The 140167-nt window shown below is 47.0% G+C and overlaps 6 protein-coding genes across 7 annotated transcripts in view; 2 read left to right on the top strand and 4 right to left on the bottom strand.

Annotated features, from left to right (window-relative positions):
- The window catches only part of LOC138815414 (leucine-rich repeat-containing protein 36-like), a 42135-nt gene extending 2406 nt beyond the window's left edge, over positions 1-39729 (top strand). The window contains exons 2-14 of the mRNA XM_070004795.1: positions 5774-5901; positions 8173-8365; positions 9147-9243; positions 13475-13563; positions 18203-18333; positions 20583-20634; positions 23562-24002; positions 27735-28024; positions 31418-31583; positions 32849-32994; positions 34560-34683; positions 37979-38093; positions 39394-39729. Of these exons, the coding sequence (XP_069860896.1) occupies positions 5774-5901; positions 8173-8365; positions 9147-9243; positions 13475-13563; positions 18203-18333; positions 20583-20634; positions 23562-24002; positions 27735-28024; positions 31418-31583; positions 32849-32994; positions 34560-34683; positions 37979-38093; positions 39394-39619 (2198 nt within the window). The 3' untranslated portion in view covers positions 39620-39729. The remainder of the gene's footprint in view (positions 1-5773; positions 5902-8172; positions 8366-9146; positions 9244-13474; positions 13564-18202; positions 18334-20582; positions 20635-23561; positions 24003-27734; positions 28025-31417; positions 31584-32848; positions 32995-34559; positions 34684-37978; positions 38094-39393) is intronic.
- Positions 39730-43655: 3926 nt separating this feature from the next.
- LOC138815322 (tubulin polymerization-promoting protein family member 3) lies at positions 43656-47254 on the bottom strand. Its single transcript, XM_070004663.1, has 4 exons — positions 47124-47254; positions 44589-44782; positions 44323-44476; positions 43656-44200 (listed from the first exon to the last, which is right to left on the bottom strand). The coding sequence occupies exons 2-4, from the start codon at positions 44774-44776 to the stop codon at positions 44012-44014; spliced, it is 531 nt and encodes a 176-aa protein (XP_069860764.1). The 5' UTR covers positions 44777-44782; positions 47124-47254; the 3' UTR covers positions 43656-44011.
- Positions 47255-48149: 895 nt separating this feature from the next.
- LOC138815413 (palmitoyltransferase ZDHHC1) lies at positions 48150-71545 on the bottom strand. Of its 2 annotated transcripts, XM_070004792.1 has the most exons (12): positions 71278-71545; positions 61460-61548; positions 59845-60087; positions 55043-55218; positions 53158-53259; positions 52710-52834; positions 52462-52620; positions 52113-52225; positions 49191-49273; positions 48907-49000; positions 48714-48792; positions 48150-48596 (listed from the first exon to the last, which is right to left on the bottom strand). In XM_070004792.1, exons 2-12 carry the CDS (start codon positions 61469-61471, stop codon positions 48313-48315), a joined length of 1470 nt encoding a protein of 489 aa, XP_069860893.1. In that variant the 5' UTR covers positions 61472-61548; positions 71278-71545; the 3' UTR covers positions 48150-48312. The 2 variants fall into 2 exon arrangements, with proteins under 2 accessions (XP_069860893.1, XP_069860894.1); XM_070004793.1 differs by lacking the exon at positions 52462-52620.
- Positions 71546-86801: 15256 nt separating this feature from the next.
- LOC138815411 (11-beta-hydroxysteroid dehydrogenase type 2) lies at positions 86802-92690 on the top strand. The gene is made up of 5 exons (XM_070004790.1): positions 86802-87198; positions 90823-91035; positions 91161-91346; positions 91455-91592; positions 91763-92690. Exons 1-5 carry the CDS (start codon positions 86934-86936, stop codon positions 92176-92178), a joined length of 1218 nt encoding a protein of 405 aa, XP_069860891.1. The 5' UTR covers positions 86802-86933; the 3' UTR covers positions 92179-92690.
- Positions 92691-93180: 490 nt separating this feature from the next.
- On the bottom strand, positions 93181-136036 carry LOC138815412 (V-type proton ATPase subunit d 1). The gene is made up of 8 exons (XM_070004791.1): positions 135792-136036; positions 108632-108803; positions 99345-99523; positions 97994-98073; positions 94382-94459; positions 94081-94257; positions 93904-93981; positions 93181-93800 (listed from the first exon to the last, which is right to left on the bottom strand). Exons 1-8 carry the CDS (start codon positions 135919-135921, stop codon positions 93639-93641), a joined length of 1056 nt encoding a protein of 351 aa, XP_069860892.1. The 5' UTR covers positions 135922-136036; the 3' UTR covers positions 93181-93638.
- Positions 136037-136803: 767 nt separating this feature from the next.
- LOC138815408 (agouti-related protein) lies at positions 136804-137530 on the bottom strand. Its single transcript, XM_070004789.1, has 3 exons — positions 137401-137530; positions 137175-137260; positions 136804-136986 (listed from the first exon to the last, which is right to left on the bottom strand). The coding sequence occupies exons 1-3, from the start codon at positions 137528-137530 to the stop codon at positions 136804-136806; spliced, it is 399 nt and encodes a 132-aa protein (XP_069860890.1).
- Between the last annotated feature and the right edge of the window lie 2637 nt (positions 137531-140167).

Below are 140167 nucleotides of genomic sequence, written 5' to 3'. Positions count from 1 at the left end.
GTGTTGTCTTCTTAGAATCCTTCTAGGGTAACTAACAAGGGCTGTGCTATGTCCTCAGCATCATTGTAAACTCATTGATTTAAATATGTTTGGTGTGTTCCAGTTCACTCTAGTTATTATTATATTTCATATTCAACTTATCCCAACTTTGACTAATGGGGATCTTTCAAGGTGATTCCTAATGCCCTAAAAAAAAGTTTTATTTCTTTGAGCTGTTTTTATTTTCTGGTGCTGGGGATTGAGTCCAGAATCTCACATATGAGAGTTGAAGCTATGTATTGTTATTATGCACATGCTTTAGTAAAGGCTATTCAGTTTCCAAAACAGAGATGACCAGATTTGTTGTCTTCATGAATAGAACAATTTTTTTTTGCATACACTGTGCAAGTGTTCAATTACAGAGCAATACCTCTAGTCCTATTCTGTTCTTTTGGGGGGCGGGGTGAACACTAGGGCTTGAACTCATAGCACTAGGAAAGCACTCCATAATTGGTCCATGCCCCACATTCCCCTTTCTTTAGTTTATTTTTTGGATAGCATCTCACATTCCCTCCTCACCAGAGCCAGCTTCAGACTGCCATTCTCTTACTTATACTTCTAGTAGCAAGAAATGTTAGTTGATATGGGGTATCACTAACTTTAGCTCAGGCTGGCCTCAAGCCAAAATCCTCCCAATCTCTGGCTTCTAAGTAGCTGGGATTACAGGCTTGAGCCACCACACCAGGTTTTCCAAATGAATAGCTTCTTAAGAGCATACTTCCTGTGACTCATAAAAGAATGTCACTGTAGCAATTATTATTTCAATGGTACTTCTCTGAAGAAATATGTCTGTTCTTCAAAGTAGACTTCAGTGGAAAAACATGAGAAGTGTTATGAGCTGATGATGGAAATCCTCATTATCCTTAGTTTTTTTTTTGTTGTTGTCTGAAACCAGGACTCAAACTTGGTATCTGACTCTTTTGTTCACTGGCCGGCAATCTACCATCTGAGCCATCCCTTCAACTCCATATCCTTAGCTTTTATCCCATAATAACAGACCTTCAGGGTATTAGATCACTGTAAAGCATCAAACCAGCAGTATACTGCCCTCCAAGTCAGAAAAATTGTTGCTGTTGTTTTAATTTTAAAAGCTGTCCTCTTGCATTATAAAACTCACCTTTTTTTTTTTTTTGTCGGTCGTGGGGCTTGAACTCTGGGCCTGGGCGCTGTCCCTCAGCTCTTCAGCTCAAGGCGAGCGCTCTACCACTTGAGCTACAGCGCCACTTCCGGTTTTCTGGTGGTTTATTGGAGATAGGAGTCTCACGGTCTCTCCTGCCCGGGCTGGCTTTGAACCACGATCCTCAGATCTCAGCCTTCTGAGTAGCTAGGATTACAGGCGTGAGCCACCAGCGCCCAGCAAAACTCACCATTTAAAAACAACTCAAGGTCATTTAATACATTCCCAAAGTTGTACCTCTATTCACATTGTCTCTTTTCATCAACCCATTAGGCAGTCATTCCTTTTCTCCTGCTTCCCTCAGCCCCTGGCACCCACTAATCTGCTTTCTGTCTTTATGAATTTGCTTCTTCTGGACATTTCATATGAATGGAATAATAGAATATGTCACATTTTCTGTCTGGCTTCTTAGATTTAGCATGATCATTTGAAAGTTCATATTTTAACGCATATCAATAATTCATTCTTTTTTATTAATAGACTGTCTTTTGAGCCATTTTAGGCTTATAGAAAAATGGTGCATGATATAGATAGACTTCCTGCACCTTCCCTCCACATTTCCCTTATTACTAATAAGCTTGCATTAGTGTGGTAATAAGCTTGCATTAGTGTGGTATAGTTGTTGCAACTTATGAATCAATATTGACAAATTAGCTGGATTCTAATGGTTCATGCCTGCAATTCTAACTACTCAGGAGGCTGAAATCTGAGGATTGCAGTTTGTTGCCAGCCCAGGCAGGAAAGTCCTCCAATTAGCCATCAGAAAAAACAGAAGTGGTACTGCTGCTCAAAGTGGTAGAGCCCTAGACTTGTGCGAAAAAGGTCAGGGACAGCACCTAGGCCCCAAGTTCAAACCCCCTCACACACACACACACACACACACACACACACACACACACACACACACACACACACACACACACACACACCACAGATTATTATTCATTGAGGTCCTTGGTTTACATTAAAATTCATGTGCAGTACAGTTCGGTTTTGACAAATATATAGTGGTGTTTGTCTACCACTGTAGTATCAAATGGTAATTTCATTGTCCTAAAAATTTCCTTGTACTCTACCTACTCATTCCTCCCTCACTCCTGACATCCATTCAGCTGACCACCACCAGCCCCGATGTCGTATATTTGTGTGCAAGGTTTTGTGTGGACATAAAGTTCAGTTAACTTGGGCTGGGAAGGTGGCTCAGTGGTAGAGTGCTTGCCTTGCATGCTCGAGGCCCTGGGTTCGATTCCTCAGCACCACATAAGCAAAAAGAAAACATCCGGAAGTGGCGCTGTGGCTCAAGTGGTAGAGCGCTAGCCTTGAGCTGAAGAGCTGAGGGACAGCACCCAGGCCCAGAGTTCAGAACCCATGACCGGACCCCCAAAAAAAAAAAAAGTTCAGTTAACTTGAATAAATACCAAAGATGTAAATGCAGGCTCATATGGTCAGCTGTGTAAGACAATGCCAGGCTATCTTCTAAAGTAGCTGCATTGTAGTGTAGCTCCACCCCCAATGATGAGATTTCTAGTTGCTCCACAATCTATATCAGTAACATTTGGAACTGTCAGTGTTTTGAATTTCAGTAATTCTACTAAGTATATATTGGTATCACATTTTTGTTTCACTGTTTCGTAATGAGTTATGATCATGAGCATATTTCATATTTTGCCAACTATACATATATAAATTTTGTGGAATTTATTCAAGCCTTTTGCCAATTTTTAAATTGGATTATTTTCCTAATGTTTTTCTGGTCCTGGAGCTTGAACTCAGGGTCTGGGCACTGTCCTTAAGCTTTTGTGTTCCAGGCTAGTGCTCTACCATTTGAGCCACAGCTCCACTTCTTGCTTTTTGTGGTTAATTGGAGATAAAATTCTCTCAGATTTTTTCTGCCCAGGCTGGCTTCAAACCACAATCCTCAGATCTCAGCTTCCTGAGTAGCTATCATTACAGACATGAGCCATCAACAACTGGCCCTTATTGTTGAGTTCTAAAACTCATTTGTATATTAGTCTTTATCAGATAACATTTTGCAAATATTTTTCTTGCTGTTACTTTTCCATTACTATAACAAATAAAGATAAAATAATTTATAAGAATGAAAGTTTTGGGGCTGGGAAGGTGGCTCAGTGGTAGAGCGCTTGCCTTGCATGCTCGAGGCCCTGGGTTCGATTCCTCAGCACCACATAAGCAAAAAGAAAAAAGCTGGAAGCCGGGCGCTGGTGGCTCACGCCTGTAATCCTAGCTACTCAGGAGGCTGAGATCTGAGGATCGCGGTTCAAAGCCAGCCCGGGCAAGAAAGACCATGAGACTCCTATCTCCAATAAACCACCAGAAAACCGGAAGTGGCGCTGTGGCCCAAGTGGTAGAGCGCTCGCCTTGAGCTGAAGAGCTGAGGGACAGCGCCCAGGCCCAGAGTTCAAGCCCCACGACCAACAAAAAAAAAAAAACAAAAAAACAAAAGAAAAAAGCTGGAAGTGGCGCTGTGGCTCAAGTGGTAGAGTGCTAGCCTTGAGCTGAAGAGCTGAGGGACAGCGCCCAGGCCCAGAGTTCAGGCCCCACGACTGGACCCCAAAAAAAAAAAAGAATGAAAGTTTTGCCAGGTGCTAGTGGTTCACACAATAATTCTAGCTACTCAGGAGGCTGAGATTGAGATCCCATTTCTGTTCCACCCCACATCAGGGGAGACACAAATGCAATCCCTGGAGATCCCATTTCAAAGTCAGCCCTATTCTGTTATCTATCTATCTATCTATCTATCTATCTATCTATCTATCTATCTATCTATCTATCTATCTATCTATCTATCTATCTATCTATCTATCTATCTATCTACCTATCTACCTATCTATCTATCTATATATCGAGGGAGGAAGATGTTCATTTGTTTCTAACAGGGTTTGAGAGTTAAGTAGTATTATTGCTGCCATTTTATAGATGAAGAAGCTGATGTACAGGGAGGCTAAATGTCTGGTAGTCACAGATCTAGTGCATCTTTCTTTGCATCAATGCACTGATATATAGCTTGTCTACTCCCCTTCTACTGCAGGATCCATTGATAGTTTTCTCTTGTTTGCTTGCTTGCTTCTGTTTTAAAACCTTTCTGGGCTGGTGAAGAGGCTTAAGTGGTAGAGTGCCTGCCTAGCAAATGCAGGGCCGTGAGTTCTACTCCCTAAGTACTACAAAAACAGATAACGACCACCTTTCTGAAAGCTGGGGATGCCAGGGCCTTATGCTTGTAATCCTAGCTGCTCAGAAGATAGGGATTGTGAAAAATCAGTTCAATGCCAGCTCAGGCATAAATTCATTTCAATCAGTAGTTGGACATAGTGGTAAATGCCTATCATCCTAGCTATGTGGAAAGTATAATTAGGCAGATTGAGATCCAGGTCCATCAGAGCATACATGCAAGACCCTATATTTGGAAGAGAATGAAGCCCGGTGCTGGTGGCTCATGCCTATAATCCCAGCTACTCAGAAGGCTGAGGATCTGTGATCTGAGGATCACAATTCAAAGCCAGCCGCAAGAAAGTCTTGTGAGACTGTTACTTACAATTATCCAACAGAAAACCAGAAGTGACACTGTGGCTCAAAGTGGTAGAGCACTAGCCTTAAGCAAAAGAGCTCAGGGACAGCACCCAGGCCCTGAGTCAAGCTCCATGACTAGTATGTGTGTGTGTGTGTGTGTATACACACACATACACATACATATATATTTAAGTAGTTAAAGGAGTAACTATTCAACAAAGCAGTTTATGAATACAGTGCATCTTGATCAATGTCACCTATTTAATTATTCTCCCCTATTCCTCCCAACCTTACCCCTTCCCTCAATTTTCTTAATTTTGTAGAATATGTGTTAAATTTTATGACTACATTCTCCCCCTTAAGTTATGTTTTGAGTACTTTTTTTTTTTTTTTTTTTGTCAGTCATGAGGCTTGAACTAAGGGCCTGGGTTCTGTCCCTGAGCTCTTCAGCTCAAGGCTTGCACTCTACCACTTGAGCCACAGCGCCACTTCCGGCTTTTTTCTGCTTATGTGGTGCTGAGGAATCAAACCCAGGGCCTCATGCATACAAGGCAAGCATTCTAAAACTGAACCACCTTCCCAGCCCCTGTTTTGAGGTTTTTTTTTTTTTTTTTTTTGGTCGGTTTGGCACTGTCTCTAAGCTCTTCAGCTAAAGGCAAGTGCTCTACTACTTGGGCCACAGCACCACTTCCAGTTTCCTGGTGATTTATTGGAGGTAAGAGTCTCATGGACATTCCTGCCCAAGCTGGCTTTGAACCGTGATCCTCAGATCTCAGCTTCCTGAGTAGCTTGGATTACAGGAGTGACCCAATGGCACCCGGCTTGGGGAAACTTTTACACATCCTTCAAGGCAATTTGAGAACCCCAAGGCCTTTATAAAACAATGATTCAATTGCTGTGATAAACTCTTACAAGCTTTGGAAACAGGCCATTCACAGGTGGGTGATGGGAGGAACACAGGCCTACTCTCACTGACTCTGCTGCTTCCAAGCAGAAATCATAACATATCTACTGGTGATCTCTTTTCAGAACTGGTGGAGTCTCTTTCATTGCAGGGATCTTATGCTGGAAAAATCCATTCTATTGGTGATGCCTTCAGAAACTTTAAAAATCTCCGATCCTTAGATTTATCAAGAAATTTGATCACCAGCCTAAAGGTACATTCTATATTCTATGAGCAGCCCCATTAGTCTAATTTAGGTGTGTGTGTGTGTGTGTGTGTGTGTGTGTGTGTGTGTGTGTGTGTGTGCCCATGTGAATGTGTATGTTGATTCTGGGGCTTGAACTCAGGACCTGAGTACTGTCCTTGAGCTTTTTTGTTCAAGCTAGTAATCTACCACTTAAACCAGAAGCTCTACTTCTGGCTTTTTGGTGATTAATTGGAGCTAATAGTCACATGGACTTTTCCTGACCAGGCTGGCTTCAAACTATAATCCTCAGATCTCATTCTCCTGAATAGATGTGATTGGAGGCATTAGCCACTGGTGCCCACCCTGTAATATGTTTTTATACCTTTTTCCTTCCCACTTCTATAAATTGGATTAAAAAAACTGTGAAGATTAATCAAATTAGCATATGTAATTAAATAAACAGATATAACACTCCTGGTACAGTGTTTGGCTTGTAAGTAGGATTTGGTAAATGTTAGCCTTCTATGTTTTGTTTTATTTTGTTTTGTTTTGTTTTGTTTGTCATTTGTGGGGTTTGAACTCTGGGCCTGGGTGCTGTTTCTCAGCTCTTCAGCTCAAGGCGAGCATTCTACCATTTGAGCCACAGCATCACTTCCAGTTCTCTGGTGGTTGACTGGAGATAAGGGTCTCACGGCTTTTCCTGCCCAGTCTGGCTTTGAATCATGATCCTCAGATCTCAGCCTGCTGAGTAGCTAGGATTACAGGTGTGAGCCACCAACACCCAGTTTTGTTTTGATTTTAATCAGTAACTTATCTGCATTCATCTGAATCAGTTTGCTCAGTTTTCTTAGGGAGAAAATGTTTTGTGATTATTCCTAGCATAATGTTGGAAAACACATGAATTCATGATAGACATTTAACAATTACTTGTTGGTTATAGGCATATAATCCTAGTTTATAATCCTATAATTTTAGCTACTCAGTAGGCTGAGATCTGCGGAGCAAGGTTCAAAGCCAGTCCAAGCAGACAGCTCCCCCCCAGACTATTATCTCCAATTAATGAGTAAAAAGCTAAAACAGGGAAGTGTGGCTCAAATGGCAAAGTACCACCAGCTATGAGTGAAAAATGTCCCAGTACTGGAACACACACACACACACACACACACACACACACACACACACACACACACACACATACACACTTCATCTTTTACTATTTTCTTCTTCAGAAGAAGCTCTTTCTCCTGTAAATTGAGGTTCTTATGAAGTTAGGAGAGTAGGCAGGTGCAAAGATGAAAGTCAAAATGGTTCAGCCTGGCTACTACTGGGAAAGCTGGGGAACCACAGATGGAGAAAATTGATTCCAGGTATTTATTTGTCAGATTATTTATTTATGTATTTATTGTTTTGTCAGTCGTGGAGGCTGAACTCTGGACCTGGGTGCTGTCCCTCAGCTCTTCAGTTCAAGGCTAGCGTCCTACCACTTGAGCCACAGCACCACTTCCTGCTTTTTTATGCTTATGTGGTACTGAGGAATGGAACCCAGGGCTTTATGCAAGCAAGGCAAGCACTCTACCACTGAGTCAACTTCCCAGCCCCTTGTCAGATTTTTCAAAGGAGACATATTTACACCTGTAAATTCAGGTTTTTTTCCTTTTGTTTTGGTTTTGTGCCAGTCCTGGGGCTTGAACTCAGGTTCTAGTGCTGTCCCTGAGCTTTTTTCTTCTTCTTTTTTTGCTCAAGGCTAGCACTCTGCCATTTGAGCCGTAGCTCCACTTGTGGCTTGGTTAATTGGAGATAAGAGTCTCACAGACTTTCCTGCCCTGGCTGGTTTTGTACTGGGATCCTCAAACTTCAGTAGCTAGGATTATAGGTGTGAGCCACCAGTGGCCAGCACCTGTAAATTCTTTAATGTTTAGAAGGCTGAGTACTCATGGGCAGCAACGTTCTTCTCCTTCTCAGGCAACTGAATGGAAGGTGCATGAAGACTTTTTATTTTGGCCGGTCTTGGGGCCTAGGTGCTGTCCCTGAGTTCCTCAGCTCAAGGCTAGTGCTCTACCACTTGAACCACAGTGCCACTTCCAGCTTTTTCTGCTTATGTGGTGCTGAGGAATTGAACCCAGGGCCTCATGCATGCAAGGCAAGCACTCTACCACTGAGCCACCTTCCCAGCCCAGCACCCAGACTTTCTCATAGATAACTGACATGTCTACAGCTGTAAAGTAAAAGATACATTCCCATCTTTATCTTGAGATCCTTAACAGTGTGCAGTTTCCTAATGTGGTCTTTTCCTTGCAGGGCATCCAGTATTTATGTTCACTCCAAGACCTGAATTTATATTATAACAACATCCCTTCATTAGTGGAGGTGTCCCGCCTGCAGCCTTTACCCTTCCTCAAAGAACTAGATCTGAGACTCAATCCTGTTGTCAGGAAAGATACAGATTACAGGCTCTTTGCTGTGTACACACTGCAAACTCTGGAGAAACTGGGTGAGATCCTCTTCCTCCATTCCTTCCCCAGCATCTCACTTCAAATCAGCTGACCCTGAACCTTTTGGATGTGAGCCCAGACTGTGCACTGGCAGGAGACATTTGTTTATCAGTCAATATTTATGTCACTTTGTGCAGGCAGGATGTATGACGGGTACTTTTATTGTTTATTGAATGGCCATCTATGATTTTTATCAGTTATTTCCAGCTTTAGTTTTCTTCAGCTGATGGTTTCACCACCACTTCCTAACACAAAATTTCCAGGCTGAGACTCATTTTTCCAGGTGCCTTGACTTTGCAGCTGTAATTAGCAAGAGAAAACTCATGCAACTGTTCCTTGGGGCTGAGTTGACATGGAACAAGAAATATCCCTTTAAATGAGCTGGCCCTGTACTTCCTTCCAATGTAATTATTGAGTATACATTTCTTATTGATATAAAATTTGATTTCACGTGGCTCAGTGAAAGTCATTGCAGGAAACTAAGTGAATTCCCTTTGGAAAAAAAATCATATAACTTTCAGCATTAACAAGAGCAGGGTCTGCTATCCACGCTCCACCTCTACCTTCCTGAAAGGGTTGTTACCCTGTGTGGAGCTGTTGCTATGGCACCCTGAGTTACTGCTTGCTCCAGTGACAACATAATAGCATTATGTTGTGACCTGTTTCCAACACACAAAGATGAATCTGGTCTTTAGTTTTCCCTCTGTAAATATGGCTCTCTGACCTACTACCGTTTGCTCCCCAAAAGAAACATGCTTAAACCAAGGTTTGTGCCTTCAGATGATCGAACTGTACGTGACAGTGAGAGGAAAGCCGCCAAGCTACATTTTAGTCAATTGGGCAACAGTGAAAATTTTCTTTTAGAGGTGGAAAAAAGGTAAGACAATTATCTACAATTGTTTTTAGTCTGGCTCTAGACATAGGTCATAAGTGAATTCTTGCTTGAAGTCGGTCGATTTCTGACAGAAAGCTCCCAGGAGTTGTATGACTAGTTAGCTCTAGAGTAAAGTATTCAGCAAACTGAGATTTATTAGGACCTCACTGGGTTCTTTCCTATGTTGGGTTTGCATTGGATAAATTATTATAACTCCAAAGGTGGTGTCCACAGCTTATAGATAGGGACAGTATAAATGCCCACCAACTCTCCCTTGGTAGAAATACCAAACAGTGAATGGTCTTTTTCTATTGAATAAGGAGGTTACATTATAATATATAAGACTGTTGGAGATAGAATGAAAGTACTTCTCTACAAACTTCTCAAGACTCTCAAAAATCTGGATTCTCTCCCTCCCCCCCTTTCTCTCTGTCTGTCTGTCTGTCTGTCTGTCTGTCTGTCTGTCTGTCTGTCTCTCTCTCTCTCTCTCTCTCTCTCTCTCTCTGTCTCATTGATCCTGGGGCTTGAACTCAGGGCCTGAGTGCTATCCCTGAGCAATTTTCACTCAAAGCTACCACTCTACTGCTTTGAGCCACGCTCTACTTCTGGTTTTTTAGTAACGAGTGAGTCTCACAGACTTAATTTTCCTGCCTAGTTTGGCTTCAAACCATGATCCACAGATCTTAGTCTCCTGTGTAGCTAGGATTACAGCCATGAGCCACCAGTGCCTGATGATTTTCCATTTCTTTACAAAAATCATATCCAGTAAAAGTGTTTATCTTCTACCCTAAACCTATGCTTTCAAAAGTTAGCATTGGCCATGCGCCAGTGGCTCATGCCTGTAATCCTAGCTACTCAGGAGGCTAAGATCTGAGGATCATGGTTCAAAGCCAGCCTAGGCTGGAAAGTCCATGATGCTCTTTTGGGGGGTGGGGGTGGGGGGTCGGTTGTGGGGCTTGAACTCTGGATCTGGGCACTGTCCCTGTGCTCTTCAGCTCAAGGCAAGTGTTCTACCACTTGAGCCACACATAGCGCCATTTGCAGTTTTCTGGTGGTTAATTGGAGGAGTCTCACAGACAAAGCAGTTCTTGCCCTGGCTGGCTTTGAACCGCCATCCTCAGATTTCAGCCTTCTGCTTAGTATTACAGGTGTGAGCCACTCACGCCCACCCATGAGACTCTTATCTCCAATAAACCACTAGAAAACTAGAAGTGGTTCTGTGGCTCAAGGGGCAGAGCACTAGCCTTGAGCTGAAGAGCTGAGGGTCAGCGTCCAGGCCCAGAGTTCAAGCCCCACAAGTGACAAAAATAAAAAAGAGCTTTGTTATTTTTGAGGATTAGGTACAAATCCATCACAACTTAAATAATGCAGAAAAGAATATGCAAAAGTCAAAATTATTCTACTACTAATGTTTGGTATACATCTTTCCAGACAACTGTGTACTATAAATGTACTTATTAATCTGTCCTATCAGTCTAGTTTGTTAGTGTTTTTCTGATTATTATTATTGAGAATTTGAAAAGTTCAGAGGAAAACAAACTACAAGGCTTTTTCAAATAAGAGCAATCCCACCATCTAGAAATGAACATGAATTAAGGCAAACAATCTTCAGTCTTTTTTTTTTTTGCCAGTCATGGGGGCTGAACTCTAGGCCTGGATGCTGTTCCTCAGCTCTTCAGCTCAAGGCTAGAACTCTACCACTTTAGCCACAGCACCACTTCCAGCTTTTTCTGCTTATGTGGTGCTGAGGAATCAAACCCAGGGCTTCATGCATGGAAGGCAAGCACTCTACCAATGAGCCATCTTCCCAGCCCCAATCTTCAGTCTTAAAAAAGATTATTTACCTTAATTAGTGTTATGTGTGTATATTTATAATATAAATACATATATATGATCTATAGCTCTATCTATAGCTATCTATAGCTATCTATAGAGCTAGAGATACACACATATACACATATACACATATCTATCTATACCACATTATTTTACAGTAATTTCTTTTTACCATCTTTCCTCCACACTAGAACATAAGTTTATAAGAACAAAGACTTTTTTGATCTTATATATTACAGAATCTGTAGTGCTATGTCAGGGACTGGCATGCAGAAGTGCTAAGAAATCATTCGTTGAATGATAAATAATGAAGGTCAGCCATGTCTGTTGGCCTGGCATCTTTTCCAGTGACTTTGCTTAACTCTGCTCTGCTCTGTAAATTAGTAGTGTCAACTTACATAGCATAGGGGCTGGGAAGGTGGCTTGCTCAGTGGTAGAGTGCTTGCTTCGCATGCATGAGGCCCTGGGTTCAATTCCCCAGCACCACATAAGCAGAAAAAGCCGTAAGTGGCACTGTGGCTCAAGTGTAGAGCACTAGACATGAGCTGAAGAGCTGAGGGACAGTGCCCAGGCCCAGAGTTCAAGCCCCATCACCAACAAAAAAACCAAACAAGCAAAATAAAAACTTACATGGCATAAAATTTATCCTGCTATAGACAGAAATGAAATGTTCCTAAAAAGGATTTTTAGTAATACACACACACACACACACACACACACACACACACACACACACACACACACACACACACACACACACACACACACCCCAAATTTCTATTTCAAATACATTGGTGTTTTCTGTGTACCATAACAAAATAGAGAGAATCAGTGTATAACTGAATAAAATGTATAGCAAGGTATATAATTAATTCCATCATTAATCTGTTTAGGCCCAGAAAATCATTTGGTATATGACAGGATAGACTCATATGCTGCTCTTTTTTTTTTTTTTTTTAAATTGTCAGTCATGGGGCTTGAACTCTGAGCCTGGGCACTGTCCCTGAGCTCTTCAGCTGAAGGCTAGCATGCTACCACTTAAGCCACAGCGCCACTTCCTGCTTTTTCTGTTTATGTGGTGCTGAAGAATGGAACCAGGGCCTCATGCATGCAAGTTAGGCACTCTACCACTGAGCCACCTTCCCAGCCCACATATGCTGTTCTTCAGCTTCCCAGGGCCCTCTGCCTGTATTCCTAATTTTGTATGGCCTGCAAATGATATTATACCTATTCAAGTAGCCCTTGATAGAAAAAAATGTTCCCCAGCCCTGAGTGATGGCTAAACCAGAGGTTAAATTCTACTCTATGCCTAGTAATAACATTCATTTTTTTTTACAAGCCCTCCAATCTTGGGGGAAGTTTTTAAAGCCTCACTGGTTCCTATAAAATGGAGTTGATAGGTAGTAGGGAGGCTTTTATGATGAAATGAGAAAGTGAGTATAAAGCATATGGTCTAGCTTTCCTGTACTTCCAAGGTACTTAACTCAATCAAGGACAAACACTTGCCCTTGTTAGCTGTTATTATAGCTAATGGCTATACTTGTCACCACTATAACACTAGAATCTGCCCTATCTGTATCTTAACTATAAATATTTTAAGTAAAAAAAATATTACCACCTCAATCTGTCAGACTTTTCAAATTTGAGTAAGTTCTGAATTTTCTCTTTAAGTTCTGAATATTCTTTCACATTTAAGGTTCAACTATAATATCTTCTCATCATTATTCTTAGTCAAAACTGATTTAAAACATTTTTGGCTTTAACTAAGATACTATAAAAATGTAGTTAACATGTCTTAGAGCATTTGGGAGGAAAAAAAAAAAAAAACGGTCTGACCACCATGAACCAATTTCTAAACATCACGGACTGGTGATCTCAAAAGCTTTCTTTCAAGCTGGGCACCAGTGGCTTATGCTTGTAATCCTAGCTGAGATCTGAGGATCATGGTTCAAAGCCAGCCCAGGCAGGAAAGCCTGTGAGACTTTTATTCAATTACTAAAACCAGACATAGAACTATGGATCAAGTGGTACAGTGCTAGCCTTGAGCACAAAAAGCTGAGTGACAGCACATAGGCCCTGAGTTCAAGACCCAGGACTGGTGCACACGTAAACATATACACACATGGGGCTGGGAAGGTGGCTCAGTGGTAAAGCGCTTGCCTTGCATGCCAGAGGCCCTGGGTTGGATTCTTCAGCACCACATAAGCAAAAAAGAAAAAAGCCGGAAGTGGTGCTGTGGCTCAAGTGGTAGAGCACTAGCCTTGAGCTGAAGAGCTGAGGGACAGTGCCCACGTCCAGAGTTCAGGCCCCACGACCGGACCAAACAAAAATAAAACATATACACACATGAAAATAAAGGCTTTCTTTCAACTTTTAATTAAATCCTTCTGTTTGACAGCTCTAGGGAGAAGACAATGAAAAACTGTGTGACAGATGAGGGCTCTGCTTTAAAAGTCAGTGTGGAGGTTGACACCAGGATTGAAACAGGTCAGCGTTTTCTCTGTGATCACAAAATGATCAAGACATCAGTGGTCTCAGCTGTCATAGCCAATATTGGGTAGAATGACGACAAAGTAGTTGAGAAAGCACAGACTGGAAGCAAGCCCAAGATTGATTGGCTGTGTTTTTCCCCCTTCCTCCTGCTGCCAGAAGGACCCTGGGTTGAGTCTTTCAAAGCACAAGCTGTACTCAGAGAGTTCAATTTCATTTACATAATTTTACGTCATTCATATACCCATCCCTAAAATAAACTTTAATATTACTTTGCTCATCCCTGTCAGCCCCTGGGCACTGATCAGGTGATTGAATTCCTTAGCCAGAATCTTTTGACTCATCTGTGTCCATACAGCTTATACCCTGGGCCTCCTGAGTTCCCCAGCCAAGCACTTTTCCTGCTATAGGATCTCTTGTGCTTGATTGTGCTCTATTTCCATAAGCACTATTGGTTCTTCAAAATGGTTACAGTGATGCCACTTTGATGATCCTGCCATATGCTAAGCAAGCTTTCCACCAGAAAGGTGTGTGTGTGTGTGTGTGTGTGTGTGTGTTGTATGTTGTGTGTGTGTGTGGGGGGGGAAGTGTGCAGGTCCTGGGGCTTGAACTCAGGGTTTGGGTACTGTCCCTGAGCTTTTGTGCTTAAAGCTAGAATTCTATCACTTGAGTCATAGATCCACTTTCATCTTTTTGGTTGTTAATTGTAGGTAAGTCTCACAGACTTTTTTGCCCTACTGGCCTAGAACTACAATCTTCAGATCTCAGCCTCCTGGGTAGAATTACAAACATAAGACACCAGAGCCTGGCCAGATTACCTTTTTCACTGGAGAAAACTTTCTTCTGTCCTAGAGTCTCTGCCCTTCTGCAAGATTTATTCGATTATACACAAACGCTTTTTTAAAAATCCAGTAGCCAGGCACCAGTGGCTCATACCTATAATCCTAACTATTCAGGAGGCTGAGATCTGAGGATCACAGTTTAAAGCCAGCCCAGGCAGAAAGTCTGTGAGACTCTTATCTCCAATTAACCACCAGTAAACTGGAAGTGGTGCTGTGGCTCAAGTGGTAGAGCACTAGCCTTGAGCCGAAGAGCTGAGGGACAACACCCAAGCCCAGAGTTTAAGCCCCACAACTAACAACAACAACAACAAATCCAGTAGATTGAATAGATGAGCTTTGTAGTTTAGATATCAAGGGTTTAGCATATATTTTATTTTCATGATTTCTTATCTGCCCATATGAACATAAATTCTAAGTCATTTCTACATTATATTGTGGCAAAATAAACTTTTGCTTTCTTTGATGTCTCAGTGAACATAAGTGATGAATGGTAATATAGTTTGTTTTATTTCATTTTTAAAGGTATTTCTTACATTTCAAAAATCATGTGACTTCAGATAATAATTTGGAAAATTCAAAATGCATGAAAAACATTTTAACCATCAATAGAGATAATCCAAATTCACATTTTTCTATACAGACTTCTCTGGTATACAATCGTTGTTATTCAGCCTAGCATTTCTTCTAGGTCAAAGCATTTCTATAGCCATTCCTGGACAGAAGAAAATGCTTTGAAGCATAATTTGACAGCCTCTTTTCCTATGAGCTAATTTAGACTTCATTTATGTCATGTCATTAGCACACATATTCCCTCCAAGAGTTAAAAATATGTCTCCAAGTGTACAATCTCTACTGAGCACCAACTGCTTTACTAGACAGATGGCCCATTTCTGAAAGTTCTTGGAAGCCCCAGCTGTTGTCTGGATTTTTATAAATATATATAAAACTAATTTCTTGCCACTTTGAGCCATTAGAGCTGAATTTTCCACTGGAAATTGTGTTTGCATTGAATCCCTGGAGAGGATAGCCAGTAAGCACTGTTGGTAATCCAATATGATTAAAGTGGTTATGTTGTATTAATGGTCATGCCACAGGCTAAGAGAAAACCTTCCTGAAGGACAGAACCCACTACTCCATGGTTCAGACAGGGCTTTCCCACCAATCATTTCAAATGGACACGGAACAGTTACTGTCTTGGATCTTCATCCTGTTCTCTTTTTTTTTTTTGGCCAGTTATGGGGCCTGAACTCTGGGCCTGGCTTTTCCTGCTTATGTGGTGCTGAGGAATTGAACCCAGGGCCTCATGCATGCAAGGCAAGCACTCTACCACTGAGCTACCTTCCCAGCCCTTCATCCTGTTCTCTTAACCACATAGTCTTTGGCTCTCTCTCTTCTTTCTCTCAGCCTCCCCAGCCCCCAAATAAACACACCTAGGCTATATTTTCAGAGTCTCCTGTCCTCTCTTTATTCTTTGTCCTTATTGGTCTAATATATTTCAATAGTTTTCTTTATAAGTAAATAGATTTATTATTTAGATTTTTCTCATATGTAAAGAATTTTTCTCACTGGGCCAGTCTCTGCATCAATGCTGCATCTCTGTTGACCAGCTATTAACATACACTTAGAGTCACCACTTAGAAAACATGCCCACCCCAACCCAAAAAGCCAAACAAAGCCCTAAGCATAATCCTCCATGCTTGCCCCATCTGAAAATAATTGGAGTTTGATGCTGTGTCTTCTCTAAGGTGCATCTGTTTGTGTGTGTGTGTGTGTGTGTGTGTGTGTGTGTGTGTGTGTGTGTGTGTGTGTGTGTGTGTGTGCCAGTACTGGGGCTTGAACTCAAGACCTAGGTACTGTCTATCCCTTTGTTATTTCTGCTCAAAGTGAGCACTCTACCACCTGAGCTGTAACTCTCCTTTTAGCTTTTATGGTGAATAATTGGAGGTAAGAGTCTCATAGACCTTCTCTCTGGGCTGGCTTTGAACCATCATCTCAGATCTCAGCCACCTGAGTAGCAAGGATTACAGGTGTGAATCACTGAGCCTGCTCTGTATTTGCTGAGTGTAAACTCTGGCCCTGGTACTTCCCATGATCTCATTTAATCCTCACAACCTTGAAGTTGTTTGACAGGTGAAGCTGAGACCCAAAGAAGTGAAATAACTTGCCCTACTTACATAGTAAGTGGAGGAGGCAGGGTGCTGACTCTAGTCCATATATTATTAAAGTCTTCCTCCAACTCTCTTCTTCCTTCCATTTATTCTGTACTTCACAGCCAGATTAATTCTCTTAAAACAGCATGATCACTAATTATATTTGCCTGCTCAGAAACTTCCATGGTTCCCATTGAACTACTATATTAATTCTAAGCTTTTTGACCTGGCATGCAAGCCTCCTCTAAGCTCTGGTTGCAACTTTATTTCTTCAGCCTTGCTTGAAACCTATCTCATTTCTCCACTACAATGTACAATGGTCCAATCAAATCAGACCACTCTTTTCTCCCCACAGAGTCCTTCCTTTTGCCCTCCTTTGACTATAAACTAATACACTACTCTGAAATACACTCATAAAAGCCTACTTTTTCTTTATGGCCTGCCTCAAAGTTCTTTCATTTTAATGAAAATTTTTTTTAAATTCCTCAACCAAAAAGATACTTTCTATTTTTGTAAATTCATATAACTTGCCTTCTGGAACATATACTCTGGACATAGAAAAAGCAAACATTCCCTGAAGCACTTTCAGCATCATTCTTATTTTTCTGTCAGTCGTGGAGCTTGAACTCTGAGTCTGGGCATTGTCCCTGAGCTCTTCAGCTACCACTTGAGCCACAGTGTCCACTTCCCACTTTTTCTGTGTATGTGGTCCTGAGGAATCAAACCAAGGACCTCATGCATGCAAGGCAAGCACTCTACCACTGAGCCACCTTCCCAGACCTCAGCATAATTTTTAAACAGTGAGGCCAGGCATTGGTGGCTCATGCCTATAATCCTAGCTACTCAAGAGGTTGGGATCTGAGGACTGAGGTTTGAAGCTAGCTCTAGCAGGAAAGTCTGTGAGACTCTATCTCCAATTAACTAGCAAAAAGCCAGGAAAGGAGAGGTGGCTTAAGTTGTAGATCATTAGCTAGCCTTGAACAAAAAACAAAAACAAAAAATATTAAGAGACAGCAACCGGGCCCTGAGTTCCAGTCGTCTTACCAGCACAAAAAGAAAAAAGAAAAAGATCGCGGTGTGGGTATTGCTGGTTTGTGTTTGCGTGTTTGTTTTGAAATGAAGTCTCATGAACCTTTCTGCCTGTTCTGGCTTTGAACTTTGATCTTCAGAATCTTAGCCTCCTGAACAGCCAGGATTTATAGGCTAGGATTACCAACAGCACCCATCAACTGTTCTCATTTTACAAGTGAGGAAGTCAAAGCAGAAAGAGGCTGGTCTAAATAGTGAATCAGTGCAGACTGCTGAGTAGAGCCTGGAGATATATAATGCTAGGAGTGGTCCCAGCATCTCCTTCTGCAGCAGATTCATTATTCACTGAGGAAGTGTGCAAATATGATTTGCCTTTCTCTTTATTTCTATGGACATGTCATAATTTATGAAGTCATTTCATATCTATTGTTTTTTCACCTCAACCCTAAAAGGTAAGCAGTTTGCATTATCACCGTTTTATAAAACAAAGTGAAAGATTGCAGGAGGTGAAGTTGTTTTCTCTAGCTCACCTGGATTCCATTATCTTTCCCTGGAAAACATGCTGCCTTAGAGGTCTGGTCAGAGCTTCAGTGCATTCCTTTTCTTTTAATGCAGATGCAAACAAAGGACTTTTTATTCCCTTCCCCAACCGAGAAATAATAAAGGATTCCCTAACCAGTACTTCTGCAACCCAGGGCAATGGTACACCTGGCCAGAAATCAGACACTTTCCCACTGGGGACACAGGTAATGTATTCATTCTCTTGCTGATAGGATAACTAGCCAAAGGCTAACACTAATAACTTAATGGACTCTCAGTTCTTTATAAAGGTTTAAAAGTACTTGTTTGATATAGGCATTTTGGACCCTCTAAAATGAAAAGGCAAGATGGGATGCAAAAGAGCCTTCTCTGTTAATATCAGTCTCTCACTAATCTCATATCAAATATCATCTTTTTATACATGTAACTAATATGTTTTTTATGTCATAGTTATTTTAGCGCTCAAAAAGTGATGTGTAACAGTTATAGTTTGGGGCTAGTTATAAACTTCTTTCATTTCTCCATATCCTGTTCCCTATCTTCTTTTTTAAAATTAAATTTAATTAATTAATTGATTGATTGATTGATTTCTTGCCGGTTCTGGGGCTTAAACTCAGGGCTCAGGCCTTGTCCCTGAGCCTCTTTGTGCTCAAGGCTAGCACTCTATCACTTGAACCACAGCACCACTTCCAGCTTTTTCTGAGTAAGTAGTTTGGAGATAAAGAGTCTCATAAACTTTCTTGCCAGACTGGCTTCAAATTGTGATCCTCAGATCTCAGCCTCCTGAATAGCTATGATTACATGTATGAGCCCTGGTGCCTGGCTGCTCATCTTCTTAAATTTTCTGTATTTACCTTTTGTAATATATATATATATATATATATATATATATATATGTATGTATGTATTTAATATATGTATAATATATATATATATTATATAGAAAACCCTACATTAATTATACAGCAGGACAGATGACAATGGGAAAGTAGAGATCCTACAAGTTATGGCAAGAATTAAAAGTAACTAGTTTTCAGTAAAACAAACAAAAAGAAGAACACTTTTCATTGGTTTGTGTTTAAAGCTCTTACTTGGGTGACTTAGAAATGACTTCTACACTCCCCCCGACCTTTTTTTTCTTTTTTGGTGTTAGTCCTGGGGCTTGAACCCAGAGACTGGGTGCTGTTCTTGAGCTAGTGCTAGTGCTTGAGCCACAGCTTGACTTCCAGCTTTTTGGTGGTTAATTGGAGGTAAGAGTCTCACAGACTTTCCTGCCCAGTTTGACTGGGACCCACAATCCTCAGACCTCAGCCTCCTGAGTAGCTCTGTTTACAAGTGTGAGCTACCAGTACCCAGCCTCTATTGCCACTTTTTAAAAATCTTAGACTTAAGGAAAAGGAGATATAGATATAGGCTATTTCAATCTAGAGATTAGGCAATTCTTAGACTTAAAAATTGTGGGTTTTTGTTTGTTTTTGCCAGTCCTGGGGCTTGCACTCAGGCCTTGAGCACTGTCCCTTGAGCCTCTTTGTGCTCAAGGCTAGCGCTCTACCACCTGAACCACAGCCCCACTTCCAGCTTTTTTTCTGTGTATGTGGTACTGAGGAATAGAACCTGGGCCTTCAGGCATGCTAGGCAAGCACTCTATTGCTAAGCCACATTCCCAGCCCCCAAAAATGTTTTAAAAATTAAAAAGAGGAAATAGAAGTGTGGCTCAGGTGGTAGAGGAGCAAGCCTTGCCTGAAAAAGAAAAAAAGCAAAATGAGAGCATGAGGTCCTGAGTTCAAGCCCTACTACTGGCAAATAAACAGACAAAAGAAAGGGAAAAAGAACACTACTAAGAAATTATATTTTGAAGTGAGAGAAAAAGGAAATTGAACAGCTTGCTATAAGTCTTTTAGCTTAACAAATAAGGAAGTAAGACTTCTTATTTGGTGTGACTACTGTGAAGACACCGAATACTTCAAGCTACTAATCAAACCTTAGATTGCTTTCTGTTTTGCTTCAGTTCTTGCCTAGTTATGCCTCTGATTGATTCCTAACATTAAAACTTCTATTAATTCCTGGGGTTGATACTGAGATTTACCAGAACATAAAATAAATATAAAAATCACTTGAACAGAAAAGAGAAAGTTCAAGAAAGTGACCTATCATTTGTATGCTGAGGTATTTGAAGCAGAGAAAATACAGTATTTCAAAGTTCAAAATGTCCTTTACTTTCTAAGGATGTTTGGTATTTTCAAAGAGCCTCCTTACCAGCTCTAAAGCAACTCTAGAACCTTGTATTGTGACAGCTTTAAAACAAGCTCCACCCTGGGCCTTTGCTTGAATATCTATTTCCTTTGCTTGCAAGGATGGCCATCTTTACTAACAGGAAAGGACTCTGAACGTGGTCCAGTGAACTCTTGTCTAAATGTCCACAGATGCCCTTCTAAAATTTTTAAACTTTTTTTAGCTACAGGAAGTGACAAGAAGAGAGATACCAAGTGACAACCACCAGGAAGATGGTAAATATTTTGCTCACTGAATAAATATTTTTCTTCATGCTATCAAAGAAATCTGGATGTGATGAGATTAAAAGATGGTGGTGATATAACTGTGGGACCCTGTTTGGCCCATTTTCTGTTTTCCTGGGAGGGAGAAGAAAGGCGGGAGGGAGAGAAGCAGGAGCGCCTTGGATGCTAGTAGCTGGGCAGCCTTTCTGCTCTAAGGGTTGATGTTCTGTCTCCTTTGTTCTTGTCATATTGGTTATTCTGTTTCTTTTTCTTGCTTCCCTTGCCTTCTGAACTTTTTGTGTTATTTTCAAAATGACAATTAGTGTCTTTAACTTTATTTATTTATGAATCTAGGGCTTTTACTTATTAGCTGGCACTCTACCACCTGAGCCACCACCACTAACATAATTTAAAAATTAATCAACAACATAATTTAAAAATTAATCAACATCTTAAGTCTTCCCTTGGATAATTTTTTTTTTTTTTTTTGGGTCTGGTCGTGGGGCCTGAACTCTGGGCCTGGGCGCTGTCCCTCAGCTCTTCAGCTCAAGGCTAGCGCTCTACCACTTGAGCCACAGCGCCACTTCTGGCTTTTTTTCTTTTTGCTTATGTGGTGCTGAGGAATCGAACCCAGGGCCTCAGGCATGCAAAGCAAGCACTCTACCACTGAGCCACCTTCCCAGCCCTTCCCTTGGATAATTTAACCTTACTGTACTTTTCTCCATTTAATCCCTCCTGATATGTCTTATTCCTATGGATTTTTATTCTTACATGTTTTAAAACCCTACAAGATGTTTTATGCAATGTTTATGCACATTTACCCACTTTGCTTTCTTTTTGCTGATTTTTTTTGGGGGGGTCCGGTCGTGGGCCTGAACTCTGGGCCTGGGCGCTGTCCCTCAGCTCTTCAGCTCAAGGCTAGCACTCTACCACTTGAGCAACAGCACCACTTCCGGCTTTTTTCTTTTTGCTTATGTGGTGCTGAGGAATCGAACCCAGGGCCTCATGCATGCAAGGCAAACGCTCTACCACTGAGCTACCTTCTCAGCCCCTGCTGATTTTTTTTTTTTATCCCAAACTTCCCTCTGAGATGATTTTCCTCTAGTTTATGCTACATGCTTTAGAATTCACTTTAGGCCTTTGGTTATGAAACCTTCATTTCACCATCATTCTTAAATAGCATTCTTGCTGAGTATAGATTTCTAGGTCAACGGTTGTTTCTTTCAGAATATTACAGTTATGGAAGTGGTGCTGTGGCTCAAGCAGTAGAGTGCTCGCCTTGAGCTGAAGAGTGCAGGGACAGCCCAGAGTTCAAGCCCCATGACCCACCAAAACAACCAAAAAAACCCCCCAGAATATTGCAGTTATTCCACTATATTCTATCTTTTGTGCTTGCATTTGAGAAATCAGCTAGCAGTCTATAACTCGTGCAAGGATCATCCATTGCTGCTTTTAAGATTTTCCAGTTTTATTTGGAGTTGAGGTGTGGCTCAACTGGTAGAGCACCTAACAAATGCAAAGTCCTGAGTTCGAACCCCAGTATAAGAAAGAAAGAAAAAGAAGGGCTGGGAAGGTGGCTCAGTGGTAGAGCGCTTGCCTTGCATGCCTGAGGCCCTAGTTTCTATTCCTCAGCACCACATAAGCAAAAAGAAAAAAGCTGGAAGTGGCGCTGTGGCTCAAGTGGTAGAGTGCTAGCCTTGAGCTGGGGAGCTGAGGGACAGCGCCCAGGCCCAGAGTTCAGGCCCACGACCGGACCCAAAAATAAGAAAGAAAGAAAGAAAAGGCCGGGTGCTGGTGGCTCACACCTGTAATCCTAGCTACTCAGGAGGCTGAAATGAGGATCATGGTTCAAAACCAGGAAACTCCATGAGACTCTTATCGCCAATAAACCACTAGAAAACTGCAAGTAGTGCTATGGTTCAAGTGGTAGCGCGCTCACCTTGAGCTGAAGAGCGCAGGGACAGCGCCCAAGCCCAGAGTTCAAGCCCCATGACTGAAAGAAAGAAAGGAAGAAAGAGACAGAGACAGAGACAGAGATAGAGAGAGAGAGAGGAAAGAAAGAAAGAAAGAAAGAAAGGAAAGAAAGAAAGAAAGAAAAAGAAAGAAAGAAGAAAGAAAGAAAGAAAGAAAGAAGGAAGGAAGGAAGGAAGGAAGGAAGGAAGGAAGGAAGGAAGGAAGGAAGAGAAAAAAAGGAAGGAGGAAGGAGGAAGGAAAGAAAAGAGGAGCTAGGAATGTAGCTTAATGGTAGTGTTTGCCTAGCATGCATGAAGCCCTGGGTTTGATTCCTCAGTACCACATAAACAGAAAATGTTGGAGTGGTGCTGTGGCTCAAGTGGTAGAGTGCTAGCTTTGAGCAAAAGCAGCTCAGGCACAGCACTCAGGCCCTGAGTTCAAGCCCTGGGCCTGGCAAAAAGAAAGAAAGAATAGAAAAGAAAATGAAAAGAAAAGGGAAAAAAGAAAAAAGGGGGAGGGAGGGAGGAAGGAAGGAGGAAAGAAGAAAGAAAAGAGAATATCTTCAACAGGAGAACAGTCTAAATTATCTGTTGTTCTTGAAATAGAAATCCCTTGTCATCAAGAGTAAAGCAGACTTAATGTTATTGCAAGTAGTCTAAAAAGAAATCAGAGACCAACTATTCTCTATAGACTCCATGCATAAAATCACAACTACCGTCATATGAAGGTATACTAAATATCTGGAAACTACCATTTGAGGAGGAAATTCCTAGGGAATTTGTCTGATAGGAAATTTATCTTCAGAGTGTTACAGGCTCTTTCTTGTTTACCCAAACATCTCATATGTTTTGGTATCTATGTGAAAGACCCTTCATCATTTTATGATACCATTTGTCAAATTAGAAACTGCCTTTCTCAGAGGTACCCCAGCTGAACCAAGAGGAATCCTCATGATGTTTTGTTTTGTTTTCCTTTGGTGGAGACAGAATTCAAACGCTACTCACCTTGTCAGTGCACAGTCCGATCCCCAGAGAAGATGAGCAGGGATGGGTACCGAGTATCCTTTTTGGACAGCAAGAGTTCAGTTTCTTCTCCAGAAAAGGACTTGTTAGGAACACCTGATACCTACCAACTTCCCCATGATGACTCACTGAGTAAACGTCTAGATGTGGGTGACTCCAGCCAGATCCATCCTTATCAGATACCTTCCAATGTCGGTCTGGAAAATTATGATGGTCATTATTCTCAAACTCTACCCCTGCACGGAAGTCATGGTAAAAGGCCCCAGAGAAGCAAGAACTTCCGAGAGTATAACATAAAGCCTTCAAATGACATAAAAGCTGCCACATCCCATCCCTGTGGAGATTTACTGATGTCTTTGTCAAACCCAGACTCCAGCACCGGAAGGCTTTTGAAGCTTAGTTCAGGTAATAGCTGCTTTTTAGTTCATATGGCTTTGTTATAGGCATGAAGATAGAAGGTATAACTGGAAATTTTGATATTGGCATTTCTTAAATTTTACGAGCAATTGGGATGGGAAGGGGAAACAAAGGAGGAGGCTACAATGCTTGATAAGAAATGTACTCATTATCTTGCCCATGTAATTGTAACAATAAAAAAAAAATTACGAGCATTTAAAAAATTGTATTTCATGGGCTGGGATGTAGCTCAGTGGCAAAGCGCTTGCCTAGCAAGTGCAACGTCCTGGGTTCGATCCCCAGTACCAAAAAAGAAAAGACAAAAAAAAATTGTATTTCAGGGTCACCAGAGGTCCATGGAACTTCTAAACCTCTTCAGGGTATGAGTTTAGCATGACAAATATGTGAGAGAAAATGGGTAAGAAGGTGAGCTTCATCACTCTGTCATTTTAGTTGAGTAGCCTTCCGAAGACCTATTGGTAGCAGTATTTAGTCTTCTCTCTAGCCATAGTCACTGCTATTCTGAGTTACTTTTTTAAAAATGCTAATTTCAGGATAAGGATGAAGATTATTCTTCAACTACTTATTAATTTAGCCAGTAAAATTCACTAAACATCTGTTATGTGCAGAGATTTTTTTTTTAGCTCTAGATAAAGTAGCAAAATAAAAAAGTCCCATGTATATGTTAACATAAATGTTTCAAACGTCTCTACATTCATGGAACTTACATGTTAATAAAGTAAGACAGCTGATAAGCAAGTTAACATATGAACATGTCAGGTGATATTAAGGTCTGGGATGAAAAGTAAGTGTATAGAAAATAATAAGAACAAAGTGGTATTTAAATTAAATGATCCAGGGCATCATAAAAGTAAAGATTTGAGGGACAAGTCTGGTGGGTGGCAAATGTCACCTGGTACTAAAGAAGAATGTAGAGTTGAATGAAGTTGAAAGTATTGTTATGTGGATACCTGGGGTTTGAACTTTCTAAATCGCATACAAGTACAGTTTTTGAGGCTGGAACATGCTTACTATGTTCAGGGGACGTCAAGGAACCCCACTTGAGTACAGTGAATATACTGAAGGGTATAGAGGAAGTTAGAGAAGATGACTAGCCTTTTTTCTGGATTAGGCTATAAGTTGTAGAAGCAGAAGAGTAATCTTCCTTAAGAATCACTGGATTAGCCAGGCACCAGTGGCTCACGCCTATAATTCTAGCTACTCAGTAGGCTGAAATCTGAGGATCATGGTTCAAAGCCCTCTGACAGGAAAGTCTGTGAGACTCTTATCTCCAATTAACCACAAGAAACCGGAAGTGGCACTGCAGCTCAAGTGGTAGAGTGCTAGCTTGAGCTGAGGAGCTTGGGGACAGGGCCCAAGCCCAGAGTTCAAGCTTCACCACCAAAGAAGAAGTTGGCTGTGAGCAAGCACTGGTAATCCTAGCTACACAGGAGACTGAGGATTGGGGTTTGAAGCCAAGGCAGGAAAGTCTCCAATTAACCACAAAAAAAGCCACTAGTGGAGCCAGAGTTGTGGCTCAAGTGGTAGAATACTAGACTTGAACAAAAAATAAACAAACAAAAAGCTCAGGAATAGAGGCCAAGCCCTGAATTCAGCTCTAGGACCAGCACACACAGACCACACACACACACACACACACACACACACACACACACACACACACACACACACACACACACACACACACACACACACACACACAGAGTATAGATTACATTAAAACTGAGACTGGATTAAAATCTCACCTAGAGAGTGAATATAGATAAGAAAGACACCTGAGGACTGGACCTGAGCCATCCAAGAATTTGAAAGATGATACAGCACACAGAGTGCAAAAGTAGCAACCTTAAAAGGGTGCTGCCTCAAAGCCAGGGAGGAGATAGCACTAGTGCTGTGTCAGATCCCTGGGAGGAGTCAGGACTGAGGAGTGGCCATGCTGTTTGGCAATACCAATGATATTAGCAAACAGCCTCAGGAGATATGTGGAAATAAAAGCTTCATTGAGATGAGTTCAAGAAAAACTTGGAAGTATAGCAATAGAGTTACTGAACATACACAAACCCTTCAAGGAGTTTCAGCAGGAGCAGAGAAATGGAGCTGGAGGAGGGCTGAGGGCCTGAGAGGCTGATAGAAATGCTCTATGAGAGAATATTGAAAATGGATGCAGCAGAAAATGCAGACAATTATGAGGAAAAAGAACAATATCCTTGAGTAGAGAAGAAGAGATGGAATGTATCCCATCAATGGAGAATAGCCGTAGATGAAGCACTGGCAGTTCATCTGTTCAATCAAGGAGGAGGCAGAGAAGTTATGGTTATAAATTTACAATTGAGTTGATAGCTTCAGTAGTGGGATCCAGTAAGCTTTGTGTGTGTGTGTGTGTGTGTGTGTGCCAGTGTGTGTGTGTATGTGTGTGTGTGTGTGCGCGCGCGCGCGCGTGCACGCGCCAGTCAGCACTAGGACTTGAATTCAAGGCCTTGAGATCTCACGTGGCTTCATCAGCCATAGCTGGTATTCTACCACTTGAGCCATACCTCCCAATCCAGCTTTTTTTTTGATTAGTTGGAGATGTGTTTCTTGGCTTTATCTGCCTGCGTTGGTTTCATATTTTTTCACTCATCAGATCTCAGCCTGCTGAGTAGCTAGGATTATGGGCAGGAGCCACCAGCACCCAGCTTCCAGTGGATAATTTATTTGTTTATTTTCCTGGTACTGTGGTTTGAACTCAGTACCTCCTGCCAGAGCCAGCTTCAAACCACAATCCTCAGATATCAGCCTCCTGAGTGGGTAGGATTAATTACAGGCACCAGCACTTGGCTATTAGTAGTAGTAGTGGTAGTATTTTGATTGCCTATGTTTTCTCAGTGAAAATAAGGTCAGCATCCGAGAAGGAAGGAAGGAAGATTAGTGCTGGAACTTGAAGAAAAAAAGAGCTGTAAAAGTATCTTCTCAAGATATAGAAGAGTGGGGCTGGGAAGGTGGCTCAGTGGTAGAGCGCTTGCCTTGCATGCCTGAGGCCCTGGGTTCGATTCCTCAGCACCACATAAGCAAAAAGAAAAAAGCTGGAAGTGGTGCTGTGGCTCAAGTGGTAGAGCACCAGCCTTGAGCTGAAGAGCTGAGGGACAGTGCCCAGGCCCAGAGTTCAGGCCCCACAACCGGACCCAAAAAAAAAAAAAGATATAGAAGAGTGACTCATATATTAAAAAAACAAAAAAAGATGTGCAGTACTAAGGGTCCAGACAAGCTAGTGAGGAAGGTCAGGACAGAGGCCTATTGAATCCAGTGTAGTAGTACACGTCTAGAATCCCGGCTTCACAGGATGTGTAGGTAAGAGGATCCCAGTCTGAGATTCATCCTGGTTAAAAAGAGAATAAGATCTTATCGGAAAAACAACCAAGGCAAAACAAAAGAGCTAAGGGTATGACCTCAAGTAGTTGAGTACCTGCCTTAGTAGGCAAGGATCTGAGTTCAAATTCTAACACTGCCAAAAACAAAAACAGTCTCATTCTGCTGCTGTGGGCTAGGCTTAGAGTATGTGGACACCTGGATGTAACTAGAGTTGAGTTTTTTCCAGGTAGAAGGAGAGCAAGTTTCCAAGAGTTGAGATATGCTGGGGAGCAGTTATTATTATTTGGATTCCACATTAAATACTGATGGGTGTGAGACAGGCACTGGGAAGCTGAAAGGCAAGTTCATTTCCTGATTTCTTTTCCTCCCCAGATCTGTATGCCGCCACCCATTTCAACAGTGACCCTGCTCTGCTGGTCAGTGTTGAGCACCAATTATCCAGCAGCCTCAGTGATTTAACACCAGCACGTGGTTCTTTCCCAAACAACCCTGTCCTGGGAAATGCTCCTAGAACACTGCTGTTGCCTCCTGGGACGTCAGAAGACAGAGAAATTCTGGCCAGGAGGTCATTAAGCCCAACAAGGAGAGGATTCAAGCGGAAGGACAATATTTTTGCCAACCTGAATCCGAAGCATGGTTTCCAAGATGCTACAGGCATCGAGGCAAGTGTTGGCTTGTTTGGGAATGTACAAGAAACACTTAGGCTCCACCACCAGCATGGGGTTCTGTTGGGAATCACGGTAATTCTGACCAAGAGGCTGAGAGATTTTTAGAGGCCTATGGCTAAAATCCCAGGCTAAAATCTGTGATTCTTTCTACCCTTGGGAAAGTCACATGCCCACTTCATACCCACTGCCCTGCAAAGGATCTGTCCCGATCTACTTCCAGAGCTAAAGATGATAGGGAAACACTTTGGTATTAAGAGTTTTTCTCTTCTTAGTTTTTAAGTACTTTGGTAATAAGAGTTTTTAGCAAGGGAAAGAAATGAGGAAGTTGCTGGCTAGCTGAAGATCTCTGAAACATGGATGGCTTTAAATAATCTCATTGGATTTATACTTTTTTTTTTTTCAGCCACAAGTGACTAACTTGAACTAGTTCCTATAAAAGCATTTCTTTGTGCTAAGCACTGGTGACTCATTCCTAGCTACTCTGGAGGCTGAGATGTGAGGATCAAAGTTCAAAGCCAGCCTCAGGCAGGAAAGTCTGAGACTCTAATTAACCACAAAAAGCCAGAAAAAGAGCTATAGTTTAAGTGGTACACTACAAGCCTTAACCAGAAAAAAAGCCAAGTGAGAACACAAGGCTCTGAGTTCAAGTCTCACTACTGGCATCAGAAAAGGATAAATTAACTTTCTTTAAAAAAAAAAAAAAAAAAAAAAGGTGGGGGGGGCAGGTACCGGTGGCTCATGCCTGTAATCCTAGCTACTCAGGAGGCTGAGATCTGAGGATCATGGTTCAAAGCCAACCCAGGCAGGAAAGTCCTTGAGAGTCTTATCTCCAATTAACCACCAGAAAACCAGAAATGGTGCTGTGGCTCAAGTGGTAGAGTGCTCCCCTTGAGCTGAAGAGCTCAGGGACAGCACTCAGGCCCAAAGGTCAAGCCCCATGACTGACAAAAAAATAAAAAAGCATTGCTTTACTTTGCTTTCTAGAAATTCAAACAATTCTTCCCCACCCCCCCCCCCAAAGTAAGTAGCAGCAAGGAGATAAATTAGTTAGATTATCCAGGGAACTTTTTAGCTAAAGGTTGGTGCAGAGAATGAATGCAAAATTAAGAGTGATTCCCACATATCTAGTTCATTGTAAATAAAGTCTCTTGGGCTTTTCTGCCAGGCTGACTTTGAACCATGATCCTCAAATGTCAGCTTTCTGAGTAGCTAGGATTACAGGCATATGCCACCAGCACCCAGTTTATGTTGGGTATTTTCACGATAGGGACTTGCTTAATGCCTGATCTGGACTGCACTGTGATCCTCCTATTTGTACTTTCTTTGTTGCTGGTATGATAGGCGTGAACCACTGTTTTCAGCCTTGGTTTGGATGGAGTTTTAGGGACTTTTAGGCCCAGGCTGACCTCAAACCTCAGTTCCCCAATTTCTGTCTCCCAAAAAGGTAGGATTACAGGCTTGAGCCACCACACCAAGCTTTGTGTTTTTGTTTTTGATTCTTAATACTTCATCTTCAGTTTTTATAACTTTGGAGGTGGTTATAATTTCCATGCACCAAAGGGGGCGGTCTTGTAATACTTTCTATAACTTTTGATCTCTCTCTTCTCCCCCTCCCCCCTACCATTTCAGCCTATTTTATCAAACAAAATCACTGTGTGTTAGTGCATTTAGGGTAGAGACAGACCAATCAAGATATTTGGGATGCCATATTACTAGGATTGTCTACAGACATTTTTTCATATTTATTTAATTTTACATTGCTAAAATGTTAATGCATTTTCTGGACTACCTTTAAAACTCTAATTTCTTTATCATCAGATACTGGGTTTCTTTACATGGAAAGCTTTCAAAGACCTATCTGAATATAAATATAAAAAGACAACCTTTTTTGGTTGGGATTAGTTACCTGTAAGTAGAACCCAGGGACTTGCATATGCTAGGCAAGTGATCTACCACTATGCTGAATATATCTGGAGTCTCTGATTATAAATATAAAAGTTGCCAGGCATCAGTGGCTCATGCCAGTAATCCTAGCTACTCAGGAGGCTGAGATCTGAGGATCATGGTTCAAAGCCAGTCCGGGCAAGAAAGTCTGTGAGGCTCTTATCTCCAATAAACCACTCAGAAAACCTGAAGTGGCGCTGTGTCTCAAGTGGTAGAGCGCTAGCCTTGAACTGAATAGCTCAGGGACAGCACCCAGGCCCACAGTTCAAGCCCCATGACCGACAAAAAACAAAAAAAGTAATATGCCTCAAGCCAGAAAGCTTCTGAAAAGAAAATCTGTCATTCTAGCTCTGCATATATAGCACAAATAGGAGGATCAAAGTCCTGGACAAAAACCTTATCCAGAAGGGGGAGAAAAAAACACTTAGTTTTATTTTTAACTCAAGAAAAAAGGAAAGCCAGGCACAGATGGCTCACACCTATAATCCTACCTACTCAGGATGCTGAGATGTGAAGATCATGGTTCAAAGCCAGCTGAAGCAGGAAAGTCCATGAGACTCTTATCCTCCAATAAACCACCAGAAAACCGGAAGTGGTGCTGTGGCTCAAGTGGTAAAACCTTGAGCTAAATTGCTGAGGGACAGTGCTCAGGCCCAAAGTTCAAGGCCCACAATGGACAAAAAAATAAGGGCTAGGGGTATGGTCATACTCCTGCCTGCCTAGAGTGCCTGCCTAGTAAGTGAAAATCCATGAGTTTAAACTCCAGTCCCATGAAAAAAATTACAGGATATTTATGTTTATTATATAACATATTAAAAGATTATTGTGAATTAGAACATCTTATTAAATTACTCTCAATTTTCCTTTTTTTTCTTTTTTTTTGGTGCCAATGTTAGGGCTTGAACTCAGGGCCTGGGTGATATCCCTTAGTTTTTTTGCGAAGGCTTTCACTCTCCATCTTGAGCCATAGTTTCAGGTCGGACTTTTTAGTGGATAATTGGAAATGAGTCTCTGAGATTTGTCTGCTGGGCAGGCTTTGAATCATGATTCTTAGATCTCAGCCTCCTGAGTTGCTAGGATTACAGGCATGAGACCCTGGCACCAGGACTTCAGTTTTACTTTATAATTTTTAAGTGTTCTCTATTTTCATCTTTCTATATTACATAATATATTGAAAAATAATGTTAGTGTTGATACATTCTTATTGTTATTATATTCGGAGAATCCCTATAGAAAATAATAATAGAAGATTTTATTACCTTTGAACTTGTCCTTGAATATCTTAAATGTTTGCCTTGGACATAAATAGTGCATTATTCAAATTAAAACTGAAAGATGAAACCTTTCTTTTAAAAAAATTAATGTTTTAAATGTCTGGAATCTTACTTCCCTTATTGTGTAAGAATGACAAATGGTTGGAGGGTTTTGCTTTTTTTTCTTGAGCCTCTCTCAAGTGACCTGGGCAGTTTGCATGGTTTGCCAGGAAACCACAGTCCCCCAATCTCTGCCAGAACCCCTCATGTGGCCACTGTCCTCAGACAGCTCCTGGAGCTTGTGGATAAGCACTGGAATGGCTCTGGTTCTCTCCTCCTCAACAAGAAATTTCTCGGTGAGTGTATGTCGTCTTGTGTCTGGCGAGGGTGGGACTTTGCTTCTGCTTAGTGCTCTGCTAAAAACCACGGAGCTTCAACTTACAAGGAAAATTGATCTTGTATCTATTATGAAACTTTTTTAAAGACACCATGGTTAAAAAGTCGACATTTTTCTTACATTTATATTTTTAAAATGAGCACTCTTTCTGCTTGTTATTGAGCAATTGTTTTGTTCTTCCTTTAAGAGTGTATGATATGTGTATGTACACATATGCATGTGCGTGGGTATGGGTGTAGTCTTTGGTAACATATAGAATGGCCAGATATGTATAATAGTGATCATACTAATAATTACAAAAAGATTTTATGCCGGGCACCGGTGGCTCATGCCTGTAATCCTAGCTACTCAGGAGGCTAAGCTCTGAGGATCAAGGTTCAAAGCCAGCCCAGGTGGGAAAGCTTGTGAGACTCTTATCTCCAGGAAACCACTGAGAAAACACTGTGGCTCAAGTGGTAGAGTGCTAGCCTTGAGCTGAAGATCTGAGGGACAGCACCCAGGCCCAGAGTTCAAGCCCCATTACCGACCAAAAAAAAAAAAAAAAGATTTAATCTCCTTGAGAGATACATTAGTCAGTAATGAATACAACAGAAATTAGGTCTGATTATCCCAGTTCTGAGATGACTATTATAATGTTATGATCTAAATTACTCAAGTAAATAAATGGCCTGGACTCTTTTGAGGGATTGTTTTTGATACATGGAGAAAAGATAGTTTTGCAAATGTTGGCTCCACGTGTTTATTTGTTGTTTAATGGGAGAAGAATTCAAAGAACTTTCACTTGTTAGCAAAATAAAGTTTAAGTAACAACTAAAAACTTTCAAGTTGTTTGTGCTAGGAATTTTTTTATTATTATTTCTAAGGGCTGAAGGTTTAGTTTAGCATTTGCCTAGCTGATATGAGATTCTGGGTTTGATTTCCCCAACACTGAAAAACTAAAATAGAGAAGTCACAGTGAATGACTTCCGTGTGGACTTACTGCTCCCATTTTATAGGAAAATAGTGCTCTGTGGCCATTGATGAGTGACTCTGGATGGCTTATGCTTTCCTCCTCAGAGCAAGTGGGGTATTGCTTCTTATTCACACTAAGTACCTCTTACCAGTCACTTGCTAAAGTCTTGGGGAAAGGAGATCATTAGATGATAGAGCCTGTAATTGTTGCCTAGGAATCCTGTGCCTTAGTTTTTAAGCTTGGCTGCTGTGCCCAACCTGAATTTTTGGCAGGTCCTGCCCGAGATTTGCTTCTGTCTTTGGTCGTCCCTGGTCCTCCTCAGCAGTGGGGTCGCACCCATCCTGAAGATGCCGGGAAAGCCTTCCGCAGGCGGGACAGTGACTCGAAGGAGGCTGGACAGCTGGTCCCTAGCGATGTGGTATGGCTCACTCACACTTCTCTCTCCACTTTACTAGAAAAGGACAGAGACAGGTAATCATTACCTATAGAGGCAAAATATGGGACAGTCAGGCTGGACAGCTCACGAACACAAAACTTGGCAGGATGGAGACGACTTGGAGGTTTTATAGGGATGACTCCTTTATTCTAATCCAAACCCCCAAAAAATCACAAAGGAAAGGGAGGGGGAAGTAAATGGCTGGGTGCTGGTGGCTCACGCCTGTAATCCTAGCTACTCAGGAGGCTGAGATCTGAGGATCACAGTTCAAAGCCAGCCCGGGCAGGAAAGAGACTCTTATCTCCAATAAACCACTCAGAAAACTGGAAGTGGCTCTGTGGCTCAAGTGGTAGAGAGCTAGCCTTGAGCTGAAGAGCTGAGGGACAGCGCCCAGAGTTCAAGCCCCATGACTGACAAAAAAAAAAAAAAGCCAGTCCAGCAGAAAAGTCTATGAGATTCTTATCTCCAAAAAGCCACAGTGGAGCTATGGCTCAAGTATTAGAGCACTAGCTGTGAGCACAAAAGCTCATGGACAGCACCCAGGCCCAAAGTTCAAGCACCAAGAGTAGTGTGTGCGCGGGCGCACGCATGTGCACACACACACACAGAGCAAGTAAAAAATGCATATGGTAGAGTAGATTCGCACTGGTGGTTCATGCCTATAATCCTAGTTATTCAGGAGGCTGAGATATAAGAATCTCAATTCAAAGCCAGCCCAGGCAAGAAAGTTCATGGGAGTCTTAGCTCCAATTAACTACAAGAAAACCAGAAGTAGACCTGTGGCTCAAGTGGTAGAGCACTCACTTTGAGCAAAAAGAGCTCAGGGACAGCACCCAGGCCCTGAGTTTAAGCCCCCAACCTACCAAAAAAAACATTTTTTTTTTTTTGGGTCTGGTCGTGGAGCCTGAACTCTGGGCCTGGGTGCTGTCCCTCAGCTCTTCAGCTCAAGGCTAGCGCTCTACCACTTGAGCCACAGCACCACTTCTGGTTTTCTAGAGTCTCTTGAACTTTCCTGCCCGGGCTGGCTTTGAACCTCGATCCTCAGATCTCAGCCTCCTGAATAGCTAGGATTACAGGCGTGAGCCTGTAACCGGCGCCCGGTTAATCAAAAACAATTTTTTTTAAGTGCATACTGTCATGCTCTTGAAGGAAGGTTATGGTGTGTCCAGTAAGGGATGGCAGAGGCCTCGGCGATCGTCCTTTCTCCCTTCTAATGGAGCCAGGAAGTGAGATCAGAGGCATTTTACAGGATATTTAAACACCAAGTTTGGTTCTAGAAACTTTGAACATCTCAGAATTCCAGCCACCACCTGTTCAGCAAGAGTCGTGGATAATCCGCAGAAAGACCATGACTCCATATGATAAATTGGTTCACTGCACTTGAGCAGTGTCTACCAATGAACTGAAGTTGTAGTGAGAAAGTCCCACTGATGCTGACTTCAACAAGTTAGCATTAATTAGAGGGAGGGACTCTCAATCTTCCTCTAAACACCTTCCTCAAGGTTTCAGATTCTTAATGTGGTGGTGTTTTGTTTTCTGATCTAAAGGAAAGTTTGAAACAAAAACTGGTCAGAGTGCTGGAGGAAAACCTCATTTTGTCAGAAAAAATTCAGCAGCTGGAGGAAGGTTCTGCCATCTCGATTGTGAGTGGGCACCAGTCCCATACACATGGTAAGTTCAGGAAGGTTCCTTATGGAACTTCCCAAAGTAACCTATTTAAGCAGCTTCAGTAGCTGCAAGAGCTATGTTTGGCTTGCTCTCATTATTTTTCCTTGTGCATTAATGGAAACCATCAGCTTGCCTTAGCTTTTTTATTTGTTTAGGGGAATACTGGGGATTGAACTTAGAGCCTTGTGCTTGCAAGGCAGGCATTCTACCATTTCACCCATGCCTCTAGCCTCTTTTGGCATTTTTTTTTTTTTTTTGTCAGTCATAGGGCTTGAACTCTGGGCCTGGGCACTGTCCCTTAGCTCTTCAGCTCAAGGCGAGTGCTCTACCACTTGAGCCACAGCACCACTTCCAGTTTTCTGAGTGGTTTATTGGAGATAAGAGTCTCATAGACTTTTCTGCCTGGGCTGGCTTTGAACTGTGGTCCTCAGATCTCAACCTTCTGAGTAGCTAGGATTACAAGCATGAGCTACTGGCTCCCGGCTTTTTTGCATTTTTTAATGCTGGCCCTAGGGCTTGAACTCAGGGCCTGGGTCCTGTCCCTGAGCTTTTGTACTCAAGGTTGGTGCTCCACCACTTGAGCCATAGCCCTACTTCCAGCTTTTTGATGGTTAATTGCTACTGCCTTATTTTGGTCTTTTTTTTTTTTTTTTTTTTTGTCGGTCGTGGGGCCTAAACTCTGGGTCTGGACACTATCTCTCAGCTCTTCAGCTCAAGGCTAGTACTCTACCACTTGAGCCACAGCACCACTTCCGGCTTTTTTCTTTTTTGCTTATGTGGTGCCAAGGAATCGAACCTAGGGTCTCATGCATGCAAGGCAAGCACTCTACCACTGAGCCACCTTCCCAGCCCTTTATTTTGGTCTTTTATAGTTTTTTTTCCCCCCAGATCTGAGAACTGAACTCAGGGCCTTACACTTGCCAGGCAAGTGCTCTTCCACTGAGCTAAATCCCCAACCCCTTTGATGGTTAATTGAAGAAATGAGTTTCATGGACTTTCCCACCCAGACTGGGTTCAAACCATGAATCTCAGACCTCAGCCTCCTAAGTAACTAGGATTACAGGCATGAGCCACCAGCACCATGCTTTTGGCATTATTTTTGAGGTCAGATCTTATTTATTCCCAGCCAAATTGAGCTGTGAACATTCTGCGTGTTTCCCCTGTCTTTGGGAATGATAGGTATGTGCCACTGCAGTCAGACACTGTGCTCGGCAGGAGCTGAGGTAACAGGCCCAGGCCACAGTGCCCAGCCATTGGTTGAGATGGAATCTCTAGAATTTTTATGTACTGGCTGGCCTCAAACCCCAATCCTCCATCTCTACCTCCCAAGTAGCTAGGATGACAAGCTTAAGCCACCATGCCTGGCCTATTGCCATTATTTTGGAGAATTATATTTGTTTTTGTAATTACAGCAGTAGAACATGTTCTCTATAGAAAATATAGCCACATGCCTTGGCACTGTTACTGATGTTTTTCTGTATTTTCTTCCAATTTATCCTCATACATATAGGTTTGACTCAAAACTAAAACTTGTGTCCTAATTTTTTTGTTGTTGGATATGAGGCTTGAACTCTGGGCCTAGGCACTATCCCTGAGCTCTTCAGCTCAAGGTGAGTGCTCTACCACTTGAACCACAGCACCACTTCTGGTATTCTGATGGTTTATTGGAGATGAGTCTCACGGACTTTCCTGCCTGGCTGACTTTGAACCGTGATCCTCAGATCTCAGCCTGCTGAGTAGTTAGGATTACAGGCATGAGCCACTGGCACCCAGCTTGTCCTGATTTTTAATAATTTATGTACAACAAAATGCACATCTTAAGTTTGATCCTAGTCAAAATACAGCACATTTCCAGAAAGTTCCCTGGTACCCTCAGCAATCAGTTTCCCTGACTCTCCACACCCAGCAATCAGAGACATTCTAATATTATAAATATAATAGCATAGGCAGGCACTCCCTGAAATTGCACCATGTTTAACTAATTGCTTTTAATTCTTTGTTATTATAAACAAAGCTGCCATTACTTGTATTGATAGTTAGATAAATATAATTATAGAGAGAATCTGAGTAATTCTAAAGAGTTTCCAAAGTAGAAGTCACTCCACAATGAAAATGCTTCTCTCAGATCATGTTTCTTCCCTTCCGATGGAGTTGAAAGTCCAAATGTTTATACTATCATAAATAATACAATAAATATCTATGCACAAACCTTTGTGTACATGTTAGACTATTTTCCTAGGAGATGCTCCTAGAAGTAGAATTAGTGTATCAAAAGCTATGGGCACCTGTGAGACAAATCGCTCTCAAGAAAGGTGATTGTCTTTTACCCTCACAGTAGCAGTGTACCTATATGCCCTATTCATTCCATCATTGAGTAGTTTTTTTTTTAATGTTTTTGTCATGTGACAAGTGAAAGACAGACCCCATTTAAGTCTTGCTTTGCACTACTTTTAGGCCAGTATTTTAGATTATCTTCTATCAACATTAAGCCTCTAGCTTAGCTTCCCTAATCAAATAACAGGCATCAGGATTGCTGTGAAGAACTTGATTTGGAAGCACTGAAGTCCATTGCTAAATCTGATACTCACAAGCTCAGTCTCCACTTGCTTATTCTGAAAAGGAGTAGGTATCTGGACATCCTTTCATCCTTTCAATCAGCCATAGGGCCTGGTATAGCATTTTGACTGCCATAACCCTTCCAGAATCTTGCTACTTAAAAACTGATCCACATTAGCCTCACCTGGGAGCTTGTTAGACAAGTAGAATATTGAGGATCTTCTCATACTTACTGAATTGGCATCTATTTTTAACAAGATCCCTGATGATTGGTAGGCATATTAACTTTTCAGAAGCATTTTTCTAGAAGACTGGCTCTTTTGGGTCAGGTTCTTGTGCTTTTCTTACTTCATTAAAGCAGGCATTGGTAGCATATTTACAGAGGTAGATATGAATGTCTTAACCACAAATTCCTTGTCTGTAAGCTCCTTGTTGAGTTCTTACTTTGTACCTAACAGCATTCTATTTTCACAAACCACTCAGAGAAGGACATACATTCACAAGCCAGAATGGAGAATTCAGAGGGCCTAATGTTTGCTGACTGCCTATGCTCAGCGAGGTCTTGTAGTCTCCCTGAATCCTCATAGTGAAACTCAAAAAGATGAACTTCCATGTATAATACTAAGTGCTTGAATTTTAACTCAACTTTGTTCCTAAACCCCATTATTCTTGCCAATATAAACTCCCACTAAAGGCAATCACCTGTGATCCTACTCACCTCTGGCTACTGTACCTTTTGTAGATGATCTTCTGCGCAAAAACCAACAGCTGACCATGCAGGTGACTTGCCTGAACCAAGAACTTGCCCAGCTGAAAAAGCTAGAGGAGACAGTTGCCCTTCTTCATGAAAGTCAGAGGTAGGAGGAGGTCTGTCTCATTGACTTCTAGAAGTACATGTTTACTTCTCTTTATCTCTTCTGCTTTGCTTGCAGAGTTAATAATTTTCTTCATGTTAACAATAGTCTATGTGTATAAACCTCCTAAATCTGGCCAGGAAACTTCAGGGAGGCAAGGTGCTGCTTTTCAGTACTGCTTTTGCATCTTTACTGGCATTGGTGTGTTATAACACCTTAATTTTACAGGGTCTAACAGGACCTTTGGGTCAGGTAATTTTTTTTGGACACTTGTACCCCTAAACTCAGCCATCTGGCTCCTTTGGAAAATGTCTGCCAGCTAATGGTCATAGACGATGAATCGAGAACACTCAGAAGTGGGGAGTAAGAGGGAAAGAATCCAAACTATGCATCCTCTTCAGAGTCACTCAGTAATACCAGCCTCTTCACAGAAGAGCATGTTAGGATGCAGGCTGGGAGACCTGGGGGAGGCCTCAAGCCCTTAGGAGCATTGGTAAAGTTTAATCAGTGTATCTAATCTAATCATGGGTTTTATGATGATTTTCTTTCTTTTTCTTTTTTTTTTTTTTTTTTTTTTGTCAGTCATGGGGCTTGAACTCTGGGCCTGGGCACTGTCCCTCAGCTCTTCAGCTCAAGGCAAGCACTCTACCACTTGAGCCATAGCGCCACTTCCAGTTCTCTGGTGGTTTATTGGAGATAAGAGCTTCGTGGACTTTGCTGCCTGGGCTGGCTTTGAACCATGATCCTCATATCTCAGCCTCCTAAGTAGCTAGGATTACAGGCATAAGCCAGTGGCCCTGGGCTTATGATGATATTATCCTTGGAATTTTGATTTGGCCCATATACCTCTTCAACTAGAATAGTGCTGTAACACACAGCATTGTGTATGCATCACTTTTACAGCCAATGTGTGGGGTGGCTTTTAGCACTACAAAATAATAGAAAAAGCAGTGACAGCTAGCACTGGTTAGTTGAAGAGGACAGATTAGAAGAGACTCTGATTTAGGAGTAGAAATTAGAGGCCTGATCAGGAGCCAAAATCCTAGTGCTTGCACTTAGCTCATCATGAAAGGGCTTTTGGGAAGAAGAAAGAAATCACTCTCTAACATAGGAAATATCTGGAACCCAGTCAAACAGAATTGTAAAGATGAAACGGGTAAGTCTGCTTTTAAAATAACCCACTCATAACCTGAACACTTGTGTTGAAAGATGTTACATTTGTCTTTAGCCGAAATTTCAGACCTGAATGGCGGCGTCTTCCCTTTCGTGATTTCATGACTGCCTTTTCCCCCCTGGGCTGCAGATCCCTGGTGGTAACTAATGAATATCTACTGCAGCAGCTGAATAAAGAGCAAAAAGGTTATTCCGGGAAAGCGCTCTTGCCTCCTGAGAAGAGTCACCACCTGGGGAGATCATCGCCCTTTGGGAAGAGCACGTTATCTTCCTCCTCACCAATGGCACACGACACGGGTCAGTACCTAATACAGAGTGTCTCAGAAGCTGCGCCAGAGCCTAGTTTGTGGAGCTAGCATGGAACACCTTCACCGCCGCCTCCCTCTGGTCCCCGGAGGACTCAGCCATCACCACAGTGTGGTGGTGTTTACCCCCAAAGATTAAGAAAAAGCTTATTTGGATTACATTGTGTTGTCCCTCTGTGATAATTTTTCTTTTCTTTTCTTTTTCTTTTTTGGTGCAGGTCCTGAGGCTTGAACTCAGGCCCAGGCACTATACCTAAGTTTTTGCTCAAGGCTAGCAGTCTACTGCTTGAGCTACAACTCCACTTCCAGCTTTTTGGTGATTAATCAGAGATATGAGTCTCACAGACTTTCCTGCCCAAGCTGGCTTTGAACAGCAATCATCAGATCAGCCTCCTGAGTTGCTAAAATTATAGGAGGATCATGGTGCCTGACTATAATTTCTCTACTATCTCCATCCATTGGGTCATTTTTTTCTCCTTCTACTCTCAGAAATTGTTAGTCTTAGGCATCATATCACACAGATGCATTTGACTGAAAACATTGAAAAGGAAAAAAAATACTGGGCACTTTGCCACAGCCACTCAAAACTGTGGTAGAAAGATGCAAGATAATGTCTATCAGGTGTCTTCTGTATCAGAAGAAATTTTAGAGATTCTATATTGATTCACTAAATGTGGTATTTCTTCATGCCATAGTAAAAACGTGACATGTCTGGTGTCTATCCTAGAGTGGCCCGCTATTTAGTCAGGGAGAAGGGCTCACTATACCATGTGATGGAGCTTGATGCTTGAGATTGGTTCCAGTCTAAGCAAAAGCTTAGATCTCTCTGAGATCTTGGTGAGTAAATGGAAGCTGGCAGAAGATTCAGATTGTAGCAGGGAGAAAGGATACAGAGACCCCCAGGCCTGGAGTATAGTCTGGAGCCCATTGAAGAAACATGGGAGAGGGTGGACAGGGTACTGTGAGAGTGTATAATAGAACAGCCCAGTCTGAGCGTGGGAAATTCAGTATCAGGAAGAATAAGCTGGAGATTGTTAGGCAAAGTGTGTGGCTCAGGGCAGGGGCAAAGGGAAAGAAAAGCTACGGTTGGAGGCACTTTTGCACACAGGCTCTGAGGAGGGGGTGTGGTCCACTGTGAATTGAAGGGCTGATAATAGGAAAGGAGCCAGACACTCCATTTTGTGGTGTCTTGCAGAGTTTCCTTCAAGGGCAGAAAAGTGAGGGCTATGTTTGAGGCTTCCTCTGTGACAAGGGACTGCTGATATAGGTAAAAGCCATGAGAAGCTGGCAGCAGAGAAGAAGGCAGGGGGAAGGCAGGGGCATGCAGCTTTAGTGCCAGCCTGTCCTCAGTGGCCATTTTATCTTTAGGATTAAGTAGTGGAAAGACAGGCAGTTCTAGACTTTTCTGCTTCTACCCTCTCCCAGGCAGCAAATGTGACAAGAGGGTAAAAGGTGTCACACTTCTTGTCACCTTTAGGGTCACATCAGGGAGAAAGTGTATTGGTAGGGTTAGAGCCTCATCTGTGCCCTGATTCTAATGCTGCACAGGAAAGGAGACCTAGCGCCACTCTGAGCCATCAAGACCCTAGACCTGTAAGTTATACATAACTCCACAGACATCTGGAGTTTGTGTGGCTCCCCACAAGGGAAGCATACAAAGGATCTGTTCTATGGGAACAGCAGTGAGAATGACCTCCTTACCCACAGCTAGTCTGGGCCTACCCTTGTCCCACTGAGAAACCACCTCCACCCTACCAACAGCCTAAATCTTTCCAGGAAGGAAAGCATTGGCCAGTGGTCACATAGTGATAACCTAGCCCATAACATACTACTTTTTTTTTTTTTGGTCAGTTGTGGGGCCTAGGCTCTTTTTGCTCAAGGCTAGAGCTCTACTACTTTGAGCCACAGCACTACTTCCAGTTTTCTGGTGGTTAATTGGAGATAAGAGTCTCACAGCACTTTCCTGCCTGGGCTGGCTTTGAACTGTGGTCCTCAGATCTCAGCCTCCTGAGTAGCTAGGCGTGAGTCACCAGTGCCCAAAAACATGCTTCTTTTTTTTAAATCATTCTCCCCTTCCTGCCTCTAATGTGGGTGTCAGGTAATAACAACCCCAGAAAATCTGTTCAGGGGGCTTCTAAGGATGACCAAAGAACCTAACCCAGACTAAGCTACCTTCCACACCTTTTCTCCTTGTCACTTGCCCTAACGCTCTTCAGCAGTTTTTTGGGCTGCTGGCCACTCCTGGGAAAGTTAGCTCTGGTTCTGATTTTCCCTATGTGGCACTTAGTCCTTAGGGCAAGGGGTAAGGGTTATGATGTCCAGGAAAAGGCCAAAGAATTACAGGGTGACTAGACCCAGAAAGACACAGAAGAGTCCTGAAGTAGAAAACAAGTGGAAGGTTCTTCACCCTAGGCATGACACTGAGAGAGAGAAGAAAACTGGCCTAGGGTGGAGACAATCCTTGGGGAAGTTCTGTGCCCAGAGGAAGGGTGAGGCCCTCAGAGAGGCCAAGGACTCTCCCTCAAGGGATTTAACGTGCTGCGCACTACATTATCTCAACAACTTCTTCCTTGGTAGCCTGGATCTGTTAGGAGGGAATCCAAGGCTTTCTACCGAGAGCAGGAGCAAATGGGAGAAAAACATTGATGATGACACATACCAGATTCCATGAGAACCATTTGGTCTCCTCAGAGTCCTCCTGGCCCTAGGTGGCCCTTTGAGCTTCCTTCAGCTTTTTAGGAAAAAGAGGTTTCACAAATCCTACCAGGTAGTGTTTGATGGTCAGCCAGTTCTCGCTATGGGTCCCTCCAAGCCACACAGAGAGTCACAGGAAAGGGCAGGCTGCTAAAGTGGAGGAGCTGGGCGCAAAGCCCAGTTCAGATATAGGTAAACTCATCACCAAGATCTCCCAGTATGTAAGAGCCAGGCGAGTTTAGGTTTCCCACCAAGCTCAGTGAAGTATGCCTGCCATTTAGACTCCCCTCTTGCCTGCTGGCTGGGGTAGGAGAAGCAGAACTCTATGGAGCTCAGATTCAGATATTGGGGTTCATGGGCAGTCTAGTGACTACAGGAGGCTGAAAGAACAAAGCTCTGCTAAGGCTAGGCACTGACAGTCACTCTGCTTCCCAGCTGACATCCCTGCATCCATGTCCAAGCAACACCATTCCTTTGCACCTCCCATTCCCAAGTGGCTGGCTTAAGGGATTTAGGGTGACCTGGGCAGAATATCCCAGAACAGCCAAAGTGTTGAAGGGATAACACTTGAACTACTTCACCTTGTGTCTGGGACAGAAAAGAGAGCATGTGCCTTTGTGAAGCCTGCTTTAGCCCTTGACTCCTTGTCACAGCGGAAAGAAAGAGTTGGCACCAAAGCCTTATACTTGGGAAGAGCACTGACCCAGCATCCAGGGTCTCTCGCAGCAGCTGATCTAGGACCCCCAGGAGCCCTCAAAAATAGACAGACCTCACCCTCCGCAGTGGACAGTGAACAGATAAGAGGAGTCAGATGAGTGGAGACCCCTTGCAGTGGGATGCCAGGTTGTCAGTGGCTATCCAACCCCACTTTAGAAAATCACAGAGAGCTCAGCCTGGAGGTAAAAGCCTTGGTCATAAACCCTTGCTATTTCTGGGCCTCAGTTTCCTTATTTATACAATTAGAGAGTAAAATGATATACTTGCTAAAGTATCTCCTGGACCTACATTTTCACAAATTCTGGGCTGGAACCCAAATGACTTGCCTTGGTAGCCCCCTGTTGGCAGGCATAGGGCCTCTGCCTGGCACTGGGACCTCTGCCAAGGCTTGGCCCAGGACCTGTCTTCTGTCTCATCCCTACTCCTGCGGGGAAAGTGGAGAGAGCCAAATCTGCAGAGGGGCAGGCTACGTCAGGACTCCAGGTCAGAGCCCAGCTAAAAGCTTTTGATTTCCCTAAGAGGCATCTGAGGCACGCTGGCTATGCATTAATGGAAGGGACTCATATGACTTTCCCAGGGCAGGGCTGCCAGTAGGAGGAATATATAGGATGTGTGTACACAGGAGGATAATATTGAGGGGAGGATACTGAGGTATCATATACCCAAGCAGGCCATATTGGTACAAAAGGTGTCTTTATTGAGGTCTGGGTAAGAATTAGGCACTTGGCCAGAGCAGCAGCTTAAATATGAGGCAAGCAGGCAGGAAACAGCCATGCCCGGGACCAGGCTAGGGTGGTGAGGCTATAGGCAGAGACTGTCCCCCAACAGAGGTCAGGGGAGGCAAGAGTGGAAGAAGGGGACACAGAGTAGTCTGGGTCAGAGGCCTGGTGGACTGGCCCCATGGGGCTGGGCAGGAAGCTCTGGGTGGCAGGTCCAGCAGGGAGGAGACCAGGCTTTCTTGCTCCAAGTGCCCCTTTAAGCCCGGGTCTGAGCCTCTGGCGGGGGCAGAAGCACTGAAGACCTTCCTGGGGCTCACTTCTTCACCTTGGCATCGTAAGTGCCTGCGTTCTTGTAGGCACTCACATAGCCACTGTCGTCCAGGATGTCCTGCCGCCCGGCGATGCCCTTGCCCTTGCCGCTCTCATCAAAGCGCTCTTTGTGGGAGCCAGTGTACTTGCTGGTGTCAGTCAGCCGGTCCACAGCACCTCCTGTTTTTGCTTTCTGAATGGACAGAGTTTCCCCGAGGGCTTTGGGTGAGGGAGCCCAGCCCTTTCCCACCCGCAGCCAAGATTCCCCCGCGTCCCTCTCATTAACCATCAGAGATCCATCCGTGGGACACTTACGGTAACACCCAAGTTGGCTGGTTCCTTGCCTGCCACCAGCTGGCAGATGGCATCAAAGGCCTCCTCCTTGCTCTTCCCCTTGAACCGCTTGGTTGCCAGCTCCTCTAGGGCCTTCTTGAACTCCTCATAGTTGATAACCCGAGCAGACTTCCCCCTGCCAGGCATATGGGCACCATAAGGCCAGTGCCCTTGTTGCTGGCCTCCCTAAATCCCTCCCTCAATTCCCCACCTGCGAACATGAGAAGCAGGGGCTGCCCAGGGCTCACTTGACTTTGGAGAAGACGATGTCAACATCAGTCCCTGTCACAGCTTTTCCATCAGCCACCTTGCAGTCTTTGCACAGCTTGGCCCAATTCTTGCCATTCATCTCTTGCCCACTGGCTTTGGGGTCACCATGGATGGCAAATTTGCGGAAACTCTCCTCCAGCCCAGCTACATCCGTGCTTGCTGCCATGCCAGCCTGTGAGGACCCGCTTCAGTCACCTCCCAAGCAAGCTGCTCCTCCCCTCCCCCAGGCCCAAGCCGCCCCTGCCTCCACCTCAAAGCACTGAGCCGCCAGCACCTCTGCTGCAGACCTTCAAAGGTGAGGTTGGGCTGTCTGAGTAAGGGGTCCATGTTTAGAGTCTGCCTAGTCCCCACAAGAGCCCTGGGTGGAAAAATTCTGTTGCTTAGTGCCAGCCAGCCCTGGCTCTGAGTAGGGCTTAGAACATGAAATCATGATGCCCACACCAGGCTAGGAACAGAACAGAGTGGCACTGTCCAGAAAGACTGTGCAGGCAGCAGCTGAGGGCCATGGCTTTGTCTGGCCCTGGCACAAAGCCTGCTTGGGTGGAAGTAAGGGTGGCAGAGCAGCTCCCCCCCCCACCAGGAAGCTCCATGCCCAATCTGGGTCAGTGCCAGGCCAGGCTGTTGGTTGGGCAGGTGTGGAGTGAGACTGTAAGGGTCATGAAGCCCCAGCAAGCCCCAGCCCAGGCCTGAGAAGGGAGCAGGAGCAAGGGCAGGAAAGGCATGCCCTAGGCAGGGGTGCAGCTGGCCCAGCCTGGGCCTTGTTACTATTTGCTATTAAACAAAAACATGAGGGGAGTGGAGCTTGGGGCTGGCCTGGCCACAGTTTGTGAAGCCTGGAGACAGTTGCTAAGGGAGTGTGGTGCTGCTTGGAGAATGTTGCTAAGGACAGGATGGTGTCAGGGCAGCTCAGGGAGAAGCTCCCAGTGCTGCTGGGCTGGGCTGGGCTGGGCTGGGGAGCAGGGGCCCAGGGGTGGGGCACACCAACACTCCCAGTGCCTAGGGCACAACTGTGGTTTCTTGGCCCTTTGCCACCCATTGGAGATGCAGCTCTGAGTTAATGAAATTTAGGAGGAGCAGGAGATTAGAAGCAACCCCTTGGGTGGGGGTGGTAGTAGTAGTTCCCAAAGTGGGGGCTGCCAAGTGGGACCAGGGCTTTGGTTCTGTGGTACTCCATTGAAGAATACATCCCCCTGTCTACATCTCAGGCTCCATTGATGTTCCCGGCCCACACCCTGACCACCCCTCACCACATCAGTCCACGTTCCCACACACCAGTCACATGCACTCAGCCCTGGCCTCCACACCCTGGGCCTTGAACCCCTGACCACACCTTCAGCTCTGTACTGCAGTCTCCTCCGTCCACACCCATAGCCCTGGGATTGAGGGAGGGCCTGACCCTTTCCTCTGCTTCTACCACTCTACTTCACCCTACCCTCAAGGCCTCCACTGAGACCCCTGGTATACCTCCAGCCCTGCACTAAAAGGATGCCCCCACCATAGCCCTCCACTGCAGGCTTCTAGCCACACCCATAGCTGTCCACTGCAGTCCCCTGACCACACCCGCAGCCCCTGCATTGAAGCTTCATTAAATGCTGCCCTGTACTGAGGCCGCACCTGCAGCCCACACTTGTAGCCTCCCTATCCACACCCTGCAGACCCCCATTACCAGACAGAGACCTAGCTCCTCACCCATAGCCCTTGTCCAAGCCCCCTGCCCACAACTTCAGTGTCCCCTTTGTTCACATACCAGTCCTAACCCTGACCCACACATTGGCATTTCCAGACTCCCAGGCACTATGTTGAGGACCCCCCCCCCCCCCCCGCCCCTGCCAGCCTCCTACTACAGCCTCCCGACCACACCCTCAGTCTCAACCACCATCTTTAACTCTCCTTCCATTGTCCATAGCCTGGGCCTTTGCCTGGCTTCCCTCTCCGGCTACCACTATATTTGACACTGAAAGCCCTTTCCCTGTGATCGTGCACAGTTTCTGTGACTGCGCGCCCAGAACGACTACATCGTGGGGACCGCAGCCCGTGGCACTGCACTCCCTTTCCCTCTCCCTAGGTGCCACCTCCCACAGAAGCCCAAAGCCCTATGCTTTGGTGCACTTAGGGTAATAATGTCCAGGGGAGCTTGGGAGCCACAGGATGCATGCCCCAAAGGATAGGAGGCTCCTACATCCAGTGGGGATCTTGGATCTCCACTCCTTTCTGTGGGAAGATGGACTACTAGGAATCTCGGAGCTGCTCAGGTGGGGAGAACTCCAGGCAACCCTGGGGTCTGCAAGCCAGGGATGGAGTGGCCACACCCCTGAGCCGAGGCCACCCGGGCTGCTCCTGCTAGGACAGCTGCAGTCATCAATCAGCCGAGCACGGAGGTGGGGGCTGGGGGGGGGGGTTGGAACACTCAGCTGGTGTCCTGGACTCTGAACTATCCAGGGCTAGGACCCCTTCCAGGCCACTCCACCCACCCCTTCTAGTGCAGGATACTGGTTAGGGTGGTCGGCTCCTACCGGCTTCTATCTCGTGGCTGCTCCCGCAGCTCGCGTTCAGATGGACAGCACGCAGGAATGGACCGACGGATGCGGGAGACCAAGTGGCTCCGCAGCTCCGCTCCCTGCCGGCTCTGGGGCGGGACTGCAGCCCGGGCGGCTCCTCCGTATTATCCCCTGTTTCTCGGTCTCCATAGAGACAGCGAGTCCCACCCCCAGGCTGTCTCGGCGGGAGAGTGACCAAGGTCACGCTGGCTCCGCCCACCAGACCCCGCCCTCCCCGCTCCAGGCTGGGCGCCCGCCGCGCTCCCAGGACTGCCGGGTCCCGCTCTCCCTCCCCGCCTCCGCCCTCCCCCCACCCCCCGGCTCTGCAGTCCGGTCCGCGCAGACCGGAGCCCCCTGCAATTCTGTACATCCTCCAAGGGCCCCTGACAGGAAAACCCCCCTAACCTCTAGGGGAAAGACAGCTTCCCACACCGCCCACTGGAGGCCTTTTGGGACCAGGAGATGGGAGGCTGGAGACCGGGGAGATCCCTCCCCTGTGGTGGGGGTCTCAGCCACCTGGAGGCCACGCCCACCATCCCCAGGCTCGGGTCCCGACGCCGCCTGCACCGCGGAAAGAGCAAGAGAGCGCCAGTGAGGGGCTCATGCCTGCCCTGAGCTAGAAGCTGGCGCTCAGACGACGTGGTGGTCCTGCCACTCCGAGACAGCTTCGGGGCCTCCGGGGACGGCCTCCCCGCACTCCTACCTACCCGGTTCCTAACCCCCCTTCCCACACACACACTGGTGTCTGCGAAACACAAAGCCTGCTTCCCCTTTCTAACTAAGAAAAAGCGCTGGGTGTGGTGGAGCCCCGGCCCCCGACGCTGGGAGGCAGGCTCTGAGGGTTTGGGACGCAGACCTTCCCGGCGGAGACTTTCCCACTCACAAGCCCTGTACTGAGTCCCGGGGGTCTTGCAGCACCCCCATCTCCATCCAGTCTGGGTGGCGATCCACCCCGCCCTCTTGCCACGGCCCTTGCCTTGAAGTAAAGCACCAAGTCCCCAAAAGCATAAAAAAAAAAGTTTATTGGAGCATCGGGGCCGGTGGGACGGATATTGCTGAGTAGAGGAGGGAGGCCGACCCCGCCGGCCTGGCGCCCCTAAAGTGCACTCGGTGCGGTATAGGTGGGGTGTTGCATAGAGAACCGGGCCGCCGCCGCTCAGCCCAGCTAAGGCAGGCCGCCCTCGCGGCCTCCGCGCGTCCCGGGCTCGCCACTGCTCAGGCTCACGAAAACGGCCGGCGCCCGCGCCTGCAGCGCCAGCCCAGACTCCCGGCCCTTGCTCCCCGGGGCGCCCAGGGCTGCACTGCCCAGGCGCGTCTGTGCCACCGGAATCTCGTCCATTGACTCCGCGGACGCCGAGTGGTAGGCGCCTGCAGGGCCAGCGGAGTGCACCGAGCTGGCGCTGGAGGAATCCGTGGACGAGCTGGCACGACGGCCCGGGGCGTGGGGTCCTGCGCAGTGGGGTGAAACATGAGTCTCGGAGTGGCTGCTTAGGACTCTGCCTTTCCCTCCTCCCTCAGAGCTCCCCAAGCAGGGCCCAGTTAGGGAGGGCCGCTCACCCTGCTCACCTCGTAGCCTGGGAAGCTGGGACTCCCGGTCCAAGATCTCTGACATGGGCATCTTATACGTGTGCCTCTTCCTTTTTTTCTGCAGAGACCAAGTGGGGAGTGTGAAGGCTACTCCTGAGCAGCAGAAGGGTCAGGCAAGAGGCATTTGCCCTCTCCCTTCACTTGGGCCAAGGGCCAAGCCCAGTCTTCTTACCTGGGGTCGGATCTGGGGAGGCAGGGCCAGAATGTCGGGGGAGGAGGGCTGTGGAAGCTCCGCCTGGTCTTGAGTGGCAAGAAACTGTGAGGGGCTGGGGAAAAAAAGCAGGAGGACAAGTTTGGGATGCTGATCCCCAAATCCATCCCCACTGGATATCCCTTCCAAGCAGAAGACAGAGCAATGCTCGGCTGGACCCACACCCATGCCTTGACCTTGGTCTACTTCCTTTTTCCCACCTCCCATGGCCCTGCTATGCTAGAAGATACCCAAGTGGCACTCACTTGGCATTTACTGCAGCTGGCCTAGCCTGTCCTGGAGGCTCTGGACGCACATGGCTGAAAGTCCTCATGTAGAACTCCATCTCCTGGAGAAGGTGGGGGTCATGGAGGCTGGAAGGCCAGGTGTGGATCCAGGGCCTCCTGATGTCTGAGCCCACCCCAACAGAAACGGTACAAGCCCTCCCTGACCTCTGTGGAAGATGGAGGCCTCATCCTAGGGGGTCTAGGAATGTCTTCCTGGTTTCCCACAGTGCTGGGAACCAAACTCCTCTGCAACAAGAGGCTTAAAACACCCACGCCCAGGCTAGCACTGGTGGCTCACACCTGTAATCCTAGCTACTTTGAAGGCTGCAATCTGAGGATCAAGGTTCAAAGCCTGCCAGGGCAGGACAGTCTATGAGATTCTTATCTCCACTGAATCACCAAAAAGCTGGAAGTAGAGCTGTGGCTCAAATAGTAAGAGCACTAGCCTTGAGCACAAAAGCTTGGGGACAATGCCCAGGCCCTGAGTTTAATTCCCAGGTCCAGGATAAAAATTAAATCACACACACACACACACACACACACACACACACACACACACACACACACACACACACACAGAGTCTCATTTCATTTAGTCAAACTCTACTACTTGATAAAGGCAATGGTCCCATAGATCCTGAGCTATGTCTGAGCTACAGCTGCTCAGCTGGGGGCTGGGATGGAAAATGGGCCCCTCTGCTATAAGGCCCTCCCAGGCCTCCGGCCTCTGATTTTTTTTTCCCTGACCTGTTAACCAGGCAGCTGTTCAGAGGCCTGAGTGTGCACAGGAGGTTATGAGCGAGGCTAGCCAGCTCTCATGGAGCAGAGTTGGGTCCAGGGCCCCTAGCCCTCATAGAGTACCACCCATCACTACTACTGCTGGCTGCTGGCAGCCACTGCCCCTCTAGGGAAAGGAAGGCAGTACGTGATGGAACAAACAGTGCTACAGCCCCCTTCTGGCACCAATAGCTGGGCCTCATGATGAAAATGAGAGAGGCTGACGCCAGCCCCCAAAGCAAAAGGCCTTGTGGCTGGGAGGTCACAGGAGCAGGTAGACAAGCACCCTAGCATCTGTGACAAGCCCCCAACTACACCTGGGAGGTCTGCAGGTGAGGAGACAAAAGGAGGAAAAGCAAGCTTGGGAAGGGTGTGGCGACAGGGCAAGGGGCGGAGCCAAGGCTTGGAGCTGAAGGGAGCACGGACAGCTGTCGCCTGCTAGGCAGACGTTTCCATGGAGATTGAGGCGTCCTGACTAATGCAAAGAAGACACTGTAACAGCAAAGCTGTCTCTAAAACAAGCCTATGTTTGGGGGCAACGGCTCCAGAGGGAGCCCCTCCTGCATTCCTGCTGGATGGGGGTGGGGAGGCTGCCTGCTGGAGCCCTGGCATATTGGAGGAATGGGGACAGAGCCAGGCTTGTTGATGAATGGCTGCATGGGTGTAATGTCTGAAGTCCCAGGGAAGCAAATGTCCAACCTCCTGCTGAGCTGACCCTTGGTGCCCATCTAAGCAGGTGAGCCAAGGGTCAAGGGTCAGAGGTCAGTCCCAGAGACTGGATTACTTGAAGATTATCCTCCCCATCTTTCCCCCTCCCAGTGTGGACTTGGCACCCTCCAGGGCCCAGCAGAGGTGAGCAAAACCCTAACCTGGGGTCTCTGGGCTCTAGGATGGGATAGGAACCAGGCCGGAGGCTGCTGGAGAAGTCTGAGAATGTCACAAGGAGGTCCCTGCTCAGACCTTCCATCTCTCATTTCAACTGTGTCTTAAGATGATCTCTCAGAGACCTTCAGATATTTGCATCATCCTGAACGGTACCTTAGCACCTCGACCTCGCCTACCTCTGTAAAAGGAGCCATGCGTGGGCCTCCTGCTGCGTGGGCCTCCTTCAAGGCATTTGTAAATGGACACAACAGAAATTAAAGATCCTTGCTGCTGCCACATGTGGCTTCAAAGCCTAAACAGGGCATAGGCATAAGCCCTGGAGTCTGGATACCCCAGGGCCAGCTTTGCCTCAATAGGCCCAAATGTCTGCTACAATTGTGTCAACACAGGTCAGTGCCCAGCACCAGGACACCAGTCTATGGTGGTGTGGCAGGGGGTCCACACCTTTGTTTCAGGGGCACTGGTCCACCACCACCCCAGCATAGCCCACAGGCAGGGTCCAGCCTTGGTGATGAGGAGAGGTAAGGTCCCAAGTCTACTTCAACCACCCACTAGCCTGTGTTTGTGTCCAGTTGCCATGAGGATTCAAGATTCAGGGCTCAGCCTTCTCGGCAAAGCCTGTCTGGGCCCCTGACCTTCCCAGTCCCTAGGGGCACCAAGGACTGGACCACCTCCATCCCCAGCTGCTGACCTCCGGAAGCCAAGGGGCGTGAGAATGGGGATAGGCTGGTCAGCAGCTGGGCTGGCCAGGCCACAGCCTACACTGGACAGTTCCTGCTTTGCGGTTAACTATTCCTAGACCCAACTTCTGTTTAACCTTTCCAGGCCTCAGTGTGCTCATCTGCAACATGGGTTAGTAACTGTCTCCTGGGCTGTTCTAAAACTAATGTGCACAAGAGGACAAAGTCACAGATGAAGAGAAAAGATGGTTCCAGTTTGAACAACCAGGTTGTTGGTCCATCCCTTCCTCTTCTACAGCCTCCAACCAACTATTTCAGGACCCCATATTTTGCTCCTCCAGTACATGGCTGGAGTAGTAATGGATATGGTATTACTCCTTTAGTACTTGGCCCTGCCACAGCAGCATTTCCTACTCTAGTTGCTGCTCCAGGCTTGCTTCCCTGGCCCGCTCTCCTTATTGGCTCTCAATGCACAGCCCATCCACACACACACACACACCCCAAACACAAAGGCTCACCCCCCTACTCCCCCAACCATCCTTGCAGGCCACTTCTATACCTGAATGGGCCGCATCTTGGGCGGACATGACTTGAGCTCCTTTTGGGCCTCCTTTGCTTCCTGTGGTGGGCGATGCTGCACGATGTACTCATAGGTGGTGAGCTTGTGCCACACTGGTAGGAAACGGAGGAAAGGGCTCAGCGGTGGGAGGGGGACCCTGGAGCTCACAAGGCAACGACAACCAACCTAGTACTAAGCTCAAACATCTGTTCACATAAATAATAAGCTGTGGAGTGAGGCCAGGCCACCACAAAGGGCATTGTTTCAGGGCTGGAAGCCTAATGGGGTACCTTCATGCAGTCTAGGGACTCCTGTCCCCTGCAAGGCAGATGTTGGTGGGAGCACTTACTGAGATAAATGTGGAAGCAGAGCAGGTGACCCAGCAGGGCTGTGGAGAGCAAGCCCAGAAGGATGAGGAGGGCAGCCAGAGCCAAGATGGCAGGAGCCTGCGTCTCCACAGGGGCAGCAGGCAAGAACACAAACCACACATCAGTGTGGTTCTTCAGGACTGCAAGGCACAAGTAGACAGTGCTCAGCCAGGGCGGGGACCGGTGACCAGGTGTCTGGCAGGGGAGAAGGCCTGGAACCCAAACTGACCGTCAAAGTGCTGGTTTGTGCGCAGTCTCATGGGATTGACAAAGAATTCCACGAAGACATAAGTGGCCACCAGCACCAGGAGCAGGACACCCAGTAAAGCAGATGCCACGCTGTGTAGAAAAAGCCTGGCCCGGCCATGGGCAGCTGTCAGCACCAGTGAGCTCCAGTTGTGGAAGGGCCATCAGCTCAGGTCGGGGAGGGCTCCGAGGCCCACGGGCCCTGATCCCACAGCCCCAAGTCCTCAGGAGCCAAAACTGAAGATGGCCGGCCTCTGTCAGGCTCCCCCCATCCTCCTCTGGGCCAGCAGGATGGAAGACCCTAAATCCACCCTCAACGGTCCCGGCCCACATCCCCAGAGCAGCACACATGGTGTGCACCCCAGGAGGCTGGCTCGCACAGCACCCGCACCTCACGCCCCTACAAGCGGGCCTACTAAGGCCGGGCTCACCGGTAGTTCCTTTCACCCACGCAGTTGTTGAGCCATTTGCAGTGGTGATCGAAGCCGCACACGCACTTGTTGCAGGCGCTGCAGTGCTTGGAGCGAGCGCTCCTACGGGCAGAAGGAACCACAAGGTCGGCTGGCCCATCCTGCCCTTCGAGTCTGCCAGGGCAGGCAGGCACCAGCCAGTGTATGAGCCCCATCGCTAGGCTTGGAGTCCATCCACCCAGGCGCCTCCACTCCGCCCCACAGCGGAGCGCTGCGATGGGGAGCGCGCGCCCTCTGGCGAAACCGTGGGGGTATGATCCTGGGGGAGGCAGCGCTCCCGAAGCAGGGCATTGGAAGGCCCTGCTGTTGGACTTTGTACCAAGTGATGGTCGTGAGAAACTGAAAAGGAGCTTCCTTTCCAAGCAAGGACCTCTTTGCCAAGCTAGAAGATGCAGGTGTGGGGCCCCGGGTGGGGGAAAGCAAGGCTGCCAGGACTATGGCCTCATTGCTCTTCCTACAGCTCTGTTTTGAGGTCAGCTTCCATGCCATTCTAGACGAATCTTACTGGCATTCTTTCAGAAAACCTCAGCCTGTGTGGGCTAATCAGACAAAGTGCCAAAAGGAGAGGTGCAAGATGCCATCCAGGTGGGCATTAAGGGAACTCACTGTATGGGGCAGGGGAGGGGAGGCCTCATTAGGATGCAAGTAGGGGTCTGACCTCAGAAGAGTCAGAAGACCTAAGGGTCCCCAGAAGGCCCAAAGGACTGCAGAAGAACAGGTCATGCCCTCCTCCCCAGAACAGGACAAACCCTGCAATAGAAACCAACTGCCAACACAACCATTAGAAATAAGTGCCTAGAAATGACAGGATGGCCCACTGCCAAGTCCTCAATACCTCCGTGCTGTGGCTTTCTTCCGTCTGTGGACAGACCCTTTTAACAGGCTTCCTGAGTCTTCAGATTCCAAGAGTGAAGCTGGCCTTGGGCTACACAAATAGCCCTATGCCTCATCCCTTACCTGAGGCTGGAAACTAGAAAGCTCCAGAAGAGGAGAGAAGAGCCCTAGTAGAGAGGCACCAGAGCTAGCCAGGGGAGGATTGGTGGTACTTCACTTGGCCATTTTGGGGCCTCAGACTTCTCATGAATAACACAGAAAGAAAATCTGCCCCTGCCCCAAGTGAGTTGGGCAGGTAACTGGGGTTGTGATCCTGCTTAGAAGCTGTGTCTCTTCTTCCTCTGTGACAGGAGAAAACTGCTGCCCACCTGGCAGATGTTTGTACACAGTACTTAGCACACGGTACCCAAGTGTTAACTCTCCTGTCCCTACCTGGGTGCTTGAGAGATGGGGGTGTTACTGGCAGACTTAAGTCATTGAGAAATGTTTGTGACAGAATGTGTTTGCCAGTGATCTTAGCTGCTTGAGAGGTAAAACTGAGATCAGCCCCCACAAAAACTAGGGAAACCTCACCTCAACAAATAAATTAGGTGTGTAATCCTACTTAGAAGAAGGGCTAGAGGTAAGGAGGATGGTGGTCTGAGACCAGCAGTCTCAGCTCAACTGTAGCAGCCCCAACAAAAATTAAAGACTTTATGTGAAAAATAACTAACACAAGTTCGCCCAAATGGTAGTGTATCTTCCTAGCAAGCATGAGGCCTTGACTTCAAACCCTAGTGCTACCCTCCGAAAAGTTGTGCAAGTACCAAACAGTACTCATGTTTTCCACCCACCTTCTTATCTTCCTGATACCCAGTTGAAAGACTCTGACCGTGTAAAAAACAGGGTTCTGGGATATCAGGGGTGACTGTGAAGCCCTGGGGTCTCCACCCTAAAGCCAGCTGCCAGGTCCCCAGGGACACTCATGGCTCATGTGTACCATGCACTCACACACAGCCACACATACACTCACACATCCACATCGCACAGGTTGCAGTGCAGGTCTTCAATGACGTGCGCATGTTGGCTGCGGTTGAAGATGGGCAAGGGCCCAGAATAGCTCTTGTCTCGCACGTTGGCATCTGCTGGATCGATGGAGACAGCAGTCAGGTGCACCACAAGGTGGCCTGCAAAGATGGCCCCCATGCACTGGCCCAGTAGGTTAAAGACTCCACACTTTGGCAGCTGGGCGCTGATAAGTCCTCACCTCTATGCCACTCCCATTGTGTAAAAATTCCCCCTGTGCCACCTGCCATCTCCAGCCCCACAAAACACCTCCTAATTAGCCCTCTCCAGCAGACCCCTGATCCCAAGATGGAAGAGAAGAGCATCTGGGAATGGAGCTCATATGGCAGTGCCTGGTGCTACTAACCATAAGGTGTTGGCCTCATCACTCCAGGCCCTGGCTGGTCTGATCTCAAGCCAATTTCTGGTTTCTGATTCCAGAAGATGAAGTGAGACTGAAAGACATCATGGAGGTGTGGGGACCTAAGGTTAAAATTCTGAGCTTGTTTGTCTTGCTTTTGCAGGAAGTCAGCTGCAAGAAAGAGCCATCCTTTTTTTAGCAGCTGGGGCCAGATGGAGAATCACTTACAGATGGGGCTCATCCACTTGCTGCCTCCCCCACCTAGAGTCCAGGCACTTAGGGCCTGGACACTGAAGTGTCTGCAATGATCTGACATGTTCAGAGCCTAGGAGGGGCGCAGGACCAACTCCTATAGCTGAAGGAAGCACTTGCAAAGGCTAGCTGCTGAGTACTGAGACAAATGCCAATGAATATGCTGACAACTTGCTCAAGTTTGACTGTAAAAACCCAGCCTTAGATTCCACTCAAGCTGACATCTATCCTCCCACCCTCTACCCATCCATTCTTTCTTTCCCCCATTCTCTTGCTAGTAAAGCAGACATCAGGCCTCAACTATTGGGGCCCCACCCATCATTCATCTTTCACCTAGCAACTGTTCAACTTTGTTCCTATCTCTGCATGAGCCAGGCCATGCCTTAATGTGCTGTATAATACTTGAAAGAGGAAAAACAGGGCTGGGAATGTGGCTCAGTGGTAGAGTGTTTGCCTAGCATGCATGAAGCCCTAGGTTCAATCCTCAGTACCAATAAACAGAAAAAGCCAGAAGTGGTACTGTGGCTCATGTGGTAGAGTGCTAGCTTGAGCAAAAGAAGCTCAGAAATAGTGCCCAGGCCCTGAGTTCAAGCCCTGGGACCAGCCACCTTTTTTTAAAGCAGTATACACTGAAAACACTAAAGCCTTCCCTTCTTAAAACTCCTACAGTTGCTCTTGATGTTTCTCTTGATGACATTCATGCCTCAGCTCAGGACCAAAGCTCTTTTCTTCCTCTGGCCCCTTCCTGTCTCTTGCTACCATCAGCTGCTGTATCTCACTATTCCAACCTCTCAAAGACACAGTGTGGGCAAACTTTTAGCTTCCTGTCTGCTCCTACCCTTCTCCCACCCACCTACTACGTTCATTCTTTCAAATATTTACTGAGGCCAGGCACTGAGGGAGATGGAAAGACCTGGTCCCCAGTCCTGAGGAGCCTACAGTCTTGTGGAAAATGCATATATTAACCAAATGACAGGTTAATGACAAAGAAGACTGTAGGTATGGATATTTGTAACTGAGTGGCCTCATCTAGTCTTAAGGGCCCCAGAAGGTTTCCTGTGGCAGTATTATCTTGGCTGAGACTTGGAGAGGAATGGAGAGCCAGCCCTGGAGGTAATGTAGATGAGAGGGGACTGGCTGGGTGCTGTGGCTACTGGGAACGTGCAAGGTGCCAATCAGAGTGGTGGAAGATGTGTGGTGTCAGCTCATGACTGCCATACAAGAATAAAGGCCTACTAGGTGCTGATGAGTCACACCTGCAATCCTAGCTACTCAGGAGACTGAGGTCTGAGAGTCAAGATTCAAAGCCACCTGGGCAGGAAATCTGTGAGACTTTCTAATGAGCTACCAAAAAAGCAAGAAGTGGAACTGTGGCTCAAGTAGTAGGGTGCTAGCCTTGCACAGAGATGCTCAGGAAGAGCACAGGCCCTAATTTCAAGTCTCAGGACTAGCATCCCCACACACAACTCCCCAAAAATGAATGAAGGCCCATGTTTCCAAGTTCCAGATTTTCAAATGGAACTAGAAATCAGGTTTTTGTTTTGTTTTGTTTTGTTAGTCATGGTGCCTGAACTCTGGGCCTGGTTACTGTCCCTCAGCTCTTCAGCTCAAGGCTAAGCACTCTACCACTTGAGTCACAGTGCCACTTCTGGCTTTTTCTGCTTATGTGGTGCTGAGGAATGGAACCCAGGGCCTCATGCATACAAGGCAAGCATTCTACTACTAAGCCACCTTCCCAGCCCTAGAAGTCAGGTTTTATGTGTTATCTCTCAATGTTAAAGAAATAAGTACTTTTCAAAAAATACCTATAGGAAGAGATCTATGTGTTTTGTGTGTTAATTATTCCTCCACATCTATAAAATTTGAACACCATAAACTGCAAGTTCTTGACTTCTGACTCAGCTGGGTGTTTGGTCTAGGGAGAGGAACAAGGAGCTTCCAGGCATTGACACACAGTATTGAAACAAAGAACAGGGGAAATCGTGTAAAAGGAAGCTTAGGAGACAGGCAGAGTCCAGATGCAGACAGCCTCATTCCTAAAGGCAGGAAGGAGCCACTACAGGGTTCTGAGCTGGAAATATGATCAGATTTCAGGTTTTTTAAAGGGCCACTCTGGCTTCAGGAATGAAGAAGGCCAAGAGTGTAACTAAATGGCTAGTGATTTCAGAGAGGCAGAGTGCAGTGGGAAGGAAATAGTGCAGATCCTATAGCTACTAAGAAGGTAAAATAAATAGGACTTGATGACTGGATGTCAACAGAGGAGGAAAGGAGTCCTCTTGCCAACAGTACATAAGGAGGGGAGAGCTGTGAGCAGTAGGTATGTGCTGGATAGGTGCAGATGGTCTCCTTCTGCTCCTACAGTCTGCTGTCTGAGTCTCTATCACACACTTAACATTCGGTGTGACTGCCATGTTAAACCTGCCAGCTTTGCCTCTATCTAGCTGGCCACGAGCACACAAAGTTCATCTTGCATCTCTAAAGCATAGGCCAGTTTTAATCCCCTGGAAGAACCTGGTATATACATTACCCTATCTCACTCAGGAACTCTGAGACACTGCACAGAGCCCTACTCAGGGTTCCAGACCTGGTGACTCTGCGAGTGATAATTAATTAGGGGAAAAAAACAAACCCCCAAACCATTCCACTTCCTCAGTCAGGTTCCCTGAGCAGATCTTCTGGCCTCACTGAGTACCAGCTGTGTGACCTTAGGAACTCATTTGCCTTCTCTGAGTTTGTTTTTTCATTAGTAAAGTGGTGAGAATGCCTGCCTTCGCTGACACAGTACCTGGCACATATGAGTACTCCATCATTGCAAGTTAGTTTTGTTTGCTGTTATTTATTCTGACCCTACTTATTTCATTCATCTGACTTCCCAGGCACCCTGATGGCAGAAATCCAGATAATCCTGAGTAAGGGATGGAACTACTCCAGCCATACGATGAATGTCCATGAAAATTCCACTCAATCTCACTAAAGTCGGTTGGTCAACTTGTGAAAGTCCAGCTTTTCATTCATTCAGAGCTGGTAATAAGGCTCTGGGCTCCAGTGAACCAGGAAGCCCCACCATGACACTTTTGACACTTTGTAAGGATGACCGCCTCCTCTCTGTGCCCTCCCTCACCATGGTCGTGCCTTCCAGTGCTCATACCTTCCTAGTATGCTCTTCCTCCCTTTCCCCCAAGAGAAAACAAGCAGAATCCTTACAGGCACACAAGGGAGGCCCAGAGAGTTAGAGAAGCTGCTCAGCCAGGCAGAATCCTGAAGGAGCTGAGCTAGGACCAAGGTGATTGTGCATCCCAGGTTTTCAAACTCACCCTTGTACTCCAGGATACTAAAAGAACACCAAGCCATTGCTCCTAGGAGTTGTAACCATGGCTGGGCAGTCACAGGAGCTTCCATGGCACCTCTATGCTACTTTTTGGTCATATTTCCCCTTACCTTAAAAGAGTTAATGTGTGTGTGTGTGTGTGTGTGTGTGTGTGTGTGTGTGTGTGTGAAAGTCATGAAGTTTGAACTCAGGACCTTGGTGCTGTCACTGAGCTTTTCTGCTCAAGGCAGGAGCTCTATCACTTTAAGTTACAGCTCCACTTCCAGTATTCTAGTGGTAAGAGTCCTGCCCAGGCTGGCTTCAAATCTCCATCCTCAGATCTCAACCTCCTGAGTAGCTAGGATTACAAACATGACTCACCAATGCTTGGCTATGGTTTAATTTAAAAAAATCAGTGAGCTTACTACAAACAGTCTGGGTATAGCATAATAATCTATTTGTAAACAAAACCACATTTTATGTATACCAAGAAAGAAACTATGTGAAAGAATTCTACCCGTGACAAATTATTTTACAAATGAAATAATCAATCCCTAATTTGTCAATTCTTTCAGCCTGGCTGAAAGAGCTTTAAGACCCTTCTCTGTGGGCTTCTGCGGCACCTCTACAATGGAGTTTTAAATGCTCCACAGTACTTCAGAGCTGGCTAGTCCCTCTGTCAGATGAGGGGTCAGGTGGGGGCTGGAGGCCAGACAGAGAAGGATCTGGCTCATACTTTCTGCCCCACCCTGTGCTTCCTGAGGCTCTGAGCCCAGCTTCAGGCCACTGATTTCTGGCTATCCCTTGCCCTATACTTTAGTGCATCAATTCCACTATTTCTCAAGGATACAGCATAGCCAGCAGGAACCCAGTGGTGAGGCAGGAGAGGAACAAGGACCCCGAAGCCAATCACAGCGAAGAAGATATACAGCAGCCAGGCCACAATCTGGAGTGGATGAGGGGGCCAGCTCCACCCATTCCGGCGGGACCGCTGGCCCTGCAGCTCTGGGGAGGGCCCACTGGCCTGTGCAGGTGCTGTCCACACGCTCTTCTCAGGGGCTGTCTTGTTGGAGGGCTTGTTACAGATGTTCATCTCCAGAGAGAGAAAAAGGAGAGAGCATTAGGATGAAGAGGCCCGGCTAGGAGCCCAGGATCCCTTGTCTGCAGCCAGGATTTAGTAGGGGGAAACAGCTGGGACACAAAGCCACCTCCCAAATCTTGGGGGCAATCTAGGGTCCTATCCCAAAAGAGATGGGCAGTAGGGAAGAGTGGGAAATGGGAATGGAGTGCTGTCCGAAAGCCCCAGAGCAAGCTTGCCCCAGCCTAGCCAGAACAAAGGAGAGTCCAGGGTGATTCAGGACACAGTGTGGCTGCCTGTTACTCAAAGTGCTGTCTCCACAGCCATCAAAGTGAAACCCAATAAGACATGTTCTCATCTGGTAACAATATCAGGCTGGGCCGGAGGGATGAGAACACATGCTGATTCTGTTAGGATTAGTCACCTCCGTCCTGAGATCCAAATGCAAGTGTCAGAGAGGGCCCCTTATCCTCTGCTAAGGGAACTGGGGGTGGGGGTGGGGTCAGAAGGGGGATCTGGCCTCAGCCACGCTCAGCAGACACTTAATCCCTTTTAGAGGGGCCAGGAACTTCCACTCCAGGCTTCAGAAGGGCTGCCTGAGGCTTCTTGGCTGGGAACAAGTCAATGCACAAAAGAAGGGAGGAGGAGTCCCCTCTGCTTCCTTCCAGCAGCAGAAACAACCGCGTTTCTCTAAGCAGATCCAGGCCTGGTATACAAATTTACCTAGGAAGGTGGCCTAATGTCCTTTTGAATCCCTTGAGGAAGTTCAGGAAAAGTCTAGGTTTTGGCTAGAGCCAAACCACCAGATGGTAGCAAACACCACCCCCCATCCCCATCCCCATCTCCAACTCTGCCTTCCCCTTAGCCCAACAGCTGGCTTAGTGTCTGAGGATACACTGGGAGCAGGAAGGGATGGGCTCATCCTTAAAAGGAGGAAGAGTCCCACCCACCAGTATCTTCTGAACCCAAGATGGGACTACAATCCAAGCAGAAGCATCACACCTGGGAGGCAGGGCAGCTTTGAACTCTCAATAAGAAGGCCTGGAGCAAGAAACAAAACCTTGGCAGCTGGACATTCTTTCAGGAGCCCTTACCTATAGGCCAGCAATCTAAGCAAAAAAGGCATGGTATGCGCCACCCTGGCACATCTGCTTGGAATACTTTCCTACTTCACTGCCTAGCACAATGAATGTGCCTGGCTCTTCAGAGCCCACTTCAAGCATCCTCTCATCTGACCAGCTTTCTCTGATGTCCTAGAATCAGGAGGTTTTTGCTCTGTCTTTATTGAGACTTTCCCTTTGCTGTTTGTATCATGTCGTCATTCCCATGTATCCCCCTTTTATATCTGTAGCCCTCAAAGGCAGTAAACACTCAGTGAGTCATTCACCTTTGTCCCCATATGTCTTCCCCCAGGCTGCTGGAACTGTATCTTGTATGTAGTAGATGCTCAGTGAATGTTTGCTGACTTGAAAACATCTGAAATAAAAGGAAATGTAGGCAAAGTAAATGGCATGGAAACCTGCCCTCTCTTCTGCCATCTGGCTCCCTCGGCCCCATTTCCATTCCTCCTCTTGCATGCACAGGGCCATCCTGTGCCCATCACCAGTCCCATCACACCATCCACTCTCACTCCCTCTGCCAACCGGCTGTCACACAGGCCATCGGACATTTACTCCCAGATGCTCTGTTCTTCAGCTTCCTGAGGTTCATCTGGTCAAACTTGGCGGTGTTTGAAATCACCTGTGAGTGGTCTCATCTCAAAGCTAAATAGAGTGATCTTAGTTTTCTCCCAGGGATTCATCGAATCTTCTAGTCACCTTCCTCTTCAATAAAAAAGCTACACATGGTGGGGAGGGGAGGAAGAGCTCCAGCCTTAAAGGAAACAGATCTAGGTTTCATTTTTGGCTCTGCACTTCCTAGCTGAGAAGCTGTGTGTGCTCTTTTGAAGGTGGTGCTTTAACCAGTGACACTGTGGGCAAATGTCTACTATGAAAATGTTCACTATTACCATAGCTAAGATATGGAACCAACCCAGATGCCCCTCAGTAGATGAATGGATCAAGAAAATGTGGTATATATACACAATGGAATTCTATGCCTCCATCAGAAAGAATGACATTGCCCCATTTGTTAAGAAATGGAAAAACTTGGAAAAAATTATATTAAGTGAAGTAAGCCAGGCCCAAAGAAACATAGGTCCCATGGTTTCCCTTATTTGAAATATCTAGTATATGTATGAGTCAAGCGGAAAAGGTCAGATAATGTGATGTCAGGAAAATGAACCCTTAGATGTGTATTTTAATGTTTTTTTCTTTCATGCATGTGTTTCTAACGCATTTATGAGATTATCTCTTTGTTGCTTTGTATGTCCCTCCCCCACAGTATAACCCCTGCTTTCACTATATTTGATGTCAGTATAACTAGTGGAGGAGATGGGGAAAAACCAGTTCTATAAGGATACAGGTGGACCTGTTACAATAATGAGAAGCACAAGTTGTTATGTCCAAAACGAGCTTTACAACGTCGGTGCGGGGGGGGGGGGGGGGGGGAGAAGGAATAGGATTGGGATGGGGGGGAGGGGGGAGGCTGGGAAGGGATGTGAAGGGTAAACAAAGGAGGAGGCTGCAATGCTTGGTAAGAAATGTACGCATTATCCTGCCCATGTAATTGTAACTCCTCTGTACAGTATGTTCACAAATAAAATTAAATTAAATTTAAAAAAAAAAAAGAAAATGTTCACTAAGTTGCAGATTTTTTTTGTCCCTTCAACAACTTCCTGGTTTGTCTTCCTAGCTCTAGGTATGGCTATGGTGCATAGTCTACAAGGTTTATATCCCAAGTGAAGTAGCTGGTTGAAGTTGCTTTTGCCCTCTCTCTCTTTTTTAATTAAAAAATGTTTGCTTGGCCCTGGTAGCTCATGTCTGTAATCATAGCTACTCAGGAGGCTAAGATCTGAGGATCATGGTTTGAAGTCAGCTTAGGCAGAAAAGTTTGTGAGACTCCTCTCTTACCAGCAAAAGCCAGAAGTAGAAGCATGATTCAAGTGGTAAAGCACCAACTGAAAAACCAAATGAGAGAATGAGGCACCCAGCCCCACTACACAGACAATAATAATAATTTTATGAACAGCACATCATACAACATTAAAAACACACTAGCAAACTCAGTAGAAAAATATAGCAGGGCTAGGAATGTGGTTTAGTGGTAGAGTGCTTGCCCAGCATGCATGAAGGCCTGGGTTCGATTCCTCAGTACCACATAAACAGAAAAAGCCAGAAGTGGCACTGTGGCTCAAGTGGTAGTGCTAGCCTTGAGCAAAAGAAGCTCAGGGACAGTGCCCAGGTCCTGAGTTCAAGCCCCAGGACTGGGAAATATATATATATATATATATATATATATATATATATATATATATATATATATACTTAAAATGTTACTATTTATTTAGTCAATAAGAAAATTATTTTTAAAAATCCAAATACTGGCACTGTCCAGAAAATTTTAACAGGTGTATCTATAATTGCTATAAGTTGAACTGCTGAAATTTATTCACTAAAACAGTTTATCTTGCTATCATGCTTTATCTTTGTGTTTATACTTTTAAAAACACATAAATGAAAATGGACAAATTATCAATGCCTGATTTTTGTCCCCCTATTTTTCTATTCACAATCATATAGATGCTTTTTGAGGCCATGGGAGAAAAGTATCTACCATTCAGAACTAACGATAGAAGGAAAAAAGAAAAGGAAAATTGAGAATGAATTTTCCCATCATAGTGAATTTGTAAGCATTTTCTGCACTTACACAGCACGCTAGCTAGACACCTTTTGGCAGAATTGTTACACATTAGCATGAAGAGCACATTGTTGACATCTTCAAAAAGGCCAAGTGAATAGCTCTACTTGCCTCCTGCAAGCACCAGCAGCTACACTCAGGAAGCACAGATGTGTTTTGAAGTCCTGAGCCGTTTCTGGCACCAGACATTGGAAGGAGAGTTTGCAAGTCAGAAGTTTGGTAGACTTTGATTAGTGCCACAGTATTAAGCCTGCACGGATGAAATTTATTCACCCTCCAGTAGAGGGTGCACTTTGGTGGCTTTTGTAGCCATTGGTTTCCTGGGTGATTCACCACTGGTGGATTCTGATTGGCAGGCAGTCTGCTTTGTAATAGCCTTGGTATTGAGACCTCAGACCTCCTTACCTACCCCCTTTTCCTCTGCCTGGAGTTCTGTGAGCTGATGGCAGCACTGGTCTTAGAGAGCCAGGGTATCCCAGTGGCCCTACAAAGGCCCTGAAGCCACCACATGGCTATAAAAGCAATTCTGAAGTTATTTTCCTAAGAGAGTACACCCAAAGAATTCATTGTTATAAAAAGTAGGCCACTGAATTGCCATTCTAATCTTGTCACCTCCAATCGGTGACAAAAGGGATTATAAAGCTGGCAAGCCTGTTTTTGCAAGCAAATCTTTGTTCCCAATTTGTGGAAACAGTCATGGGTCATCAGGTGGAGCCCTGTGGATACAGTTGGGCTGGATAGTTTCACTCTGGGACCAAATCTCTGTATTGCACATGAGCTCTCCACAGACACCATCACTGGGCAAATATCTTGACAGAAACCTATGGATTGAGTGTCAGCCTGCCTTCACCTTTGTTATCCCAACACCTAAGAGCCCTATACCCTGAGGGAGAAACAGAGGCACATGGCTGATACCTTCCCTTTGCCTGGTTGTGGCCACAGGTACTCCTTATGCTACTGTACCCTAGACTTCTGGGGCAGGAGTCACCATGCAGGCCAGGGGCTGACTGCAAACAGCCCTGGGGGCAGCTCCCACTCAAATCAGAATACTGTTAGGCTGGAGAGGTCAGCCAGAAGAAGCATGTTGCCTACTCCCAAATCCTGCCACAGCCAACTTTTAACTGACAACATTTTCTCTCATGGAATTGATGGCCACAAATTCCTTTGGCCCAAAAGATTTTGATTAAAAGGACTGGGAGGTCGGAGAGAATCCAAGATGGGCCCAAGGCCCGCACTGGGGCCAAGCATTGTCATCAGACCTGTCTCCCTCCCCTCTCAGCACTTCTCAGACAAACTAGATTGAGAATGTGTGGCTCTGCTCCCCAATAACCTGGTCAGCTAGTACACACAGATCCTGATGAGGCAGTACTTACCAGGGCCCAGCCCTTTGTGTAAATTGAGGACAAACATAGATAAGAACAGGCACTTTACCCTCAGCAACTGCTTTTCTGGGGATCCTGGGAGACTGCCATCAGGACAGTGAGTGCAGGGGCATTTTGACAGTGCTTGCAATAGGCCAGTTATTCAGTGTGAGAGATGGTGCAGAGCCCAGAGATCTAAACCCTGAGAAGCTACAGGGCTGAGTTATAAAAGCCCTAGGAGGCCAAGTCGGGGAGACTTGGGCACTGCTGAAGAAGTTACCAGGAGTCAAAAGAAGTTTAAAGCAGGAGATGATGCATAGTAAGGAATGTTTTCAAAAGCTTTCTAGATGGGGCTGGGAGCACGGCTCTAGTGGTGGAATGCCAGAACAGCAAGCACAAGACCCTGAGTTTAATCCTAGTACCAGCCAAAAACTAAAATTAAAACAAAAAAATGCTAATAAATGCTTTCTAGACATGGGAGAGTGGGGGTTATGAGCAAGAAGGGCATTGGTATGGGGAGAGGTGACACAACAGGAAACTCGCTCAGGAAGACAGCAGCCCAGCAGCCCCGTGCTTGGGGAGAACATGGTCAGAGGGAGAAGGTCAAGCCCTTCAGCTAAGCTCCCTGCTGCACTCGTGGTGCCCCCAGCTGTATCTGGTGGCTGTTATGTGGGCCTTGGTAAAAACATTCTTCACTCTCTTCTGCTTCCAAAGAACAAACCACAGAGTCAGGCTTGGAGAGATAGAGGACAGCCAAGAGCAAGGGAGCCCTGTACAGTTTAAAGCCACAGAAGGCTGCTGCCTTGGAAAGTCAAGGACCTACCTGGCTTCTGAGGAAGGAAGGAAGGCCAGAAAGGCTAAACAGGCTCCTCCCTTGTCCCTCCAAGGTGCAGGCCATTGCCAGGAAGACAAGAATCTATTCAATACTCATTTGGTAAATGCCTTAAACAGCATTTTCAAAATAGGGTGAAGCTACCTGAATTTATATGCGTAAGTTAAATGAGGGAAATCTTAATATTTCAAGCTCTCACTATATACAGATACATGGTAGATCCACTTCCTGCTACCTGTGCTCCAATAAAAATATTTAGTAGCTAAGTACAATATTACACATCAGAAAACTGTGACAAGGGATCACTTGAGCATGAGAGTCAAAGCCAGCCTGGGAAACATAGAAACACACACACAAACACACACACAATTAGGAATGTTGCTTGGAAATTTATACATAGCACTGTCAAAGGAACCCGAGTAAAGTAAAAAGTTCTAGGTCTGGAAGGCTGAAGGGCAGCTCTGGATTCCTGTAAGATGTCTAAGGACTCCAGAATCAACTCAACTACAAAAGAGAGTTGCTGGGGGAAGCAAAGGAACTGGGAGGGTATGGGTCTGGGGTAAGAGGACTGAAGTGGAGGCTTGAAGAGCCCCACTGATGGGGAAAAGAAGGTTGGCACCAGGGAATCTGAGACAGAACCCTTTTCTGTCTCTGAGATCTAGTAGCCTTAGATCTAAGGCTGACACAGAGATTTGCTTTTTCTCTGTACCCTTTGTACTGTTTAAATTTTTAAACTTATAGACATTTGCTGTTGTTTTTAAGTAAGCTTGCAGCGCAGCTCAGAAGCCCTGAGATTAATTCCACACTGCACATACACATACACACAATTAATAAACACAAATTACTCCTTGCCTTCTTGGCCCCACTGGGCTGTCTTGTAAATCAAATGCACTTCCAGGCCAGACAAACCAGGAATTCCTGCCTAACAACCACGTAACAAGAGTGTTTGGTCCTAGTTTAAGTGCTTCATTACTCTTGAAAGCAATTTTGAGCTGCTGAGCTTTTAGGAAGAGCCACAGCACTCTGTTAGGGGGTCTTACCAAAACTAGAACCAGACCCCAGGCAATATAACCGACCCCTGCTCCCATTCTTGGCCAAGGGTCTAGCTCAATACCCTATGATCCCCAGAACCCAGAAGGTGCACTCCACAGACAGTTTTGTTTTGTCCCAAACATCTTTTCTTTCTCCTAGAAAATCTGGACTTTCTGTGAGAGATTGTCTGTGTCAATGGGTGCTTTTCTTTCTGTTTGTTCTCATTTTTTCAGTATTGGATATTGTACTTGAGGTTTCACCTTGAGCCTATTAACCAAACATTCTACCTCTTGAGCTAAGTTCCTAGCCCTCAAGAAAGAAAAAAAAAATTCTGGTACCAGAGTTTGAAATCAAGGCCTCAATGGTTTGAAGTCCTACTTGCTTGCCTGGTTTGATCAGCTGGCACTCTATACCACTTGAGCCATGCTTCCACTTCTGGCTTTGTGTTGGTTAACTGAAGATAAGGGTCTCCTGAATTTGTCTGCCATGAAAATTTCAAACTGAAATTCTCCCATCTCAGCCTCTTAACTAGCTGGGATTGTAGGTATGAGTGAGTCATTGGACCTGGCTTGACATCAAACTCTAGATTCTCCTAACCTACCTCTGCTCCCCAACCCAAGTAGCTAGTATTACAGACATGTTTCAGCATGTCTGCCTCTCTTTCCTTTCTTTTCTTTTCTTTTTTTTTTTTTTTTTTGGTAGGTCAGGGGCCTGAACTCTGGGCCTGGGCGCTGTCTCTGAGCTCTTCAGCTCAAGGCTAGAGCTCTACCACTTGAGCCCTAGTACCACTTCCAGCTTATTCCACTTATATGGTGCTAAGGAATCAAATGCATGTATGCAAGGCAAGCACTCTAACACTAAGCCACCTTTCCAGCCCTCTTTAGGTATTTCTAAGACAAGTTTTGGGGTGTTTTTTTCCCCCAGAATTTTTTTTGAAATAATCCTCATTGAGATTATTTATTTATTTATTTTGGTGCTGGTCCTGGGGCTTGAACTCAGGGACTGGGCACTGTTCCTGAGCTTCTTTTGCTCAAGGCTTGTGAATACTACTTGACCCACAGCTGCACTTCCACCCTGGCTGGCATCAAATCACAATCCTCAGAACTCAGCCTCTTGAGCAGGCATGAATCATTGGTGTCCAGCTTCATGGAGATTTAATATGCTCCCATTTTTGTTGTTGTTTTTTGGGGGTGTGTATATGCCAGTATTGGGGCTTAAACTCAGGAACTGGGCACTGTCCCTGAGCTTCTTTGCTCAAAGCTAGAGCTATACTTCTTCAGACACACCTCCATTTCCAGCTTTTTTCTAGTTAATTGGAGAAACGAGTCTTACACTTTCTTGCCCAGGCTGGCTTTGAACCTCGATCTTCAGATCTCAGCCTCGTACGTAGGATTACAAGCATAAGCCACTGGTGCTCAGTTATATGCCCAATTTTAACCACATAAAGGGAGTTGGAGAGAAATGCTTTATAGTGTATATTATAGTGTAATGCAAAAAAATCATTTGTAAGAGACTTTTAGGGGTAAGTACTTTATTAAAATTCCCTACAGATCCCAGAAGAGTATCTTAAAAATTAAGAGTATCTTAAAAATATGGTTTGACTAAAGAATACACAGCACATAATTCCCAGAAAATAAACTGGAACTTGAAGTTGTTCTCAAAGATCTCTCCAGTCATTGGTCTCAGATGTGGCTGGGCTCTTTACTTTCTCTCTCATAAACAATATGCTGAAGGCAGTTGCTATGGCAAGAAAAAAAACTTGAAACCTCAGTCATTCCCGAGTTGACATGGTGTGCAAACATTTCTGTGCCATTCTCCTGCAGCAACCACTACAAACTGGGTGGAAATACAGATTAATACAAGAGGACAAAGAGGAGGGAGCAACAGGAAGCAGAGGCAAGGCAATGAAGGAGGCAAGGGTTGTGGATTTTAACAAGGAAATCAACTAAAGATTTTAAGAGCCAGCCTTGGGGAACACCCACCCAGAATGTCTTTAAGAACAAAGTTGCAACAGAACAAAATAAGAAAAACAGAAACAAAGGGGGGGGGAACAGGCTAATTAAATACCACTGTTGCTTTTATTGTATCTCTTGGTGATTGCCAGTTTAGAGACCTTTCTAACCACAAGTTCCACAAAAGCAGGGACCACCACTCAGCCATATCTGAATCTACCTCTCCTTCAGTGAAAGGAACTGAAACCATGCTTTAACATCATCTCTACTGCCATTATACCCTAAACCAAACCTCCATCATTGCTCTCCTACAGTGTTTTGATGATAATAATAGCCATCACTGGCATTTGGAGGGTACTTATTCAAGGCCAGGCACTGCTTAAGTGCTTCCAGGGAATTCACTTAATTCAACCCTCAAAACACTCTTATCATTTCAAACTGTTCTCGTAGACCCATCTAATCATTGGTGTCCAATGTGGATGGCCCCTTGCTTTGGCACTCATTTATAAGTAACACCCTCAACATCCTCCTTGCACAAACCAGAGAATCAAGTCTCAGACAAAGTATGTCCTGGGAGGCACAGCTAGACAGGCAGAACCAGGACAGCCAGCAGATGACTTCTTCACAGAAGTCATACTGAGATGAGCTTTTAAAAATGTGAAACCGCCGGGCGCCGGTGGCTCACGCCTGTAATCCTAGCTACTCAGGAGGCTGAGATCTGAGAATCGCGGTTCAAAGCCAGCCCGGGCAGGAAAGACCGTGAGACTCCTATCTCCAATAAACCACTAGAAAACCGGAAGTGGCGCTGTAGCTCAAGTGGTAGAGCGCTCACCTTGAGCTGAAGAGCTGAGGGACAGCGCCCAAGCCCAGAGTTCAAGCCCCATGACCGACAAAAAAAAAAAAAAAAAAAAAAAAATGTGAAACCTAGCTGGGCACTGGTGGCACATGCCTGTAATCCTAGCTACTCAGGAAGATGAGATTTGAGGATGGGTTGGAAGCCAGCAGGGTCAAAAAATCCCTGTGAGACTCGTATCTCCAATTAACCACTCAAAAACTGGAAATAGTGCTGAGGCTCAAGTGGGAGAGTTCTAGCCTTGAGCACACAGAGGCTCAGGGACAGCGCCCAGGCCTTGAGTTCAAGTCCCACAAATGACACAAAAAAGAAAAAAGAAAAGAAGAAAGAAAGGAAGAAAGAAAGAAAGAAAGAAAGAAAGAAAGAAAGAAAGAAAGAAAGAAAGAAAGAAAGAAAGAAAGAAAGAAAAGGAAAGGAAAGGAAAGAAGGAAGGAAGGAAGGAAAGAAGGAAGGAAGGAAGAAAACAAACTCACTAACTTGCCAGGTGGCCTGCAGCTCACAATTGTAATTCTAGCTATTCAGGAGACAGATCTGAGGATAGGGGGTCAAAGTCTATGGGACTCTCATCTCTGATTAACCACCAAAAGGCGGGTGGCTTGAGCTGTGGCTCAAGTGGTGGAGGACTAGCCTTGAGCAACAATGCTTAGGGATGGCACCCAGGCCCTGAGGTTCAGACCCCAGTACCAACACACACACACACACACACACACACACACACACACACACACACACACACACACACACACACACACACACACACACACACACACACACACACACACACACAGAAACCCATCAAAACTTTCAGTGGTTCCCTCAACCTGCTAGGATGAAGTTCTAACTCTCAGCATGGCCTTCCTTCAAGAGCCCTTGCCCTTTCTGTCCCATCCTAATATCTACTGCCTTCAGATCTTTTGTATTTGCTTTTCCCTCCGTTAGAAAAACGCCCTTCTGCTCACACTGCTGGCTCCTGTCCAACTTCCACGTCTTAGCTTAAAAGTCACCTTTCCCAGGCGGACCCTCCCCGGCCACCCCCTCCGTTTCATCGCCAGAGCACTTTCCCGATCGGAAATCACGTATGTCATGTGTCTGGCGCCTGCTTCCCCACCCCTCCTTAGTTGTCTGGGGGTTGTGGAGACGGAAGGCATTTGGCTCGGGCCTTCCGTGGCCCCGCGCCTGGCACAGAACCTGGCAGCCGGTGCGTAGCTGCGAACCTGAAGAATTCTAGAAGGCAGCCTCGCGTTGGGCCAGGTCCCTGGAGCCCCAGCCGCGGGCTCAGCCCGAGGCTCGAGCCCAGAGCCCTGCCAGGCATGCCGCAGTCCGGCCCCACGGCCCCGGCCCGGCTCGGGGGTGACCAAAGCCGCGGCGGCTCCTCACCTGTTCTCGGTGGCGGCAGCGCCAAACTGGCCCTGCCAAGGTCAGCCAGAGGCTCGGCCCCGCCCAGGCCGGCCGCCCTCCCCAGGCCGGCCGCACTTCAGACCTCCGCGGTGGTGTCGGTCCCCGGGACTGGGAGGCCACAGGCCCGAGAGCGAGGACCCATCCCGGACTAAGGTTGGGCCTCCGGGTCCTCCCGCGCCAGCTCGGGCGGGCGGGATGCGCGGCCGGGCCAGGCCGGGGCGGGTTGGGCCTCGTCCGGCGCTGGGCCCGTTCCCTTGGCAACAGCGCGGGCTACGGCGCCCCACAGCGGCCAAACCGCGTTGCTTCTCTTAGCGCGGGTACCCTGGCTCGGGGCGGGGCTTGCCAGGGACCCCCGCCGGCACCTTGTCCCTCCCATTTCCCATTGTTTTCTAAGTCGTCTCTGAGAACATACTTTTATTACCCCCACACACACACCCCTACCCCTGATTTCCTGCAGTCCTGACTTTCCCCAGTCCAGAGTCTTTCCCCTGAGACCACCCTGGATCACATTGCCCTGGCTGACCTAAAACCTGTTATACAACTCAGGCTAATCTCGAACGCGTGATCTTCCTGACTCAACCTCTCAGTAGAACTGGGCTCTATTTGCTTGTGTGTGTGTGTGTGTGTGTGTGTGTGTGTGTGTGTGTGTTCGTGTGGTTATTTGGAGGTAAGAGTTGCACAAACTTTCCTGTCAGGGCAGGCTTCAACCAAAAAGCCTTAGATCTCAGCCTCTTGAGTAGCTAGCATTACAGGCATGAACAATTGTATTTTTTAAATGAAAATATGTGGTAGCCACTAGATACTCCTTGGGGGTCATCCAGGGATTCCTGTCCTTGAAGGAGAGACAGATCTAGACAAGTAAATCACACAAGAAAAATTAAAGCACCCTATAAGATTAAAATTAAAGTATTAAAAATGAATTTAGATGCCACAAAATATCTCTTTATTACCTGAAAATCAAGCATAAATCCTTCTAGAAGTTCCTATCTTCCACCTGTTGACAAAGTTAGTTTTAATTTTCATTGGGCTACTTTCCTTTCCTTTCTTTTTCTTTCTTTCTTTTTTTTTTTTTTTTTTGTCAGTTGTGGGGCCTGAACTCTGGGCTCAAGGCTAAAACTCTACCGCTTGAGCCCACAGTGCCATTTCCAGCTTTTTGTGCTTATGTGGTGCTAAGGAATTGAACCCAGAGCCTCATGCATGCAAGGCATACACACATGCCACTGAGCAACCTTCCCAGCCCACTTTTCCATAGGTTATTCCAAAAGACTCCTGGTCTCTTAAAAAACCAAACCCTTTAGTAAGTGTGGGGTGTGTGTGTGTGTGTGTGTGTGTGTACATAAAGCATAATGAAACTCACCAAATACTGTTTGAAAAGGGAGGAAAAGAGAAGGAAATTAAAGGAATGTAATAGAGCAGTGCACATGATAAAAGTACACTAGGCATCTATGGAGTGTTCACAATAAAACTTGCACTATTAGTGATTAGTGATTCCAATAAAATAAAAATAAACTCTCCAGTCAGGGTCCTCTCTGGTACTGAAACCATAATCATCGTCCCAGTCTGTAAGGATTTTTGGATTTGGACTCTGTGAGCCCCATTCAGGACTGTCAGGGGACAGACATCAGAGCCTGATGGCTTTCCTTCCTCTCCTTCTTTGGGGGATGTGCTTGCTTAGTTGGATTCCTTAAAATTTCCCTTTCTCCTTCTCTTGGAGGCACTCAGGATGGATCCTCCTCTGAGACTTTCTCAAAAGATAGGAAGAGCCTTTGTTGTCTGCTATTATTTTCTCCATATCTCCAAGCCCCTCAGATGATAAGCTGGCTGGCTGCTCAAAATAGGGAGATAGAGACTGGAAACATCCTTATCTCTAAGTGTGTAAGTTACATGCATGCAACAAAAGCCAACATAACTCTTTCTGCTCTGTCATGTGCCGGCTGTGGACCCTTTATGCAAGTGGCTAAACTGCTCTATAATTTAAATTCTTGCTTTCAGGACTGATTAAAAAACAAACTTGCTGTGGAATACATATCAATGTTACTCTGGCTTCAGAGACACCGGATGAGCCCGCAGTTCTTATCTGGAAATGGAGAACTTAGGGTCAAACAGATGGTAACCTAGAAATCAAAGTGGAGGATGGGCACATGCATGCCCACAGAAAGGAGAGAGATCTAAGAGTCAGAGGCTTCTAGACCTTCCTGCCTCCACAGTACCTCTCCTGCATGTTCCTAGGATGTTTTAGATGTAACACATGCCTATAAGGTAAGATAGATAAATGAAGTGACAGGAAAGTTAAAAATAATTAATATTAAACAAGCAGACTCAGAAATAAGAACCGGGAAGTAAAAACTGAAAAAATAAATCTTACTTACAAGCTCTCCTCCTATCACTTTCTCCTTTAACATATTAAATACATTAACAGAAGCTGGACTGGGTGGTGCATGCTTGTGCCTTACTATTTACCAGGCTGAGATTTGGATGATCACAAAAAAAAAAATGGTAAGAAACTCCTTTCAAGGAAAAAGCTGTACATCTGTCATATCAGCTATCCTATTCGAATAACAAAGCAAAATTGGTTGGAGGCCTGGATCAAATGAGATAGTACATGCCTAGCAAGCTCAAGGGCCCAATTCAAAGCCACTACAAAAAAAAAAGTAATGAATTGGGCTGGAGTGGTGGCTCAAGTGGTAGAACACCAAAAGTGAACAAGCAAGCTGAGCAAGAGGCTAAGGCTCTGAGTTTGAGGTACTGAGTTCAGGCCTGGATACCGGCACACGCATACACAAAAGTATAATTAAATAACAGACTAGGGAGTTGTAGAGAAAATGTGCGAGTGTGCCTCCTTTAAGGTGTTAAGAAGCTGCAAACTGTGAATAGGTCAAGAAATAGACAACTAAATAGAAGTTTGGAAACTCACACCTAGTGTCCCTGTGTTTTAGGTAAGTTAAGACCACATTACCATTTTAAAAAATAGTAAGACCAATTTTAGCTACATTTTATGTTTAGGGCATTTTTGGAGGGAATGTTATTCAGGCTTCCATTTGCTTAAATAAGCAAGTAAATAAAAATAAGCTGACAGGTGACCCACTCTAAACCTATTGTCTCTAAAGTCTAGGGATTGCCAGAATACATGATTATATATAGTCCCTTAGCTTAGAAAGTCTAAAGACCCCTGATGAGAACCACTATTTAGTATCTTCATCCCATTTCCCCTGTTGGAAGCAATAATTGTTTCTCTCCTATTTCTCCCTATTTTATCCTATTTTATGAAAAAGAAATCCTTGGAATACTTCTACGTTGTGAGATTCTTCTTTTTTATTTGTGAGATCTCTCAAAATGTCTTTTTGTCTTGGACATCAAGGTCTTAGAAACTATAAATTGGGAAACTGAGAATGTTCCTTGTTCCTTTTCTTCCTAGGATAAACTCTGCCTGCCTTCTTTATCTTTGCCATAAATCTACTCCTCCCTTTGGGACCTCTAAAAGACATCACCATCAATCCATCATCTCCTCTCTACGCTTAGCTCTTTCCTACCTAACACAACTAGTTCCAAGACAAACTGTCTTCTGAAATGTGTTCTTCCCTACACCCCACCAGAATCTTCCTGGCTGAGCATGTGGCAGTTTTCTGTCTGGTCTTAATATCAATCAGCCTTCCTACTTCGAGTCCATAATTCTCTAAGCTGTAAGCTTCTTTTCTTTGCTTTCCTTTCTTCCCTCCCTCCCTCTCTTTCTCCCTTCATTTCTCCCTCCGTTTCTCCCTCCCTCCCTCCCTTCCTTCCTTCCTTCTTTCCTTCCTTCCTTCCTTCCTTCCTTCCTTCCTCCCTTCTTTCTTTCCTTCTGCAAATGGAAGTCTAAATAACCTCACTTCCAAAAATGTCCATGCCCTAATAACATCCCATCCAAAGATGTTCAAGTCTTAATCCATAGAGCTGGTTAATTTGTTACAGATTGAAAAGGATTTTGCAGATGAGATCAAGTTAACAATCTCATTGGGGGAGATTATCCCAGATTGTCTGCATGGGCTTAAGAGAATCACAAGAGCCCCTAAAGGAAAAGGCAGGAGAGCCAGATTAGAAAAAGGACAGGTGATGATGGAAATGGATGTCAGAAAGATTTAAGGATACTACACTGCCTGCTTTGAAGATAGAAGAAAGAGCTATGAGCCAAGGAAAGCAGACAGTTTCTACAGTTAGGAAAGTCAAGGAAATAGTTTCTCCCCTAAAGCCTCTGGAAAGAATCAGCCTGTTATCACCTTGCTTTTAGCCCAGTGAGACACATTGCAAACCTTCTTACCTCCAAAACTGGGGAATAACAAATATGTACTGTTTCAAACCACTCATGCTTGGTTCTGATGGCTCACACCTGTAATCCTAACTTCTTGAGAGGCTGATATCTGAAGACTGAGATTTAAAACCAGTCTGGGGGCTGGGAATGTGGCTTAGTGGTAGAATGCTTGCCTAGCATGCATGAAGACCTTGGTTCAATTCCTCAGCACCACATAAACAGAAAAGGCTGGAAGTGGCACTGTGGCTAAAGTGGTAGAGCACTAGCTTTGAGCTAAACAGCTTAGGGACAGCCCCATGATTGGAGAATAAATAAATAAAAATAAAACCAGTCTGGGTAGAAAAGTTCATGAGACTCTTATCTCCAATTAGCCACCAAACAACAACAACAACAACAAAGGTAAGTGAGAGCCTGAGGCCCTCAGTTCAGCCCAGTACTGGCACAAAGAAATTAAAGCTAAAAACTATTGGAGTTTTGATTATTTGTTAAAGCAGTGATAAGAAATACAATGGATTTCAAATAAGGGTAAACACAATACATAGAACAATTACATATTTTTGTATAAGTGGTCCTCTTCACTTGAAATGAGAATCAACCCAGGTGATGGTGGCTCAAGCCTAAAATCCTAGCTACTTATCCCTGTTCTCTGTGATAAATGCAACTTCTGGACCCAGTAGCATTTGCTTTAACCTTAGGCCTTTTCCCATAGGTTACCCTTTACTGGGAGTCTTTCCCCACATGCTTGCACACACACATGCACACACACACACACACACACACACACACACACACACACACACACACACACACACACACACACATACTACAGAGCCAGTTTCTATGAAAATTAGCCTTTTTTTTTTCTGGGACATGTCAGCCCCTCAGGGCTATGTGCCTGTCCAAAGCTGTTACCTCTGACCCATAGGCCAGGTCTGTCCAGAGTAAAAGAACCCAAGCCATTGGGAAAAAAGGCCAACTGTGTTTTTGTGTGTTTATGATCTGAATAGTATCTTTACAGCTAGAACACATGCAAATGAGAAGACTGGCTTACTTGACTCCTGGGAAGTGTCAGGGAACTCCTAGGCTGGCAGGGTAGGGAAGGCTCATCCTAGCCTGGCTCTGAGCCAACAGTAGGTCCTTAATCAGAGCCTTGGGCTCTCAGGCTTCCTGGAACTCTTCCTGGAGCCCTGTCTTACTACAGATCAGTAGTCACCTGTTTCAGCCCTAGCTCTGCCAGTCACCAGCTGGAGACCCTGGGAAAATCTCTTAACCTTTCTAAGTCTCTGTTTGCTCTTATGTAAAATGAAGCTACTAACAGCTACTGTATCAGGCTGTGACAATTGATCATGCTGATAAAGCACACAGAGAATGTTCAATGGGTTGTAGTCACTGGTGTGTATAATCTAGATCTTTCCATGTCATTCTACCAGGAAATGATGCTGATCATTTCATCAACACATGCAATTAAGTTTAAATAGCAAATTAGCCTTTATGGGAGGTGGCCATCCAGAGCTCTTACTCTCCTGGCCTTCTTCATCTGGGTCACAACACCCTCTCCAATGGACCACGGATGATTCAGCCCATCCATCTGGTTTGCCCTATCACCAGCATCTTTACCCCTCTGGCAGCACCCTGAACTCCTGATTTGCCTCTCTGCTATCACTGGGGAAACAGAGTAGAGCTCCTGTTCCTGTCCCTACCCCATCAGTCTATTCTCACAGACTGCAGAAGGAAGAGAAGGAGGGAAAGGGGGAGAAAGAGAGGAAGAGGGAGGGAGAAGGGAGGAGGACCAGGAGGGGGACAGGCAGGGGGAAGAGGAAGAGCTAGACTAGACTATTTTACCTCCTGCTTATAACTCTTACCTCTCAATAAACTAAGAAATTAGAAACAAAGCCATCAGTCTCCAAAACTTTGTCTGCTCCCTAATTCCCAATGACCTCTGAGACCTCACTGACTTTCCCTCCTTTCCTAGAAAGACTCAGTTCCTTCCATCCCAGGCAAGCTTGCCTAGGAAATGGTCAGATAAAATTCCTGAACCAGCCAGCTTATCCATTTGGGCCTGGGCCATCAGAACTTGCCCTGTAATTGATTCTCAGACCACCTGGAACATCACATCCTCTGGGAAAACTTATGCTACTCCATCCCCCTAGGAGAGGTCCTCATACCCATAGGACCTTGGGACTCTGCTTTCTGGTTGCTTGTCAGTGGCTCCTTCCTTGTGTAATAATCTGATTAAGGCCTGTTTCCTTAGTCAGAGAGGGATCAGACAGGAAGAATAATGCTTGTCTTGCTAGCCCATTGTTTCCCTAACTGAGCCAGGAACACAGTAAGCAGTCAATAAATGCACAAGGAATAGAGGAAGAAACGAATGAATAATGCTACAGATTCTTCTGAGAAGCTTTTTGTAAAGTTTTTTTTAAAAAAAAGGTGTAGGAGGAATTGATGGGATCTATCGAGAAAATCAGTTATTTACTTTTTGGGGAGATTATTTTTGTATAAAAGCTGATTTGAGGGCTGGGAAGGTGACTCAGTGGTAGAGCGCTTGCCTTGAGTTCGATTCCCCAGCACCACATAAGCAAAAAGAAAAAAGCCAGAACTGGCGCTATGGCTCAAGTGGTAGAGCGTGAGGGACAGCACCCAGGCCCAGAGTTCAGGTCCCATGACCGGACCCAAAAAAAAAAAAAAAAAGCTGATTTGATTGCACATAGTGCTGATGGTTTACTTCTGTAATCCTTGCTCCTCAGAAAGATGAGACCTCCAGGATCATTATTGAAATTCAGCTCTGATAAGAAAGTCTGTGTGACTCTTTCTCTAAGTGACTGTCCAGAAGCCTGGCTGGAGGTGTGGCTCAAGTGATAGAGCACCAACTATGAGCACGCAAGCTGAGCAAGAGCAAGGTACTGAGTTCAAGCCCTGTAAGTAAATTTTTAAAAAAGCAATGGTAGGAGACATGGCTCAGGCTGGTACTCTCATTGGCTAATGAGTGAATGTCAGATACTGAGTTCAAGTCCTAGTCTCAGACCAAAACAAAAACAAAGAAACAAAAATGGACTTTTCTGGATTTGGGATGTTCAGTGGCAAGCATTTGCTTAGCATATAGCAGGGGCCAGATTCAATCACAAACTGGAAAAAATAAAATAAAAATAAACCTGGCTTTATATTATCATCATTACCCACATAGCTTGGTGTGTGTGTGAGTGTGTGAGTGTACCAGTATTGGGGTCACGCTCTCCCTTAGCTTTTTCCCTCAATGTTGTTGCTTTACCACTTGAGCCACTGCAAGAATTTTGTTGGTTAATTGGAAATAAGAGTCTCATGAAGTTTTCTGCCCAGAGTTGGCTTTACATTTTGATCCTCAGATCTTAGTCTCCTGAGAAACTAGGACTATAGGTGTGAACTACCATGCCCAGCTTTTTGTTTTTTTTTTCTTCCAGTTTGCTACATTCAAGACATTTTCCTCTCATTAATTTTTTCCTGTTCAGTGGTTTTTACGACTAACTTTGTGCTTTAAGCAAGAAGTAACCTTGTTTGGTATTTAAAGTATTCCCTCAGCTTCCTTGTGAGAAGGTACTGGCAAATCTCTCTTATTGTTGGCTAACCACTCTGCTTGGAACACAATGTCATCCTTCTAAAACTCTTTTTAGGACGCAAATAAAACTTAATTCTATTTGTCTCTAGTTGGGAAACAAGGTGTTTAAAATCAGCACCTTATGAGAAAGAGTTGCTGAGGATTGTCTTCCTCAAAGGCACATGAAATAAAAACCCTGGTTGTGTGGGAAATTCTGGGAACTAAAGATTTTTTAAGGCTTTTTCTCTCCTCTGTTTTTTTTTTTATTTTAATTTTATGTTTCTTGGAAAACTGAAGGCTTGTATTTACCATATGTGTTATCTAAGATGCAGAAAGGGGGAGGGAGAGAGAGAGAGAAATCCCTGGGCTGCTAATGATTTCCAAGTTTATGCCAGCCTGGCTCTGACAGTGACCTTCAACCTTGCAGGGCTCCTGAGAGGGGGATTTCCTTTCAGCCTGCAATTCTTCATTTTGCTTGCTCATTTCTGTGGGGAATGGAGCCTGCATGCAAAGCTGTTGGCTGCTGTCTCTTTATTTCCAAAATTGTGCAGAGCTGAGACACCTGAAATTTTTTCCTCAAATGCTTTTGAGCAAAATCTCTGCTGAGAGCTTTCTCAGTCCTGCTTCCAGAGGAATTTGTTTTGAGTATTCATATCTCAAGACCTTAGATAACCCATCATAATTAACAGAAAAAGCTGAAAATCTAGTGCTCTGAGCTGGGACTGTAGGTTAGTGTTGGGAAAGGCCTGCTTTCTCCTGCTGCCTGATGGCTGGATTCTGGTTGGTGAGGAATAATGCCCAATTCATGTTTAAAAAAAAAAAATGTTCAGGGACCAGTGGTTATACTTGCCTCTTCTCTCTGAACAAGGAATGTATTTTATTGTCTTTTGCCTGGGGCTTGAACTCAGGGTCAGGGCACTGTCCCTAAGCTTTTTTTGCTTAAGGCTGGTGCTCTGTCATTTGACCCACAGCTCCACTTCCAGCTTTTTGCTAGTTAACAGCCTGGGCTGGCTTCAAACATCCATCCTCAGATGTCAGCCTTCTGAGTAGCTAGGATTACAGGCATGAGGCACTGTCACCCAGCTTCAAGAAATGGTTTGATGAGAGCTCTAGGGGTATTATAAAGCCCCAAAGGCTGTCAGTTAAAAATATTTCCAGGGGCTGGGAAGGTGGCTCAGTGGTAGAGCGCTTGCCTTGCATGCCCGAGGCCCTGGGTTCGATTCCTCAGCACCACATAAAGAAAAAAGCCGGAAATGGCACTGTGGCTCAAGTGGTAGAGCACTAGCCTTGAGCTGAAGAGCTGAGGGACAGTGCCCAGGCCCAGAGTTCAGGCCCCATGACAGGACCCCCCAAAATTTTTTTTCCATAACTACCCTGACTGTCTGATCTTGCCATGATGGAAGCCAGAGTGGATTTGGCCCTTTTGGGAGGGTAGAGGTTGGTGGAGATTAGCTAACTCCTGACTAAAATAACATAATGCAATGAATAGGACATATATGGGGGGGGGTCTGGTGTGCTTCTTTATTTTTTATTTTTGCCAGTCCTGGGGCTTGAACTCAGGACTTAGGCACTGTCCATGAGCTTCTTTTGCTCTACCATTTGAGCCACAGTACCACTTCTGGCTTTTTCTGTTTATGTGGTACTGAGGAATTGAACCCAGGGCTTCATGCATGCTAGGTAAGCACTACCACTAGCTGGCATTCATATTTTTAACCAAGTGATTAGCACAGGTGATTCTGATTCATGTCTACCCCAAGTCCCCCACTCTTAGCCTACCCCTAACTCATGAGAGAGCCAAAAAGAAAGAGGACACAAAGTGTAAACTTAGACCTCCGATTGGGGCTCCATCAGGAGATGACCCCATATTCTGAAAAGCCTTTCAAGCCACAAAACTCTCTCCCTCTCCCCCCCCCCCCACCGCCAGCCTTGGGTTTTCACATTTAGAACAAAACAAACCCACTCACTATTTGCATACCAGTGGTAAGGGACCTCCACAGAGAACAGGGACCACTCATAGGTGGTTGCCTTTTCAAGGAATTTGCTGGAGAAAATTGGAGGCAAGGCTGTGAACAAAGCCCCTTCCATCTGGTTTCAGTTTATTTAAAAAAACAACATACACAGGCCTCCCTACCAGCAATCAGAAGACAGCCTGTGCTACCCCAGGGGAGTATTAGCCACCAGGGGTGGGGCTGAATTATGTATATGCAAATAAATTACACCAGCCGGCCAACAGCAACTAATTTTTGTATCTTTTGCAGTTGTTCTGCCAAGAAAAGGCCTGAATCAGGGACAATGAAGCTGTAAAGAAGCAAGTTTTGCAATTACTTTTAACAATCAAGTTGCCTTAATTCTGCCTTTGGGAGACATGTTTCTTCTCCAGAAGCAAAAAAAAAATTAATAAGTCTTTAACCTGGGCTATTGCCCACTGAATAATACCAACCTCCTAGGCTGAAGGGCTGGGGCAGTGTGGTCTCAGAGTTTGGAGAGCCTGTGATCCAGGGTGTGGCATTTTAACTTTTCTAAACTTCTTTCCTTAGGTCTAGGAAAGGGCTAATGATAGTACCTGCTTCGGAGAGATGAGACGAAGATAGTAAATAAAATAAAGTGCAAGCAAGCTGAGCACCAGGACTGGCATGCAGAAACACACAATAAATGTAAAAGAGGGTTATTAATAACTCAAAATCACACTGGAGGATCCAAGAGGGATCTCAAAGACAGCCAAACACTCTCCCTTCCTAAGTGCTCTCAGCTGGGGCTTGCTTGTCCCCTGGGGCTGACTTTGAACCGTCTACAAAATTCTGTTTCCCACCTCCTAGGATCCTAATTCCCAAGCATCTGCCTCCAGTACTAGAGACAATAAAATAACTCAGCGGAGGGTGCCAGACAGAATTTGAAAACCCAAATGATGCTCCTGCCTTCCTGAATCTTACTGCCCCTCACTCCACAACTCAGCCTAGATAGGATACCTCTGAAACATCAGCGATTTCACCTTCCACATCTGGGATGTGCTTGAGCCTGTGGGCATCCAGCTGCCTTTGGCCTTAGCCCTTACATGTCCAAGGATATCTCATTCTGTCTAAGTAAGACCTTTGTTCCTGGCCATTATTAGATGCAGTGACAAGACTCTCAACCTCCATCCTTCCCACCTCCGCCAAATCCATTTCCTGGCCAAATGGGACATGAGTCTCCTTTGCTAAGAAGTGTCCCAAGTTCTCCTTTGCCCTTGGAATCCAATATAAGAGATTCCATGTTACAAACAGCTCTGACTAACACACTCTCCGGGAGCACAGACTTTGGGATCAGGTACATTCGAGTTTGAATGTTGAGGCCGATCCAAGTGTACTTGAATTTGAGACCTGAGAGGTTTTCTTAGCCTCAAGAAGTCTCCTTTCCCTTGAATGAAAAACAGTGATAATGAGACCCACTATAAAGGGCTATTGTGGGGCCTCCTGCACCCAACCCAGGCTTGGCACAAAGCACGAGGCCAGTGCATACAATGAAAGTTGAGGATGTGGTGGGAAGGAGGTGGCTGCCAGGACTTGGGAAGATGATGAGACCAGCTTTGGACATGTTGTATGCAAGGAGCCTATGTGTGTGTGTCCAAGGGAGGCATCCAGGGCAGCTGGAAGAGTGGGACTAGAATCAAGAAGGAGGCCTTGGCTGGGGAGTACGGAGTGTGGGCGTCATCAACATGTGAGTAGGAAGATGAGCTCATTGGGGGGGAGGTGGAGGGGTGAACAGGACATGAGGCCCTCACAGCAAGAGGCTCACCCAAGAGGAAGACAAGCTCATGAAAGAGGCTGGAGAGGTAGGAGGAAACCCAGCCACACTGGCTTCACATCCACCAAAGGGAGACAGGGCTCGAGGTAGGCAAGATGCCAGTAAGAGGCTATAAAGAAGCCACGCTGAAGGAAGACCATGGGTCTGTGGGATTTAAGGACTAGGAAGTATTTACTGGTTACATCTGGTGAGGTCAGGATGGAGACTTGGTCCCTGGGCTGAAGTGGGAGAGGCTAAAGTAGTTATGGCAGCTATAGACAACGTTAGGCTAAAAATGGGGGAGAGAGTACAAGAACAATGCCTGAGGAAAGGGATGTAGGATGAGGTTATCAGTAGGAGAGGCCAAAGCCTAAGTGTCGCTGCTAGGAAGTGGCCAGTGGTTTATTGCTCTACGTGCAATCCATACACAGGACTTCCAATAGGAAGTCAGTTTAACCCCCCCCCAAAAAAAACAAAGCTACCTTTTACCTGTAAACCCAAACCACTCACTCAGGAGGCTAAGATCTGAAAATCGAAGTTTTGAAGCAAGCCTAGGCACAAAAGTCCATATGGCACTTATCTTGAGTTAACCAGCAAAAAGCTGGAAGAGAAGGTGTGTAGCCCAAGTGGTAGAGCCCCAGGCTAGTACAAAAAAGTCGAGGACAAAGGCCCTGAGTTCAAGCCCTAGTCACTTGTGTGTGCGTGTGTGTGTGCATGCATACACACACACATACACACACACATGCACACACAAATGCTATCTTTGAGGATGGAGTAGGATAAAGTCTAGAATACAGATGAAATGACTGATCATTGACAGGAAGAGGACTTCTTTGTCATTGTGTCAGGGGGAGTGAGCATGAGTAGCACACAAATTTAACTGCCTCTGAGCTGGATCACAGAGGGAGGAAATGGTGATAAGTGAGTTCCTGGCTCCAGGAACCCAGTATAGTCAGGAGCCCTTGGAGACTGACCATCCCCCCATTCCTGCCCACCGCCTAGCCTTTTCCCTAAAGACTCCAGCAAGTTGCTGGCCTTCACAACTGCACTCCCTCAAAAGGCCAGCAGATGGTACCAGTGAGTTGCTTGAGTCCACTAGAACAGAACAGACCCTTGCTCCAGACCCTTGCTCCTCCAGGGCCTGGGGCATGCTAAGAGTTTGAGTAACCAGGTTTTTGACGAAGGTGGATGGGGAGGTGGGACAAAGGACTAATGGAGGCTGCTGGCTGAGGGTTTGGGGTTAACAATGGGGCTCTGCCCCTTCTGGTTGTCCTTCATTCCTCTACTTTTCCAGACTCTGTTAGGGCGCCTGCCCTCTGCTCCCCTTTCCTCCTCTTCCCTGGAGGCCCTACCAGCCTAGATTCCTGCTTCTGGCAAAGGCTGGTTCTCTGCCCCTAGGCAGGTGCAGCCTGGCACTAAGCCTCAGAAAGGGCTGGGCCAGCCACTCCCAATATGACTACCTGAAACACCTTTCACTTTTAGAGTACTTCCACCTGACTAAGGGTGGCCACAGGGGGCTGGAACACAGATCCAGATGGAATGGGCCACCTAGCCTAGGAAATGGGATACATGAGAATAATATGGCAGAGAATCCAATTTCACCAAGACCCAAATCTTACAAGATAAACAGTTTCACCCAAATGTGTCAGTGTCTCAAAAGCTGAGTTGGAAATATCCACTTTCCTATCTAAGCTAATCTATACTCAACAACCAAAGGCAATTCCTTCTACCTCATCATTATGGACTTCCTGATGAGTCAAGATCCTTCAGGGTTCGTCACAAGGCCAGGATAGGATCTTGCTTCTCAATTTCTTCACCTTGCTTTTCTGCCTCCACTCCCCTACTCCATTTCTTACCACTCTTGCTCTGGCAAGTAAGGTACTGTCTGTGTGGCTTTGACCTTGAGGGTTCCTTAGATTCCTTCCCCTTCTCTCCCCTTCCCCCACCATAAGGAGGAGAAGTCCTTAAATGGGCTGAGACTGGAAATTCTACAGCTAGATTTTTTTTTTTTTTGGCTAGTTCTGGGGCTTGAACTCAGGGCCTGGGCTCTGTCCCTGAGCTTCTTTTGCTCAAGGCTAGCACTCTACCACTTTAGCCACAGCACCACTTCCAGGTTTGTTTTTTTTTTCTGTTTATGTGGTACTGAGGAATAGAACCCAGGGCTTACTGCATGCACGGCAAGCACTCTACCACTAAACCACATTCCCAGTCCATTCCAGACTCTTGATGGGGTAGATAGATCTGAGGGGCCCAACCAATGTAAGCCCCACAGTTAAAGCAGGAAGCCAGGCAAAGGGTACTGTGGTTCAGGGCAACAAGAGTGGGTTGGGGTGGGGGTGGGGGGAATGTTTGCTTGAATTTCCAGAGTCAGGATGACCCAGAGTTACCAGAAACACACAGAATACACACAAGTATGTACATGCATCCCAGGGAGATAGTATAGGGAATTATATAACCAAGTGGCACAGATAAGCCATGAGCCCCATAACCTAAGAGTGTATACAGGCACACAAGGTCAAGTATCCAAGGTCAGGCACACACACACCTGGGCAAATCTTGCCTCCCAGGCCAGGGCTGGCCTGCCATCCATACTTCGACAGATGGAGGCACAAGAGAGGCTCTGGGTGGAGATGGGTTCTCTCCTTAAGTGGGTCTGGCTTTGAAGCCCCCTCCCTGAGATCTCTGTGGCCCATCAGAAGCCTATGCCTGGGTGGCTGAGATGGCTTTGGAGTAAAAACCTATCGAAATCTGGGCATAGGAGAGAGGCACTAAGCTGGGAGCTGTGTGACAAGGAGTCCGTGACCTTTCAGGAGCTAGAGAGGGCAGGGATGCAGCACTGGCTAGGCTCATTGGGAGCAAGGATTTCCACTGCCATGAATTACACCTACTCTTCTCTCCATAGGGCCTGGCACTCAGGTACTGGCACCAACTCCCGGTCCCTGGCACAGCCCTGGCATGCCTGCTAGGCACAAGGTGCCAGACACGGGGGTGTCTGGCCACACACAAACAAGGACCTTCATACACATATGGAGGGAAACGCACCCACACACCACTTATTTTATCCCCTGAGGATTCAGGGGAGCAGAACACAGCAGACCACCCTGGCCTAGAGGCTGTCTTCAGGAACGCCCCAGATGCTGCTATTAATTTGGCTCAGGGTGGAGGATGAAGGGGAAAGACAAAGGTAAAGAAAGATCTAGAAACTTCCTCTGACAACCTATTGAGGTGGGGTTGCATATCCCAGTGCTGGGCCCTGGAGAGAAGGGAGGGAGGAGAGGTTGAATTCTGAAGACCCTGGGTAGTCATTCTGCTCCCCCAACCCCTGTCCTATTAAAATTTTGGGGCTCAGAGCTGCTCAGCTGTGAGTGCGCGTTAGGACACGTACACCAGGGACCCTCAGCCGTGCACCGCGTGTGGGTGCGGGTGTGGCTGGCGGCAGGCAGGCGATGGCAGGCTGGTTCCGAGGCACGGGGTTCCTTCACAACAATACCATCGATGTGGATGGACGTTGCGCATGTTTTTAGGTGTCCTGAGCAGGTACGAGCAGGATGTGCTCACCTGGGCGAAGTAGCTCAGGGGCCAGGAGGGGAACAGGGGGCGTGGATGGGGCGCAGGAGTGAACGGATGCAGGGCGCACGGGCTTGGGTCCGCCGGCCCTTTCCCCAGCGCAGCCCGCCGCGAACAACTCCGCCTCACCCAGCAACTTGGGACTTTGTTCCGGCTTCTTCGAAAGCGGATCTGGCCGAGGGGGCAGGGCTGGGGGGGAGGGGGCACCTGCCCGGCGGGGGGTGCCGGGAGAGACGTGCAGGAAAGCCCCACCCCTGCCCCCGCCCCGGCCCCGCCCCGGCCCCGCCCCCGGGGCTCTTTATAAGCTGGGTCGGAGGGCCCGCGGAGAAAGCGAGTATCCCTCCCGCCCCAGGCTGGTGTCCCCCTGCACCCCGCGTCCCCCACCCCTCTCAGTCACTCTCTTCATCCTCATCCCAGCCTCCGCCCCGCCCCGCCCCGGCCCAGCCCGGCCCCGCCGCCATGGAGCGCTGGTCTTGGCCGTCGGGCGGCGCCTGGCTGCTCGTGGCGGCCCGCGCGCTGCTGCAGCTGCTGCGCGCAGACCTGCGTCTGGGCCGCCCGTTGCTGGCGGCGCTGGCGCTGTTGGCCGCGCTCGACTGGCTGTGCCAGCGCCTGCTGCCCCCGCCGGCCGCACTCGCCGTGCTGGCTGCGGCTGGCTGGATCACGTTGTCCCGCCTGGCGCGCCCGCCTCGCCTACCGGTGGCCACTCGCGCGGTGCTCATCACCGGTGAGTGCGCAGAGCGTGGGGATTCCAGGCTCGAGGGCGGGACCGCACACCTAGAGGGAACGGCCCCGACGGGCTCCCCGGCGCAGAAGTGAGAGTCCCCTCCCCTGGGCGCAGGGGAGCGAGCCAAGTAGCCAGCGCTGGGCATCTCCCCAAGTCCGGTTAACTACCTGCCGCTGTGCAAAGTGTTGGAGGGAAAGTGAGGTGGAGAGTGGCAAGGTGCCCAAAGGAAACTTGGCGGTAGAGAAAAGGGATCCTCCTGGAGTTTGAGGGTGCATGCTCTGCTCCCTCCCCCAAAAGAGCGGGAGTGGAGCAGGGGACAAGTGCTCTGAGGGACTTGAGAAGACCCCGGGAAGGGAAAACAGTCATCCCTTGGACGGTCTGATATCCCCATGTGGGACACTGCAGCTCCTATTCAATGGCCAAGGAAAGAGCTTAAGTAGTGAGGTCCCTGCATCCAATTGGCCAGAATTCTTGGAGTTTAGAAACTCTTGAGGCCACTATGAGGGGCAGCTGGGCATTCAGCTGCTTCTCAGGTCCGGCCACCTCTAAACAAATAGCATATTCAGTTGTCTGCACCCAGCATCTCATCCCCGAAGTGCCTGGTCCTTAATGCCCAGGAAAGCAGTCTTGGAGATCTGACTCAGGTGCTTCGAGCTGCCTGGCTGAGTTCTCTTTGTCTGGAACAGGGAATAAATCTGTCATCAGAGCAAGGGAAGGGAAGGGGGGGCTGCACACCCAGCAGGAAGTGAGGAGGGGGAGAAAGGATAAGGGGCACCGGTCTGCTGCATGGGGGGAGGGGTGGTCTAGTTTCTCTCTCAACCACCACTACTTTGGACCCGGTTCTTTGGGTTTTGCCCCTTTTGACCTAGGCTGGGGACAATCAGCAAGCTGACTTCTCAGAGACCTTGGTCCGTTATGGGGGTGATAGCCATGATCAGATGAGGTGAATTCAGGAGGAGGTCCTAGAACTGGGCCTTGGGAGACAGGTAGAGGAGAGGTGTCTTAGATCACGAAAAGGGTGTAGGACAACGGCTTAAGGCAGGAATAATCATGGTTTGGGTAAAAGACAGTTAATGGCCAATCTAGCTGCCAGTGTGTGGTGGGAAGTGAGGTTTTCTTGGGAGGGGTCTTAAATGTCAGGTACAAAGTCAAACGTGTCCTGTGGGGAAGGGGGGTGGCACAAGGGCTTTGGATTTTAGTACAGAGGATGGCGCTGGAGCAAGACTTGGGTTAAATGTAGAGATTCAAGTTCAGGGTAAGTATGAAGCCTAAAGGAACTCCAGTTTTAGAGATTTGAGGAAAGAAAGCCACCAGATCCTTAGGATCTTGGATCTGGTGTGAAGCAGGATCTAGGCTTGGGTTTTGCCCCCAGAAACAGGACAGATCCTCTCCCGCCTTCTAATTTGTGAGCTGATCCTACAAAACCATCTCAAGTACTCATGACTCTTCCTGAGCTCTCACCTCAGATCATTGAACTGCTGGTGTCACTTCAGCCTTGAACCAGGGAGAGAGGATGGATGCTTTCATGACCCGGGCTCCTTCCAACTTCAGTTGCAAAGCTGAAGGTTTGGGATTGGGAACAGAACTGCCCATCCCATCCCTTTGAAAGCAGTAGCAGTGGTCTCCTAACTTGACAATTCCTGCAAACTCTGGAGTTTTCCTCATCACCACTCGGCTGTAACAATTTTAAGTGACTAGCTCCTACCCCACCTGCCAAGGGCAGTCTTGTACCTGCCAGAGCTGCTACCCACCCTAACCTGAAAATGCTCCTGAGAACTGCCTGCCAAGCCTATTCCTCAAGCTCAGCCATACGGTTGGGGGTTGGGCCATGTCGTGTGACTGGTTACCTTGTGTGCATGCATGTGCACATCTGTATGCCTGTAAGTGGCAGGGTTCAACTTTATGCGTGAACATCTGGGCAGGTTGGAGGTATGTGCAGGTATCTAAGCGTGTGCAGGTAAGTAAGAGGGTATATAAAATGTGCACGACTGTATTAGAGCCCCAGAGCTCAGGCTCTGGGAGGTCTGTTTTCCTGTGGAGGGCCTGTCTGCTCTGGGAGGCAAAGTGCTTGCATTTGTGCGCACATACTCCCCTCCCCCAGCCAGAGTTGCCTGGGAAGGACCCCTCAGCACAGACCCTGCGGGCCCCCAGCTGCACAAAGCCCAGTTCGCAGCCCCCTGCCCAGCTTTGTTCTTGCCTCAGCAGAGGAGGCGGGACTGAGATGAGGAGGGGTACTGATCATCCAGCAGTGGGGAAGCAGAGCTGCTTTGCAGCTTTTCTGCTCAGCAGGACCCCAGGGCTAGAGAGCTCCACAGAGCCTCCTCCCTTGCTGGCCCTCCTCCTCCCTTCACTGGCCACCCACGGAGCCAGAATCAGAATGGAAACTATCAAGGAAGCAGGGGCTTATCAGTGCTTGGGACCCCCACACTGGCTCTGCCTGGTGGTTCTTATCTCTGCATACCAAGGACAAGAAATTAAGCCTCCAAGAGTAGTAACTGACCTCAGGTCACATTCAATAGTTATGGGGGATTCAAATGCAGGTCTGTTTTTTGTACCACTGTGGTCCTTGTCCTGTGAGCAAGTGGCCTGGGATTCAGAAAATACCTTCCTGTTGTCACTGATTGGAATTCCAGGGGGGTGGGGCAGGGATGAGATGGGGATGGGCCTGTAGCTTGCCTACAGCCTGGAATAATAATAGTAGAGGGAATGAATCTGGGAAGGGAATGGGCACTCAAGTTCGAGAGCACCAGAGTTTAGGCTGCATTGTGAGGCTGGCAAGGTCCTTAGGACAGTGGGGAGCCTCGGGAAAGTTTTCAGAAGCAAAGTGATATTGTTGGCTTTTTTTTTTTTTTTTTTTTTTTTGTCGGTTGTGGGGCTTGAACTCTAGGCTTGGGCGCTGTCCCTGCGCTCTTCAGCTCAAGGTGAGCACTCTACCACTTGAGCCACAGCCCCACTTCTGGTTTTCAAGTGGTTTATTGGAGATAAGAGTCTCACAGACTTTCCTGCCCGGGCTGGCTTTGACCGCGCCCAGCTTGGTTTTGTTTTTGATGCCAGTCCTGAGACTTAAACCCAGGGCCTGAGCACTGTCTCTGAGCTGTTTTGCTCAAGGCTTAGCACTCTACCACTTGAGCCACAGCTCCACTTCCAGCCTTTCGAATAGTTTGCTGGAGATAAGAGTCACAGAGACTTTTCCTGCCCAGGCTGGCTTTGAACCTTGATCTTCAGATCTCAGCCTCCTGAGTATCGAGGATAGCAGGCGTGAGCCACCAGTGCACAGTGATCTTATCATTTCTGAAAACTCCCTCTGCCTGCTTAGGTAAAGGATAGATTCAGGAAGCAATATGGACGAGGTCTCTATTTCTTCTGTGAAATGAGAATCAGGAGCCATGTTGGATGGGGTAATTATGGGCAGTCAAGGAGATGATAGTTGTCATAATTTGTGTTTAGGGCTCAATCAGAAGGGCAAAGCCTGTCAGAAGTGTCTATAGGGAAGAAGGGAGGGCTGTTGACTGCTGCTGGTATAAGTGCCTAGGAACCTGGATCCCACCTATACCCTGATTCTTTTGTTGTCTTGGGCTAGTCTGGGCGACAGTGGGAGTTTACTGGTTTCTCTGCCCTGGCCAGGTTGTGACACTGGTTTTGGCAAGGAGACAGCCAAGAAGCTGGATGCCATGGGCTTCACAGTGCTGGCCACTGTATTGGATTTGAATAGCTCTGGTGCCCTAGAGCTGCGTGCCTGCTGTTCCCCACGCCTAAAACTGCTACAGATGGACCTGACGAAGCCAGCAGACATTAGCCGTGTGCTAGAGTTCACCAAGGCTCATACTGCCAGCACTGGTCAGTGAGCACATCTCCACTATGGGAGGGAATGCATGGCTGGGCAGGATAAAGGCTGGGTCAGCAAGGATTGCAGATTTGCTGCTAGGCTGATCGGAGGCTTTCCTCTGTCTCTGTGCCCTTAGGCCTGTGGGGCCTGGTCAACAATGCTGGCCTCAATGATGTAGTGGCAGATGTGGAGCTATCTCCTGTGGCCACGTTCCGCAATTGCATGGAGGTGAACTTCTTTGGTGCACTTGAGCTAACCAAGGGCCTCTTGCCGCTTCTGCGCTGCTCGAGGGGTCGAATTGTGACCATGGGCAGTCCAGCAGGTGAGTGTACTTCCCCTCTGGAGCAGGGCAGGAAAGGAGCCTTTGCAGGGTGAGGGAGGGCAAGCCCCTCCCAAGGCCCAGTTGCCTCATCTCCTATTCTATCTTTAGGAGACATGCCATATCCATGCTTGGCAGCCTATGGAACTTCCAAGGCAGCCATAGCTCTGCTTATGGACACATTCAGCTGTGAACTACTTCCCTGGGGGATCAAGGTCAGTGTCATCCAGCCTGGATGCTTCAAGACAGGTGAGTCAAGGTCAGGAGTGGGGAATACCTGGGGCTGGGAAAGGAGGGGTGTGCATGGTCTTACAGATAGGGGAAGGTCTGAGGGGGCAGACCTAGCTTTGGGTTAGCCTCAGTGAGAGGTCTTTGGCTCCCCCGGTGACTGTCCTTTGACCTTCCCACCCCTTTCCCAGAGTCAGTGACAAATGTGAATCACTGGGAGAAGCGGAAGCAACTGCTGCTGGCCAACATGCCTAGAGAGCTGCTGCAGGCCTATGGTGAAGACTACATCGAGCACTTGCATGGGCAGTTCCTTCATTCACTTCAAATGGCACTGCCCGACCTCAGCCCAGTTATAGATGCCATCACTGATGCCCTGTTGGCAGCTCGGCCACGTCGCCGCTATTACCCAGGCCGTGGCGTGGGGCTCATGTATTTCATCCACTACTACCTGCCTGAAGGCCTACGTCGCCGCTTCCTACAGGCCTACTTCATCAGTCACTGCCTGCCCCGAGCACTGCGGCCTGGCCAGCCAGGCCCTATCCCTGCCCAGGATATATCCCGGGAAACAAACCCAAACTTAGACCCTTCCCCAATGGTGGCCCGGTGAGCTATGTGCACAAATGGCTTAGCTGCTCCAGTACGGGAGCCCTTGGCTCTCTCCTGGCCGTTATGAACCCCAAGTCTGCCCTAGAGCCTCTTATAAAGAAACCCAGCCCCTAACTGCCAACGCCTGGTCCAGGCCTAGGAAGCTAAGGTTTCCCAGATAGCCTTGGTCTCTCCACTGCTTCGTGAGTCCACATGAACCTTCCAGGATCAGTGCTCCTCCCTGCAGCATGGAAAACCCAGCTGGATGGGAAGGATAGTACATGACTTTAGCTGTAGCCTTTGACAGGACCCTACAGCAGTGCCTCTGCAAACTAAGGGGTGACTGGGTGGGTTGGGGACCTCCTCAGGATTGTTTCTTGGCACCTATGCCTCAGTGCTGCAATTCCAGGGTAAATCCCACTGCCTCTTGACTGGTTCAAGAATTAGGACCCCCCACCACCCCCCTCAAGCCACAGGGAAGCTGCATACCCTACTTGCTACATTTTAAATAAAGACAAATTTTTATTTCTCCTAGAGTGGGGGAGATGCAGTGTTTGGAAGAGGTGACTGCTTGGTTGCCTGGGTGACAGGGTGTGGCTGTGTGGCAGAGGTTGGGAACCGCCTGAGAGCTCCTGGGGCTCAGCATGGGGCCTGGGCTGGCATGGGCCTGAGAGGCTCCCCTGGCCCACTGCAGTTCTCACCCCTACTCCTCCACTGACTTTAGGCAAATCACTTATCTCTAGGTCTGGTTTTCCTCAGGAAAAGTGGGTAATGACACTGATTGCAGGGGTTATAGGGCTCAGTGAAACAATGATGGAGCTCTGGAGCCCTCCAGAGTGAGAACCAGCTCCCAGGCCTATTTCTGCATCTGTGTCTCCAGCAAAGGGGGACTATCCTCTAGGCATTCACCGACCCTGAAGAATCTAGGCTGCTGGCTTTGTAGGGTGGACTCAGTAAGGGTCATGAGGAAAGCCAGGGGTCTAGAATAGGTACTAGGGCCCAAATGAGGCAACAGACAGTGGCGTAGGGAGGGCAGTTTTATTGTTTCAGTGACAGTTAAGGGTGTTGCAGAGCTAGCTATCCAACATCCCAAGGACACACATACTATCTTTGCCATGGGCCATGACTCTGGGCTGACCCTCAGACAGAGGAGGAAGCTCACACTACTCCCAGGGATTCTAAATCAGGGAGATACATGACAGTGACCACATGCTTCTGAGACATGTTAGTGGCTGTAAACATAGGGCTGAAGGGGGACTCATTACTCTCAGGGGGAGGGGGGGTGAGTGTTGGTCCATTCCTGGTCAATAGCCCCTTTTCAGGCTTAAAAGCAGTCCCAGAGGGGGTCAGAGAACCTGGGCAGCCCCTAAGACAAGGTGCTACCCTCCTGAGCCTCCCCCTCCCCCACCCATACCAGGTGAGCCATGGGCTTCATCACAGCACACACAAATACACATCGTGCACTTGAGTGAGGTCAGGATGCTAGAAGATGGGAATATAGTTGTCGATCTTGGCGCGGTGGCGCTGGGCTATGCACTCAGCAATCCATACAATGTTGCGACATTCCTGCTCCTTGAGCTTCACAAAAGCATAAAAGACACCAAAGTGGAACTGGTTCAGGAAGGCCAACTTGTTCAGCTTTACCTGTGGACAGAGGTAGTCATGGTATATAGATGGCCCTGCCCAAAGTCAAGCCTAAGCCACAACCCTTCCTATGCTGGGTAGGCCCTGTAAAACCCATGCTTACCTCATGCTCAAAGAACCGGTCCTCCAGGGTCTTGTCTCCAGGGTTGCTGCCTGCACCCTCAAAAAGCAGCTTGTACTCCTGGCCAGGGAGCAATGGGAAGCATGAGCATGAGGGTGGTACTGGTAGGTGCGTAGTGCCAACATGCCCACCCACCATCTTGCCAGCCAGGGTACTCACTGGGTAATAATCAGCCACATTCTTGACCTGCTCATAGTCATCTGCCCGAGCCAGCTGAGCCAAGCCCTCAGGGTAGAGGCGCCCGCAGTGTGGGAAGAGCTTGGCACGGTCTTCCTTGGACAACTCTGTGCCGAAGGAGTTGATGGTAATGATGAAGGCGCGGCGGTCTGCTTCAAACTGTGGGGCCAGTGCATAGGCAAGGAGAGAGGGAGGACGGGAGAAGTTGTAGTCAGTTGGCAGAATTTCTCCCAGACCAGAGGAAGTGGAGACTATAAAGGCAAGAAGGTGGGCAGGCACTCACCTCTAGAATGGGGCACATGGCATCAGCTGTGGTCCCGCCCAATAGGGTGCAGAACTTGTAGAAGGACTCTAGGTAGGCCTGTGCAGGGCAGGGAACTTGTTCAGTGCAAACAAAGGGAACTGGGGGCCTTATTAGGCCCCAAATCACAGTTTCCCATTTCCCTCCTCAGCCTCTTTTATGGTATAGAAACGAGCCAGTGCACCTCTGTGGCCAAGCACCTAAAACGTCCACCAATTTCAGTTAATCAGCCATGCTTGGCTGTTATCCAGGAATGAAAGAACAGTCTCTGACCCAATGTCTGCTTCCGGGTACATGTCCTCCACCCTTTCACCTTACAAAGGTTCTGTCTTCTTCCTGATGCTCTGCATTCCTCTTAATCTCCCCAAACCTCCTGTTCCTGGGCCTCAAAATCAGGTGTCCATGGGTCAGCGAGGAAAAATTACTCCTGAGAGTTCATGAAGATGGCCTGGACTGATTACTCAGCCCTCCTTGTACCCCACCACCTTGCAGAACAGGTAGCCCCTAGCCATCACACAGCAGGAACTAAATTGTCAGCCCAGCTTCGGCTGAAGGATGGTTATTGCCTGTGTGGACGTCAGCCTCACAGTGCAACGGCTGGGCACACGGGCTGCTGGTGGGAACAAGTACTTCCTGCCCAAGCAAATTGGATCTGCTTGACATAAGGAAAGATCAGCCCAGACCTCAGATCCCTCTCAACACTCACTCATAAAGCCAGCCAGGCTACACCTCTCCATGGTCTCCATAGGGAGCTCTTTTGCAAGGACTTCCTTCATTCAGAACCCCTCAGGGTCTACCTGTGGCATGATCAAGCAAGACTAAGGATCAACAGAGACTATTCGTCTAAGCTGTTGGAGGAGCCTGGGAGGCATGACAAGTTTTGTACACTAAGATGCATGTACTAAGCTGACTTGCACCTGTAGGTTCAGCTATTCCAAGAAAGATGAGACCCAGGAATCCATGAGATCAGGTCCAGCCTGACCAGCAACACTAGACAAACTGGGCACAGGGGAGAGCTGAAAGGTGACCACTGGAGTGACAAAAACACCCAAAAAACTAGGAGAGTTCAGAGATAAAGAAGCCTGGAAGAGCTTCTTTATCGCTGGTGGCTCACGCCTGTAATCCTACCTACTCAGGAGGCTGAGATCTGAGGATCACAGTTCAAAGCCAGCCCAGGCAGGAAAGTCTGTGAGACTCATTTCCAACAAAGCACTAGAAAACCAGAAGTGGCATTGTGACTCAAGTGGTAGAGCACTGGCCTTGAGCTGAAGAGCTGAGGGACAGCGACTAAGCCCAGAGATCAAGCCCCACGACCAACCAAAAAAAAAAAAAAGAAGCCTGGAAGGGGAGTGTGAAGCCTAGTAAACAGAATCAGAAATCAGATGGCCTGGGAGCAGACCAACCCTGACTATAGCATGATAGTCCTTTCAAACCCTCCAGGAGTCAAGTCTCCTGTGACCAGAAAAGCTGACTATGCTGAAATTCCAAGGTCTACCCTATGAGGACTGTAGTTCCTATCTGTGGAGGAAGCAACCAGTCATGTCTTAGGCCTCATACTCTGTACTTCCCAATTGACTTAGGCAGTTGTGTTGGTTTCTGGAAAAGCTGATCATATTTGGGAAGGCTGGAAGGATAGGCGTAGACTGTCCTCTGGAGGCTAAAACAGCTAAAGCAACTGGCAAGACCCAGGTACCAAGGTCACCTCCCCAACCCCAACCTGTCCCCTGGAGTCATCCAGCTCATGGTTGCTGCACCAGCTGCCTACAGTTCCCACCTGCCAGGCTGCAGAGGGTCCACCTAATCTCCTATCTGTGGCTACCAGGCTGGGAAATTGCCTGATGGGCAGGTGGCCCTGGCACAGAGCCCATAGTGTTGGGTTGGAGTTTATTAGCTGGTGCCTGGGCAGCACACACTGGTGAGTGACTCCAGCTAGAACCAGTCAGGTCCAGTGAGGGTGTGAATGAGGTTGGGGTACAGCCACACCCCTTAACCTGTCTCAGGGCAGGGAGCCTGGCAAGGGGCCAGCTGGGTGGGAGCACTAGGAGAGAAAAAAAAAGAGAAAGTATGGAGAACATGTGTGTATCTGTGCACACACTTTCTTTCTCTGTCTCTCTGGGACTAGGTTGGCTTGTCTCCCTGTGAGCAAGGTGCATGAGAAACAGGCTAAGCCAAGTGTGGTCTCTGGTGCTGTTAGTGACTTACTGTGTAGTTTTAGACAACCACCTTGCTTCTCCAAGTCTTGTTTCCTCATTTTTCTAGTGGATACAATGGTGCATACTAGTTTCTGGGATAGTCAAGGATGGAAGTTGAGAATGACCTTCTTGCTGCTAATATGCCCCCTACACTGCAGGATTTTCTCAGCATACTCTACTCTGCTGGAAACCTTCACTGGCTCATCCTGACCACAGAATAAAGTTCAAATGTATGGCTTGGCATTCCAGGCTTGGGGTGATGACTTGACCCTGTACCTGCCTCTTTCTCTGGACTTCTTTCCAAGTGTCCATGTGGAATCTGTAGTTTTTCAGCAAACTTCCTCACTATCTGGTTCATGCACCATGCTCTTCCTCTGTATGTTCTGTGCCCGTCTATACCATCACCATCTATAGGCAGACTCTTCATTTATCACTAAACTCTCCCTAAAGTCTGGCTCGGGTCTCTGCAGAGAGACTGGAGAGCTAGGACCAAGGCTGAGCCAAATGTCAGACAGCTTGAACCAGGGCAGGAGACGACTCTGTTATGGAGAATGATGCTATCAGGGTTAGCTCAGCATGTTCTTTGGCTAGCACCATCCTCAGCCCCTCTTCAAGGACTGTTCTCTGCTGCTCAGTGTTCCTGACTACAGTTCATTGAAGATCTTGGCACTACAGCTCAGTATCTAACTGCAGGCAGTGTCTGGTCTATCTCAAATATCCCTAATTGGTCTCTGGCTTTTGGAGGTACTGGGATTTGAACTTAGGGCTTCTTAGTAGGCACTCTACCACACCTATAGCCATAGTCCCATCCTCTTAATCTCTTTGGGCCTAGTTAGTGCTGACCCAGGAGTCTCAAGCCCAATCCTCTATCACCATGGTTCAGCCAGTCTATGCCACAGCCCAGTAGGAAGCAGAAGGTGGGTAGAGGATGAAGACAGTGGGACGTAGAAACTGGCTCCAGACCTGGGAACCTGAAAAGCTCATAATGACCTAGCTATGCCTGGCTGGGTCCCTCCCCAACCACAACTGAGCAGTTACCTTAATGCAAGTGCCTATCTTGGCTGGCAATATCCCAGGTACAGTAGGTCTAATGGTTATAGCCTGGGTGGTAGCCTGTGACCTTCCAGAATGCTGAGGGAGTGGCCCTCCAGGAGCCAGCTCTGACAGGCCAAGCAGTAGAGTGCCAGCCACTCCTGCTGATTTTATCTGAGCCTGCCGCAGGCACCAGGGGGATGGATAACCTGTACCATGCAGCCTTGTACCACTCACAAGAGCCAGCGAATGAACGGATAAGCCCCAGGGACAACAGCCTGGCACAGCTGTGCCCTATCACAGCACTTAACATAAATTCACTATCCCACCAACCAAGAGGCCATTCCCCACCATTCATGCAGGGCACTACCTTATAGAGTGTGTTACGGATGATCTCGATGTTCATCTCATCAAGGTCTTGCTCTGAGATGCAGTCCTGGAAAAAAGCCGCTGAGGAGGAAAGATACATGTGTCAGGGCTGGGCAAATGGCCTAGGCGAGAAACCCTGCTGATGTCCAACCATTCTACAGGGCATAGAGGACTCCTGTCACAAGGACCATTGTGCTAGATATGGAGAGGGGGCTATCCAGCCTGAGATATTGCCTTGGAAGTGGCAGAAGCAATGCTCGGGGCCATGAGCACTGACCTGAGCTTTTCCTGCCTCCTTGCTCCTAAAATTGATTTATAAAGGAGGCGGCCAGCCATAACATGATCTAATCGCCACTGGGGCAGACCCAAGTTTAGACCATGCCAAAGAGAGGCTTGCATAAGAGGCCATGAGATTCTCCTTTCTCCAGGGGCAGCTGTGGATTTGGGGCCTGATGCTCACTTTTCTGCCTCCCCTAGGAAGGCCTGGCACCAACATTTGGAAAATCCTCCTTCTCTTCCTCGGGACAAGGAATGAATCTGGCAGCTGGACAAAGCATGGACCTACAACCAAGGGGGCCACTGTAGGGCTGGAAGGGGAGGCAAAGCAGGATAGAGCATCCCCATTCCCCAAAAGGGCCTGAAGACTCACGAATCTGTCTTTTCTTTAAAGATGGGGAGACTGAAAAACCAGGAACTAGCTCAGAGTTACTGGAAGCATCCAGAACTGACTAAATTGGGCCTCTTAGCTGAGAGCCCCTGTGGCTCAACTTTGGTGGCTTTCTATAATGGTTGCTCAGGGCTCAGGCCTGTGGTTATGAGGGCACTAGCTGGTTATGGTCCTCATACCTTCTCCCCAGCCTCCCTAGCCTCCCAATTCCCTTCCCTTCTTTGGCCTCTGACATTGACATGCATCCTGCTGAACACTGTGTGACCTGGTCCCTGGGACCTGCTCAATGAAGGCAAGTGAAGCAGTTTGCTGACCACCCCTTTCTCAGAGGAAGCCAGTCATTCTGACCTCGCTTGAGGCTCCTATCTTTCAGGACTCCCAATACTCCAAGGGACCCAAACCTCTCTCCCTTTTTTCTCTATGTGTCCAGCCCTTCTCTGCAAACCAGACCATTTCCAAAGTTAGATGGTCAAGTCAGGCCATGGGGTAGCCTCCTGGCAAAAGCAACAGGAAAGGAGAAGTGGGGAGGAGAGAATGAGAGGAGAAAGTTGAGGGAAGGATAAAGGTCAGCAGCAGCAGGCAGGTCTCACTTTCAGGATCAGGATAACCCACCCCCAATAGTCTGCAAAGCCCACACTGAGGCTGAGACCCCTACCCAGCTCCTGCTTCTACCTCACTGGCTCACCCAGGGGAGTGTCCACCAGAATAGCATTGTAGAGTTCAGCAGGTGTCTGTGCGATGTTCACGGCCTCCATCTGCTCAAAGCTGCCTAGTGGGTGGCACTTGGGCACAAGCTCAGCGATGGAGCGCTGATGCAGTGTGCCTGTGATGAGCAGGATCACGTTGTCAATCATGTAGCTGTAGCTGTGGGAAGCAGAGAACAGCAAGGCAGCCCATTGAAGTAAGGGGCTTGGAAGGCCTGGCTACGCACCACACCCTTGCCCCAACCCTACACGGTCCACCAGATCCTGAACAATATGGGCTGGTCATGGTTGCTGGAAGTTCCGCTGGTTCTATCTTTGGGTGCCTCCTTGCCCAAGTTCCTCTCAAGTTTCTGATCCCTACCAGCACCAGATACAGAGGACAGACATGTGACCTCTCCCTTTGAGGTGATGGAAGATTCATGTCTCACACGTAACTGAGATATAGGTGACTCTTGCACAGTGTGAACAATGTTCTAACAGGACACAGAAACCATTGGCACATGCAAATGTGGCACACAGCCCAGCCCTAGGATAGGTGTGGTCAGCAGCTTGAGAGATAAAAGGACTGTGAGATGAAAGTGTGTTCTGGGAGGAGGGAACAGTGTGTGCAAAGGCCTGGAGGCACTGAGAGGCCAAATTTGAGGAATTGAGCAGAGTCAGGACAAAGGAAAAGGAAAGGTGCAGCCACAGGCAGGGCAGTGTTGCCAACAGGGTGGTGCCTGGAGGCTGAGCCAGGCCAGACTAAGGATCCTGACTTCAGCTCAAGCACCAGTGATCCATGAGCAGAATATAGGCAGGGATATCATGGTCCAGGACAGGGTCACTCTGGCTCATTGTGGTGACAGAGAAGAAAAGAAAAGCTGAATAGGGTGGAAGAAGCTTCCTTAGGGCCAGTCATCCAGAGAGGATTTATGAAGGCATCCTCTAGAGCAAAGGCCTAGGTCAGGCAGAATGGCACAACCCTGCTCCAAAGAAGAGAACCCATCTTCTTCTTTAGGGCTGAGACCAGCACCAGGCCTCTTCCTAGGAGGATCTGAATGAGACACAGGAACTTGATAGCCTGGGCTCAGATCAGTCCTTGGCTAAGGCTCCCCTAGGCTATGCCCTGGAGGCCAGGTCTGGAGAGTCCATGGGCAGCAGAGGGGGCTATGGAGCTGGGGAGGGTTGGACTTCTCAGTTCAGATTTGGTATGAGACAAAACTCTACCTCCAACCAAAAGGCATAGCTATACAAAGGAGCAGAGGCAGAGACTTCTGTGTAGTTATCTATGAGAGGATGAAGTGAACGAGAGAACAGCCTAGGCATAGTCCACTACCGTAGTCATAACTGTTCTCTAGCCTGTTACTAAAGATAACCTCAGAGAGCTGGATGAGACCTCAGGGAAATATCCTTGAAGGCCATGTTGGGCCATGGAAGGGTAAAAGCTAGAGTGGAGACTGCTGTTATGAGTTAGACCTGAACACAAGTCTCATCCTAGCTTCTTGAGGAGCTGACTTAGGGTCCTATCTTATGACAGTATTTTGAGGACCCAGTGCTGAAGATGTCTGAGGAGGGCTTTGGTAGGAAGTAGTTCCTAGTACCAAAGGACCAAATGGAACAAGGTGGTGGCTGGGGCCTTAGCTCAGAGGGCCAGCCACTAGGGCATTCCCATAGGGGCCTCCAGGAAGGCAATAGGAGGAAGAGGCCTCAGTTCTTGTCCTGGCCTGACCCCTACTCCTCCTGCTTGCTGCACATTTCCTCAGCTCCCACCTGGCCCAGTGCCTTGTTACAACCTCTGTTCTCCTGGGCCTGGAGCCAGGCAAGCTGCCCTCTTCACCCCCAGTCTGGCTGGGTCAGCTACAGGATGTACATTGAGAAGAGGCAGGCCCCACCCCCAGCTGAGGTCCTCAGGCAGGGCCCATTTGCAGCTGCAAGCCAAAAGGCCCATATGGCCAACCTCTTGCCTCCAACCCCACAAAACTGGTAGAGTAGAGGGACTGCAGGGAGAGCCTGCCAGAACTTTGTCCCTTCGTGTCCAGCTCCAGATTATGTCTTCTCTGCCCCCGATGTCTTCTGCTTCTCATGTAAATCAGGACACACCCACTACTCTTCCACACTCAACTTGTGCTCCATTCAGCCTCACTACACCCACTGCATTACTGGAGGTAACAGAAAAGATTCTGCCTCTGAGCCTGAGGATGCTCTGGTATGTTCACATCCTTCAAATAGAAAGGAGAACAGCACTTCATTGGATCCATGTTACCTGAGTGGTTTCATATTCACCAGCCTCGCTGTCAGAACAAATAAGGTTCCAGAGACAGCCAGCACAACATAAAAGGAGCTCTGCCCCCATAGTCACTGTCCATACACCTCTAGCCATGTCCATCTAGCTTTATCTTCTCAGAGGAGCTCCCCGCTCCCCCCACCACAAGCCAGTTTCCTCTTCCTAAACCTCCTGCCTCTTATGTCTACAACTCAGGATATCTGTTTAGGGCAGGGTCAAGGCTGGGGGCTGAGCCCAAAGAGAGTACCTTGGCATTCTTGAGGGTCCTAGCCAAGTCTCAGAGGAAAGCTTTGTGGTGAGACACTGAGTCTAGCTTTGCTGCAATTTCTCCAGTGATGTGGAAAAGACCACATGTGATTCACTTTTCAGCCCTGACAGCATGGAGGCCAGTGGTAGCCTCCCTACTCTACCCATCTCCCTTCAGCCTCTCCTGCTATAAGCTTTAGCTGAGCACAAGGGGTAATTCTGGATCAACTAAAGACCACTCCTGAATATGCCACTGAGCCCTTCCAAGACCTCCTGCTACCCAAGGCAGGTCAGCCTTTATCCTGTGCCAAGCCTAACACTTCCCTCCCCCTGGACTAACTACAAGGTTGCTATAGCAGAGGTCTCTGATTTTCCCCCCATCTGGTGAGGGTAAAAATCCTTTTCTGTGATATAGAAGGCAGGACAGGTCTCGCAGAGATGATATAGCCCAGACATATTCTTTTATTCTAAGGCCGAGATCTTCAGCTGGCAGAGAAACCCTCCACTTCCTCTTCTTTCTCCTCCTCTTTGCCTGGCTTCAGCAGCTGCCTCCCTGCCCCCAGAGACCCACTCCACCATTTCTTCCTTCATTTGGCCTCAATAAAAGAGAATGAGGTTCCAGCTGGTCAGCATCTCCCTCCAGGGGAAGACAGCTGGGGAGTGGATGGCCGGCTGCTGGCCAGGCCAAAGAGGCCCTTGTAGGATGGGGGTGGGGCAGTCTATAATCCGGTGCCCTGAGGCCTGTCTTGCACTGTGCCTCTAAAACAGTTTGAATCCCCAGAAGTCTCAGGCTAGAGTTTGGGAAGCTACTTCCTTCAAGAAGTCTTCAGAGTCCCTAGCCAACCCTTTGTCTTAAGGCATTGTGCCTTTTGGTGCCATCTGCTGGAGGGATTTGGTTTCTTAGCCCTTGGGGTTAGCTTACTGCAGGACAGGAGGCCATGATGTCTGGGTATACTGCAAGTCTGTCCACCCACAGCACCCACCAGATGCCCTCATGAACTCCAAGTGACAGTACCTGTACTGGATTACATCTAGGTCTTGATTCTTGTTCAGGGTAGCAAGTAAACAAAAATATCTACTATAACCTCAGCCCACCAGCTCAGAGGCCTGAGCCTCTGTGCAATAAAGTGAGAAGCTCAAGGAAGAACCAGTAAGACTCTGACCTGCTCTTCATTAACATCCTTCCTCTCCCAGATGGAATGTGGCTTAGTGGTAGAGTGCTTGCCTAGCATGGATGAAGCCCTGGTTTGGTTCCTCAGTACCACATAAACAGAAGAAGCTGGAAGTGGTGCTGTGGCTCAAGTGGTAGAACACTAGCCTTGAGCAAAAGCAGCTCAGGGAGAGTGTGTAGGCCCTGAGTTCAAGCCCTAGGATTGGAAAAAAAAAATCCTGCCCTTCCCCAGAGGTCTGGTTGTGTCCTTCCACCTGATCTGAGCCTTCTGGACCTTGAGGTGCTTTCTCTTCAACATGGTGCTCTTTCCTAGGCTGGGAAGAATGGGGTTAACGCTGTCTCTCATTCCAGACAGAGGCCACACCTAGCCCAGAACCCAGAAGCCCAACAAGTTGAGTGTCCCATTCTATAGCCCACCTACCTTGTTGTAGACAGTGACGGCGGAAGGTCAAGATTTGAGGCTCAGGGAACTACGAATGCCCCTTTGTGGCCAACCAGGGGCCCAAAGTGGGAGACATACTAGAGAGAATGCAGTGTAGGCAGGACCTCAGAGCACCAATTGGTGATAGTGGAAGCCATTACACAGTAGGAATATGGGACCTTGGCTCCCCAAGATGGGTCCATTTCCCCATACTCAGGCTATGCCAATGGGCACCTATGCTACAGGTAGGTTATGTATACTGAATAAGGCCCCTAGCAGAATAAGGCCTCTATTTTGTCCTCATCCAACTAAGACCAAGTTCTCTCTGCCTACAAACAACTCTCCTAGCTTCTCTTCCAGAGCTGACTTTCCTGTAGGAGAATATCATGAAACTACCCAGATCAAAGTCTCCTGCAAGGAAAACCAAAAAGCAATAGAGGCTCTACCCCAAGTCACACAGCAAGCTAATGGTTGGTCCAGATAGGAGCCCTTGATACAGCAACATTGACATATCAATACTATGAAATTATGCTGGCCAGGCACTGGTAGTTCATGCCTATAATCCTAACTACTCAGGAGACTGAAATCTGAATATGACAATTCAAAGCCACCTGGGCAGGAAAGTCTATGAGACTCTAAACTCCAATTAACCAGAAAAAGGAAGTAGGGCTATGGCTCAAAGTGGTAAGAATACTAGCTCTGAGCAGAAAAGGCTAAAAGGACAGTGCCCAGGCCCTGAGTCCTGAGTCCAAGTCCCAGTCCAGGCATAGATGAGAGAAAGAAAAAGAGGAGAAACAAGAGAGAGAATAAGAGAGAGAATGAGAGAGAGAGAGACAGAGACAGAGACAGAGACATAGAGAGACAGAGAAAGAGAGAGAGATCAATCTGGTTCATCTCAAGATCACATGCTGACAGTCTAATTTAAAGTACTTATCTCACTCAGTCTATCCTATACTACATGGCCTCTACTGAGACTACTCTCTCTTGTTCTCTCAAGCAATCATCTGACCCCCTGGAGTTCTTTCAATACTGAGAAGCCCTCTGTGACACTCATTCCCAATTTCTAAAGCTGCTTGTAGGCCTCTCCAGCACCACTGCACTATCCCCCATGTCCATCCATCTCCCTCCTAGTACTAAATCTGGCCCAGAGTGAGTGTTGGATGCAGACTGGGGATCTATAAAAGCACAGAATGCTCTCTCTCACACAGAAGGGCAGGGTGTCTTGACCAGTTTCTGCTTGCATCCTTTCAATGTCAGGAAACTCATTACTTCCTGCAAAAGCCTGTTCCAGTCATCAAAGGGAAGCTCTGAAGGCAAAAGCTGTCTGAAGGATGGAGCTCACTGACCTCTGTGGTGTTCCTAACTTCTGCCTCAGCTGTAGCAGCTTTGTTTGTGAGTAGCCATGTCTCCAGATGGGGTCTCTATCTGTCCCCATTCCTATAGGAATGCACTCTCTAGGTACACCTTTCTCTGGGCATTTCAAGAGGAGCTTACTCCTTTCTAGAAGAAGCAATGCCTTTGGAGACTATTGGGGCACAGGGCCAGAGACTCCATGATCACAGCTCAGGATATATATAGTTCCCTCAGACTATAGATCTTCTCCAATTCTTCCTTAAAAACTTCACCAAGCCGGGTGCTAGTGGGTCATGCCTTTAATCCTAGCTACTCAGGAAGCTGAGATCTAAGGATTTCAGTTCAAAGGCAGTCCAGGCTCCAGGCAGGAAAATCCATGAGACTCTTATCTCCAATTAACCACCAGAAAACTGGAAGGGTGCTGTGACTCAAGTGGTAGAACATTCACCTTGAGCTGAAGAGCTCAGGGACAGTGTTCAGGCCCAGAGTTCAAGCCCCATGACTGACAAAACAAACCAAAAACAAAACAAAATACTTCACCAAGTAGCCATGTCCTCAATGAAACCAGTCATGAGTCTGAGTCTGGGGTGACACTTGGCACAAGCTCTGAAGGGAAGACTTTACCCCTTCTGTAACACTCCTCATACCTGCAATGGTTTTTCTGGGGCAATGGAGAAAGAAAAGCAGCCAGAGGTAGAGACATGAGAGGAGGATGCTACATAGTGGCCAAGCCTAGAGACCTTGTTCACATGAAGGCCATGAGTGACACGTGATTGAGTGATAGGACTGTCAGAAACTGACTAGAGGCTTGAGCAAAGGGGGAGATGAAAGAACACAGGAAATGTAAAAGTTTAGACCACATAAAATATTTATTTGTTGTTATTGTTGTTTTGTTTGTTTTTTGCCAGTACTGGGGCTTGAACTCAGTGCTTGCGCAATGTCCCTGAGCTTCTTTTGCTCAAGACTAGCACTCTACCACTTGAGCCACAGCATACCACTTCTGGCTTTTCCTGTTTATGTGGTACTGAGGAATCAAACTCAGGGCTTCATGCATGGTAGGCAAGCACTCTATCACTAAGCCACCTTCCCAGCCCCAAGAAGGCTTTTAAGGTGTGCTTAATGGTGTTAGAGATTCCAACAGGAGTAAAGGGGAATAGCCACTCAGGGTCCAGGAGTAGGGTGAGCATGTTCACAACACTGGATCTCAGAGTAAGGAGAGTAAATCTTCCTCTGAAACAGTGCTAGGGATGTGGAGTCCAGATGCAGTCCTGGGAAGTATACTGGCTTCTATTGTCTTAGTAGAAGAAGAAGTGGGCCATTTGCCCAGAGAGGAGGAGGCAGAGGGCAGGAGAGGGATGATATTTAAGATGGAGGTGGTCTTCCCAGCCTTGGTAGGGATGGCTATAGGATGCTGAGTAGGGGCAGTAAGAGGCAGCCACAAGCTAAAGCTACCCGAGTGGGTGAGCATGCATGTCTGGCAGCAAGAATGATCATCTTCCTCCAATCACTGAGTTTTCTAGCCTTGCTCTCAGCAGTGGACAAGGGGGGAGGGTAGCTCTAGGCTGGAGGCTCTGGGATTCCTCCAGGGCTGGGGGGCTGCCAGCCGGGCGGGACTATGAGTTGGGCAGCCAAGAGAACTGCGGATGTTGGCAGAAGAGAGCTGGAATGATGGACCAGGGAACCTCAGCTGGGGAGGGCGGGAAATGAAGACAGAAAGGGTAACAGGGGAGGAAGCAAGGCTCAGTGTCCTGCTGAGTCTGGAACCCATGTCCTACAAGGGGCTGAGAGTGGGCTGGAGACTCAGAAGGCTGTGGGTAGAGAAAGGATGCCTGACTCAGCCATTTTAGAGGTGGAGCAATTCCAGGTGGTGACATGGTTTTGGGCAGCCCTCAGTGTGTGTGAGGGGGTGGGAGAGTTGAAATGGAGAGCAAAAGAGCAGGTCACTGGAGATGATGGGGTCAGGGAAGGAGCAGCCACAGGCTCAGACTGGCTGACACGTGGCTGCTGAGCTCTTCCCAAGTGAGGGCAGAGTGAGTAGATGGGAATGCTGTAAGCTACAATCACCCATGAATGGAAAGGGAGGGGAAGTGGTGGATTCAGACAGCTTGCCACAGGATAGCACTTGGCTGCTTTAAGCACACTTGATGCTTGTAGCCAACCTCCAGCAAAGAGCTGGCGGCTGCTCTGTCTCAGTCATGCTCAGAGCTCGCTCTAGTTTCATGGTCTGGCAGGAAGCACCAAGTCAAGTTAGGAGCTATATGCACAGTCAGGTGGGCAAGTGGGTAGGAAAATGGATAACATCCACCCTCTGACCACTGGCACAGACAAGAGTTATGCTTCCTCTGGCCACCCTAGCTGGCATGATCAGAATATTCACCAGGAAACTGAAGGAGCCTTGTACAAATAAGCTGAAGGTGAAGGGTGGGATCTGACAATAAATACACTGCTTCCTTGTATGTCCTGGGCTCTGACCTTGGGGCAGGGAACACACAGGCCCAGGCCAGAGTTCAGGTGACAAATGGCATGGTGCAGCGTTCCCCTATCCTTCCATGAAGTAGCAATTAATATACCCCCCACCTCTGGCATCCTGCCCCAGTAGGTCTATACTGGCATACTTTGACAGGGGCCAACAGTATAAATATAAGATGGTCTAGGACAGCAGAGAGGGCCCCAGGGAAGGAAGATTGTGGCCAGGAGAGGGTCTGCTCTCAGTGTGGGCAGGTTTCTGAAATTTTCAGGTGTTCCAGTCTATGATCCTTGTCCGAGGATGAAGCCCTATGGCTAAATACCACATCTGAGCATGTGGATTCTGTCAAGTGGCTGTTCCCTGCTGGTGATGAAAATCAGGCCAGATGACAGGCATAACCCTATCCCTCCAAGGACAGGTACAGTAATATTCCTGGTCCCAAGGAAGAGGAGCACTATAATTATGGAAGAAACTAGACAACATCTAGAAGAGTGGAGGAAAACACATCCCCTACAATTATATTTACTCACATGCCACCAATACAGAGAAAATCCATAGAGGCTGGCCACTGATCATGCCTCTGTTGACTATGTGCATGAGGTGGCAACCCGGGCTAAGCTGTTCTTATTCACCAAGTATTGGTTGATGGCTCCTGAGCTATCCCTGCAGAGGAAACTTCTCTACCTCCCTGGGATCCATAAACTCACAGTCCTGATCCAAGTGCCCCGCCTACCCTGCTGGTCCCAGGGTCCTCTTATCTGTTCAGCTTCTCTAGCAAAAGACCCCTACCCAAGGGTCATAACGGAGAAGCTGGTACAGTCAAGAGTCATGGGTGAAGGGGGGGGGGCCTACCCAAACTCCTGGGAAAGGTGGCAAGGTATTCAACCTCTCACCAACCTATAAATCTACCTAACTTTCCTGAAAACTAAGCCAATGTCAGTAAAGGAAGAGAATGGGCCTCAGTCCATTCAAAAAATCAGATTCTTCATGACCCTTGGCCCCAGCAAGGGATATAGGACCTGGTAATGGTTCAGTGTGGGTACTACAGAGTAAGTAAAAAGGAGCTGCCATCTTTTTTTGTCTCCCTACTCCAATCTCTGAAACATTATAGGCATAGAGAAAGAGGCTGGTGACCCTACTCTACAAGTTGTGAACCTGAAAAGTCCAGTTACATAGCTGAAGAGGACTCTGATGATGTTGCTTAATGACCTTACAGCCCTATCCTTACTCTGTTGGCCTAACTAACCTTACTCTGTCAGCTGTCAAGTCTCTCAGCTGACAGAGGCACATGATGAGGCTACCTTCTGTAAATATTATCTACTCTACCCAATGCTATTGGATACTTACGTAATGAAGTCCAGGAAGCTGGCAAGTGGCTCATAGGCATGGTTCCTCATGTGGCGGAACTCTACCACCATCTTCTCCTTGAGCCGGTCATCAATGACTGACACTGTCAGAGGTGATGCCTCATTAGCCAAGAAGTTGCCATAGTCAGTACTCTGCAGGTGTAGCTTCAAGTCTGAAATTCAAAAACAGAGGATGAGAACTAGCTTTGCTGAGCCTCCCCCAGTGCTCCAAGTCCCCATTCTCACCCAACTCTGGGCCCTCCTATTTCCATCTTCCTTTTAGTTCTGGGCATAATACAAGCAGCTAGGCTAAAGACCTGGAAATACCCCAAACTATAAGACCACAAGCCACCACAAGATGAGAAGGTTGAGATGACTCAACCCAAGCAGCCATTTACAACCCACAGCCTCTGAAGTCCTAACCTAGAGCAAAACAACATAGGCCCTACTCTCCAGGGTGTCAGGGTTGAAGGGGCATGCTACAAATACATGAAAGATATGAAGAGAGGAGATGCCCAAAGCGGTGAGAATAGAGAAATGGGCACCAAAATAGGCCTTAGCAGGGATGAAGACCATGCTAAGTTGGGCCACAGCAAAAGGCTGAAGGAAGTATGAAGGTAATAGTCAGCAGGACACTGAGTAAGAAGAGGCCTCAGGCTAATGAGTAATGTAAGAAGGGAATGGGGCTGAATGGAAAGTAAGGGTTCCCTAAGCAGTAGCTGAAGACAGACAGGCCAATCAGGATTCTCCTGAGCCTTTAGAAACAAGAGTGAGGAAAAAGATATGAAAGAAAGACTAGGACAAGAAACTTGGAAGACAGGACAAGTAGAATAGTACAATGTAGAAATTTCCCAGTTTCTGTCCTTTATTCTTTCCCTCAGCCTACTTTCCATATAACTGCCACAGTGATCTTTTTAAAACAAAAAGTAAGCATGTATTTATCTGCCTCAAACTCTCTCAAGCTCCTAGTTCACTCAAAGTGAGTCTCTGCTAGAATGGGGCCCTTATTGGTTGCTGCTTCTTACCTCTCTCATCTCCATCACATCCTTTCAGAGCCTTTCCCTGCTCCTTAGCCAGGAAAGAGATTGCTGATCCATCCCTTCCTTCAGATATCTCCCCATTCTCCCCCCTGAGGCCTCTCTTGTTCACCTGTGTTGTTTTTTATCCCACTGTGTTGTTTTTTATCCCACTTGATATAGGGTATATAAGCTCCATAAGAATAGGGATTTGGCAGTCATTGTGGTGCTATAGAGGCTAGAACGGAGCATGTGTACATATTTCAATAAACTGCTGTAGAATAGAAGAAAAATGGGAGAGAGAGTGGGCAAACTGGCAGGAGAGTTACTCCTGGGACTTTGATAGGGAAAACACTATAATAAATTATGGCAGTACCAAGGACAGTGACAAAGAAGGGGAGGATAGAGATCCAAGGCCTCTTTAGGTATCCTTGAGGCCAGAGGGCTGTACAATTCTGGTTGCACAGGCTTTAAGGACCCATATAATGCTTCTTCTACTATACTTCAAAAGAGGAATGACCCTCATCTACAGTGGGGTGTGATAAAGGAGATGGAGGAGTATGCAGGAGAGGGCATAAAAGGAGGGTATATAATGCTAGAGGGAATGTCTTTCATCTGTGAGGCTAGGGGCTGGTGGCCGGCAGCACTCATGTCTCTGTGGCTCCCAAGCACTCAGAGTAGACTTTTAGCTTCCTGTTTTTCCTGCTCTACTACTGCATGTCTACTTTTCTGCCATAACCACCCAAAAGAGGATAAAAGAGAAGACACAGTGGGTAAGTGAACCATCAGGCCAAATCTGTCCCATGGACAATGCTGATCTTGCTGTGTTTTTGCTTTAGATATGTGTATGCCCTCCTACTTTGCCCCAGGCTATCTACAATGAGCCCTTCTGAGTTCTTCTTCCCTATCTTCATTATTCTGACCAAACCTAGCTACTCTTACAGTAAGACAGTGCTCTGCTCAGTAATAGTTGCACTATTGCAGTATTTGGTTATTTGATTGGTTTTTCCAGAAAAAAAAATCTTATCTAAACTGTGTGGACTGTTAAATTGAAAAAAAAAATCTTATCAATAATTAAAGGTTACTACCTTTAATTAGTAGTATATTGCCTGCATCTCTACCTCTAGAAATGGGCTTCATATGCTAGAGCTTTTTTTGTGGGTGTGCCAGTACTCAGGGCTTTAAACTCTTGCTCCAGCTTTTCACTCAGGGCTGGCACTCTACCACTTGAAGCAAACCTTTCACCTGGCATTTGGCATTTTCCTGGTTAATTGGAGACAGATTCTCTCTACTTTTTTGCTGGGACTGGCTTCAAATTAATTCTCTAGATCTCAGTCTCTTGAGTGATTAGGATTATAGACGAGAGCAACTGACACCAGGCCATATGTTAGATTTCTAGTATCTTTAAGCAAATGCAGAAGTCTTGCATAAAAAGCTCTGGGTTTGAAACACTGAAACATTGTTAATGACTCTGAAATTATTTTATGGGTATGATACAAATAGTAAGAATATGATTTATTCCCCCTTAACAGTACTGAAATTAAGCATACTTCTCAAGTCATGTTCATGCCCTGATTTTATATACTTGCATCTATCAATAAATATTTTGATAAACTGAAAAAGAATGGGCAGATGGTTCTGGTCCAGGCAGGGCAAGTGCCAAGCCCCAACTAGGAGAAGCTTTAGAGCAGACAGCAGCTGGGAGCCAGAGCTGGTTCAAGCCATCTGCCAAGATGAACCTGTCCATTTGTTCATGGAGTCCCTGCAGCCCTTCTCAGGCCAAGAGACTTCCTTTTCAGCACATAGCCTGGGCCTAGAGGCCAATCAGATGCACAAAGAGAGCTTTAGGGCAAAACCCAGCCCCTCCTGCCAGCAATCCCACTAGTTCTTGGGAGAGCAAATCTGGCTCTAGATTGGCTTCCTGATCCCTCCTATGCAAAGTACTGGAAAGCCAGTCCTCCCCAGGCAGCAGTACACACCCTACCCTTCTGAGCCCTGGCACATGCTGCTGGGAGGCTTCCCCAGGCAATCTGTCACCTCCCACTGGGGATCCTCATGAGCTTTCCAGCAGTATGAAACTTCCTCTGCTCCAACCTCCGCCTTTGCTCTGCATGGCTTCTCTCCCTGGCTAACTCAGCAACTTTTCCACTGCCAAGCACCTTTCTCCTCTCTGGCTCCCAATGAGTCTCCATCCAATATCTGGCACTAGTCAGGTGAGAATCCTAACCTCAGATCCACTGTAACTAGAAACACAGTTTCCATGCAATGGACTCAGTCCCATGCCAGGAGCAACCTTTGTGCTAGATGTTCTGGCCATGGCTACTTCTCAGACTTAGCAATAAGAAATCAGATGAGCTGGGTGCTGGTGGCTCACACCTGTAATCCTAGCTACTCAGGAGGGTGAGATCTAAGGATCACGGTTCAAACCCCATCTGGGCAGGAAAGTCTGTAAGACTCTTATCTCCAATTAACCACCAGAAAACTGGAAAATGATGTGATGGCTCAAAGTAGTAGGGTGCTAGCTTTGAGCAAAGAGTTCAGGGACAGCATCCAGGCCAAGTTCAAGCCCCATGACAAAAAAAAAAAAAAAAAAAAAATCAGATAAAACCAGAATCCTGTCCAGAATCCCACAGTTCAGATGTAGAAAGGTCAGGATATGGTACAGGTCTGGTAGACTATTTTGGTCCCTAGCCCTAGTTTCATTCTCTCTCCACACCTCCTTAACCACATTCTTCCACAACCCTTAGCTAGGACAGGTCTTTCAGGTATAGACTGTTCAGATAGTCTTTAGTTCTAGAAAAGCCTATGGGTGGCAAAGGAACTACCCTTGCAGGCTACCTGGACTGTACTGTCCACCTGCATGTCTAGTTGTGGGCCTGAACTGTCATAACTCAACAACAAGTCCCTCTTGCATCACTGGAGCAGTAGCCATTCCTAGAGAAGCTAGGAATATGTGGTTTTGATTGAGTGGTGGCAAAGCCAGGATGCTCTCCTTTGATGCCCCTACTCCCTCCCCCAGAGCCTAGCATGGGCCTCAGAGCAAACACTCCTGTGCTTTGGCTGCTGCATTCTGCTGACATTGCATCTAGAGAAGCCGCGACTCTAAGCACTGCTGGAATGCAGGCGGCTGGGTGGTTTCGCCTGGCGTTTGTCAGATCAGAGCAAACCCAGGAGACTCTACTGAGAATCCTGCTCAAGGCCAGAGGAGTCTTCCTTACCAGGAAACTCATTTTTAAAAGCCCCCAGGGATGATGTCAAAGGGCCGTTCCAGACCACTTTCCCTGGCCAAACCCCACATCTCCCTGAGACCCAGGGAAAGGGACAGCCTGCCAGCCAAGAAGGCGACTTGGAGGGAGGCAGGCAGGCTGATCTCTCAGCTCGCCCACGAGGGGACCACACAGGGCTTCTAAACCAGCTCTGACCCTGCTGGAGAAACCTGGCACCCAGACCCAGTGGCTGGCAGCCCTAAGCCCTTCAGACAGGCCTGGCCAGGATGAGGACACATGGGTTAGGACGCCCTCTCCTCAACTTCCTGCTCTATCCAAGGGAAGCAGAGGAGGTGATGTGACTGGGGGTGGAATCCAGGCACAGGAGGATAGGCCTGGAACTTGTAAAGAGCTTCGTGGGAGACCTGGCTACCCAGCCCTGACCCAACCCCTGAGGGCACCCAAGGACGGCAGGAGCTCTGGGAAGGCAAGGGATAGTTCTGCTCTGGGGTCTGGACTCTGCATCCTGACAGCCTTGATGAAGGCCCCTGAGAGGCCCAGACATGCCCCGGCTGAGGCTTGAGTAGTGTTCTGATTAGAAAAGACTCAGGGGACAGCTCTGGTCTACCCACAAACCCAGCTGTCTACCCCAAATCCTCCTATCAGTGGCCTGGCACCAGGAATGTCTGGCCAGTTTGAGATCTCTCATAACAAAAGACTTCCTCAGAGGCCAATTTCTCATGTTCAAGAAGATGCTACTGCTATCACAAAGTTCTTTCTGCAGTCTGACCTAAGCCTACCTCAGACAAAGCATACCAACTCCATCTCATGTTCCCAGCTTCCACCTAGGGACTTGAACATGTTTGACAGCACCTGTTCTCAAAGCCATTTCAGACCTGTGTCTACTGAGCTCTTGTCTCAGATGTTCAGGTTTCTCTCCCTTAGCTGTATCTCTGGACACAATGCAGGCCTCCTGCCCCATACTTCAGCTGCCTGTTCCCAAGTCCATTCTCTCAGGAATGAAGTGATCCAACTGCAACATGTCACTGTCGCCTTTACTCTACAATCCCAGTGGCCCTTGAGCTACAGCTCTGCCTCCTCCCACAAACTCCATCATGCCCTCCTCCCACAAGCCATCAGCCCTGAGTTCACAGGCCAAATTGGAAAAAAGCCTTTCAGGTACAGGAAGCAGGGTATATCCTCGCACCTAGCTAGAAAAGGCCAGCCTGGAAAATGAGAGCCCTTGTCACCCCTCTTCCACAGGGCAGCCCAATCTACCTTGCGGTTGCCTGTGTCAAAGACCAACTTCCCTGGCTCCCACAAGGTCCAGCTGAGCTCTCTGAAGGCACTTGGGAAGGCTACATCCCAATATCCACCTTGCATGGCTATTTCTTTCAGGGCTTGTCAGTCTGTACCAGACTGAAACTGGCTTCTACCTGTCCCCATCATCCTTGTCTACCCCTAATCAATGGTCTCCTTGGGCTAAGACCCCTCAGCAGCAAAGCCCAGATGCCACCAAATGATTCTTGGTTCCTGATCAGTATCAGGGCATGAAGACTCCCAGCCTAACCAATGCTCTGTTCTGTGAGGACAAAGTATGGGCTTGGCAGCTAGCTCCACTCAGGCCCAGAAAAGTGGAACTAGGCAGCCATGTCCCCACCTACTTCCAGAAAGCTTTCCTTGATCCCACCAACTTGAAGAGTCTCCTTTTTGTCTGGTAGGTAGTATATAGCCTTTCTAGCTCCTTGACCCCTGCAGCTCCTCCCCAAGGACCTAAGGAAGCAGAAGGAAGGTTCCTAGTCCATGCCAAGGTTGGTTCCAACATGCCTCAGGGTTCACCAGGCATGAAGACAATGTCTGGCCCAGCCTATTAGCCAGGGTGGCTCCTACTCACCCCTAGTTTCATGGCCTATGACAGGGTCCTGCTGGCCAGCTGGCCACAGCAGAGTGTGAGAGGACAGTGTGTTCCCAGACTTTACTTCTGCTTTTCCAGAGGTTTACTCAATGACATTCTCCCGGGGAGCTCAGGGGTTTTCAGGAATTGTAGCCCACTGAATAAAACCAGATGTGAGAACATGCTCCCTCAAGCCTAGTGTGCCCACTCTGCCATTCCCTACAAGGGTGGCAAGGCTTAGGACCTGTTCTATTATCCCCCTCCCCAGGCCCAAATGTGGGGTCTTTGAAGAACTAGGGTTCTACTTTGGATACTATATAGGGGCTCAAAGAAGGAAAACTCAGGTAGACAAATAGAAAAACCACCAGCTTGGCGACCCAAATGGAGCCTGTGCCACCCTGCTCCTTCTGGATAAATGTGTTGTGCCTAAGCCTCCTTCCTGGGTTTGGGAACCAGGGAGAAGAGACCTCTTCTTCACATCAGTTCCAAAGCAGATGTGTGCACCGGCTGGCTGGATCTGCAGAGTCAGAGAGCCACATCTGGAATTCACAGTGTGGGAGCCTCAGCATGGGAACTATTAACCCTGAGTTTACCTAGGGCCTGTAGCACAGATTGTGAATCCTCTTCAGCCTCAGGGCCACTGATATGGCCTATCATAGGCTCCCTGAAAACCCCATATAATACCAACTGACCAATCAATAATGTAGTCCAACTTTTTTCAAATGCTAGCTTACCCCTCTTCTCTCATACCACATGATCTCCACCTGAGCCTGGCATCACCACCGTTAAATGGGGTGTTTAGAGTACCTTTGTATGGCCAGTACAAGTATACCATCCTCTATCAGCTGGTCCATGCCACAACTTCAGTCCACTCTTTTTTTTGTTGGCCATGAGGCTTGAACTCTGGGCCTGGGCACTGTCCCTCAGCTCTTCAGCTCAAGGCTAGTGCTCTACCACTTGAGCCACAGCGCCTGAGATAAGAGTTTCATGGACTTTCCTGCCCATGCTGGCTTTGAACCATGATCCTCAGATCTTAGCCTCCTGAACAGCTAGGATTACAGGCGCGAGCCACTGGCGCCTGGCTTTTCCAGTCCACTCTTAAGACTCTTTTGCTAATTCACTCTTTAGGCAGAAGAGAGGAGAGAAAACCTTTATTTTTTGGTGATACTGGGGTCTGAACTAGGAGCCATGCACTTGCTAGGCAAGCACTCTACAACTTGAGCCATACCTCTAGCCCTTATTGTTTTGGCAAACACTTTCACTATGTAACTCAAGGTAGCCTAGAGCTTGTACACTTCCTGCCTCGGCCTCACAAGCGCTAGGGTTACAGTCAAGTGTAAGAATGTAGGTTCAAATGCTGTCCACAGAGAAACTTATAGAATGTCTCTGGACCCAGGCTCCTGACTGGTCCCCTGGGTCTTGTATTGTCAGCCCCTCAGGAAAACTGCAAAGAACTGAGGCTCTGGTATACAGAGAACCTGAATACAACATCTCTCTTCTGGCAGACAGAACTCCAACCAGAACTTGCTGACCATTATCCTCAGCCCAGTGATCTATGGTTCTCTATGCTAAGCTGTTGCTCAGTCTGCCCTCAACAGCTCAGACGGAATGCTCCTTTCCCTCCTTCCCATGGTCTGTCCCAATCCTTCCCCTAGAGCTCTAGCATGCCCTCTGCTTTGTCATTGTCTGTAGAAGGACCCATGCAAACTCACAGGCCTCAATCTGTTATATCCTGGGAAAGGAAGAATAGAGTGGCTCCAAGATCCAGGATCCTGGGCTGGAAAGGTGGCTCAATGGTGGTGCTTGCCTTGCATGCATGAGGCCCTGGGTTCAATTCCTCAGCACCACATAAGCAGAAAAAGTTGGAAGTGGCGCTGTGGCTCAAGTGGTAGAGCACTAGCCTTGAGCTAAAGAGCTGAGGGACAGTACCCAGGCCCAGAGTTCAGGCCCCACAACTGACCAAAAAAAAAAAGATCCAGGATCCTGTTTCCAAATTTGTTCACCTACCACAAAATCATACAGAGCTCTGGGAAGCCCAGAAATCAGGTAGACAAGCTAAGACCCAACTTTGTCCCACCCACCACACACTAGGCTGCTTTGAGCTATGACCCAGAGTTTTGGGAGAAAACAGAGGGTAATATAGCCAAAGGCAGCTCTTGCTCCATGGGAAGCCCCTGGGCTGGCAGGCCAGTAGTCTTGGGAAGAACCTGGAGTCTACTGCTGGCACAGCCTCATGCAAGCTACAGGGTTTCAGTTGGCACAAGGCAGGACTCCTGCAGAGCAAGGACAGTAAGTTCCCTTGCCTTGGTCCCTGGACCCACATTTTGTTTAATGCTAGAGGCTTTTCAGTGAGGTGAGGCCTTGGCAGCAGGGATTGAACCACAGAGGTGGCCCAGCTAATACCAGTGGCACCACCCATCAACATCAAACACGAGGATACAGTGGTCTAGTAGGCAGCAGGATGTCTGCCCCAGGTTTACCACCCTGCTCCCTGCTCCAGGACAGGTGGCAGGTGGCAGTAGATCTACATTTAATTACCCACATGCTCTCAGGAACATCCCGTCCCTGTGCTGGGACAATGAAAGCATCCCATGAGGAAGTCAACCCATCTACCAGTCAGCAGGGTGCCAGTCAGGTTATGGTCTCATGTGCCAAAGGGAGGGGCAGAACTAGTTAATGCTACACCCAGGGCAAGTTCCAAGAATCTCTCCTCTGACCGAGTAGAGAGCCAACTGGACAGCCGTCACCAGGCTGTTCCCTGCTAGGCCTTATTGCTCCATGGGACTGGATGCTCCTGTGTCCCAAAAGACACAGGGCTTGCTGAGTAGCTTCCTTATGTTTCCAGGTCACAGTCTGGCTTGACAACTGAGAGACAGATCCAGCCTCTCCCTGAAAAGGGGAGACACCCTACTCTGCTGACTTGCACTTTGACCTTGAGCAAGCTTTTTCTTGCCACTATAGCTTTAGAATCTGCAAGCTGGAATGGATATGGTGCTGTTAAAAAAGAAGATGAAGCCGGGCGCTGGTGGCTCACGCCTGTAATCCTAGCTACTCAGGAGGCTGAGATCTGAGGATCGTGGTTCAAAGCCAGCCCGGGCAGGAGAGACCGTGAGACTCCTATCTCCAATAAACCACCAGAAAACCGGAAGTGGCGCTGTAGCTCAAGTGGTAGAGCGCTCGCCTTGAGCTGAAGAGCTGAGGGACAGCTCCCAGGCCCAGAGTTCAAGCCCCACGACCGACAAAAAAAAAAAAAAAAAAAAGAAGATGAAGAAGAAAAGGCTACTTTTCATTTTCCAAAGTCGTGAGTTTGCCTGAGTGTGAGTTAGAGAAGTAAAATGGTCTGGCCAGATGCCAGCCAAGAAAAGGTCAGCTGTAGCAGTGAACTATGCTCAAAACCTGGCCCATGTCCGTGTCTAATTCTCTAGTCTGCTGACCTACACAACCTGAACAATCCTTAATGCTGGGCGCCTGTTCCAAAAGCAGAGACCTCTGGAAGAAGGACACAAAGGAAAGTTAACACTAGCACAGAAGTAGATGAAAGGTAGTTCTAGGGTTCCCCATGTGCTACTGTTCTCAGTGAAACCAAACTAAGCTAGGATTCTGGCTAGAGCATCCAGTCAATTCTATGGTGCCTAAATTCAGCTCAAAGAAGAAAAGAAAGAAAGATTCATTTTGCTTTGATCTAGACCCTGTAAGTGAACTCAGGGGATAAAGCCTAATTTGAGGCTGTGAGGATATGCTTTCAGTACAGAGCCACATTCTCTTCAGCTTATAGAAATGGCACAGAGCAGACCAGGCCAAAGGCAGAGTCAATCTATGCTATGTCCAGCAGAGCCAAGAGGCTTGGAGCTGGCAGGAAGGTCAAAGCAGTAACCATCTAGGCTGGTTCTGAGTAGCACCCCCAAACCCCTCAACCCATCTTGCCTTTTTCAGTCTTCCCCCAGCTCAAGGACATAGTGTAAAATGTGTAAGGGCAGTAGTAAGATGCCATATTGAGTATGGTTGGTACTGTGCATCAGGCATAGATCCTGTACAGTAACATCATAGTAGAACCTAGTTCCACTGTATAGAAGGTAGAAGGCATGGAGCCTACACTAGGCCTTTAGAAAAATATTCCAAGACTTCAGTTCCTCCAGGCCTGAGCACCTGGGATCTATTTTGAAACTTAAAGAATTGAGGGGCACCGGTGGCTCACGCCTGTACTCCTAACTACTCAGAAGGCTGAGATCTGACGATCACAGTTCAAAGCCAATCCTGGCAGGAACGTTCATGAGATTCTTATCTCCAATTAACCACCAGAAAACCAGAAGTGGCGCTATGGCTCAAATGGTAGAGCACTAGCCTTGAGCTGAAGAGCTTAGGGACAGCTTCCAGGCACAGAGTTCAAGACCCACGACTGACTCCCCCCTCCAAAAAAAAAAAAAAAAAAAAAGAATTGAAGACACAGAAAACCAGTGAGCTGACAGTAAGAATGGTAACTCAAATGATACAGAGGGCAACCTCAGGTGCTGTGCAGCAGATTATGAGTTGAAGTTCACCTAAATTCCTCAACTCCCAACTCATTAAGCTCTAAGCTACATTCTTTGTGGAAAGTCCTGAGGGACTGACAAGCACCCCAGAAGCCGGATGTCTTTCCACTGTCCACCCATTACTGAGTCAGGGGCTGAGTACACAGAGGCATAGCCTTGAGGAAACAAAATTTAAAAATAAATGAAGGAAATTTCGAAAAAATGTACAGTGATCAGACCTGAAAGGCCAAGGCAGATGTCAGGAGACCATGAATAATCCCCTGGATCTTACTTGAGACCCAATAAAATAAGAGGTTCGGGTAATGTTATCCTTAGAGACCTGACCAGTGCTGCCCCTGTTCTAGCCTAGTCAAGCCCAGGTCACTGTGACTCCCTGTAACCAAACCTCTGAAGGCCACTCAGGAGCTCAGGTTAGACAAGTAGCATGGACATTTATGGAACAGCCTTGGTAGGACTGCTGGAAGGTTCAGGGGGAGGCCCTGGAGCTACAGCCCTGAGAGTAGGAGTAGGGGAAGCAGCAATGGCTACACTGTAGCAAGGATATCACAATGACTCCTCAGAGAGAAAGCTCATCTTTCAGGCAAACTTGAAGCTTCAGCTAAGGTCAAGGTCTGAAACTATTGCCTGAATATTGGGGGAGTGGAGAGCAAGGCCAGAGCTAGCCAAAAATGAAGTGCCAAGTATCTAGTCTGATTTAACTCTACCAACATCCTTTTTCTTCCCTCAAGTCTTTCTGTCTTCAAGACAGACCAGTCACACAAGGTCAGTCCAGTCCAGCTCTCCTCTCCACCCCCAGCACTCCTTTGGAGTGAGCTACACGATGCTGCAAGTCAATAAGTAGAGCGAGTGTCTAGGCTATACACTATCAGCCTAACCTAAAAATGCCTTGATTTTCCTGTTTCTTAAAAGGGTGTGTATGTGTGTCAAAGTGCGCGCACATGCACACACGCACATACACACACACACACACACACACACACACACACACACACACACACACACATGCATTATAGCAAGTATTACTTGAAACAAAGGTCAGGAAAGCCAATAGAAAGGCACCCAAATTGTCAGTAACCTGATAACCACCTCATTATCAAGACAACTGTAGGATCTACAATGTTAATTTGGAGTAAGGGTACCAGATTTAAGCCTCTCCCAGAGTCACCTGCACACATGTAGATGTACATGTGTCATGGATGACCAGACTGGCATGACAAGGGTGGGAATTGCTTGGGGAAGATCACTTCTAGGGACCTAAAAAGCATGGTTGTTTCTGACCTCTGGAGAGCTCAAGTTCCTATTTAGAGCCTCCAAGGCACCTGGGTTCATATTAGCACACTATGTTGTAGCTGCTGCTCTGACTCTGAAAACTGCCAGCATGATTAAAATTTGAGTAAATGAGGACAGCTGAAGTATCCTGCACAGGACACCAGGGCAGAAAGCATGAGGGAATGTCCTCAGATCTCCTTCAGATCCCTGGAAGCTAGGACACAGGGAAGTAAGAGCAGGAAGAGACAGGCAGACAGGAGACACTGAGCCATGAGTCCTACCTGAACAGGTTTGGGTGAGGGAAACAGAGCCCAGAACAGAATCCTAAGGGACAGATGCTACCTGAGGAGCAGGAGAAGCAGCTAGGCAGACTCAGAGGCCCAGCCACATACCCCTTTCCCAAGCTCTCTGGCAGCAGAGTGATCCTCCCACACCCCCTTGTGGCCAAAGGGAAGGTATCCAGCAGTGAGGGGGCCTAGCTCCAGCAGGAAGAGTGCTGTGTAGCTCCACTCACCTCTCAACACATCCTTCTAATTTAATTATGCCTCAGCCTCCTGGTCTGCATCACCCCTGCAAGGCATGAGGCTACAGACATCAAGAGTTGTGAAGAAATGTGTCAGAAAGACTAGACATTTAGTCTTGAGGTGGACACAGGAAAGCCGAAACAGAGACTTGTGAGCATAAACTTGGCATGAGAAACTGGTCTGTTCACACTGGTGCAGTCAGAGCTCCAGTTAAGAGGAGGCGGAGGGAAGCTTGGGCATCCTTAGTGCTCTACTCTTGTTTTCTAGCCCAGTCACACCCTCCCAGATCTCCAATGCCCTTTAATTTTCAATTGCTTTGTCTTTACTGTTAGGCATGCAGCTCATAAAAGCAACTGTTTAATAACTCAACTTGTCACAGGACAACCTGTGACAGTGTCATCTTCAGGACCTTAGTGTTTCTCCTCCATAGTCCAAATCCTAATACCATGTTAGTACCAAATAGAGACCTGTCACTAATTCAGCCACATAAATATCTACTGAACATGTACTTCAGCTAGGGCTATGCTACTGAATCTAAAAAAACAACAACAAACCCACCTGCAAAGCTGAGTACTAGTGGCTCACTCCTGTAATACTAGCTAGTCAGGAGGCTGAGATCTGAGGATCACAGTTCCAAACCTGCCTTGGCAGGAAAGTCCATGAGACTCTTATCTCCAATAAACTACTCAGAAAAAGCCAGAAGTGGTGTTGTGGTTCAAGTGGTAAAATGCTAGCAAAAGAAGCTCAGGCCCTAAGTTAAGCTCCAGAACTGGCAAAAAAAAAAAAAAAATGCAGAGGAGATAGACAAACCAACCATCAGATGGATTTTAAGCAAAATGTTAAAATAGTATTGAGACATTTCCCTCTGTGCTACCCAGAAAATATTCTACAAGTGATCAGGACAACTGGCATTCGTCTAGATTCTGAAACCATCTTGAAAGATCCAAGACAGAGGCTTAGACATAGGCTCCACTTCAGAAACCAGGCTCAAGGAATTGCTGAGTAAATTGAAAAAGTGTGTTAGCATTCACCAGAGCAAGTTCTGACGTGACCTCCTGGGGCAAAGCTTGTAAGAACAGGGGTTATTTGTTCCTATGTAGACCATTATTGTCTTGACCATAAATAGCTTCTTAGATTAAATTAGTTAAAATATATACCAGTGCAAGATGTAATCAGTGAAAAAGGAAAACAGGAGTGGGGATAGAAGGAAAGGCAAAGAAGAAAGAAAAATGCCCAGGCAAGAGGAGACCTGCTAAGGAAAGCTATACATACCTGGTCAGAGGCCCTGGAGCTCAAGCTTGGGATACAAAGGAGGAGTCTATCCTGGTCTAGGCCCATAAGTATCCAAGGACCTTCCCTAAGTCTTCAGGTATAGTTTAATGGACCTCTTTAAGACTCAGATCAGCCCTATAATAAATTAAACAAAATCTGGAAGAAATATGCTCTGGACTCACACAGCACAGGTCTCAGTTTGGATAATCTGCTGAAAGTGGAATTTTTTTTTGGGGGGGGTGGGTCACAGAGCTTGAACTCTGGGCCTGGGTGCTGTCCCTGAGCTTTTCAGATCAAGACAAATGCTTTACCACTTGACCAAGGCGCTGCTTCTAGTTTTGTGGTGGTTAATTGGAGATAAGAGTCTCATGGACTTTCCAGCCCAGGCTGGCTTTGAACCTCAATCCTCAGCTCTCAGCCTCTTGAGTAGCTAGGATTACAGGCATGAGCCTCCAGCACCCATCTTGAATGTGTATTCTTACCTTGACTGCTTATGTATTCTAATTTTCCTTATTTCAAATATCCTTATTAGTAGTTTTAAAGTAAGGGGTGACATTCTTCAAAAAGAAATGCCTAGAAGTAGAGCAGTGGCTCAAAGTGGTAGAGCACTAGCCTTAAGCAAAAGAGCTCAGGACAGAGCCCAGGCCTTGAGTTGAAGCTGCACAACCAACCAAAAAAGAAAAAAAGAAATGTACTCATTACCTGATTTACGTTAAATGTAACCGCTCTGAGCATCGTTTTTTTTACAAATATTTCTTTTTTGGCGGGGGGAGGGGAAGTCCGGTCATGAGGCCTGAACTCTGGGCCTGGTCTCTGTCTCTCAGCTCTTCAGCTCAAGGCTAGCGCTCTACCACTTGAGCCACAGCGTCACTTCTGGCTTTTTTTCTTTTTTTCTTATGTAGTGCTGAGGAATCAAACCCAGGGCCTCATGCATGCAAGGCAAGCACTCTACCACTGAGCCACCTTCCCAGCCCCTACAAATATTTCTTTATTGAGATTAATTGACTACATAAATTTCACAATACTGTGACATAGTTATACTTAGCTAAAGTCACAAACACCTTTTAATCTTCACAATGATAGTCATCATTATCTTAATCTACATAGCTTATGACCTCTATGACCTTTTATAAATTTATTTATTTATTTATTTATGTTGGTCATAGGACCTGATCTCTGGGCCTGGGCACTGTCCCTCAACTCTTCAGCTCAAGGCTAGCGCTCTACCACTTGAGCCACAGCGCCACTTCCAGCTTTTTCTGCTTATGTGGTGCTAAGGAATCGAACCCAGGGCCTCATGCATGCCAGGCAAGCACTCTACCACTATGCCACCTTCCCAGCCCTAACTCTATGACCTTTAACAATAAAACTATTTCTTCCAAATCAGGTGATATGTACATTTCTTTTCTTTGCCTGGTATCAGCTGTTCCCTCTTTCTCTTTCATTTCCTCCCTTCCATTACTGTCCTGGAGTTGCTTAGTTCACTTTCTCAATGTCTGAGAATCATTTTTATAGTAACAATAAAAAATAAGCCATGCACTGGTGGTCATGCCTACACACCTAGCTACTCAGGAGGTTGAGGGCTGAGGATTGAGGTTCAAAGCCAGCTGAGACTCTTATCTCCAATTAACCACCAGAAAACTGCAGGTGGTGCTTTACTTCAAGTGATAGAGTACTTGCCTTGAGATGAAGAGCTCAGGAATAGCGCCCAGGCCAAGAGTTTAAGCACCATAACTGACAAAAATAAAATAATAATAAAAATAATAAAAATAAAAATATAATAATAATAATAAATAAATTTTAAGTTGGGTGTCAATGGCTCACATCTGTAATCCTAACTACTTAAGAGGTTCAAAACTAGCCCAAGCAGATAAATCTAAAACCAGCACAATAACAGAGATGGAAGTATGGCTTAAGTGGTAGAGTGCCAGTCTTAAATTAAAAAACTAGGCAAGCCGGACACTGGTGGCTCATACCCGAAATCCAGCTACTCAGGAGGCTGAGACCTGAGGATCACAATTCAAAGCCAGCCTAGCCTGGAAAGTCCTGAGACTCTTATCTCCAATTAACCACCAGAAAATCAGAAGTGGTGCTGTGGCTCCAAATGGTAGAGTGCTAGCCTTGAGCAAAGAAAGTTCAGAGACAGCACTCAGGCCTGAGTTCAAGTACCATGACCAACAACATCAAAAAAAAAAGCTAAGCAAGGGCATGAGGCTCTGAATTTAAGCCACAGTATACATGTACACATGTATACACACACACACACACACACAATTGAAAGTAATAATTATTCATTCTAATACACGCCAACAATAAAAGAATATATGTTAAATATTGAAATGTTTCCTTTTCCAATCCTTCCACAAAAAGTTGTTACTCCATGAAACTTGATGCTTATGTTTCCAAACACATTTCCATGTGCATGTCATCTACTATTATACTATAGTGGGACTCTTATACATACAGGGAACTATGTTATACATAATGCTTTGCAACTTTCCCCTAGTGGTATATATATATTTTTTTGGGGGGGTAGGGGGTCCGGTCGTGGGGCCTGAACTCTGGGCCTGGGCGCTGTCCCTTAGCTCTTCAGCTCAAGGCTAGCACTCTACCACTTGAGCCACAGCACCACTTCCGGCTTTTTTCTTGTTGCTTATGTAGTGCTGAGGAGTCGAACCCAGGGCCTCATGCATACAAGGCAAGTGCTCTACCACTGAGCCACCTTCCCAGGCCCCTAGTGGTATATTTCTAAATCACACTTTTGAGCACTTGCTAGTTACTGTGGCTTACTTATCCAGATCATAATCATATCAGTGGATATGCCACTGGTTCTAATAGTTTGTTATTACCAATGAGGCTACTATGAGCATCTCTGTACATGCTATTTATGTTAACCTATAAGATAAAATAATATAAATAAGGTTGCAATATAAAACAGGTTGTGTTTTGGCAAGGGGATGAGAAACATGTAAGACAGAGAATCTACATCAAACCTTTATGTCAATTTTATTTTAGAATTAAATAATACAGACAAAAACCCTTATTCATGCAGGACAAGGCACAACAGGAACTTAGGAAGGTTATTCTCCCTATGCTGCTTGCTAAATTAGGACCCCTGCCAAGCATCCTTGTTAGATCATCCTTGTATCCACTTGGCCTGAAGTTAAGTCTGTTCTCTAGCCACATGCCAGAACTTGGAGCACCAATAGGTTTCTAAGGCAGTTGTAAGCCAATAGATGGCCAACCATAGGTCTAACTGCCATCAGCCACTGCACTGATGACTTCCAGATTCATATCTTTAATGCTACTTTCCCATATGTCCACCTGCCTACTTGACTCCTCCTTCAGAGTATCTCCTCTTCTGTCACTCTATTTACTGCCCAAAATTTTCACCACAGAAATAGCTCAAACACCCATCCAATCTGTGTGTGAGTGTGCCAGTCCTAGGGTTTGAACTTAGAACCTGGGAGCTGACCCTGAGCATTTTTGCTCAAGGCTAGTACTCTATCACTGGAGCCACAGCTCCACTTCTAGCTTTTTGCTGGTTAATTGGGGGTAAGAGTCTCACAGACTTGTCTACCTGAACATGATTCTCAGACCTCAGCCTCCTGAGTAGATAGGATTACAATTTGCCAGGCTAGCCTTTCGTGAAGTCAGGATCCTGACTTCCAGCACTTTTCACCTCATATCTAGTTAGAATTGGCCCTACCTGGTAAGTGTCATCCTCTGACCCAGCCTGTCATATTTCCCTACATATTCCTGCCTGGTCCAGCCCATGTTCTATCACCTGAAGAGCTGAAAGAGCCACCAGCAAATGTCCTGCCTCTAGCCCAGCTCCTTCTGAATCAACTCTTCAGAGCCTCAGAAAAAAATTTCATTTCTTTCTTTCTTTCTTTCTTTCTTTTTTTTTTTTTTTTTTTGGCTGTTAGTCATGAGGCCTGAACTCTGGGCCTGGGCACTGTCCCTCAGCTCTTCAGCTCAAGGCTAGCGCTCTACCACTTGAGCCACAGTGCCACTTCCAGGGTCTTCTGCTCATGTGGTACTGAGGAATCAAACCCAGGGCCTCATGTATGCAAGACAAGCACTCTACCACTGAGCCACCTTCCTAGCCCTCTTTCGTTTTCTTTTCTTTTCTTTTCTCCAGTCCTGGTGCTTGAACTCAGGGCATGAGCACTGTCCATGAGCTTCTTCTTGCTCAAGGCTAGCATTCTACCACTTGAGCCACAGTGCCACTTCCAGCTTTTTCTGTTTATGTGGGCTTTATGCATGCTAGGCAAGCACTCTACTGCTAAGCCACATGCCCAGCCCAATTTTTTTCACTTCTTGTGCTAGTCCTGGGAACTTGAACTCAGAGCCTGGGCACTGTCCCTGAGCTTTTGTACTCAAGACTAGCGCTCTAGTTCTTGAGCCACAGCTCCACTTCCAGCTTTTTTGGTAGTTTATTGGAGATAAAAGTCTCACAGAGGGGCTAGGAAGGTGGCTCAGTGGTAGAGTGCTTGCCTTGCATGCATGAGGCCCTGGGCTCGATTCCTCAGCACCACATAAGCAAAAAGAAAAAAAAGCCGGAAGTGGCGCTGTGGCTCAAGTGGTAGAGTGCTAGCCTTGAGCTGAAGAGCTGAAGCAGCGCCCAGGCCTAGAGTTCAGGCCCCACGACCGCACGCAAAAAAAAAAAGTCTCACAGACTTTTCTTCCCAGGCTGGCTTTGAACTACCACCAAGAGCTCAGTCCCCTGAGTATCTAGGATTATAGGCCTGAGCCACCAGATTCCAGCCCCAGAGAAAATTTCTATGTATATCACATCATCTTCTAACCCCTCCACAATACTTCTCTGCTTTATCTATGGAGACATCAAGTTCCTGTCGGCTCATAGCAGCAAGATGTCAAACTTCCCTCTCTATTCACATTCTGGGGATCTCAGCCTACTGGGCAGCAGCAAGCTGGAGGAAAATTATCAAGATGTAGCAGGCTGCCAGAGTCATCACCAATAATCCATGCCAGTTCCTTGAACATTAGGTACTGACATGATTTTCATGCAGTAATACTATTTCCCAGGGAAGCTGGAAGATAAGTCCTTTAAATACTGAGGAGAAAACTTCAAGCCTGTATAAGGACCAGATCCTGACAGCTCAGAAATCTGTGTTCATTTTCTTTTTCTTTCTTTTTTTTTTTTTTTTTGGGGGGGGGGTCCAGTCGTGGGGCCTGAACTCTGGGCCTGGGCGCTGTCCCTCAGTTCTTCAGCTCAAGGCTAGCTCTCTACCACTTGAGCCACAGCGCCACTTCCGGCTTTTTTCTGTGTTCATTTTCTTCCTTCTGAAGCATAAACTCTCTCTGGGGTCTGTAAATGTGTTCTTCAGTGGCCCCTGAATGTTTCTCTTGCTGTGATCATTAGATTGTTAAGACTATGGCATCCCTTTCTTTGGATCATATTTGACTCTGAGGAATTTAGAACTGAGCTAAGGCATCTAGATGTGAAAACTGTGGTTATCTAATTTCAGCATTTCAATATTGTTTCCTTAGACAAACAAAACAAAATATACAAACTATTTCCACATAAGACCATATATACTCTGTAGTCCAGGCTGGCCTCAAACTCACAATATTCCTGCTCCAATCTCCCAAGTGCTAAGATTACAGGCATGCACCATCAAGCTAAGGCAATTTAAAGTGTACAATTCTAAGTTTTCAGTATCAGCCATCACCACAATCAATTTTAGAACATGTCACCCCAAAAATAAATTTGTACTTCCATAATTGCCACCTACCACATGTTCCCATCCCATCCCCAAAGTGCCCTGTACCTACTATACATTCAATGTTATTCTGATGTTCACAGACACACCTGCCCCAAGCAAAATCAGAATGATCTATTTGTACTTTGCATTCTCAACCCATGGCATCTGCTTCCTGGGAGTGAAACAAGGGAAGGATCACAGTGGAAGCAGCTGGCTATTTTTTTTGGGGGGGGGCGGGGGGGGGTCTGGTCCTGGGGCCTGAACTTGGCCTGGGTGCTGTCCCTCAGCTCTTCAGCTCAAGGCTAGCGCTCTACCACTTGAGCCACAGCGCCACTTCCAGCTTTTTCTGTTTATATGGTACTGAGGAATCAAACCCAGGGCCTCATGCATGCAAGACAAGCGCTCTACCACTGAGCCACCTTCCCAGCCCCAGCTACTTTCTTTACCAACAGCCAGGCTCTCCAAGAGATCCTATCTTCCTTTTCTTTGGGGATGGTGATAGGGTAGTAGCCAGGCTTTCACTAGCGCAGGCTAGCCTCAAAGTCCTGAGCTCAAGTGATGAGCCATCTCAGCCTCCTGCATAATTAGGAGTGCAGATGTGTGCCATTCAGCTGATTGTATTATCACTAGCACTTTATAGGTAAGAATAAATGACTTGATTCAAGGTCACAAAGCCAGTGACTGAGCTGAGATGTCCATATATCATATTTACAATCAATGCCATCAGCTAGTGTCTAGTCTCACTTTCCTCTGTTCTCCTTATGATGACTCATGAAATGCAATCATGCTATTCACTGAATGTAACTTGTGGATAGGGATGGGAGGGGAAAACTGGGGGAAAGAAAAGGAAGGGATGACATTGTTAAAACAAAAACAAAAAAGGCTGGGAATGTGGTTTAGTGGTAGAGTGCTTGCCTAACATGCATGAAGCCCTGGGTTCCACTCCTCAGTACCACATAAGCAGAAAAAGCCAGAAGTGGTCCTGTGGCTCTCAAGTAGTGGAGTACTAACCTTGAGCAAAAGCAGCTCAGGGACAGTGCCCAGGCCCTTAATGCAAGCCCCAGGACTGTCAAAAGAAAAGAAAAGAAAAGAAATGTATTCAATTACCTGACTTATGAAATGGTAACTCCTCTGTACAATACCTTAATAATAACAATAGAATTGTATTTTAAAAAGATTACTCATGGTTTCTCATGGGAAAACCAAATTGAAAGCTTCTTCGAAGCATGTTTGAGGTTCACCACGCACTTCCCTTTCACGTTCTTCTATGGGCTACACCCCTCTCAGGCCTTGGCATTGGCCTCCCTCCTCCCCATTGGGTTGTGGGGCTTGAACTCAGCTTGGGCGCTGTCCCTTAGTTCTTCAGTGCAAGGCAAGTGCTCTACCACTTGAGCCACAGCACCATTTCCAGTTTTCTGATGGTTAACTGGAGATAAGAATCTAATAGGTTTTCCTGCTCAGGCTGGCTTTGTACTGTGATCTTCAGATCTTAGCCTTCTGAGTAGCTAGGATTACAGGCGTGAGCTACCGGCACTTAACTAAAACATTCCTGAGAGGTAGGAGGATCAATCTTTGGCTTTTCTTTTGATTCTATGTCTGTTTTGGAATTTTTGACTTCTGTAAGATGGTTCCCAAACCCAGACAACACACCTTCATATCTCTACTCAGAAGTTTCACAGATCTTCAATCTCATCTTCATTTCTCCTTCTCCAACCTGTTCCTTCTCCTACATGCCCAAATCATTTCATTGTCTACTACACAATTACCTAACCCAAATATAAGAACAACCACCTTTTAAACCCTCATTCTTGATCAACCTCCTTATTCAATCCTCTTTCTAAAACTTCCCTACAGTTTTCCCAGCCAGTCAGTACCTGAGGAATTTGGCCTCCTATCCATGAGAACTTTCTGATTGTTCTATTTCCAGTGTGACCTCCACTACCACCTTGATCTCCAACTTTAAGTCCAAGTTCTGAATTCAGGAAAAAGTCTTTCCTTTCGCTTTATTCCCCCACCTCCACCCCACCCCCTTTAAGACAGGGCGCCTCACTATGTAGCCCAAACTGTCCTGAATTCTGGATCCTCCTGGTTCTTCCTCCCAAGTGATGGGATTACAGGCATACACCATCAAAGCCTACATTGGCTTTTGCAACCTTACAAGAGTTGGTGTCTACGTAACTTTCCAATCGCATTCCAAGCCATTTCACAAACAATTGGTGCTGAATGACTTTCCACTCCTGGAAGACACCATCAACATTTGTACCTTCTGTTCCCTGTGACTGGTGATTGGTCTAGCCAAGCCTGGATTTTCCCTTTCTTCTTCCCATAAGCGGCCTGTCTTATGAAATAATATTGAAATGCAAAAAGAGATGTGAATAGAAGACAAGTGAATGAAAGCAAACAGGGATAAAAGTGTTCTGAAAAGCCGGGCACTGGTGGCTCACGCCTGTAATCCTAGCTATTCAGGAGGCTAAGATCTGAGGATCGAGGTTCAAAGCCAGCACGGGCAGGAGAGACCGTGACACTCCTATCTCCAATAAACCACCAGAAAACCGGAAGTGGCGCTGTAGCTCAAGTGGTAGAGCGCTCGCCTTGAGCTGAAGAGCTGAGGGACAGCGCCCAGGCCCAGAGTTCAAGCCCCACGACCGACAAAAAAAAAAAAAGTGTTCTGAAAGACTGCAGCATATCATACATGTGATTGCTACAACCATGCACCTAAGTGTCTAACCCACTGGCAGACAAGCAATCCTCAAGACCATCCACTACATAATGAAACTGAGAAAATCACAGGGTTCCTCCTCTCAAATGTTAATATTTCTTTGCCGTAGGAAGGAAATGTCCTGACTTGCCCAACTGTGATTAGCCTCACCCCAGATTAGGAAACTGGCATACTGGTACTCATCAGCTGAGGATAGCTTGTAATCCAGCATGGTTTTTGGTATATTCCAGTACTCAAGTGAGAAGAAAAACAATACAGAAAAATCTAGAACAAGGGATAGAGCAATGAGAATCCCTAGGACAAAAGTAATATCTCAATATGTCATTTTCTGTGTGTGTGTGTATGTGTGTGTTTGTGCACATATGTGCATGCACCAGTCCTGGGGCCTGAACTCAGAGCCTGGACACAGTCCCTGAGCTCCCTTTGCTCAAGGCTAGCATTCTACTACTGTAGCCACAGTACCACTTCCAGCTTTTTCTGAGTAATTTATTGGAGATAAGAGTCTCACAGACTTTCCTGCCCAGTCTGGCTTTTAACTGTGATCCTCAGATCTTAGTCTCCTGACTAGCTAGGATTACAAGTGTAAGCGACTTCAATATATCATTTCAGTCAATAGAATCAACTCCAGACCATCAGTGTGAAACCTGTGAGCCAAAATAAATCTTTTCTTCTTAACTTTTTCTCAGATATTTGTCAAAGTGACAAAAAGTCTAGCATGATCACCATTTTGCAATCCCTAACAGAATAATGGCTCTGGTAAATTAATGTCAGTGATTACATCATAAAAAAAAGGAAAACAACAAGGTATTACGTGTTTCCCTGTGGGAGTGTAAACAGTACCTTTTTGTTTTTTTGCCAGTCCTGGGGCTTGAACTCAGGGCCTGGGTACTGTCCTTGAGCTTCTTCAGCTCAAGGCTAGCACTCTACCATTTGAGTCACAGCACCACTTCCAGCTTGTTCTGTTTATGTGGTAAAAGAAATCAAACTCAGGCTTCATGCATGCTAGGCAAGCACACTACCACTAAGCCACATTCCCAGCTCAACAATATCTATTAAATATTTTAAAAATATGAATCTAAAGCTAGGTGCCAGTGGCTCATGCCTGTAATCCTAGCTACTCAGGAGGCCAAGGTCTGAGGATCACAGTTCAAAGGTAGCCTGAGCAGTAAAATCCATGAGACGCCTATCTCCAATAAGCCACCAAGAAAATGTAAGTGGCACTATGGCTCAAAGTGACAGAGTGCTAGCCTTGAGTGAAAAACGCTCAGGAACAGTGCCTCGGCCCTGAGTCCAAGCCCCACAATGGACAAATAAATAAAATATGAAGCTAGTCAGAATTTAATCAAGCCTCTAAATCTAACTACTAATTTACAGGGAAAACAAAAAAGTGCTGGGGATGTAACTTAGTGGAAAAGTGCCTCAATCCTAAGTACTAAAAAAAGAGAGAGAGGGGCTGGGAAGGTGGCCCAGTGGTAGAGTGCTTGCCTTGCATGCCTGAGGCCCTGGGTTCGATTCCTCAGCACCACATAAGCAAAAAGAAAAAAGCTAGAAGTGGCGCTGTGGCTCAAGTGGCTAGCCTTGAGCTGAAGAGGTGAGGGACAGCGCCCAGGCCCAGAGTTCAGGCCCCACGACCGGATCCAAAAATAAAAATAAAAATAAATAAATAAAAAGAGAGAGAGAGAGAGAGAGAGAAAGAAAAGGAAAAAAGGGACCTCGAAGAAACATATGAATCACATGGCTGAATGTAATCAGCAAAACTATATTGTGTTAGTCCCTATTCTTGTTGTCATTAAGTAAAAAATAAGTATACCTTACATAATAAAGAGTGATATCTGTGCAAGAGAAAGTAGACAAGTTACATAGAATCTTTTTTTGAGGGCATGGTTAAGACCCTCCGAGGAAGGGTAACTATTTCAGCTGAGTGCAAAGAATGAGGCATTAGCCATGCAGAGATCTGACAAAGAGTGTGGAGAGCATTTTAGACAGAGAAATCAGCCTATGAACACAAATAGGCCATAAGAAAGATCAAAAGGAGTCCCAAGGGACAAGATACTGAGGACAGGAGTACATTTTTTTTTTTCAAAAGATGGGATCTTGTTGTTTAATCCATTTTGGCCTCTAGTCTTCCTGCCTGAGCTTCTTGAGTATCTTTGTTTAGGGGCATAAATCTTCTGGGAACCCAAGTTCTTGGTTTAAAAACAGGCTAAACCACCAGGTGCTGGTGGCTCACACCTGTAATCCTACCTACTCAGGAGACTGAGATCTGAGGATCGAGGTTCAAAGCCAGCCCAGGCAGGAAAAGTCCATGAGACTCTTATCTCTTATCTTCAATTAACCAAAAACTAGAAGTGGTGCTGTGGCTAAAGCGGTAGAGTGCTTGTCTTGGGCTGAAGAGCTCAGGCCCATAGTTCAAGCCCCACAACCGCGGGGAGGGGTGGGGGGAGAGTGGATAGGCTAAACCCATGGGGGAAGCTCTACTTTCTTAGCACTGGGTATGAGGGCATAGTGACAGTAAAGAGTATTACTTTCTAAGGAGGCCTGCTGAATCTGGGTTTACTAGATGTGACTAAGTGAATGTTTTCAGACCATGAGGAGCATGCTAACTGCTACTTCCATGTTCATGTGTGTTGTCATATACGCACCAGGTGTGGAGAGACTGTTTGTATGATATAGAAGTTTATGTGTAAAAGAGCAGAGGAGGGCTAGGAATGTGGCTTACTGGTAGAGTGCTTGCTTAGCATGCATGAAGCCATGGGTTCAATTTCTCAGTACCACATAAACAGAAAAGGCCAGAAATGGTGCTGTGACTCAAGTGGTAGAGTGCTAGCCTTGAGCAAAAGAAGCTCAGAGACAGTGCCCAGGCCCTGAGTTCAAGCCCCAGGACTGGCCAAAAAAAAAGCAGAGGATCCTTGAATGCCAAGCTAAAAGTCTGGATGATGTTTCACAAGAGAAAGGGGTCATACGCTGAGCAGTGCTGCAAGATTAGCCTAGTATCTTTATGTAAAATGATAGAAAGTCGGGGCTGGGAAAGTGGCTCAGTGGTAGAGCGCTTGCCTTGCATGCATGAGGCCCTGGGTTCGATTCCTCAGCACCACATAAGTAGAAAAAGCTGGAAGTGGCGCTGTGGCTCAAGTGGTAGAGCACTATCCTTGAGCTGAAGAGCTGAGGGACAGCGCCCAGGCCCAGAGTTCACGCCCCATGACCGGCAAAAAAAAAAAAAAAAAAAAAAATGATAGAAAGTCAACTGGAGAAATAGGAACTTTGTGCTCCTAGAAGTTCTATGGAGGGAGGGCAAGACAGCAACAGAATAAGGAAAGCCAAAGAAAAACAACCTATTGAATGTCAGTTGATGATCAATGGTATTCACCTTTAGGTTTAAGCAATAAATCTCTCCTTCAAGTCCCAGTTAGTACACTAAACTCTTATTAAGTGCCTACTGGATTTTAAGCCCTCCCCCAGGCAGCCTCTCTGGTTTTTTGTTTTTGTGTGGGTCCTGGGGCTTGAACTCAGGGCCTAGGAGCTATCCCTGAGCCTTTTTGCACAAGGATAACACTCTACACTTGAGCCACAGCTCTACTTCTGGCATTTTGGTGGAGTCTCACAAAATTTCCTGCCCAGACTGGCTTTGAACTGTGACCCTCATTTCTCAGCCTCCTCAGTAGCTAGGATTACAGGTGTGTGTGAGCCATTGGCACGTGGCTTCAGCCTGTTTCTTTTCTTCTCAAATGAGTTCCGTCAGGGTGCTGACAGGCTCCTATACTCACAGAAAGAAGGCAAACAACTTTCTTGCAGGCTTACTTTAAAATAATAAAATCCATAATTACTGAATTTTAACTTTGGTAAGTTCCATATTTTAACAGTGTTTTTACTAGACTGTCTAGTTTGCAAGATAAGCAATAACTGATTGAGCTCATTTTAACCTCAAAAGCTTATGAGAAAATTTTCTCCAGTAGGTCAATCATCTTCTCATCATCTTCCCCTCCCACTATAATGAATACTCCTGCTCAAAGAAAGCACTTGAGTGTCAAGAACGGAACTCACATTTCTCCCGTTCACTATCACTTGGTTGGAAGACCTGGTATTAAGGACATCTCTAATTTAGTATCTATTACAGCTGTGTCTGAGGAAGTCAATGTTGCTTTGGAGCTGTGTGCTGAAAGAGGAACTCTGCTTCTCTCTAATCTTCTACTGCCCCCCCCCCCGACCCCACCCCGATATTGAGTTTTGAACTTAGGTGAACTTGCTCGCTGAACTGCTGCTTGCTGCTTATTTTGGAGATGGGGTCTTGAGAATGTTTTCTGACAGGATGGCTTCAGACCATGATCTTCCAGATCTCAACCTAAGATAAACAATGCCTTGTTTTTCTCTATTCTTGTGTAAGAAACTGTGTGCCCCCCTTTATTGAAATTACAGGAGTTTGGGCCAAATATTTGTCTATGAACATCTAAATTTTCACATGTTCTCTCGACATTTCAGGAGACTGCCCAGCCAGTGATAGAGTTGGAAGGAACTCCTCATTAAACCAACTCAGCAATTCCTTCCAAGAAGGCTCAGAGCGAAGACAAGATGATTCTAAAGGCCTTGGGAGAGGAGGGAAGGCTTTCCCCCCCCCCCCCCCCCCCCCCGCTTACCTTCTCTAAGCGTTGGTGGCACGAAACAACTCCCTGCCTACATCAGGGTAATGAGGTTTGTTGTGTTCTTCACACCCGTCCAGCCACCCCGTAGAGACCCTCACACACTTCTTCCAAACTACGGGACTAGTACAACGTGGAAAGAGGCAGCCTTCGCAGAGATGAACATTGCAGTCCTTAAAGCCTTGTTTCTGTCTAGGCTGGCTCAGGCCCAACAACGGCCATCCGTTACCATTTTCCCCAAAAGGACTCTCAGGCCCTTCAACAGCCCCCCCCCCACCTCCCCCCAGCTTCCGGCTTCCCAGCCCAAGTCGGCCTCCATTCTGGCCTTCAAAAGCCCCTAAGCCCCCGCCCGCGCGCGCGGCTCACCCTCGAGCGTCTCGCACTGCACCAGGTTGAGGTAGTCCGCCTGGCTGAGCACCCCGGCCTTCAGGCCGCGCACTAGTCCTTCCAAGTAGCCATTGTCCACATTGAAGTAAAGCTCCGGGAAGAACGACATGACTGCACCGCGGGGGGAGTGGGGGGCGGCGGGACCCAGGAACCCAAACCAGCCGGCACGCAACGCGACTCCAAGATCAGCTGACGCGGCGCCCGAAACGGGCTGTCAAGTGCGTCAGGTGACGCGCACGCACCTCACGTGACCTCCATAGGGCGGGGAATCTGAGCGGCGCCGAGCTTCTAGGCGTCTTAGTACGCAAGCGTGGCGCAGACGGGAGGGGCTGCCTTTTGGCGCCTGCGCAATGACAGGGAGCCGTCCTCTCGCTACTCAGCCTGGAAGCTGCTGAGTTATCCGCAAAGATAAGCGCGAGGTGGCGCCCGTGGTCGCCGGATGTAACGGGAACTCTAACTTCGGGTTAGGCGCCCCTGACACTGCAGGAACCGGCAGGGTAGAGATGGAACTGGAGGTGCTTCTTATGCTTGAAAGCCGAGTCAGCCCTCCGCCCTCCCCCATCCTCGCCACCGACGGGGACTGAGGTCCAGGAAAGGGCGGGCTTTGCTGGAGGTCACAATTAGCGGCCAGCTGACTCTGGAACTTACTGCTTTATTCGCCAACTGGGAACTAAGCCCCTCAGTGCACCCCGTTGTCTCCGCATTTTGTAGCACGGATGCTTACATTTCCTGCTTCTCCAAAGGTGTCTAGTGACCCTGAAAGTGTGCGTGTATATGGCTCAGATGATGGGGTACCCCAGGCCTTGGCGTAAGCGAGTGTGTAGTTTCTTGGCTTGACAACGCCCCCTCTCTCTCTCTCTCTCTCTCACACACACACACCTACCATGAATCCCCTTAAACGATCACACTGGAAATAACCACAGCTTTGGGATTGATCCCAGCCTTTATTCGCGTTCCCCTCCCCTCTCCCCCATGCTGCGCCAAGGGCCAGTTAGGTGCGGCTGCAGGGGTTCGTGGCAGTACCCAGCTTGCGGCAGTAGCAGAAGGCGTTGAAGAAGCGGCAGTAGCATGTGGCACATGGGTCGCAGCATGGTACTTGCTGTCCCAGGCAAGACTCGTGCAGCCTTACGCAGCGACGTGGGGAACGTGACTCGCGTTTCTCTGGGTCTAGCACCTGTATTGGTTCGTAAGGCAGGAACATGGGCAAGGGCTTATCAAGACAGGTTCAGAGCCCTGTCTTGCTCTAGTCCATGAAAGATGGCAATGGAACATGGGGAGAGGTGGTCAGGAGGTGAGGAGAGGAGATGATCCTAGGACAGATGCCCTCTGCCTGCAGCTTCACCCCTTTGCCTGAGCTGTTACCTCTGCCAGAGCTTCTGCCTTCTGCAGCAAAGCATCTTCTGCTTGGTCTGCAGGTGTCCTCTTCATCAGGGCACGCAGACCTAGGCCTGGGACAGAGAATGTGAGGACAGGTCCCGCCCTCTCAGAGATGTAATTGGGAAGGAGGAATGAGGACTTACACCAAGCAGTCAGGTTTGTGGCCAGTGAGTGTCCAGCCCCACCCAGCCCTGCTTCCACCCATACTGACCTGGGAACTCTGGGAAGAGGGCCTGGTCAGGCCTTCTGATGCCCTCCAGGGGTGCCAAGCCCATCTGGGCACCCTGGGTGGCAGGCAGTGCCAACAGCAGGACACAGCTAAGCAGCACTGTAGTCAGCATGGCCTGGCTCAGTAGAAAAACCCACCACTTAGTCCCTCCTCTTCCTTGGAGTACCCTCTAGGTGCCCAGAGAGAGGGCCCCAGAGAGCAGGAGAATCTATCCAACCTGAGGACTTACCTCTGCTTGCTGGTCCTTGCTAGGGAGTTCTGGGCCACCAGTGCCCTCAGCTTATATAGCAGGGTTTAATAAAGGACCTGCACGTGACTGCTCTCTGCAGCCAAAGCATGAGGGGGCCCTCCAAGAGGGCGGTGGCACAATTCAGTTTTGCTCTCTGGAACCTGAGCCTTTTTTGGGGTGCTCTACTAGAGGTCCACCTACCTCCAATTTGGGATGAAGCTTCCAGGAACCAAAGTTTGGGAACAAGATTGGGTGCCCACCTTCCAAAATCTCCTGGGTACCAGGACATAGGGCCAGGCTGGAGCCATTAGCAATAATAAGGCAGGCGGACCTGAGAGCTTAATTTAATTTCTGGCCCCGGAGATGCTCACTGAAGCCTTTACGTGGCATGTTATTTCCTTTGCTTCCTGGAACTTGGGTCAAGGGCACTGAAGGGACTGACAGGTAGTGGTTATTTTGGGGTAGGGGTGGTGTGAAGAGCCAAATCTTTGATTTCTTAACAGGAAGAAAGGTGGGGATAACCCTCCTTGCTAAACCTAGCTCTCCTAACTGCATCTCTGGCCCTGTCTCCTCTCCTTTTCCCTCTAGGCTTCCCCAAGACCCCCACCTTTATATTTGTCCCAAGCCCCTTTCTGCCTAGGGTTCCTGGAAGCCAGGAGAGCAGAACGGACTGTTCCCTACTTGGGTAAGCAGCTTCAGAGTAAAAAGCCTTTCAGGCCGCCTGCCTCATTAGCGCTAATGGCTGCTCTCTTCCGCCCTGCGCTGTTAGACCTCTGCTCACGTGGGTTTTATCAACTCGAGGCCACAGTGAGAACTCCTTGTTTGTAGACATGGCAGCATACACAGGACCCCACCTGCCCATGCCTTCACCCTTCTGGAGGTATTTTTATCACACAGGGGCCCATCTGGGGAAAGTATGCTGGCTGAATCAGCACAAAGGCTCATTCAAGGACAATGGAAGAAGCCGCCATTGTGATTTATAGCCCAAGTCCACACAGGCTATTTGGACCGGGAAGATGCTTAAGGAAATCCTCTCAGCTGCAGGTGGAAACAGATGTTGCCATATGACAGATTTCTCCTGGAGTCAGCACCAATTGGTGTCTGTATACAGGAGTCATTGAGGCACTCTGCAGAAGGAGACCTGTGGCAAGCTTCTTCTGTAGCTAGGAGTTGGTGTTGTTTTGGATCTCTGCTGGCATTGGGTTCTCCTGAAGTAGGCAAGGAGACAGTCTTTAGAAAACCACTGTCTACTGCCTGGTAGGGGACACTGAGGAATCAGAGAAAACCCTTGAGAGGAAGTAGTAGCTGGAACCATGAGAACAACTCGGCAAAGGGTCAGTCCCCTTTGCTACCTGCCCCCCTCCAGAATAGAATTGACAGTTTGGTAACTGTCACACAGCAGATCTGGTAGCAAAGCCAGTCTGGCAGTTTTCATTGACCCTTCTCTCCCAGAAGCAGTAGCCAGGCCTAATAGCCCACTTCAGGCCTTTCTCTTCTCTTGAGTGGGACAGGGTGAAGGTACCAGACACTCAACTATGCCTGTTGTCAATTGAGGCTCAAGAAGGGTAATAATAACAAATGTACATGAGGCACTTTCCATAAATTCTCATGACCTACTCCCATCCTTGGAGATTCTGGTGGAAGAGGTAGGGAGCAGGAACTGCATAAAGACTGGAAAAGTCCTCAGGTAAATTGAGGTGAAACTTCTGGATACCTGTCTGGGCCTGCTTTGCACTTACCTTACAGACAACTCTTTATGTTTGATTGAAGGGAGACTTCACTCTTGCTAGGCAAGCACTATATCACTTGAACTACACTGTCAGCCATTTTGTGATATTTTTCAAATAAGGTCCTCTATTTTTGTCTGGGCTGGCCTAGACTTTGATCCTCCTTTTTACCTCCAAGTAGTATGGGTGTACCACCTCACCCAGCTTATTGATTGAGGCGGGATCTTGCTAACTTTTTGTTTGGGATGGCCTCAGACCTGTGATACTTTCTGACCTCTGCCTTCTGGGTAGCTGGGATTACATATATAAGCCACTGTGCCCAGCCAAAAGGAATGCTTTATAGTACACTGGAACCCAGAGCCTGTCGCACATGGTAGAGGTATTGTCTGGAAAGCACAAAGCCCAAGTTTAAATCCCAGGATTACAAACAAAATTTTAAAAAGCTTCAGTGGGATTAGTGTTTTAACACAGAAATGTCCCAAGGCCTTTGTGGCCAATTTTTGCATCTACTCCAGCTAAAACTGGGCCAGGAGTTGGCTAGAGAAGGCTTGCTGGGGGAGGAGACCTTTACTCAGTCATGAAACTTGAGTAGGAGTTGAGACATGCCGACCAAGGCAGTATAAGTCCTTGAGACTCATAACTGACACACTGTTTACCACACTGACTGCACTGAACTAGTTCTACTGCTTAATACATGCTGTGCCAAAACCTGGTTCCTACCCAAAGGCCCCAGCCTAGTAAACAATACTCTTTTTGGGGACGGGGTGGTTAGAGGTGTGCCTCAGGTTTGAAC

This window comes from Dipodomys merriami, unplaced genomic scaffold (genome assembly GCF_024711535.1).
Source record: "Dipodomys merriami isolate MVZ:Mamm:240054 unplaced genomic scaffold, mDipMer1.0.p SCAF_64, whole genome shotgun sequence".
Lineage (NCBI taxonomy): Eukaryota > Metazoa > Chordata > Mammalia > Rodentia > Heteromyidae > Dipodomys > Dipodomys merriami.
This window is presented reverse-complemented; position numbering and strand designations above follow the sequence as displayed.

Excerpts from the sequence above, each read along its gene's own strand:
- LOC138815322 (XM_070004663.1), bottom strand. The coding sequence starts at position 44,776 with ATGGCAGCAAGCACGGATGTAGCTGGGCTGGAGGAGAGTTTCCGCAAA. Across the intron at positions 44,477-44,588 it reads ATCGTCTTCTCCAAAGTCAA|GGGGAAGTCTGCTCGGGTTA; the intron begins GTGAGCCCTGGG and ends TATGCCTGGCAG. Across the intron at positions 44,201-44,322 it reads CAGCCAACTTGGGTGTTACC|AAAGCAAAAACAGGAGGTGC; the intron begins GTAAGTGTCCCA and ends CTGTCCATTCAG.
- LOC138815412 (XM_070004791.1), bottom strand. The coding sequence starts at position 135,921 with ATGTCGTTCTTCCCGGAGCTTTACTTCAATGTGGACAATGGCTACTTG. Across the intron at positions 99,524-108,631 it reads AGCTTCCTGGACTTCATTAC|CTACAGCTACATGATTGACA; the intron begins GTAAGTATCCAA and ends TGCTTCCCACAG. Across the intron at positions 93,801-93,903 it reads ACCGGTTCTTTGAGCATGAG|GTAAAGCTGAACAAGTTGGC; the intron begins GTAAGCATGGGT and ends CTCTGTCCACAG.
- LOC138815413 (XM_070004792.1), bottom strand. Across the intron at positions 52,835-53,157 it reads GTGGGTGAAAGGAACTACCG|GCTTTTTCTACACAGCGTGG; the intron begins GTGAGCCCGGCC and ends TGGCCGGGCCAG. Across the intron at positions 48,793-48,906 it reads CTCCCCAGATCCGACCCCAG|AAAAAAAGGAAGAGGCACAC; the intron begins GTAAGAAGACTG and ends TGGTCTCTGCAG.
- LOC138815408 (XM_070004789.1), bottom strand. The coding sequence starts at position 137,530 with ATGCTGACTACAGTGCTGCTTAGCTGTGTCCTGCTGTTGGCACTGCCT. Across the intron at positions 137,261-137,400 it reads CCTCTTCCCAGAGTTCCCAG|GCCTAGGTCTGCGTGCCCTG; the intron begins GTCAGTATGGGT and ends TCTCTGTCCCAG. Across the intron at positions 136,987-137,174 it reads AGGCAGAAGCTCTGGCAGAG|GTGCTAGACCCAGAGAAACG; the intron begins GTAACAGCTCAG and ends GAACCAATACAG.
- LOC138815411 (XM_070004790.1), top strand. The coding sequence starts at position 86,934 with ATGGAGCGCTGGTCTTGGCCGTCGGGCGGCGCCTGGCTGCTCGTGGCG. Across the intron at positions 87,199-90,822 it reads TCGCGCGGTGCTCATCACCG|GTTGTGACACTGGTTTTGGC; the intron begins GTGAGTGCGCAG and ends TGCCCTGGCCAG. Across the intron at positions 91,593-91,762 it reads GCCTGGATGCTTCAAGACAG|AGTCAGTGACAAATGTGAAT; the intron begins GTGAGTCAAGGT and ends CCCCTTTCCCAG.